Source organism: Mixophyes fleayi, chromosome 10, assembly GCF_038048845.1.
Source record: "Mixophyes fleayi isolate aMixFle1 chromosome 10, aMixFle1.hap1, whole genome shotgun sequence".
Lineage (NCBI taxonomy): Eukaryota > Metazoa > Chordata > Amphibia > Anura > Limnodynastidae > Mixophyes > Mixophyes fleayi.
Genome location: NC_134411.1, coordinates 78920274 through 79064452, shown reverse-complemented (window position 1 = coordinate 79064452; position 144179 = coordinate 78920274). Strand labels below are relative to the sequence as shown.

The following is a 144179-nucleotide window of genomic DNA, read 5'->3' as shown; positions in this document are numbered from 1 at the left end:
TATAGTGCAGTAATAGTAGAATGAATATTTAAATGGAGGGTAGGTATTCTCTTTCTGCACCCCTAATTTCTCTTGTACATTTATTGAATACCAGCTGCAGAATCTCAAACGTTTATTACCACCAAAAAGTCATGTTTTCAGAATATCCCCAAATTAGCTTAGATAGTTTCATTAACTGAACTAAAGATTACCCCACTTGTGCTGAAAAGTGAGATATTCTAAATATAATATTCTCCTATTAATTGTGACTCATTCACCCTACGGTGATAGTAATGGCATGATAATAGGGATTATACTATGTTACCTTTCTTCTATGGAGAATATTTGGCGTTGTAGAGCCACAAGGAGCAGAGCCAGACATTATTTTGATTTGTTACTGTGTTTATAACGGAATTTGATGGTGCTATATAAATAAATGATGATGATAGTAGTATTAGCAATGCATTTGGTCCAGGCAGACTCAGCGTTACAACAAGGGGCATACTTTCATTACATGGTGATTCATTGTAGGAGCCAGTGGTGGTCCTAAAATCCAGAGTATTAAGAACAGGCATGGGCACATACACACTCCCCAGCAGTGCCAGGGTTAATGATCTGCTCACTGGCTGCATGGAGGGGAGAGGAGTGACGAGGGAGGTGGCACTCCAGTAGTGCCCAGGATAAACGAGGAATGCACCAGAGGTGACTCAGCCCTTCAAAGCCAGTGGACGGGCTGCTTCAGCTCCCAGTGCTGGGGGATGAGAGCAGTCCAGGGTCTGGGGTCTGATTAACCATCTCCCCGGGCAGCAGGGTCAGAGCGCTGCCGATCATCCATCCAGCGCTGCGCGCAAAGGGTTATGAGCATGATGCTGGGTGCCTCCGCCTCCTCCAGCTCTAGTGCAGCTTATGGTTCCTGCAGGGATGCGATGTGCGTCACGACGCGTCAGCCCCAGCATCTTCCTCCTGCTCTAGTCCAGGCAGTACCCCGCTCATGTAGCGGGGAGACCGAGGAAAGCGCACGGAGCTGCCTGGGGTGTATGGACACAATGCCCACTCACCGTCACCTGCTACCCCGCAACTTCAGCTGCACGGCTGTGCTCTATGGAGACAGCCCGGAGACCCCGGAGGAGGAGGAAGAAGTCCACGGAGAAGAAGAGACCGTGGAAAAGAGCAAGGAGCCCAGCAAACCTGTCACTCGGGGGAGAGAGATCAATCTGGTGCCACAGAGTCCAACTGCGCGCAGAAGAGCCAAGTCTTTGCCCACACCTGCCGAAAGGAGGCACTTGGAGGTGGTGGCCCCGAGGAAGAAGGAGGTACGTTTTGCAGACTCCCTGGGGCTGGAGTTAACCTCAGTGCGGCACTTTAGTGATGCAGAGTTACCTCGGGTCCCTTATCATGTACTTGCTGGGCTGCGCTGCAGGGAAGCGTGTCCCGCAGGGGCAGAGCTTAGCGCGTTGCTGCTCCGCCCATCTCCGTACTCCGCAAGGCTGGAGCCGCTTTTTACTAACCCAGGTTCCAAGCCTGACTTTCTAGACCTGGTAAGGCAGCGCAGAGTGTGCCTGGAGACCGTGCACACCGACCCATTCAGTGTTAGTGGAGATCTCAGAGTCCTCAACTTGTCTTATGAGAAGGAGGTGATGGTAAGGTACACAGTGGACTCTTGGAAAACCTCCTCTGAAGTGATGGCCTCCTACCAGCGAGGATATAGTGATAGGCATACGGACCGCTTTTCTTTTAAGCTGCTCTGCCCAACCTTGTTGAATAAGGAAGGGGTTTTGGAACTCGCCATTCGGTACAAAGTTTGCGGGACCGAGTATTGGGATAACCACGATGGAGAAAACTACAAGGTCAAGAGTCATAAAGCCACCATGTCCCCACCAAAAGAATTTGACAACGCATGGATCCACTTTATTTAGGGGTGTGGATAGTTGAGGAAGGCACAGGATCAGCTAGCCTAATGAATAAGCTATATAGAAGAGGCACAAAGCTGGGGCCCCCAGTTAGGTGTAGGGTCAATGAGGCTTCGCAGTTGGATATGAGGATCCAATGAAATATTCAATTTACTGTCAATGGTAATTCTGAGTTAGTCTAGTGAGATGAAAAGGTACTCATCATTTTCTTTAATATATGGGAACAAGAGGTCACAAAAGTGCTTTTTGTTCAAGAGCAACTAATGGAGTACAGGACACAGCCACCAGGTACATAGGTAGTAGTATTCCATGATAATTAGGCAATTATTAGTTTGGTTGTAATTTATTTGAAATGCAAGGTCAAAATGCAATAAAGAGGGTATGCAGTATATTTTAAGGACATTTATTGGAAATAGCCACATTGCCTTTCAAGATAAGAATACATTCATTGCCACCAAGCCCTCAGGATGTGTTTAAGGATATGAAGATTACTGACAGCCGTTGATAATCTATAATTGTGGCAACTCATTGGAAGAGAAGCAGCTTTGTGCACAGAACAAATGCCCATAATGGCCTGATTCCAGCTTCTTGACTGCTTTGCCTCACAGCGTCTTCTCCAAACAGCCCAGGCTAAATCCATGACCAAACTTTATGTTAAAGGACATACTGCCTGCATTTCACTTTATTTGGTTTTCTTCAGATCCACGGTGGAGTCGGTGTTTCATTTTTAATTACTCTCTCTCCTAGTGTGTACTAAGCAGTTTGATTTTAGTGTACCTGTCACCTACCTACAGCTAAGGCAGTCATTTGTGGTTTGAACCAATATTCAGTTCATCAGTTCACTAGGAAGCAATAACATCAATGAGGTATAAGGGAAAAAGTGCCTAATGACCAAGTACATTGATGATCATGAACATTGGTTACAAAATGGCTGCCTCCACTGTAAGTTGGCGATGGGTACTCTTTCATGATTGTCCATTGTATAGATTATTACATAATGTTTGGTAGTGTAGCAACATGGTGCAATTGTTATCACTCGAGTAGTGAGGTGCTTTTCATTTTTTTTTTGTCAAGGCACTTTAATCCCTTGTGTGCCAGAGTATAGTGGTTTAACTAAAAATTCACATTTGCCTGTAAAAGGACTGATGTGCTCATTCTAGTCTATGTGGGCGTGTGCTCAGCTTGCCCATCTGGCTGAGAATTACTTGTACTGATGAAATATATTTGCATATTTGCCACTATATGACAAAAGGTTGTTTGTGCTCACCTTACCACACGGGTTTCGTTCCACTTTGTATGTACCGTGGTTATGGTTTTTTTTTGTTTTTTTTCTGGCATATGGAAGAAGTTACAACTGCAACACTGTTTATTAACCATGCTTCCTGTGACTTTTCGCAAAAAAATATCTTTACATTTTATTTCTGCCTATATTCACTGATGTTAGTAAGTGCTACAAGTGCTGGACTGTTTCTTTATTCCTGCAGCTGAGATGAGTACAGAGATGTGTTAACCAGGTCACTGCTGAATAATTGATGGATTCTGCACTGCCTATTGCCATATGTAGGCTAGCCTGTCTCTCTGTCATTCCCCAAAACAGGGGGTTATATTTAGATCTGAGGTTAAGCAATGTGTGGACTGTCGACAGACATGTATTATCTCCATCACAGTTCACAATTGTATCATTATACAGCAGGCATAGTGTTTTGTCTTTGTACAGTTTCCAATGTTTACTATATACAGTAGGTCAAATTTATTATCTTGCTGGTTTAACTTTCTGTGGTCCGTTGCATATATGTAAGCGTGATTACGGGTTACGGACCAAAGGTATGATTTTTAGTCAGTAAATCATGTTTCAAAGATGAATGAAAAATAGAACATACAAGATTCCTTGGGAGCAGCAATGTAGGAATTGATATTGGATGCTAATGTTGACTATCTGCATGGGTGCATAGTAAAATTAGGTAGGGGCCCCGTGATGGCTTTTTCCCGGGCCCCCCTCTCTGCTCTCAGTAGTGCAGAGCGGGGTGTCTTCTGAACATGCGTTGTCAAGACCCTGGGCCTGATTCACTTGGATCTTAACTTGAGAAACTTCTTATTTCAGTCTCCTGGACAAAACCATGTTACAATACAAGGGGTGTAAATTAGTATTCTGTTTTGCACATAAGTTAAATACTGTCTGTTTTTTCATGTAACACACAAATACTTGACAGCTCATTTGTACACTGAAATTTAAAGTTGATATTTGTGTGCTACATGAAAATACAGTCAGTGTTTAACTTATGTGCAAAACAGAATACTAATTTGCACCCCTTGCATGGTAACATGGTTTTGTCCAGGAGACTGAAATAAGAAGTTTCTCAAGTTAAGATCCTTAATGAATCAGGCCCCATGTGACCAATACGCAGACTGTTCCGTTATCAGAAGACTCTGAGGGTCTTTTTCTGGGGAAAAGGGGAAATTTGCATCTTGGTAAAACCATGTCGCACTGCTGGAGGTAAATGTAAAATGTGCAGATAGATTTAGAGTTTGGAGGGGGGTATCCTAGCTCAACTCTAAATTGCAGGGCAAATCTAAATCTGTCCAGTATTTTATTATCCTACATGCAACATAAACCAGTATTTTCCCTACATGCGACAAAATATATTTGCACCCTTTGCGTTGAAACATGGTTTGTCCAGGAGCAAATTTACACCTGTTTTTTGCTTTGCTTTTAACTCTAAATGAGGTATTTAATGTATCATTTTATTGGTCATTCTTCTGAATGAGACTGCCTTGTATAGTGTTCTGCAGTAACGAGTCTTCTTACGTTTATACCGCCTTCTTTCCAATTGAAAACACTGCCTTTACACAAACTGCTCTTCAGTGTTAGAAAGCACATAAATGACATTGAAATAAATAGAGTTACACCGAAATGTATGGGATCTTTCGCTTGATTAACCCGCTGTCCTGCGGAAGAGGCTGCTTTTCTTTAAGAGCTGGTGACAGAGAGAGGAACCTACTTCTCATTTCTGCCCTTGAGTTTGTAAATCATGTATTGAACAATTTCTATACTGTTCCTGTTTCAGTTCAGGCTGATCTGAAGCAGTACAGACACGCTGGAGGCCACAGTGTCCTTGGTAAAGCTATCTTCTCCCTCAGATATTGTCTTGCATAATAGAAAGCACTGACAGCTGAGCTTTCCCAGCGTCCTTCTGCTTTCCCCTCTGCCACCATCATGCTCAAATCGGCACGTACGCAGGCTCGGGGAAAGGTTAAAGGGATACGTAATTTCACCCGTTTCTTGATATCCATTTATCGACTGGCTTTCAGTTTTCCACTCTCACACTGATCAGCAGCTGTCAGGATATAGTGTGACATTAACCACATTTTGCCAAGAAAAAAAAGTCTAGTAGACACTCAAGCAATTGGATGTGGGTGGTGTTGGATCTATTGCTAAGTGGTGTTTGTGATCAGATTGGAAAGATTAAATAATGGTCTTGAAAATATAAACATTAAAATAATTAATTAGAGAACCAGTGGACCCATCACCACCAGGAATAAGAACGCTATGTAGATATCAGTTCACTGCAGCTTATATGTATCTCCTCTTGGCCTGGTAGCCATGTCACTAAACTGTAAACTGAACATGATCTGTGATCAGATAACATCTTCATGTAATTGATACATCCAGTGGATTACTATTGTTTAGGAGTGAAAGTGATAGCAAGTGCTCATCTTCTGAAGAAAGTTATACCGTGCTTGAGAGATTCTGTCATTAATTGAGCCTGTATGGGTGTATGCAACAGATGCATGCATTTTAATGGCATTATTTACGTTCATACTGGGTTACCCTTACATTCTATACAAGAGACGTCACTTTAAACTCTATTGATCTAGGCCTTAGTGCTGGCAGTGTTAACTTGCGAAGCACAGGGACATCAAATTAGAATTCTAGTGGCAGAGAAGCCTCATTCCTCAGTATTCCATTTGGTTGCTTAGTTGTGTAGTTGCTAGTGGGTTTTTTAATAGAATTCCCAGGAGCTAAGCCTCCTCCGGGCTTGGAAAGGTCATCTCTTGATCACCAAAGTGTAGCTCACTCATAGACGTCAGTTGCAGATATTGACTTGTCACACAGGTGACAATTCCGAGGTGACAATTGCAGCACAGATATTTCTCGTTTTCATTTGATTGCTGTGACAGAAATAATCCTTTTTATATTGCTGTTTTTTTATTTCTGTTTTGTTTTCATTTCACCATTAACAGGAACTTCCTCAATCTCATTTCTTGTAAAGCAGACAATTGGGAGGTATTGGGGTGTTTTTACTAAACTGCTGGTTTGATAAAGTGGGGATGTTGCCTATAGCAACCAATCAGATTCTAGCTGTCATTTTGTAGATTGTACTAATTAAATGATATCCAGAATCTGATTGGTTGCTATAGACAACATCTCCACTTTATCAAACCAGTAGTTTAGTAAATATACCACATTGTCTTCATTAGTTAAATTTTAAAGGAGTTAAAGTCAGTCTGGTTTATATGAAAGCAGTTTCTTTTATATGTTTCAATATTTTCTTCATTTTGTGACTAGGTTTTAGGTGCAAAGTAATACTTTTATTTCATGTTGCAGTTGCTGTTTGAGTGTTGCTTATGTGATCTCTATGATTCACAAGTTCCATCAATGGGACATTGGCCCAAAAGAGCAGACATTTCAACGCTGTTATTTTCAGTAAGGAAACAAAGTTCCACTATCTATAGCTGCAGACAGACTTGTCACCCAGGCCTGTCTTCCGGTACAGTTACTTACTTCCTCATTATGTATAAAAACAGAAGATTCACTTTGACAGGGAATAATAAAAATATATATATATATCTTTTGACGTTTTTTACGTTTACCTGTCACCTCTTCTTGTTTTTTTTTTTTAATCATCTATAGTTGATGACTGCATAAAAAGCTGTCTGCATTTATCTTCATTTTCCCTGTGTTGTTGAAGTTAAATTTGCGCTAGAATTTCCTGTCAATTAAACTTTTTAATTTGCTTGATGTTTATCTTAGTTTTAATGAGAATACTTGTAAGATATTGTCTAGTGCAGTGGGATGAAACAATAGAAAAAATAATATTAACTTTGTGTGCTTTTGCTTTTACATTATTGTTTGGTTTTGGTTTTTTTTGCTTTCACTGGCTAATCAGGAATACACCAAATAAAGTGTCAGTCCTAGGATTTAAAAATGAAAAATTCCCTTAAAGATCTAGAAACTTTCATTGTGCATTGTTATGAATTTGTTAGGGATAATTGTGACATCTGGATGTAATAGTAAGCTAATATTTACTGTAGAAATGGAAATGATAGTTTTTCACCAAAGTATATTTATTGAAATCGACTACTAAGGTATTTGTACCCGTGAAAATAATATTTTCTGAAGTTATTTAAAACAGAACTAGATCTATTTGAAGATATATAGATATAGATATATATATATATATATAGAGAGAGAGAGAGAGAGAGAGAGAGAGAGAGAGAGAGATACTATTATACTGTAAGGTTTGTGTTAGTGTGCATTTCTATACCATATGCTTGCACTTTACGTGGTTCTTCTTGATAATGAGTGACAGTTCATCAGCAAGTACAGTGCACTTTTGTTTTAGACATTTTCACAAAATCGAATAATAGAAATTGAGATATTTTAAATAATTCACTTTCTTGCTGTTGATATAAATCAGGATTTGTAAAATTTTATTGTTTATACCATAACTCTATAGATGATCTGTCCTCAAACGACAGAGAACGCTGGTAGTTGTAGTGGTTGATCTGTTTCGGCTCCTTGTTGCTGTGTATTGTACTGTTATGTCTCGTACTATTTTACTATATGCTCTCTTTATGTCGCTGCAAACCCTTTGTGATGCCTTATAAATAACAGATAATAATAAGAACATCGCTCATTGTGTGGGGCCAAAAAATAGCTAATCTTATTGGGATTGATTGACTTTTTATTAGACATACCAGTAAAACTAGTTGCCCATGATTGCAGTCTGCATGTGTGTGTATTCATCAGTGTGCTGATAGATTTTATCCATTGTTGTTCTGTTGTCCGGCAAAGTAAGCGATCATGTAAATAGGATCTGCATGTAAAGAAGTACGTAAAACTTTCATTGTGTTAGGGAACATCTAATTGTCACAGAACACGGCTTCTCTGTATAGAGAGCTGCAGATAGATGTCAGAGATGACCTCTGTCTGGTGTTTATATTTAATGAACGGGGGGGGGGGGTTAAAAAGAGGTAGGGGGTGAACTTTTGATGTGATGTTGACATGCACAGTCTTGCACAGTTTTTCTCTTGAGATATCTCTGCCATTGCGCACACTTAGGTGCACCTCTAGAATGCAGAGGCGTCTCTGAGAGTTGGGCAATGTGCGCAGGGAAGACATGCGCGAACCATGATGGATTGCCAGTAGGGCTAGTCACGCACATTGCACTATCCAAGGTGATGTCAGGGAAGTAGGTTTGATATCACCGTGTGTGTGGCTCGAAAAGCTAAGGAGATGTTGGTAATTGTGAATTGGAAAGTGGCTGCTATTGGCCTGTGTGTGTGTGTGTGGTCATTCCTCTACCATTCTACTAGGCCTCAGTGCAAGCTGGAAGTGAGCCCCTGGTGGCCAGATATCTTCCAGTACAGCCACCAAGGTGTGTAACGGTATTGAATACTGTCTGAGCATGAGTCTGTCGTGTCAAACATTGGTCCGGCCATGTTTTTATTAACCAAATTGACATGATCTCTGTGAACATTAATCCTGATGAGAGTGCGTGTTCATTGGCTGACCACGCTGAGTGAGCCCCCACATGACGTGGTCCTTCTGCCCAGCCACTGAACCACCACATCCTTCCAGTTTGGTTGTATAATGAGTGTGGCCAGCTTAACTGGCCTGTTGTTTGAGGTAATTGTGATATTGTTTAGCGATGATTTAATGTTTGCTGTTGGCAGTGAACAAATGCATACAGTATATGTCTACTATATACTGTGATTGCTTTATGCTGTTCGTAGGTTATAGAAACAAAGCAGCTACTAACAGCGTAACGGGGTATCTGATGCCTATGTGACAGGCTAGACATGGGTCTAGTGACAAAATAAATCAGCATAATTGTCATAGTCTTCTATAACAGCTGTAGATAGCTATAATCCCATAAAATTTCCTCAGGGAAGGTTCATATCTTGTTCTTCCTGTGACAAATACCTACCTTGCTAGCTCATGGTTAGCTAAAAATAGTGTTTTATTTTTATATTGTGTGTGCAGACCTTTCAGATGAATAGATTAATTAACACAATATGGGAAGTGTGTCAGTTGTCACAGAACAATCTCCCATTCTTCACTTGAGCATAAACAGGACATTAAAAAAGGTTTATGCCAAGTTCACCAAGTCATAATTGTTTTAGTTTTAGTATCATCATCATCTATTTATATAGCACCACTTATTCCGCAGCGCTGTACAGAGAACTCATACACATCAGTCCCTGCCCCATTGGAGCTTCCAATCTAAATCCCCTAATATACACACACCGACAGAGAGAGACTAGGTTCAATTTACCAGCAGCCAATTAACCTACTAGTATGTTTTTGGAGTGTGGGAGGAAACCCACACAAACACGGGGAGAACATACAAACTCCACACAGATAAAGCCATGGTCAGGAATTGAACTCATGACCTCAGTGCTGTGAGGCAGAAGTGCTAACCACTGAGCCACCGTGCTGCCCACATATCTCATATTGTGGTTTTTTTTTCAATGTATATACATTACACACCACCTTTCTCAGTGCTTCCTTAACAAGTTCACGCTACGTAACACAAGGGTAGTGCGTTACCTCCTGTAATCTATAGGTGTTATTTCACACAAATTGGTATGGTTAGAAAGGCCATGTAATGGCGGTTTCTCTTTATGAAATATAGGTATAATGAATAGTGGCATTTTGTGAAGAACAACCTCTAACCGGGCATTCTGCAAAATAGGGTTGAATTTCCATTTTACTTAACAAGTTATATTAGTATAGAATGTGACTAATGCCCTGTCATCAGAAATTATAGAAAATAATATGTCACATCAGATGGATAGGTTTTGTTGTTCTATTGTGGCACAAAATGCTGCCTTACTGTGACATTTTAGAGTAAAATGAGGAATATTACTGTTATATTTAAGTATGATTATTTTTGGTGTAGAGACTGTTTTCTGTGGACGCCCAGAATATTGTGACGATCTTCCAGAGAGCACATGGGCAGCCTGTTGCCCACCAGTAGTGTATACTGACAGATTACTCCAGAGCTGGCTCGGGCCTACATGCATGAGGTAACCTTGTGTTCTGTTTTGGGAACTGTTTGATGTTTCAGACCTGGATTTTTATTGCATTTTTACTTTGTGTGCTGTTAGTGTTCTGGATTTTATAATGATACACAATGTCGATATATAACATTCAATATTAACCGTACTGTCTTCTGTCTGTATATTTTTAAGATTAGTCCCCAATGACTGGTAAAATGTAGCTGTTGTTTGCAGTAACCTCCAGCTTAAATTGTACCCGTCGACCTACACACAGTGGAAGAAGCCATTTTGTGGGCTGAACAGCTATGCATGAGAATGCAGCCGACTTTGTGCCTCAGTGATGACACTAGGACCTAGTGAATTAATAGCCTGAATACTGGTTCAGTCCATAATAGGAGTGTTATTTACAGAAGCTCAGGGCAAAATCCAGTTTGCAGTTGGTGTGAGCTTCGATTTGCGCAATTTTATTGAAAGAAGAGAAAGTTAGCGGAGAGGGCGGAGCATTTTTAGGGGCGATTCCTTGCTGCGTGGGGACATTTCCAGTCAGCAAAAGGACCTATAATGGAAGCTATCTTGCTCCACCCATTTGGGCTTTGGAGGAGAAAAGAATTTCTAGGTGCACTTTACCTAATGTAAAGAAAGCTTCAACGATCCCAATGTCGTCTCACCCTCATGATTAATTGAAACCATAAATGAGGCTAAACTGAGCAGTACTTTAGGAGAAAAACTAGAAAGTTTAATTTAATGAAAATGGTGGTACTACAGAGGCAAGAGGCCTCTTGAGAGAGCGGAGAATAGGCGTAACTTTGGGTTGTGCACGTTAGACCATCTAAAAAGCATTTTGCACTGTGCATCAAGGGCTACTAGATTTACTAAACTGCGGGTTTGAAAAAGTGGAGATGTTGCCTATAGCAACCAATCAGTTTCTAGTTATCATTTATTTAGTACATCCTACAAAATGACAGCTAGAATCTGATTGGTTTCTATAGGCAACATCTCCACTTTCTCAAACCCTCAGTTTAGTAAATATACCCCCGAGTGTGCATTTCAGATGACGTCCACTGTGTGCTGGTGACGAGAACACTGCAAAATACATACTACTAAGCCTCAAGCAATGAGGTCTATAATGCTGAAGTTACATTTTATCACTGTGAAATACTGCATCTTCTGTGTTGTGTGAACTGGATGTTTTACTTTTGTGTTCTTTCTGTTTAAGGTTGTTATTGTTCATGTGTAATAACATAGGTCATGTTGTGCTATATTAAGTATAAACAAATCATCTGCCTTCTTGTACACTATAAAGCTGTCTTAAACATATCAACATATCTGTCTATTTAACACAACGGAAAATTACACTTCTTGTGGTTGTATGTTTGTGTAGATGCGTGTGTAGGTGCGTGTACAGTCATTTTGGGCCTTACAATATTTGTATAGTACATCTGTGCAAAATTATCAGGAAAATATATATCTACACTCAGGTAGACACTAAACAAACCTCAAAAGTATACCTTTGCCAAAAGTATAAAATAATGCAGATCATAAATATATGCTAATAGATAGAGCAAAATACAAATAAAAACAACGCTCGGAAGACTTGGCCTTTTATTTCACTGTGTTTATGCTGTTTGTGGTACATTATTTGCAATTTTTTAATTTCGTTTTACAATACAGAGCTGTTCACCGTAGCTATTTAACCCACCTGCTGCCAAGCTGGTTCTAGAATATTGTGGTCACAATATTTATATATGTAAAGAGATGTGTGAGATAAATATGACATTTCTAAATAAATCTATATTATTATGTTTCAATGTGATCATTGTGCCTCTTATAGTGCTGTATCCCCATTGTAGTTACACGATAGGTTTAATGTGTTAAAGCATGACATCAGAGTGTGCACTAGGTTTATGAAATAAAGGCTTTAAATCATTGTAAAGACTATTTTATTTAATAGGGTTTTGGTTACAAACTAACGGGATGATCTGAGATTAAACATCTGTTGCTTTGCCGATCATGACCCCTTTGTACTATAACTCCCTTTACTTACTATTTCTGTAAGCCAAGTGATTAGCTGTTTGGATATGGGGAGACATGGGACAAGGTTTAATCAAAATCATCTTGCACACAATCTTCCATAAATTCAGGCAATTGTAAATTTATTATTAAGTGCCATTCATTTAACCAAGTTCTGGTGTTGTATGAGTTACAAAGGCAGAATTGTGGCATATCCTTTACTTGAAAATGTGCTGACTGTAGTTTAACGGAGATGCCCGCACAATACGTTTCAATATTGTACAAAATTTATATTCATTTTTTAGTGCCTTATGGCTGAAAAACGGCGCTTAGGGCTCATATAAACCTATTGGCTGTTAATGAGCCTTCAGCAGCTAACTAAGGCCTAGAAACTAGATTAAAATTAGGATGAATAGTGTTTTACGTGCTCAATACCACCCGTTTATTCTAAAATGTTAATGGTGTATTTCCCTATCATTTTAGGATGCACCACTTCCGATTTCTAATGCATTAATCCATGGAACCTGCACACAAGAGATTGTATTGTACTGTATCACATGGACAACTTGTTAAAAAGCATCACTAAAACACATCTAAATCATCTACTACTTTTCACGCATTTTACACTTTTTCCCAGGGTATATGTGTGAACAATCCCATAAACTCGTCAGCTTCTCTTTAGCACCAACAGATCTCTGGTTTGCTGCAAGCTATAACATTGTTGCAACTAATAAGAAAAGAGATTGTAGTATTTTTGGCTTTCTGCCACTTTCTAGTGTAGTAACAGGGAAGAAAGTATGTTGACCTAGTTTACTATATTTTTATATTCAGTTGATACATTGCCCCTGAAACTCCCAGCTCACACAACAATAGAAAACACCTTCACATTTATTTATTTTCCAATCGGAGGTGGTAGAAAAGTTCACATCAATTTGCAAATCATCTTAATATCATTTTGGAGGATTTCTCTTTCAACATTTAAAATGACTCAGGTTTTGTGTTTATAGATCATCTAAATGTTGTGTCTGCAAACTTAGGGCCTGAGTCATTAAGCAAAGCAAAAAAAAAAGGAGTAATTTTGCAGCTTGGCAAAACCATGTTGCATTGGAGGGGGGGGGGGGGGTAAATTTAAAAAATTTAAAATGCAGGGACAGATTTATAGTTGAGATAGGGCGTGTCCTAGATTAACTTTCAATTTCAGTGTAAAATAAAGCTATCAAGTATTTGTGTGCTACATGAAAAAGCAGCAAACTTCCTCCTTTATTTTTGCTTTGCTCTCCTTGACGAGTCAGGCCCTTAGGGGGGTATTCAATTGTTTGTTTTAACGCGCTAAAACCAAAAAAAATGAGCGCTCTAAAAAAACTTCATATTATACGGTAATTTTGCGCGCGTAAACAGTTAATACGGTACTTACTCGCTGCCAGCGGGCTGAATTTCAGCTCGCTGCTCAGGGAGCTGAGAGATGAAATTTAGCGAGTAATTACCGTATTAACGGTAATATTTTTAGAGCGCTCGTTTTTTTGGGGTTTAGCGCGTTAAAAGAAACAATTGAATACCCCCCATAGTGTTTCCAAAGGTATATTATTTTTTTCTAACTTAGCATTGCTATCATTTATTGTTGAAACATCAATATATGCCTTTTCTTTACAATAAGAAAGCAATACATCTGCAGGGACAGTCAGATGATTGATGTCAAGGGTGAATGGTCAATATGGGGAATGACTTAATCCAATAACATACAGTTGGCAGGTATATAAAATACTGGAGGTGTGTATAGTATATTGGATAAACATGGGTCTAAGCAAGAAAGAGATGGTATATGGACGTCAGTGATAGGTGAGGGAAGGTGTGACAGGGAAATAGTCTCAGTTCCCACAATACAGTATAACAATAATGAAGGTTCGTATAGTGCTGATAGTATATGTACAGTATATGTAGATCAGACTTTCTCCTGCTGTCATTCAGGTTGTCTTATGGCAAATTCAAATAATATTTTTTCCAAGAGTATTTCAACTGACACCCTGATACCTCACCTTATAAAGACTGATGTCACCACACAGTGTAGGTTCCAGGGCCCTGGGGGTCACTGTCCAGTGAGTCAAACAGTCTCTTCAAATAGGATATTTGAGGTAGTAATTCGGCTTTGTCTTTCGCCACTTATAACCGTACCTGGCTGCCATATTGGGGAGGACGGTGCCTAAATCCATCCCACCCAGCAGCAATTTCTGATAGGCTGAGGCGCTATCCCTCTCTTGTCTGTTGTAGCGCTAGCCAGTATCAGCTCCAGCAGGAGGCGCTCTCCCTCACTTCCATTGTATCCATGCATCTGGCCTCCCCATGACGCCAGTTCCTCCAGCAGCTCCTCTTAATGGCTGGCCTCCAAGAGAGCAAGATGGCCGCCAGGCTTCTGCTGTCGTGTTCCTCTTGGGTCTGCCAATCCTCAGCAGATAATGAAATTGATGTTTCAGCTGTGACACAGGCTATGTCAAAGCATGCCTGGGCTATACCGACATTAAGGTAAATACACTGAAACAAAAGTGGGAGAACCTCAACTAAGTAAATTATATTTTGATGTCAGATTTGACTAATAACAAATATAAAGTCTTTGTTCTTTTTTTTTTATGTATGAAGCCTTATAGTTGTTTGTTATAGAGTGGTCTTGTAAGTGTTTCCGAGCAGGTCGCTTTGTAATCCTCAAAGTTCCATGACATAGGAAAACTGTCTATTGGAAAGTATCATAACACCCGCTGGGTGTATTTTTAATTCCCTTCCACCTGATGACACTATTGTCAGTTGCCATAGTTACGGTTGCAGAAGAAGACTACTGGAAAAGGTCTCCCAGGGGGTGATGCAATCCATGATTTGTACATGTCAGAGGTTGCTAAATCATTACGGGAATCAATAGACTTGGTGGTGTTATTTATTATGGCACTGGATGTCTGGCTGCTGAAACCAACTGTAGTAAATCAGATATTTATATAAATATGTCCTTAATCAGCACTCCTTCTATCTGCCAAGTACTGGTCCAAAGAATAAATAACGAATCAAAGAACAAATCACAATAATGAAATAAATAACAGTGAATCAGTTGATAAATGAATGACATGATTAATAATAGAAGCTATTGCTCTCCCTTGAATCCACAACCAGCAAAGGACTACTTTGCAAATCTGGATAAAAGCACAAAAAATGACATAATAGCGCAGTAATTCAGAACAATGGGAATCCGTAGAATAGAATAAAGATGTGGACGTGATCGTTTGAGGCTTATCTGGATGTGTTTCCTGGATCCAAGTCTGCAGCGTTCCCAGTGTGGAAATCAGGAAGGAAAGGGAAAGAGGACGACAATAAGCCCTCTCAGACAGAGGTTAATAGTGTAGTATTGTGCAATAAGGAAAATGAAAATAGCTTTGTCAAATCTGTGTACAGTTTATATGCTTATCTGTATATCTCTTTAGGCAAGTACTCCTTCCAGCAATTGAGATCCTCAGTATATGTCCATAAGGACATAAATAAACAGACGCCGAAAAGGTCATTTATATGTAGTAACAGAGTGTACAGTTTTATTTATCAGAGGTTAGAAACTCTTACCGATTGGAGAATGTTACAGTATCACGACTTACCTGTCCTTGCTCCAGTGCCATCTTACCACGCCGCTGCAGCATCTCGGGGCGGGTTTTTCAATCTTCGGTTTGACTTACCAGCCCTCGCTCCAGTGTTGTCTGTCTGCGCCGCAGCTCGGCACCCCCGAGTGGCGGCTCATGTGACCGCTGTTGGGGTGGGCTCTTCAAAACCTGCCAAGGTATTTAATCGGAGCTCTGACACCAGTGTCAGAGCAACTTTGTTGCGAGCTCCTGACCCCTGGTTCTGGATCGCTGTGTCTAGCCAGCCGTCTTCCTTTGGGAAACTCTTCTGATTACTCTCTGTGTACCAAACCTCTGCCTGCTGACCACGCTCTGATTACTCTCAATGTACCAAACCTCTGCCTGCTGACCTCGTCCCTGATTACACTCCGTGTTCAGTACTTCTGTCTGTCTCCGCTGTACGACTCCCTGAAAGCCGCGACCTGTGGGTTCCCGGCAGCAAAGTCCATCCTGCCTTGCGACGGTTCTTGGTGAATTCCGGGGAATCCGTTATACTCAGTGCCTCTAGGCCTGCCAGCGTCAATCAGTGTTAGTACCTGTGTCCAAATTTGAGCCGATCACGACATCTAATAGTGGGATGAACTCTTCAACCAGGTAGGTCACACTGAAGCCGAATTCCTTGCCAATCTCAATGCAGCTGGGGTTTCCTGCCCAATTAAAAACAAAAAACTGCTTTGCAATATCTAAAAAAGATATAACCCTTACAAAATACAGGGTACTATGAAGACAGCTTCATACATCTTCCTTTTTACTTGAAGTTGTGTAAATCTGTGTTTAATACTGTCAGAAGCCCCAATAACTTGCCTCCCTCGGCTGTAAAGAGATCAGGGGTAAATGTATCAAGCTTCAGTTTTGAGAATCCCGCGATTATCTCGGGAGGGTTGAAACTCGCCAGTGTATTAACCTGAGATTTGATGTAAAATCGCCAGAGATGTGCTTCTGTCAAAATCGCTATTTCAAAAACCGCTAGAGAGTGAAGTCCCGACCAGTCTAGCTATACAAGTCTCCTAATGTATGAAGCTGCGATGAAGCAAACTCTCCCAAGTTTGCTTTAAAAATCACTAGATACATCTAGATAAAAGAGTAGTCTAGTGGCAAGTTAATAATGTAAGAAAAAAATGTTGTATTTTCAAACATTGGCTGTTAGTTCTTTTTACCACAACAGTCAAGTTTATTGAAGAACGCTAGACAAACAAGGTGACACATCATTACCAGGAGAGAACCCAATAACCAGACCACTGAGCAGGCTGATGACAGAGAAAAGACCCTCAAATCTGTTTGGGGATTTGAACTAAGACCTCCACCATCACAGTCAGCAATAGCATCTGAGCCAGTACAGGATATAAACAGCAGTGAGACTTTTATCAATGCCATCAAGGGGCCTGAAGCAAATCAAAGAAGCTGTAAATGTTACCTGGTTGGGGATTGAAACAAGGGGAATCCATATCAACTGTAAACAGATTATCTATCTACTAGGCCATCAAGCTAGATCATGTGTTACAGATATGGAGAGGCTTTTCTCATGGACTTCATCAAGCCTGTTGCAACATGAAATGTGCTAAAGAGGAAGCCACTCGGAATTCAAGGCAGGGCCTCTACTATCACTGTCCATGGGCACCTCACTACTAGTCAGCTGAGATAACTTATACTTTTATCAATGTCTTCAATCAGCTGCTGCAACATTCAGTTTATTAAAATGAGACCCGACAGGGAATGCAAACTAGAGCCTCCTGGGACTTCTGGTGGGCGAGGCATCTGGAATGGCCACTTCTTAGACCCGCTCCATGAAATTGTTTGCAATTCGCTGTAATCAGGGGACTAACACACTCTAAGAAAAACATCATTTAGACCATGGTTGTCCAACCCGCGGGCCGCATGCGGCCCAGCACGCCTGTAAATGTGGCCCAGCAGGGGTTTTGGTTGTGGCAAGGGGGCAGCACTGAAAAAAAACAAATCCTGGAAAAAAAAAAAGAAAATACTTACCTTGCGGTCACGTCAGCTGGTGCTCCGGCTCCCTCCCTGGTCTCCTCCTCCGTGTGGCGCTTGCAGTGAATGTCGGGGGTGATGTCATCACACCCGACATCCATTGTGTAGCGCAGCACAGAGGAGTCACCCGCGCGAACTATCAGCAGCAGTGAAAGATTATCCAGTATCTTATTGTTGTTACTCTGAATTTGGACTTTCTGCACCATGCAATTATGAACTAGCTGTGTTCTCTGTATGTATCTAATATAAATATTGAGAGATAATTGTATTTTTAATATTTTAAACCATTTTAAATGTGCAGTGCTGAGTAGGGTGAAAATATCACCCACTGTTACCCTCATCGGAGGCTGCTCCATGAGCCATTTTTCCCACCACCCTATCTTTAAATCTCTGTAGATTTCTATTAGTCCTCCTGATGCTACCTATATCGGTGACCATTTCAAACTGGTCAATAAAAAAAATGATTCATGGGTGCAGAAAGAGAGGAAAAAAAGTTTTTGGCATTTAATTCCCCGAACCCCACTAAGGGGCAGATGCAGGTAAGTTAAATTGTAGCTGGTAATGGGACTACTGCTTTAATCATGATTCTGCAATAGGTTTCCTAACTCTTACTAACTTCATTTCCAAGTAAGTTTAATATGTTACCTATGTTTTCTATGGTTTTTTCGATGATCAGCTATCGTTAGTGTTAGTGTATTTTATGTGCGGCCCAAACCAACTCGTCGTCTTCCAATGTGGCCCAGGGAGGCTAAAAGGTTGGACACCCCTGATTTAGATTATATTAAGCACTGGGAGTGTGAAAACCTGTTAGACGGTGCATATAGTGTAACGGAGTCGACTTATAATATTTCTCCGGAGTGGAGATGCTGAGATCAGTGGAGGAGAACCGAGACACGTTTATCGGTGGAGGAGAATTGAGGTGCACCTATTGGTATAGGCGGAGGGTACTGAAAGTGGATCGCGGACAGCGGATACGTAGGAGACACTCGGCTGGAATCCGGAGGAGATCTGCGCTGACTCGAGGGAGTGGAGCTGAAGGTGCTGCCATGGCCCACTCAGCAGAGTCGACACTATAGTGTTGGTGTGGCATGTGGCTCCCGGTGGTGACAACAGCGGGGGAAGGCTTCCCATGTTTATTGCCGATTGTGGGAATTGGGGAGAGGAGGATCGGAACTACGACCTTGATATAGTTCTGCACAGGAGGCAATCACATAACAAGAGCACAGGACATTTCTGCATCTCTTCTCTGTGCCGCAGTTGGTTTGGACGGAGAAAGCCTTCTACAACCAGCCGTATGCGCCCTCCTAAAGTAACTCATGCTGCAGCTGTAAAGTAGTAGGTCGTTAATATTAATTCTACTGTGAGATTGTACTTCTCTCTCAACACAGTTTATGTAAAGCTAAGTGTTTGATTTAAGAGAACTGATCTCTTACACGTCTGTTAAAATCCTCCTTACCTGTGCTAACACTTATATGTGTGTATATGTCGCTGGTTGGCTTTGAATAGGCTGTCACTGTAACAATGTATGACTCTGCTGACACCTGGTGGCGGTAGACGAGCAGTGTTCCTGAATATCACAAGTTAAAATTGACAGTCACTTAAATTTATCATAGATTTAAAAGTGATAAATTCAATATATCAGGGACCATACAACTTGGTTTTGAGAATTCTGAACATATCATTCATGCAATCACTGATCAGTTAAACAATGTAATGGTAATATCTCGAGTGGAGAAGAAAACGTAAATCTTTCTTTCTCTCAAAACTGACGATCTAAGTATACACCCTGCATATCTGGGATTCTGCTGCCATCTAGTGGTGACAAGTGCTTATATACTTTTGAATACCCTAAATTAAAATCATATGGTGAAACAATTAGAGAATTATAGGGTTAATGAATTAATTCCCGACTCACAGGAAGAGCACCAGCAACGGATAATCTGTGAGTTAAAGATTCAAGAATAATACTGGTACACCTAAAGCCTAGTTAAGTTATGTAAATGTAGTCTCTTGAGAAGAGAAGAAAATTTTTTTATTTTTTTTTCTAATCTAACAACCTGGGAACATACCGACGAGAGGGGTCTCTCTCTTTTACCTATCTTGTGCATTCCATGGAAAAAAAATTACACAAACAAAAAACAGGGACAAGTGTATCTAAAGCTCCCATTTCTACAATGGGTAAACCGAAATCACAAACTAATACATCTGTCCCTTCTCCTCCGTCATCAGACACTGCCCAGTCCGATAGCTCTGAATCTGCAATGGCTCCATCACAAAGTACATCTCCTTCCATATCGCAGGGGAATTCTCAGCCATATTCATGCCTCAGATTGACAAACAATTCCAAGCTTTGCGGGATACAGTTGAGAATGTTCTTTCTACCATTACGGCTAATACAACCCGTTGCTGCACTGGAACAATGTACTAGTGACATAGAAGATAAAAATCAGTCACGTGATGCCAAAGTAGATAGTCACTCCCAAACTATTCAACAATTTTCAGATCAGCTCCATGACCTGGAAAACAGGAATAGGAGGAATAACCTACGGTTCATAGGTATTCCAGAGAAAATAAAAGGGCCACAACTCACCCATTACCTAAGTGCCCTGATTCCTCTAGCGTTAGAGCTTGAAGAGTCCATGGATAAACCTCAAATTGAAAGGGCACATAGAATAGGTCAAGAGAGAGAGGGAGAGAGATCAAGACCCCGCCCAGTTATAGCCAGGTTTCTGGACTATAGGGCGAAAGAAGCAATACTGGGGGCCTATAAAAACAGGGGTCACTGATTATTGAAGGAAGAAAAATCCTAATTTTCCAAGACTTTTCAGTCATTGTGTCACAAAAAAGTAAAGAGTTTTCTGCTGTATGTAAACACTTGATAAACAGCAATAAACGTTTTTCCTTAGTCTATCCAGCTAAACTTAGGTTGGTGGAGAATGGAAAAACTCTGTTTTTTGAAGACCCATTAGAAGCCAATAGATATTTCCTTCAGAGATGACCCCCACGAGGAACCCCAGCCGAAAATAGAGTATCCCCTGATCGTTGAGATAACAAACGTATTAATGACATTCTGGAAGGATGATCACTCTGATAAATGATGTGCGTGCTTTCTTCTTAAAAAGGTTGTTTCTGGTATCAATATATTAATTACATTTCTTCTCGTTATGGTTGTAAGTTATAAAAGTGTTTGAAATGTTTATTTATGACAGAATAGACCCCGGACTATGCGTCTGGGGTTTATCCCAACTTGTTAATGGAAAAAGGAAAAATAAGAAAATGGTGGAAGAAGATTGTTCAGATTGTAATACTTTTGCTCTTTTGTTTATGTGCTACAGTCCATAAGTAACCAATCCCTGGGGGGCGAGCTGAGCAGGTCATCTACTCATTCAGACATAACCCCTCTTCCCCGACCTCCTCCACCCTTGAAAATAATCTCGTGGAACATGGGTGGTCTAAACACTCCCATAAAACGAAAAAGAGTCACAACTCATCTGAAACGCCACAGTCCTGATGTCATCTTCTTGCAGGAAACGCATTGTGACAATATACATGTAAACACACACAGCCGTGCATGACAATGTACATGTCTTCAATACAATCAAAGCTATGTTGACAGCATCATAAACATCATGGTATACAGCCATATCAAATACAATACATATCATATACAATCCTAAACCACACAGGACCCTTGTTAGTCCACCGCTCTTGTCCTATATCATATCCCAAAAGTGTAGCGATTTGTTGCACTCACAATGTCACATAATAATTCATAGAATAATAGGAGGATCTCTAGCCTCATGTCGGAGTTCAGACCAAGCTGAGACATTCTCATATTTTATATTTCGTAGCAACAGAAAGTGTATTAATATAGCTCTCCCACATGTCAAAGAAACTTTTCGGGCTATATTTACTAAGCCGCGGGTTTGAAAAAGTGGGGATGTTGCCTATAGCAACCAATCAGATTCTAGCTTTCATTTATTTAGTACCTTCTACAAAATGACAGCTAGAATCTGATTGGTTGCTATAGGCAACATCCCCACTTTTTCAAACCCGCAGCTTAGTAAATCTAGCCCTTCGACTTGATTTTCTTTATCAATTAGTGCCTGTACAAAATCCATTCTGAATATAAAGTTAAGTTTTTCTTTGAACAGGGAGATGGAAGGAGTAGTGTACAATCATAGGTGTAGGATAGACTTACACACAGCCGCACAGATGGGCAATAATAAACGGCTACCTCCTTTTGATATCTTTTGGTTAGCGGGAAGAATTCCAAGTATGGCTCACTCAGGCGTTAATGGAACATAGTTTAGCAGAGAATTTTCCTCATAACATTTAACTTGAAGCCAAAATGGGCGGATCGTGGGGGCATCCCCACATACAATGAAATAAATCTGCATCCACTGAATGACCTCGAAGGCAATTGCTGGATTTCAAGCGACGCATTCTAAAGCGCTTCTGGGGGGTCAAGTATGTACCATGATAAATATTTAAGAACATCTCAGTATACGTATTAGCTGATATCAATTTACATGACTTGAACAACGTATTAAGTAATATTTTTGAGGTAAGATCAGGGAAATGTACCAACCACTGCGATATACCTGAATGTGTGGTAGAGTAATCTATCACCTCCCTCATCATTCCATAATGAATGGTGATAGCCTGGCGTTTAGGAGTAGACAAGAACAGTATAAGGTCTAGGGGGTTGTCCCAATCTACATCTGTAAATGTTCGAAGGACCCCTTTAATATAATATAATGTTGGACCTGCAAAAACGCCATTGGATAGGCTCACAGAACTTCATATTTACTTGATGCCTCCAGAAATGTCAGGGGTCTCTTTTCTCGCTTATTAACCAGTTGAGAAATCGCAGTAACCCCTGCCGCTTGTCATATTGTGAATGGATAACTTGCCGTCCCCTTGTGAAAGTCTGGATTCTGTATTAAAGGTATATTAGATAGGTAGATATTTTAGCTAGCAACTTCAAATCAGAATTTAATAAAGAAATTGGGCGATAGGATGCAACTAGTTGTGGGTCTCTTCCAGGTTTGGGGATGACTGTAGTATAATCGTCATTAAAAGATGGGAAGGGTGGTTTCTCGGAATGAATAGTTTCAAAAAGCTCTAGCAAAGTAGGGGCAATATTATGCTGTTAAATGTTATAATACTCTGTGGAAAAACCATCCGGTCACAGAGACTTCGACCCTTTAATCACTGCATTCAACTCAGCCATAGTAATTGGGCTAGATAATATGGCTCTTTGATCTTCTGTAAGTTTGGGTAATTTAGCCTCTTCCAAAATCCGGGCCTGCATGGAGGCATCCATAGCAATATCCTTATACAGGGCCTCATAATACTGTTGGAATTTGTATATGATATCCTTAGACTTAGTGTATGTTACATTAGTGGATGGATCTTTGATTGTGATTACAGGTCTAACGTTACGTCTTGGATTAGACATTAGAGACAGTAGTCTTCCCGTCTTGTTGCACTATCTATAAAACTTACTTTTAGTGTATTCTAGATTATGCCTGGCCTGTGACAAGAGGTAATTCTCTAAAAGGGCTCTAGTTTGAAGGTATTGCACTCGAGTTTGGTCTCCAAGGTTATTTACGTATGCCTCAAATGTCTCCGTCACCGATGCTTGTAAAGACTTTTAATGAGCCTCTCTCTCCCGTTTTTCCGTGATACATAACCTATAATGTGACCATGCATCACCACCTTTGACGTCCCCCAAGAAAGGACAGGCGATTCCCAGTGCTCAATGTCATCATCCACATACTCCATCCATTTTGCATTTAAATACAATTTGAAATCATGGGAGTTAGCTAAGCGAGTAGGGAAACCCCAAAGGCGACAACATTCTCTAGGTTGTGCTAGACTGACCATGAGCGAGACCGGCGCGTGATCCGATATGAGAATATCATGTATATCAGCATGCTGAATATAGGGAACCAGGGTGTCAGCCACCAAAATGTAGTCAATCCTGGAGAGAGAGCAGTGAACCGCCGAGTAAAATGTGTAGGATGTGTCCGAGGCGTTAAATAACCGACAGGGGTCTTTCAATTTCAATGAGGTACGTAAATTATGAATGTGTTGCCATGTGCGAGGAGGGAAATCCTTAATCGGGGGCATCTTATCCGTTACAGGATCATCAACAGTATTAAAGTCACCGCCTATAATCAATTGTGAGTTTTCCCTCTGTGCCAACACAACAAGTATATCTGCATAAACATTACGTAAAAGTGAGTTGGGGTATAAATATTAACCAATTTGTATCTGTTATGATGTATTGAAACATCCATAATAATATAACGGCCCTCTGTGTCCTTTATGGTATGGTGGATTTCATATTGAAGATCCCTATGAAAAAAGATAGCGACTCCTCGTGCCTTAATATGAAATGGTGCCGAAACACATTCCGCGATCCATCCAGCTTTCAGTGTTGAGTAGTCTCCCTCCCTCCAGTGAGTCTCCTGAAGGAAGACCAGGGGGTAAATGTATCAAGCTGAGAGTTTTCCAGCGGGTTTGAAAAACCAATCAGATTCTAGCTATCATTTATTTGGTACATGCTACAAAATGATAGCTAGAATCTGATTGGTTGCTATAGGCAATATCTCCACTTTTCAAACCCGCCGGAAAACTCTCAGCTTGATACATTTACCCCCAGGTCTGGATGTAACTTGTCTAAGTGTGTGGTCACTCTCTGTTTTTTGATTGGGGAATTAAGCCCTCCTATATTCCAAGACACTAACTTAAATTGCCTTATAACGTATTGGGACGAGGCAGCAACTACATCAGAACAATCAGTCATCCAATTCCCTATTTGAAAAAATCTCAATTTCTTAGATTTAGCCATGGAACAGAGGTCCCTCCATCCCAGTAAGTAGAGGGGTCCTCAGAGCATATGGGTCCTGTGTAGTGGACATTTATCAACAAGCAAAGTACTAAATCTATCATGACATACAGTACAGATCTTGTTAGTAATGCACAAAGGACAACATCATGAATGCAAAACAGTACATATATCACAGTGAGTATCATTCTCCAGTTTTCTGAATTAACCAAACCAAATAAACTATAAGTGTGTGAAGTCCAAAAGGGCATCACACACCAAGAAATCACAGACAATCGCTGTCTGAAGCATCTTTAACTCCATAGTAAAACTTGAAGGGGTGATTATGTGGTCACTTCAAAGATCATCTATACAAAATTAGTAATAAACAATAAACAAGGGGGAAGAATGGGGGAGAAGAGGAAAAGAAAAAAACCCATCCTATTTAGCATTTTAGTAATTAACTTCCTCTCTCCCATCCAGCGGAGAGGGAACAGCTTGTGACCATAAAAGATAGTAAAGAAATTTAGCATTGACTATTTATCTATATGAGATGTAGATTATGGATGAGGCGGAGGAAGGAAGCAATTTTTCGCCAATACTGGATCAGTGAAAAATATTGGTCTCCCATTCTCAATAACACAAAGTCTAGCTGGATACATTAAAGCAAACCTTTGTTTTGGGCACGGAGGTACTGACACACTTCTGAAAATTCTTTACGTTTTTGTGAAACTAAAATTGCAAATTCTGAAAGATCAAAATCCTTTGATCAGACACCACTAGTCTGGACATCTTGGGGTACGCTATTAGTATTTTCTCGGTTGCTCTAAAATACAGACATTTTGCAGTCACAGGCCTGGGTTTATCCACGTCTCCCTCTCTGGGCCCAATCTGTGTGCTCTCTCCATCTGTGGATCACCTAATTCAGTGCGGATGCCCAAAGACTCTGGTAAAGTGGAACCCAAATATTCTATCAGTTGTTCCCCCTTTAATTGACTCAGATATTCCTATGAAACATAAATTGCTTCTACAGTGTCTATTCTCTAAATCGTCAACCTTATCAATCAGAGATTGTATGGTTCTATTCTGAGAATCTATAGAGTTTTGTTGGGCATGAGATTGATCCTCTATATCGCTAACTCTTTGCTCAAGTGTAACAATCCTGGCACTGTTGGCATCAATTTTGGCCAGTGTGGAGTCATATCTAGTTTGCAGATCCTCCAATTTCTTGTCAATAAGGGACATGAGGATACCAGAAAGTTCGGAAGCGAACTCCGCAACAGTCGTAACTGTCAGCAATGGAGAGTCAGCGACAGGATTACTCGTATTATCTAGGGGTAAATGTATGAATCTCCGGATTCTTCATCTCCGGCGTGTTCAGCCTCTTCAGCGCTTAAATTTAAAGCGGCGCTGCATTGTAAACGGAAACTTCCCTTTACAATGCAGCGCCGCTTTAAATTTAAGCGCTGAAGAGGCTGAACACGCCGGAGATGAAGAATCCGGAGATTCATACATTTACCCCCTAGAGTCAGTATCAGCTCTTGAGTGGGATGAGGAAGCTGACTTGCTTTGGGTCTGTTTGGGCTTACCCATCTTAAGATCTGTGAAGCGTTTCCAGAGCGGGAAAAGGATGTCTTGTCTAGGAATCTATCCATACCCCTGTAAGGGTTGCAGAGATAGAACCTTCTATCATTTTTATCTGTCTTAACTATGGGTGTGCACCGGCCACTTTTCGTGTTTTGGGTTTTGGGTTCTAATTAGCTTGAGGTTTTGGGTTCCGTTTGGTTTTGCCAAAACACCCCACTAAAGGTTTTGGTTCTGATTTTGGGTTTTGGGTTCTGATTTTTATTTAAAAAAGCATAAAAAGTGCAAAAATCCATATTTTTTTTTTTTTCACTCCTACACTATTATTAACCTCAATGACATTCATTTCCACTAATTTCAAGTCTATTCTGAACACCTCACACCTCACAATATTGTTTTTAGTCCAAAAGGTTGCACCGAAGTAGCTGGATGTCTAAGCTAAGCGACACAAGTGGGCGGCACAAACACGTGGCCCATTTAGGAGTGGCACTGCAGTGGCAGACAGGATGGCAGTTTGCAAGAGTTTGCTAGAGGTGCAAGATGGAATTGTCTTTGGGCCCTCCCACCCACCCTGATGTTGTTGAAATAGGACATTCGCACTTTAACAAACTAATCAGGAACAGAGATCGTAGTTTAATCTCTGGTACTAATATTTCTGGACTGCAGGAACAGTGAACGTAGTTTAATCTCTGGTACTAATATTTCTGGACTGCAGGAACAGTGAACGTAGTTTAATCTCTGGTACTAATATTTCTGGACTGCAGGAACAGTGGACGTAGTTTAATCACTGGTACTAATATTTCTGGACTGCAAGAACAGTGAACGTAGTTTAATATTGCAGTACTAATATTTCTGGACTGCAGGAACAGTGAACGTAGTTAAATATTGCAGTACTAATATTTCTGGACTGCAGGAACAGTGAACGTAGTTAAATATTGCAGTACTAATATTTCTGGACTGCAGGAACAGTGAACGTAGTTAAATATTGCAGTACTAATATTTCTGGACTGCAGGAACAGTGAATGTATTTATATATTGCAGTACTAATATTTCTGGACTGCAGGAACAGTGGACGTATTTATATATTGCAGTACTAATATTTCTGGACTGCAGGAACAGTGGACGTATTTATATATTGCAGTACTAATATTTCTGGACTGCAGGAACAGTGGACGTATTTATATATTGCAGTACAATTTTTTTTAAACCTTTTTTATAATTTTTTTTATAATTTTTTTAAATTATTTTTGTATAATTTTTTTTTCTTTTTTAATAATTTTTTAATAAATTTAAAATAACAATGGACTCAGCAGGACAGAGCACAGGACAAAGTACCCACTGGATTCAGCAGGACAGAGTGACAGGACACAGACAGCACCACTAAAAAATCCAACCTCCCTCTTCCCTGATCTGAGCCCGACTGAAGATGGCGGCACAAGCGAGAGAATTTATACAATCAGAGTCTCGCGAGAATCCGACGGCGGGATTTGGAGTCTCAGCCTCGGTTTCACTGATTCTCCCCGCCGGAAATACCCGAACAGTGCTCGGATTGCCGTCGCGATAATCCGAGCCCGCTCATCTTTAGTCTTAACTACCTCTCAATTAAGTCAATGCAATACCTATATAAATCACACCCCTCCTAAGCAAAAGGAAAAGATGCCTCAACAGAGAAACATTAATTCACATATTAGTGTACAAGTAACATCAATACGGAAAAGCTAAAATCAGCATACATCTGGTAATGACACGTTTTCAACAGTTTTGCATATGAATTGCAATAAGACAATATTCATTGAAAACAAAACAATAAGTAGTGATTCATTTTGAGTAATTTTCTGTTTAAATTCTCAATTTAGCTAAGTGAAACACGGCAATCTATAGCATGTAATGAAACACGTTTTCAAGAGATCTAGGAGTGAACATAGGTAGCCCTGTTCGCACCTATAATAAAGTACTGATCTATATTACGTACATACAAGAAACCTTTGAAAACTAGCAGTGAATAATATAACGGACTTATATTATGTTCACCCCAATAAAGGATTACAAAATATCTGGTAATTGTGCAAAATTATGTTGAAAGAAATTCACTATACTTATCCCTTCTTTGCTGCTTCTGCTTAGATGAGGATATACTCAGCACTTCAATCGCAAATTGTAAGGTTTGTTATGCCAAACTTGCACAGGAATCTCTAGACCTGACAGGCACCTATACTATTTCAGTTGTGTAGAATCCGGTCATTGCAGAAGTCCAGCAAATGTATGACGATAAACCCAACTTTTCCTCGTTCACTTCAGGAAGATCCCGGGGAAAGTGAGCGTGTGAGGGAGGGGCTTGACGAATCGCATCATTTTGGCACCGCTAATATGATGCAATATTTGCATCGTTAAGCCATGCCCCCACCACTTATCTATTGCAGGGGCGAGAACCAGGAGGTTGCCCTGCTCTCCCAGGAGTCCAGAAGGTCTCCCAGAAATGCAGGAGTCTCCCGGACATTCCAGGAGAGTAGGCAACTATAAGTTAAAGAAAAGCAGCTAATGAATCTCTAGAGACTAAAGTGTCTTTTACATTTCTGTCTCCATTACTGAAGTCATGTTGTCTTACCTGTCAGTCTTTGATTAAATCTTGGTCTCCATGAAAATGGCCAGCTCCATAGGCATCAATACAGGGACATAATTTCTGAACTGAGTCATCATGCCACAGATGGCGAAGCCAACCACGTCTAGTACTGGCTCAGCATCAGGGAGAATGCCAGACTCTTCAGGGAGTGAGGGAGATCACCCCTATTTCAGGGAGTCTCTCTGACATTCAGGGAGAGTTGGCAATTATGGATAAACCTTGAATAACAATCGAGCTGTAATTCCGAATTCGTAGCAGATTGTAAAATGAAAGCACTAACCCTATTAGCTGTTCCTATTCAAATGGAGAAATACTCAGCTCTTCAATTGCAATCTGAAAAGTCTGTTATGCCAGATCTGCACAGGAATCTGTAAGTGTTACAGGAACACATACTGTTTCAGAAGTGCAGAATCTTGTAATTGTAAAAGTCCGAAAACTGTATAGAAAACATCCACCAGATGGCAGGCAAGAGCAACAGATGCACGTCTGAAACAAAATCTTGAGAAATTATCCAGTTATAGTGCCGAGAACAGTGTCAAAAGGATGTCCAGTATGCCGGCGAAACTCTGACTCGTAGCAAGTGGTGATAGCAAAACACTGACCTCTTAGTGGTAAAAAGCACTGCTCTCACATTGTCTCTCAGTAGTTGTCTGGAAGCAGTGTCGGACTAGGGCATGAAGGGCCCACCGGGGGACTGCAACGCTAGGGGCTCACCAGAGGGGGTGTGGCCAACCATCATAGCGGTGAGACTAGACACTAGAGGGGGAGTGGTCAGCCCATGAAGGACAGCTAGCAACATTAGTGTAATATATAAAGAATGCAGTGTGTGTATAAAGAGTACACAGTCTTGACCTGCCCCTTGGATTGGGCAGAACAGTTACCAAAAATCGGGTTTGTCCCACTAGACCAGGCTTGGCTAACCTGTGGCACTCCAGGTGTTGTGAAACTACAAGCCCCAGCATGCTTTGCCAATATATAGCAGCTTATTGCTGGAAAGGTATGCTGGGACTTGTAGTTTCACAACACCTGGAGTGCCACAGGTTAGCCAAGCCTGGTCTAGACTCAGAACATTTGACAGACTGTCCTACCTGTCACCAAAATGCTCTCTGGTGTATATATAGTGGTCAATAAGATGCTCTCTGTACTATATATAGATCATTAGAATGTTCCCTTTACTGTATGCCAGTCACTAGACTGCTCACTAGATTATATATCTTATCCTGCTTGTGTATTGGCTCAACCTACTGTGAAAGGGTCCACCTGCCCATTGCGTATTAGTCTGCCTCACCTACCACCAATGTGCCTAGCGCTAATGGTACGATAACCCCAACTGCTTTTTCGGTTGGCCCCACCAACAGTTGATTTGGTCCCTCCTACATGAGGCCACATTCAGATTTTTTTCCAGGGCCGCTTTAAGTTCCCAATCCGTCCCTATCCATAATGACATACAGACAGCCTGACTGACATTAGCAAACAGCCTCAACTGCTCATACGCTCTGAATGTACACCTAATAACAGCACAATATTACAATGAATCAATAGAATATATTATTAAGGATGAACAGAAAAAGAGTAGCAGATAAATGACTCAAGCAGATTACTGATTTCCCTTATGTGTGGACGATTTTACTACAATTCCCACTTGGAGCAGCCGGTTACAGTAGTACATAAAGAAAAATATAATATATCTTTCACAGGCTAGCAATCACACCCCGAGCAATCACCATAGTTCTGTCCCAGCTCCTACGTCTTTCATACAGTGAATTGTCCAAGACTGTACCACATTGTACCCCTTGAAATGTCCATTTTTAATGACAGTTTTCATGATCAAAATCACTTTGGACTTGGCTGGCTTCAGTTATAATATAAGCAGGACATGCCCTGCTATGTATTTGTATGTAAAGTAATTTCACCTTTTACAAACATGGCTGAATAAGAAACCAGCCTAAGTCTTGGGATCAGCTGTGGAATTTTTATATGCAAATGGTGGCAGATTGTGATGTCACCCAGAATCATGGCAACACATTTGTTACATCACAGAACCCTACAGACACTAGTTACCTGTACAGACAGCAGTTACCAGACTGGGCTGATGGCAGAGGAAGATACCACACATTTTTCTCTGTCCAGCATATGGATGCCGAGTACACCGACAACACTTACCCCAACATGATGACTCCGAAGGGCTCCTTCCCGACGATCAGCGATGACTACTAGTCTTCAAAGCGACTTCAACTAATCACGATAGAGCAAGAAGCCGACTCCACTTCATGACATCACTGACCAATGCGACGGTATTATCGCTGCTGTAAGTATACGTAAGTATGCGCCCATGTACAATGTAGAAGGCTTTGTAAACTATATTGTACATGGGTGCATAATTACATTACCCCCTTAAGAGCAGCGATAAAACCGTCGACTTTGTGAGTGACGTCATGAAGTGGAGCTGGTTTCTTGCTTGATCGTGATTGGTTGAAGTCGCTTTGGAGAGTAGTCATCATTGCGGATAGTCAGGAAGGAGCCCTTCAGAGTCATCATGTCAGGGTAAGTGTTGTCAGGTAGTCAGTATATTGATGATGATGATTACCACCAGTGAGAGCAATATCACCTGAGATGGTCGGATTTCTCCTCATTCTCCTATTTATTTCTGTAAGTATCCATCACTTGCCATGGTTTTTATTATTATTTAATATGGTCTTATGTTTACTTGCTTTAGGTCTTAGTGTCACTTCTATTTGTATATGTTGTTTTTGTTAAAGCAACAGATAAGTAACTGAGATTTGATGGAATTGTATAACTTGTGATGGTCAGGACATGTTGGGTAAATGTGCTGTCCTATGTCTGTTTGGTATAACAGATTGTACCACCATGTCCCTTAGCTGTAGAGTAATATACTATGGGGACTATGGATCAGGCCTTGTTGTCTTATGGCCTCAATATATTACATGTGTATAGTCATCTGCTCAATGTTGCAGTGTCCCTGGAAATTTGCACTGAACTATTGGCGAGTATGATGGTCTTGTGAGCCCTGGTGTGTAAGCAACCTGACCATTGGAAATTATATTAAAATGTTAATAATCCTACTTTACCACTGGTGAATGGGAGGAATGGGAGCTTTATAACATGTAAGGTTTCCTTGGGGACTGACATGAAACAATTACTTTTTATACATGTTGATATTTTTGTTGTTTGTAACCAGTTTGTGTACTACAACATGGTAGACTTTATATTTGTATACCGCTATTCCAGGCACGTTATATGACTACGCACATGCGTTCCACTGACAGGAAGTCCGGCATTTGAACGCCGAGCTTCCTGCTTGTTCCACTGAGGGCAGAAGCGCCAAGCTATTCCAGGTATTGAGGAATCGATTGTCAGTAACATCTGTTAATATAACGACTTGTGCCATGTCTTGTGCCCAGATAAACACGTAGCACCCCCCCTGTGTGATTTCCCCCCCTCTGGAGAATATAATATGTATCACAGTTGTATTTAGCCCTCCTTTGTATCTCTCCTACCCCAGAGGTAGTTATACTTCACTGCGGTCCAGAGATACAGGAGCCTCATTGGCTGAGACATAATGACCCGCTTTAAATTATTTAATTAATCCCTTTAAATACATTATAGTAGAATTAAATTACTGACGATTGGCAATTTTTTTATATGACACCTACAGGATTATTTCAGTATCTTTTTGATGGCATAGTTAATTTTAACAAAATGGCAATTGGTCTCAGTTTATAGATTCACTTTTGATTTGACCAAAATATATAGAGCCCAGATAAGCAGAAGTGTGCCGTAAAACATCACAACTGCTGTGGAGCAAGTCATGTAGCTTAGGTTGGTTGGTTTAAAATAGCAGCAATAACTGCAATATGCCCTGATATAGTCATGTGTGTGACCCCAAAATGAGCTTGATTTCCCCCATAATCACATAAAAGTCAATCTGCTCATTGTGTACATGTTAGTTCTTTGCTCGGCTAGTACCACATGGAGAGGTTTTAGGCTGCCTGAATGTCTAACTTACTAAACTAAACTAAAGCTAACATTTGATTTGATGCCAAAAGCACTAGTTAAAGAGAGGTGAATGTTGTGACTTCCCCAAAAGTTGACTATCCTTTAAAATTTGCTGCACTAACTTACCTAGGTACAAAGTACTATCCCTAATTTACAGAGACAATTTCAGATCTTGAAAAAGTTTGTCCCTTAAGCAGCAAACATTGGCCAAATTTACAGTACAATTGCTGTTATTCTGCAATGCTAACCACTGTGCCGCCCAGTAATGATAGTCTCTCTCTCTCTGTAAAGTGCTAGCCACACCCACACATTAGGTTGGCCACACCCACTTGCCACATGCCACTCCCACTTGTCAAATGCCACTCCCACTTAGATGGGGGGCGCCGGTGCCCTGTCTCGCCCAGGGCACCAAAATGTCTAGTTACGGCACTGCCTTCTTCCATTTGGCAGAGTCTTTTGTCTCCTACTTCCTACATTATGACATGCTGCCCGCCCTGTGAAAGAGGGGGCGGAACGCATACTGCAGACAATGGGCGAAACAGATTGGAATGGATCTATAGATCCGTGGCTGGAGGGGTATCCAGGCAAATGGAAACCCCTTCCTGGGTGCACACCTGACACTGGTAACGCCCGTTGCCTTCCACGTCAGACTAATACATAGAAGGTAAAAACTAACTTGTCATTAGTTTAAAATCCTGCTTCTTTCACCCCTCTCTAATGTTTATATTCCAGTGTTTTGAAAGGGTCACAACAGTCCTTATCACTCAATTTGTTTTTATTAAAATCACAACTGTATAGCAGAGTGAAGGCATGAACGAATGCTAATGAGAGTTAGTGATGGGTAGTTCATGAATGACTAGTTCAAAATGAACTAATCTTCAAAGTGAACGAACTCATTTAGTTCACAGATCTGACAAAGATTAGTTCACCAGCAGCCTCACTCACTGTCTCATTCACAAGCCCGGCTAAGGATGACTCATTGGGCCTGATTCATTAAGGAAAGTAAGGCAAAAAAATAAGTAAGTCTTCTACTGGACAAAACCATGTTACAATGCAAGGGGTGCAAATTTGTTTTTTATTTTGCACATAAGATAAATACTGTCTGTTTTTTCATGTAGCACACAAATACTTGATAGCTTATTTGTACACTGAAATTTAAAGTTGATCTAGGACAGTGACACTCCAGGTGTTGTGAAACTACAAGCCCCAGCATGCTTTTTCCAGTAGATAACTAGCTGATAGCTGGCAAAGCATGCTGGGGCTTGTAGTTTCACAACACCTGGAGTGTCACAGGTTAGCCATCACTGGTCTAGAATAACTTTAAATTTCAGTGTACAAATAAGCTATCAAGTATTTGTGTGCTACATGAAAAAACAGACAGTATTTAACTTGTGTATATTTGCACCCCTTGCATTGTAACATGGTATAAATCTGTGTCAAGATTAAAAACGTATTACATTTTTCCTTCATGTTTTAATTTTTACTTTGGAAAACAACTATTCTCTAATATTTTAAAATTAAATTATGTTTACACTTCTCACTGTCACTTTTGCACCCCAAAAAGACTAGTAAGCTTTTTGGATAATCAGGCCATGTTGCTAAAAATTTACATTTTTGTTACTGACTAGTAGCAAGTTCAGTTATTTTACTGTCAATACATTTACTAATGGTTGGAAACCCTGGATGTAATTAATAACTCTCCCACTCCATGTTAGTCTGTTTGAGAAGTTTTTACTGCTTTCTCCAAATATTTTCGAATATGTTTACAAACCAAATATAAAGCATGATTATTTGTTTGCTCTCCTAAAATATATGCTCTGCTACAAATGAGAAGGCTGATGGGGAGAAAGACTGCTACCGAGAAAAAAGACAAAAAAAAGAAAAAAGAAAAAAAAAAGAAAAACAGAAAAAGGAAAAAAAAAGCAGAAAAACAGAAAAGGAAAAAAAAAACAGAAAAAGGAAAAAAGCTAAAAAACAGAAGACGACCAATATTTTTTATATGCTCTAGTGACTTAGGTGGATTAGGCTCGCGTATTGTTAGAGTGAAAACGGTAAATAAGATGTTCCACTGGGTGGAACATATTATTTCCACTTTCTACACACAAAAAAACAAAAAGGAAAAACAAAAAAAGAAAAAAAAAACAAAAAACAAAAAAAGAAAAAGAAAACCTAAAACAGAAAAAGGAAAAAAAAAAGCTGAAAAACAGAAAAAGAAAAAAAAAACAGAAAAAAGCCAAAAAACAGAAGGCGACCAATATTTTTTATACTCTCTAGTGACTTAAGCTATTGTTAGAGTAAAAATTGTAATTAAGATTATTTCTCCTTTTTACCCAAAAAACAAAAAAAAAATAACAAAAAACAGAAAAAGGAACAAAAAAAGCAGAAAAACAGAAAACGGAAAAAAAAACAGAAAAAAGAAAAAAAGCCAAAAAACAGAAGAGGACCAATATTTTTTATACGCTCTAGTGACTTAAGCTCATGTATTGTTAGAGTAGAAAATTGTAAATAAGATTATTTCTCCTTTTTACACAAAAAAAAAAAGAAGAAAAAAACAAGAAAAAAAAACAAAAAACAGAAAAAAAAAAAAAGCTGAAAAACAGAAAAAGGAACAAAAAAGCAGAAAAACAGAAAACGGAAAAAAAAAGCAGAAAAAGGAAAAAAGCTAAAAAACAGAAGACGACCAATATTTTTTATATGCTCTAGTGACTTAGGTGGATTAGGCTCGCGTATTGTTAGAGTGAAAACGGTAAATAAGATGTTCCACTGGGTGGAACATATTATTTCCACTTTCTACACACAAAAAAACAAAAAGGAAAAACAAAAAAAGAAAAAAAAAACAAAAAACAAAAAAAGAAAAAGAAAACCTAAAACAGAAAAAGGAAAAAAAAAAGCTGAAAAACAGAAAAAGAAAAAAAAAACAGAAAAAAGCCAAAAAACAGAAGGCGACCAATATTTTTTATACTCTCTAGTGACTTAAGCTATTGTTAGAGTAAAAATTGTAATTAAGATTATTTCTCCTTTTTACCCAAAAAACAAAAAAAAAATAACAAAAAACAGAAAAAGGAACAAAAAAAGCAGAAAAACAGAAAACGGAAAAAAAAACAGAAAAAAGAAAACAAGCCAAAAAACAGACGACGACCAATATTTTTTAGACGCTCTAGTGACTTAGGCTCATGTATTGTTAGAGTAAAAGTTGTAAATAAGATTATTTCCATTTTTACACAAAAAAAAAGAAAAAAAAATGAAAAACAAAAAAAGAAAAAAAAACGAAAAACAGAAAAAGGAAAAAAAAAGCTGAAAAAAAGAAGAGGACCAATATTTTTTAGACACTCTAGTGACTTAGGTAGATTAGGCTCATGTATTGTTAGAGTTAAAATTGTAAATAAGATTATTTCTCCTTTTTACACAAAAGACAAAAAACAAAAAAAAGAAAAACAAAAAAAGAAAAAAAAAACGAAAAACAGAAAAAGGGGGAAAAAAAGCTGAAAAACAGAAAAAGGAAAAAAAAACAGAAAAAGGAAAAAAAGCCAAAAAACAGAAGACGACCAATATTTTTTACACGCTCTAGTGACTTAGGCTCATGTATTGTTAGAGTAAAAATTGTAAATAAGACTATTTCTCCTTTTTACACAAAAAACTGAAAAAAAAAAAAATAACAAAAAACAAAAAAAGGACCAAAAAAAGCAGAAAAACAGAAAATGGAAAAAAAAGCAGAAAAAGGAAAAAAAGCCAAAAAACAGACAACAACCAATATTTTTTAGATGCTCTAGTGACTTAGGCTCATGTATTGTTAGAGTAAAAATTGTAAATAAGATTATTTCCATTTTTACACAAAAAAAAGAAAAAAAAACGAAAAACTGAAAAAGGAAAAAAAAAGCTGAAAAACAGAAAAAGGAAAAAAAACTGATAAACAGAAAAAGGAAAAAAAGCAAAAAAACAGAAGAGGACCAATATTTTTTAGACGCTCTAGTGACTTAGGTAGATTAGGCTCATGTATTGTTAGAGTTAAAATTGTAAATAAGATTATTTCTCCTTTTTACACAAAAGACAAAAAACAAAAAAAAGAAAAAAAAACGAAAAACAGAAAAAGGGGAAAAAAAAACAGAAAAACAGAAAAAGGAAAGAAAAACAGAAAAGCCAAAAAACAGAAGACGACCAATATTTTTTAGACGCTCTAGTGACTTAGGTAGATTAGGCTCATGTATTGTTAGAGTAAAAATTGTAAATAAGACTATTTCTCCTTTTTACACAAAAAACTGAAAAAGAAAAAAAAATAACAAAAAACAGAAAAAGGAACAAAAAAAGCAGAAAAACAGAAAACGGAAAAAAAAACAGAAAAAAGAAAAAAAGCCAAAAAACAGAAGAGGACCAATATTTTTTATACACTCTAGTGACTTAAGCTCATGTATTGTTAGAGTAGAAAATTGTAAATAAGATTATTTCTCCTTTTTACATAAAAAACAAAAAACAAAAAAAAACGAAAAACAAAAAAAGAAAAAAATACGAAAAACAGAAAAAGGGGGAAAAAAAGCAGAAAAACAGAAAAAGGAAAAAAAAACAGAAAAAGGAAAAAAAGCCAAAAAACAGAAGGCGACCAATATTTTTTACACGCTCTAGTGACTTAGGCTCATGTATTGTTAGAGTAAAAATTGTAAATAAGACTATTTCTCCTTTTTACACAAAAAACTGAAAAAGAAAAAAAAATAACAAAAAACAGAAAAAGGAACAAAAAAAGCAGAAAAACAGAAAACGGAAAAAAAAACAGAAAAAAGAAAAAAAGCCAAAAAACAGAAGAGGACCAATATTTTTTATACACTCTAGTGACTTAAGCTCATGTATTGTTAGAGTAGAAAATTGTAAATAAGATTATTTCTCCTTTTTACATAAAAAACAAAAAAAAACAAAAAACAAAAAAAGAAAAAATACGAAAAACAGAAAAAGGGGGAAAAAAGCAGAAAAACAGAAAAAGGAAAAAAACCAAAAAAGGAAAAAAAGCCAAAAAACAGAAGACGACCAATATTTTTTACACGCTCTAGTGACTTAGGCTCATGTATTGTTAGAGTAAAAATTGTAAATAAGATTATTTCTCCTTTTTACACAAAAAACTGAAAAAGAAAAAAAATAACAAAAAACAGAAAAAGGAACAAAAAAAGCAGAAAAACAGAAAACGGAAAAAAAAACAGAAAAACGAAAAAAAAGCCAAAAAACAGAAGAGGACCAATATTTTTTATACGCTCTAGTGACTTAAGCTCATGTATTGTTAGAGTAGAAAATTGTAAATAAGATTATTTCTCCTTTTTACATAAAAAACAAAAAAAAACGAAAAACAAAAAAAGAAAAAAATACGAAAAACAGAAAAAGGGGGAAAAAAAGCAGAAAAACAGAAAAAGGAAAAAAAAACAGAAAAAGGAAAAAAAGCCAAAAAACAGAAGACGACCAATATTTTTTACACGCTCTAGTGACTTAGGCTCATGTATTGTTAGAGTAAAAATTGTAAATAAGACTATTTCTCCTTTTTACACAAAAAACTGAAAAAGAAAAAAAAATAACAAAAAACAGAAAAAGGAACAAAAAAAGCAGAAAAACAGAAAACGGAAAAAAAAACAGAAAAAAGAAAAAAAGCCAAAAAACAGAAGAGGACCAATATTTTTTATACGCTCTAGTGACTTAAGCTCATGTATTGTTAGAGTAGAAAATTGTAAATAAGATTATTTCTCCTTTTTACATAAAAAACAAAAAACAAAAAAAAACAAAAAACAAAAAAAGAAAAAAATACGAAAAACAGAAAAAGGGGGAAAAAAAGCAGAACAGAAAAAGGAAAAAAAAACTGAAAAAGGAAAAAAAGCCAAAAAACAGAAGACGACCAATATTTTTTACACGCTCTAGTGACTTAGGCTCATGTATTGTTAGAGTAAAAATTGTAAATAAGACTATTTCTCCTTTTTACACAAAAAACTGAAAAAGAAAAAAAAATAACAAAAAACAGAAAAAGGAACAAAAAAAGCAGAAAAACAGAAAACGGAAAAAAAAACAGAAAAAAGAAAAAAAGCCAAAAAACAGAAGAGGACCAATATTTTTTATACACTCTAGTGACTTAAGCTCATGTATTGTTAGAGTAGAAAATTGTAAATAAGATTATTTCTCCTTTTTACATAAAAAACAAAAAACAAAAAAAAACAAAAAAAAACAAAAAACAAAAAAAGAAAAAATACGAAAAACAGAAAAAGGGGGAAAAAAGCAGAAAAACAGAAAAAGGAAAAAAAAAACCAAAAAAGGAAAAAAAGCCAAAAAACAGAAGACGACCAATATTTTTTACACGCTCTAGTGACTTAGGCTCATGTATTGTTAGAGTAAAAATTGAATTTAAGATTATTTCTCCTTTTTATAGAAAAAAACAGAAAAAAGGGAAAAAAAAGCAGAAAAACAAAAAGGAAAAAAAAAAAAAGGAAAAAAAAAAAAGTAACATAGAAAGCATAAAAACAGAAAAAGGAAAAAAAGCCAAAAAACTGAAGACGACCAATAATTTTTATATGCTCGAGTTACTTAGGTGGATCAGACTCATGTATTGCTAGAGTAAAAACGGTAAAATAAGATGTTACACTAGCTGGAACATATGATTTCCCCTTTCTGCACAGAAAAAAAAGAGAAAAAAAACAAAAAACAGAAAAAGGGAAAAAAGCAGAAAACCACAAAGGAAAAAAACAGCTAAAAACCAGTATGGAAAAAAAAAACCAGAAAACCAGAAGCGAAAATAAAAAGCCGAAAAGAGTAAACAAAAAAGCTGAAAAAAAATAAAGCAGAGAAGGGGAAAAAAAGCCCCAAAGACAGAGAAAGGAGAAAAAAAAGCCCAGAGCAAGAGAAAGGAGAAAACAAAAAGCCCCAAAGACAGAAAAAGGAGAAAACAAAAAGCCCCAAAGACAGAAAAAGGATTAAACAAAAAGCCCCAGAGACAGAGAAAGGAGAAAACAAAAAGCCCCAAAGACAGAGAAAGGAGAAAAGAAAAAGCCCCAAAGACAGAGAAAGGAGAAAAGAAAAAGCCCCAGAGACAGAGAAAGGAGAAAAGAAAAAGCCCCAGAGACAGAGAAAGGAGAAAAGAAAAAGTCCCAAAGACAGAGAAAGGAGAAAACAAAAAGCCCCAAAGACAGAGAAAGGAGAAAACAAAAAGTCCCAAAGACAGAGAAAGGAGAAAACAAAAAGCCCCAAAGACAGAGAAAGGAGAAAAAAAAAGCCCCAAAGACAGAGAAAGGAGAAAACAAAAAGCCCCAAAGACAGAGAAAGGAGAAAACAAAAAGCCCCAAAGACAGAGAAAGGAGAAAACAAAAAGCCCCAACGACAGAGAAAGGAGAAAACAAAAAGGCCCAGAGACAGAGAAAGGAGAAAACAAAAAGCCCCAAAGACAGAGAAAGGAGAAAATAAAAAGCCCCAAAGACAGAAAAAGGAGAAAACAAAAAGCCCCAGAGACAGAGAAAGGAAAAAACAAAAAGCCCCAAAGACAGAGAAAGGAGAAAACAAAAAGCCCCAAAGACAGAGAAAGGAGAATAAAAAAAAAGAGACAGAGAAAGGAGAATAAAAAGCCCCAAAGACAGAGAAAGGAGAAAACAAAAAGCCCCAAAGACAGAAAAAGGAGAAAACAAAAAGCCCCAAAGACAGAAAAAGGAGAAAACAAAAAGCCCCAGAGACAGAGAAAGGAGAAAAGAAAAAGCCCCAAAGACAGAGAAAGGAGAAAAGAAAAAGCCCCAAAGACAGAGAAAGGAGAAAAGAAAAAGCCCCAGAGACAGAGAAAGGAGAAAAGAAAAAGTCCCAAAGACAGAGAAAGGAGAAAACAAAAAGCCCCAAAGACAGAGAAAGGAGAAAAGAAAAAGTCCCAAAGACAGAGAAAGGAGAAAACAAAAAGCCCCAAAGACAGAGAAAGGAGAAAACAAAAATCCCAAAGACAGAGAAAGGAGAAAACTAAAAGCCCCAAAGACAGAGAAAGGAGAATAAAAAAAAAAGAGACAGAGAAAGGAGAATAAAAAGCCCCAAAGACAGAGAAAGGAGAAAAAAAGCCCCAGAGACAGAGAAAGGAGAAAACAAAAATCCCAAAGACAGAAAAAGGAGAAAACTAAAAGCCCCAAAGACAGAGAAAGGAGAATAAAAAAAAAAGAGACAGAGAAAGGAGAATAAAAAGCCCCAAAGACAGAGAAAGGAGAAAAAAAGCCCCAGAGACAGAGAAAGGAGAAAACAAAAAGGCCCAGAGACAGAGAAAGGAGAAAACAAAAAGGCCCAGAGACAGAGAAAGGAGAAAACAAAAAGCCCCAAAGACAGAGAAAGGAGAAAACAAAAAGCCCCAGAGACAGAGAAAGGAGAAAACAAAAAGCCCCAGAGACAGAGAAAGGAGAAAACAAAAAGCCCCAAAGACAGAGAAAGGAGAAAACAAAAAGGCCCAAAGACAGAGAAAGGAGAAAACAAAAAAGCCCAAAGACAGAGAAAGGAGAAAACAAAAAGCCCCAAAGACAGAGAAAGGAGAAAACAAAAAGCCCCAGAGACAGAGAAAGGAGAAAAGAAAAAGCCCTAAAGACAGAGAAAGGAGAAAACAAAAAGCCCCAAAGACAGAGAAAGGAGAAAACAAAAAGCCCCAAAGACAGAGAAAGGAGAAAACAAAAAGCCCCAACGACAGAGAAAGGAGAAAACAAAAAGCCCCAGAGACAGAGAAAGGAGAAAACAAAAAGCCCCAAAGACAGAGAAAGGAGAAAACAAAAAGGCCCAAAGACAGAGAAAGGAGAAAACAAAAAAGCCCAAAGACAGAGAAAGGAGAAAACAAAAAGCCCCAAAGACAGAGAAAGGAGAAAACAAAAAGCCCCAGAGACAGAGAAAGGAGAAAAGAAAAAGCCCTAAAGACAGAGAAAGGAGAAAACAAAAAGCCCCAAAGACAGAGAAAGGAGAAAACAAAAAGCCCCAAAGACAGAGAAAGGAGAAAACAAAAAGCCCCAACGACAGAGAAAGGAGAAAACAAAAAGGCCCAGAGACAGAGAAAGGAGAAAACAAAAAGCCCCAAAGACAGAGAAAGGAGAAAACAAAAAGCCCCAAAGACAGAGAAAAGAGAAAACAAAAAGCCCCAGAGACAGAGAAAGGAGAAAACAAAAAGCCCCAGAGACAGAGAAAGGAGAAAACAAAAAGCCCCAAAGACAGAGAAAGGAGAAAACAAAAAGCCCCAAAGACAGAGAAAGGAGAAAACAAAAAGCCCCAACGACAGAGAAAGGAGAAAACAAAAAGCCCCAGAGACAGAGAAAGGAGAAAACAAAAAGCCCCAAAGACAGAGAAAGGAGAAAACAAAAAGGCCCAAAGACAGAGAAAGGAGAAAACAAAAAAGCCCAAAGACAGAGAAAGGAGAAAACAAAAAGCCCCAAAGACAGAGAAAGGAGAAAACAAAAAGCCCCAGAGACAGAGAAAGGAGAAAAGAAAAAGCCCTAAAGACAGAGAAAGGAGAAAACAAAAAGCCCCAAAGACAGAGAAAGGAGAAAACAAAAAGCCCCAAAGACAGAGAAAGGAGAAAACAAAAAGCCCCAACGACAGAGAAAGGAGAAAACAAAAAGGCCCAGAGACAGAGAAAGGAGAAAACAAAAAGCCCCAAAGACAGAGAAAGGAGAAAACAAAAAGCCCCAAAGACAGAGAAAAGAGAAAACAAAAAGCCCCAGAGACAGAGAAAGGAGAAAACAAAAAGCCCCAGAGACAGAGAAAGGAGAAAACAAAAAGCCCCAAAGACAGAGAAAGGAGAAAACAAAAAGCCCCAGAGACAGAGAAAGGAGAAAACAAAAAGCCCCAGAGACAGAGAAAGGAGAAAACAAAAAGCCCCAAAGACAGAGAAAGGAGAAAACAAAAAGCCCCAGAGACAGAGAAAGGAGAAAACAAAAAGCCCCAGAGACAGAGAAAGGAGAAAACAAAAAGCCCCAAAGACAGAGAAAGGAGAAAACAAAAAGCCCCAAAGACAGAGAAAGGAGAAAACAAAAAAGCCCAAAGACAGAGAAAGGAGAAAACAAAAAGCCCCAAAGACAGAGAAAGGAGAAAACAAAAAGCCCCAAAGACAGAGAAAGGAGAAAACAAAAAACCCCAAAGACAGAAAAAGGAGAAAACAAAAAGCCCCAAAGACAGAAAAAGGAGAAAACAAAAAGCCCCAGAGACAGAAAAAGGAGAAAACAAAAAGCCCCAGAGACAGAGAAAGGAGAATAAAAAGCCCCAAAGACAGAGAAAGGAGAAAAAATCAAGCCGAAAAACAGAAAAAGGAAAAATAACCTGAAAAACACTTTACCATTTCTAAAAAAAAGCCACATTAAAAAGAAAACAGTATATTCATCTTAAAAAATAAATAATTGGAAAAAAATAATTTCTTCTCTCTCGATTTCTTACTCACCACCCTACTAGGTAAACTGCTTTAAGCCGTCTGGCTGCAGATCATCTACAATACACTACAATACATTGCTGCAAAAAGTAAATTATGCTACCTGTATAATACAATCTTAACAATAGATGACTCTCCGTGTTAAGTAGGTTCCAATCATCTTCTTGCACAATGCATTAAGACATGACTCTTCAATTGTTTTACATTTTCAAATTGTTACACCTCAATATATTACATTTCTACTAAATAGTTGCATTATCTCATGTTGCTGGAAAATTTCAATGTCATGACACTTCATTTCAATGTCTACACATGAGCAACCAACATTTTTAAAACTGTTCCACAAAATATTCATCTCATATAGTATTTGCTCACAAAATTATTCTCCTTTCGCAGGAGATACCTGCCCTCAAATGTCCCCAGTCCTACCCAACTACCGCACTACATAGCAGACTGAATGGACCATCATTGTTCCAGCTGGATTCATACACTATACCAGTGGTTCACAAACTTTCTCAGTTTGAGGCACCCTTAGGGTCACCATCATTTTTCCAAGGCACCCCCAAGCAAAAATAATTACCGGGTAGTCCTGCTTTTTAAGTAGTTGGGTCAAAATAACGTAAGATGTATTTAGACCATTTCACCATCACATTGTGCCCCTTCATCAAATCACTGCCCCTCTTCATCATCTCTCACCCTGTGTCCCCCTCTTCATCAGCTCTCACTCTGTCCCTCCTTCAGCGTCGCTCTCTGTCCCCCTCCTTCAGCATCTCTGTCCCCCTCCTTCACCGTCTCTGTCCTACTCCTTCACCGTCTCTGTCCTACTCCTTCAGCGTCTGTCACGCTCCTTCAGTATCTCTCTCTGTCCCCCTCCTTCAGCATCTCTCTCTGTCCCCCTCCTTCAGCGTCGCTCTCTGTCCCCCTTCAGCGTTTCTCTGCTCCCCCTTCAGCGTTTCTCTCTGTCCCCCCTTCAGCATTTCTCTCTGACCCCTCCTTCACCGTCTCTGTCCTCCTCCTTCAGCGTCTGTCACGCTCCTTCAGCATCTCTCTCTGTCCCCCTCCTTCAGAGTCTCTGACCCCCTCCATCAGCATCTCTCTCTATCCCCCTCCTTCAGCATCTCTCCCTGTCCCCCTCCTTCAGCGTCTCTCTCTGCCCCCTTCCCCCTCCAGAGTCTCTCTCTGTCCCCCTCCTTCAGCGTCTCTCTGTCTCCATCCTTCAGCGTCTCTCTGTCCCCCTCCTTCAGCGTCTCTCTCTGCCCCCCTCCCCCTTCAGAGTCTCTCTCTGTCCCTCCTTCAGCGTCTCTCTGTCCCCCTCCTTCAGCGTCTCTCTGTCTCCCTCCTTCAGCGTCTCTCTCTGTCCCCCTCCTTCAGCGTCTCTCTCTGTCCCCCTCCTTCAGCGTCTCTCTCTGTCCCCCTCCTTCAGCGTCTCTCTCTGTCCCCCTCCTTCAGCGTCTCTCTGTCTCCCTCCTTCAGTGTCTCTCTCTGTCCCCCTCCTTCAGCGTCTCTCTCTGTCCCCCTCCTTCAGCGTCTCTGTCCCCCTCCTTCAGTGTCTATCACGCTCCTTCAGCATCTCTCTCTGTCCCTCTCATTCAGAGTCTCTGACCCCCTCCATCAGCATCTCTCTCTATCCTCCTCCTTCAGCGTCTCTCTCTGCCCCCTCCCCCCCTTCAGCGTCTCTCTCTGTCCCGCTTCTTCAGCATCTCTCTCTGTCCCCCTCCTTCAGCGTCTGTTCCCCTCCTTCAGCGTCTCTCTCTGACCCCTTCCTTCAGCGTCTCTCTCTGTCCCTTTCCTTCAGCATATCTCTGTGCACCTCCTTCAGCGTCTCTCTGCCCCCCTCCCTCCTTCAGCGTATCTCTGTCCCCCTTCACTCTCCTTACCTTTACTAACCTTCTTTCTTCCTGTTCCGCTGTCTTCTGTCCTGATGTCCTCTCTGCTGCCGCTCCTCACTGACACTGTCGGACGTGATGACGTCATGCCGGGCAGTCAGTGAGAACAGCGAGGAGGAGAATCCGGCGCTGGATTGGTACATTTTTATTTTTTTTTTCAAAAAAATCGCGCCACCCCGGTGACACTGCCGCGGCATCCAAGAGAGCCGCAGCGCACACTTTGGGAACCGCTGCACTATACCATTTGTCAAATGCAAATGAAAAATGCAGTGCAAAAGAGCATTAAGCACAATTAGGAAGCACAAGTAGAACTAGAAGATTGTATCAGTGGAATATTGCACCCTGGAAAATGGAGAAATGCCTCATTATACAGTAATGGACAAAAGTTTGGAGAATGACACAAATATTACTTTTCACAAAGTCTGCTGCCTCACTATTTAGCATGGTAATTTGCATATACTCCAGAATATCATGAAGAGTGACAACATGAACTGAAATTGATTTCAAAGTCTCTCTTTGCCATGACAATCAACTTTATCCCAAAAACAATATTTATACTGCATTTCAGCACTGCCACAAAAGGACCAGCTGACAGTGATTCTCTCGTCAACACAGGTGAGAGTGTTGGCGAGGACAAGGCTGGAGATCACTCTGTTATGCTGATTGAGGTAGAATAATAGACTGGAAGCTTTAAAAGGAGGGTGCTGCTTGAAATCATTCTTTCTCTGTTTAACCATGGTTATCTGCAAGAAAACACATGCAGTCATCGTTGCTTTGCACAAAAAGGGCTTCACAGACAAGGATATTGCTGCTAGTAAGATTGCACCATAATCAACCATTTATCTTATCATCAACAACTTCAAGGAGAGAGGTTCAATAATTGTGAAGAAGGCTCAAGGGCAGCCAAGAGCTTAAAGCAAGCGCCAAGATCGTCACCTAAAGTTCATTCAGATGCGGGATCGGGGCACCACTAGTGCAGAGCTTGCTCAGGAATGGCAGCAGGGAGGTGTGAGTGCATCTGCACGCACAGTGAGGCCAAGACTTTTGGAGGATGGCCGGGTGTCAAGAAGGCCAGCAAACAAGCCACTTCTCTCCAGGAGAAATAACAGGGACAGACTCGTATTCTGCAAAAGGTACAGGGATTGGACTGCTGAGGACTGGGGTAAAATCATTTCCTTATCCGAGTGCTTGTTCGGAGAAGGAAAGGTGAGCGCTACCATCAGTCCTGTGTCATGCCAACAGTAAAGCATCTTGAGACCATTCATGTGTGGGGTTGCTTCTCAGCCAAGGGAGTGGGCTCACTCACAATGGTACCAAAACATCCTCCAAGAGCAACTTCTCCCAGACATCCAAGAACAGTTTGGTGACGAACAATGCCTTATCCAGCATGATGGAGCATCTTGCCATAAGGCAAAAGTGATAACAAAGTGGCTCGGGGATCAAAACATCAAAATTTTGGGTCCATGGGCAGAAAACTCCTCAGATCTTAACCCCATTGAGAACTTGTGGTCAATCCTCTAGAGGCAGGTGGACAAACAAAAACCCACAAATTCCATGCATTGATCAGGCTAGAATGGGCGGCCATCAGTCAGTATGTGGCCCAGAAGTTGAGTGGCAGCAAATTGCAGAGATCATCAAAAAGAAGGGTCAACACTGCAAATATTGACTCTTTGCATAAACTTAATGTAATTGGCAATAAAAGCCGTTGACACTTATGAAATGCTTGTCATTTTACTTCAGTATACCATAGCAACATCTGACAAAAAGGTCTAAAAACACTGTAGCAGCAAACTTTGTGAAAACCAATACTTGCGTCATTCTCAAAACTTTTGGCCATGACTGTACTTGTGCCCTGGGCGAGAGAACACTGGCAGCCCCTCCCATCACTCTGGGAATAGATACTGTCTCCAAGAGGCGGCTCAGGTGAACCTGTCTAGTCCTTTCACAATCTTTAGACCGCCCTCCAACCCTCTTGCAGCTTTGACTACCGGGTGCTGCTGACACCTTAATCTTAGTAGCTGCTTGGACAGATCATGGAACTTTGGAGTCCAGTTTGAATAAAAGATTCACTTCCTGAAAAGAATGAGCGCAGCCTAACTTAAGGCATTAAATAAATAGCACTTACATTCAATAATTACTATCCCTTTCCCCCAACATTTAAATTAGTTTTCCAGTGCATGCCACAATGCCCTGCTTAGGGAGTACGATGAGGTGCATGCATTGTCTAAATAGGAAGTGGGCCTAAAAAGATAGACCACAACCAATCAATTTCTGATTACTGTCAATGTTGGGAATTGTACAGCCATGTACGTGCTATGGCACATATAGATCTGAAAATGAAAGTGCTCAAAAACACAGTGGGCCCGAGTCATTAAGGAGAGTAAGGCAAAAAAAGAAGTAAATGTTCTCCAGGACAAACCATGTTACAATGCAAGGGGTGCAAATTAGTTTATTATTTTGCGCACAAGTTAAATACTGACTGTTTTTCATCTAGCATTAATAGTTGATAAATTTCAGTGTACAAATAAAGCTAACATTGATCTAGGACATGTCCTACCCCAACTATAAATATGTCCCCACAATTTAAATTTTCCTCCCCCCTCCAATGCAACTCCTTGTTTATGCTTTGCTCACCTTAATGACTCAGGGCCAGTGACTTTCACCGTGATGACTGGAGCACAATCCAGCTTCTATACTGTGAAATAGATCTGAGTTATAAACAACAGCCCCTTTTCTAGTGTATCTAGCAAGAAACATTAGAACTAGTTCCCAATGTCTAGGCCCAGGTAGGACATCAACAATAGAGATGTACAGGTCTAGATATGATCATTGGACAGTGATATAATATTGTGCTATAGCTTGGTATGATGCTTGCTAATATGGATCACAACCTAAAATTGTTTGCACAGCTTCCAAAATGGTTTGTTGCTAACTCCTAAGTTTTGAAAATTAGTGCAGACCTGTTCTACACCAACCCAGCTGCAGTTCTTGTATCCCAATAGTGGATGTTTCGGGCCTATGCCCAGTGGCGTTTGAATTAAGCATTTTACATGAATTTTTCAGGCAAGTTAAAAGATATCTTGTAATGTCATCGTTCCAAATACCTATTTGTGTTGTGTTTTTTTTTTAGCACTACTGACCACATTTCAAAATATTTGATTACTATACAATCATTTCTAAAACACATCTCAAAACACCAATGGATATATAGCCTTAAGCAGAAGTATATTGGAACTGGTAGAAAATCCAGCCGGCTGATGAGTGCAGTCTGGCAGTATGCACACTTATTAGCCACCTGCATTAATGTGCCCTCAAAGAGAATTGGATCTGACCACACTGTGCTACCAGATCTGCCTGTGTGTACACAGGTTTAGTCTGCACTAGTAAATTAAACCAGACTATAAAGAATTCTAAATCCTCCAACCATTAAGACTCCCTACTACATCCATCATGGCTTCTATGGTGGGACCATTTCCAAGCATAATAATCAAGCGACTATAAGGCTACACCCAGATAGACCATTTTTTGTTTTTTAAACATTATTAGTGTTTTGATGGCAAGTAGTTCTTTGTCCCCTATGGCATAATTTCGTTCAGCTGGTAAAAATTTTCGGGAGAAGAACCCGCAGGGATGCCATTGCTCATCAGCTGGTTTTTGGGAGAGAATTGCCCCTACTCCGACAGATGAGGCATCAACTTCCAAGTAGAATGGACAGGTTAAATCTGGTTCCCTGAGTATGGGAGCAGAAATAAATGCTTGTTTCAGAAGTTGAAAAGCAGTTTGGGCTTCTTCAGACCATTGGCAGGATTAGCTCCTTTCCTGGTGAGGGCGGTGAGTGGCGCTACCACAGTAGAGTAGCCACGAATAGATTTTCGATAATAGTTAGCGAATCCCAGAAATCGCTGTACTGCCTTTAGTGTAGATGGTTGAGGCCAGTTAAGAATAGCTTGCACCTTCTCTGGGTCCATACAGAGACCAGTGCCCGAGATGATATACCCCAAGAATGGAATGGATTCAACTTCGAAGGTGCATTTTTCCAGCTTGCAATACAGTTTATTCCTTCTGAGACGGCTGAGGACCTCTTTAACATGTCTGCGATGGGACTGGATATCAGAGGAGAAAACGAGGATATCGTCCAAATATACCACAATAGTATGGTACAGTAAGTCCCGAAAGATTTCGTTTATGAAATTCTGAAAAACTGCTGGGGCATTGCTCAGACCGAATGGCATGACAAGATATTCGTAGTGCCCATCCCTGGTGTTAAAGGCGATTTTCCATTCGTCGCCACGCCTGATGTGAATCAAATTGTAAGCCCCGCGGAGATCCAACTTCGTAAATATTTGGGCACCTTTGACTCGTGTCAAATAACTCTGTGATGAGGGGCAGAGGATACCGGTTCTTGATGATAATGTCATTGAGACCTCGGTAATCGATGCAGGGACGTAATCCACCATCCTTTTTCTTTACAAAAAAGAACCCGGCTCCTGCCGGGGAAGAGGATGGGCGAATAAAACCCCTTTCCAAGTTCTCTTTTATATATTCAGACATAGATTTTGTCTCAGGGATAGAAAGAGGGTAGACTCTGCCACGCGGTGGGGTTTTACCCGAAACAAGATCAATGGGACAGTCCCAATCCCGATGAGGTGGTAGAGTTTCAGCGACCTGCTTACTGAAAACGTCTGTGAACTCTCGGTAGGCAGAAGGAACTGGCAAAACTTCCTTATCAGAGGTGGAGCAATGTGGAAGAACACATTGTAAACAGGACCCGAAACAAGTTGGAGCCCACGCCAGGATTTGTGGAGTCGACCAGTCAATATGGGAGTTATGCGTTTGAAGCTATGGAAACCCTAGAACCACAGGACTAGTGGCTTCTGGGATGACCAAAAAGGTAAGAGACTCGGAATGCAGAACTCTTATTTGGAGCGTCACTGGAGAAGTCTGATTCGTAATGGTACCCCCTGGAATACGGCTACCATCAACCGCAGAGAGAAAGATGGTCACTGGAATTTTCACTAGTGGAATAGCTAGTTCAGCAGCTAATTTGGCAGACATGAAATTCCCAGCTGCTCCAGAATCCAGCAGGGCTGAAATGTATTGGGAGCCTTGAGCGTATTTCAGGGTGACTGGGATAATACAGTCCTTGCCTTGTGGGGAGCGAAGGGCCACTCCTAGGCTCACCTCCTCATCGTCAGCTAGGAGGGTGCGTTTACCCGGCTTGCGAGGACAATAATGTAGCAGATGTCCGGAACTGGCACAGTATAAGCAAAGTTTCTCTCTAACGCGCCGTTCTCGCTCGGTGGGTGAAAGACGTGCTTTACCTAGTTGCATGTGTCCTTCAGGGAAAGGAGACGGTGCACGAACCTGTCGAGTAGGGCGGAACTTGGGGTGTTTCAGCTTCCTCTTTTCTAGAGCTCTCTCTCTGAACCGAAGATCAACCCGATTGCAGATGGTAATCAATTGGTCTAGCGTTGTAGGTAAGTCCCGAGACGCTAATACATCCTTAATGTGGTCAGACAGGCCCTGCCAGAAGACCGCAACAAGTGCATCAATATTCCAAGACAGCTCAGAGGAAAGTGTTTGAAATTGAACGGCATATTGGCCCACAGACTGCTGCCCTTGCCGAAGCCGCAGAATATCTAAAGCGGCTGACGTTGTTCTTCCAGGCTCGTCGAATATTCTGCGGAAGGTAGACAGGAAGCTATCAATATCAAATAAAATTGGGTCAGATTTTTCTCAGAGCGATGATGCCCATGCCAGAGCTTGCCCTGATAGTAGCGAAACAATATAAGCAGTTTTGGTACGTGCAGTAGGGAAATTCCTGGGTTGTAATTCAAAGTGTATACTAGACTGGTTGAGAAACTCGCGGAAATTCTTTGGATCGCAATTGTATTTAGCTGGCGTGGGAAGATGGAGTCCAGATGAAGTAGGTAGTGAAGCAGGTATTACTGGCTCAGGCGGAGTATGGGATGGTTGACTACGGAATAACTGCATGGTATCCATACGGGTAGAAACATCCTGCAGCAATCTCAAAATTTGCCCCTGGTTAGTTTCTTGTTTCTCAATGCGTTCAGCTAATATTTGGACAGAGTCCTCCCTCGGGGTATGTTCCCCTAGCGGATACATTTGGCCAGAACAAACTGTCACGGTCATCTGAATTTCTTGATCCGATTCGGGACCCTTGGGCCTAGCTGGAGCATGAGTGAAACATAAACTAGCAGGCTGGATGATCTTCCTGCTCATGTTCTTGCTGAATGTAAAATATAGCTGGGGAATGAGCAGTCTGGAAATGCTGACAGGAACACTGGAACCTGGAGCCAAGAACTATCCTCTGGAGAGAAGTGTGTTGTTCTGGCAATGAACACATCACAGCAGCAGGTTTAAATAGGATGTCCCAAACAACTATTGGCTGATCAGTTCATGTGATCACAGCTTCTGAATCTGGTTGGTCTGGAATGATCACCTGACTGCATCCAAGATGGCCGCGCCCATGCAGTAGAACAAACAGTATGTGTTTGTTTACAAACGGAGGTGTGGGGAACGGGAATGCTGCAGACGACCAGAAGGGACCCAGGTAGCCGTGATATGACAGCGGCGGATGAGGTAAGTGCGGCTAAGATCCCGATTTCTGACAGACGATATGTAGGCATCAGTACGTTGATATGCTGTTTCTAGTTCCCGATCCAAAAAGCAAAGACTGATCCATTGCCACACCCTGTGTACATGAGGGACAGTGGAGCACGTCCAATCCTCACACAAGACTATGCTGTAAGCTACTCTGGCACATCTTCCCCACCTTGGAGGCCCATTCAGTACCACTGTGCCTCATTTGTGCATATGCAGTACACCATGCTCTACTATCATCATCATCATCATCAATTATTTATATAGCGCCACTAATTCCGCAGCGCTGTACAGAGAACTCATTCATATCAGTCCCTGCCCCATTGGAGCTTACAGTCTAAATTCCCTAATATAGACACACACTCACACACAGACACAGACAAACAGGGAGACAGACAGACAGAGAGGGAGACAGACAGACAGAGACGAGGGTCAATTTTTGATAGCAGCCAATCAACCTACCAGTATGTTTTTGGAGTGTGGGAGGAAACCGGAACACCCAGAGGAAACCCACGCAAACACAGGGAGAACACATACAAACTACACACAGATAAGGCCATGGTCAGGAATTGAACTCATGACCCCAGTGATGTGAGGCAGAAGTGCTAACCACTAGGCCACTGTGCTGCCCTGCACATTTCCCCTGACCTTCTTTACCTCGGGGTTTCACTCCAGTCTGCATTTATAAGATAGTCTGCCATCGGCTGCTCTCCATTGTTTTCATAGAACTCCTCAATCCCCCACTCAGCCCTGCTTTGTTCAGCATTATTGCATTCAACTCCCTGTTATTATGTTCTATCAGATAAGCTTCACTGCTTACCTCCACATGTTGCTTTAATCTGATATGTTTTTGCTGACCTCCACTTGCATCTTCTCCTCCTCCATTGCCTTGCACTACCAACTATTTACACCTCTTCCTCCATTGCCCTGCTATACATTGATCAACTGCCCTTCCCCACTCTATAATAAAAAAACTCATATTATCCTAGAGACATCAATTTCTTCCTCACCAACACCCCAACTAAAGCTCTAGCAACATCCTTTATTTCTCCAACTGCCCCCCACACACACTTACTTCCTCCCTTATACTGCCCCCCACTTTAATGGACACTCTCTCAAGCTCATCTTCTCCCACCTCTGCCTCATCTATAATTTCTCCAAGTTGTCCTTCCCTCTCTATGTCCAAGGGGTTTGAAAGCAAAGGGGAAGGAGATAGAAAGGGTGGTACTTGGAGAAAGAGAGTGGGTCGAGGGAATGTTTCTTAAGTATAAAAAAGAGGATGGCATGTTTGAAGGAGAAAGGGCAGGTGCCAGTGGAGAGGGTCAGGGTGAAGGGATGAGCTTGAAGAAGTCACACATTGTGGAAGAGGGGGCAGAGAAGTTGAGGGAGAATGATTTAGCAGAGGCAGGATGAGGAGGAGGAAGAGGACAGACGTCATCAGCTGCTGTGGGGAAGAATGTGTTTAGGTTGGGTTGGGGTGTGGAGGAGGGGGTGAGGGTGGGGAGCAGTGTCTGTGAGAAGACGTCTTGTTGAACTGTCTAGAATTTGTTGATGAAGCGAGGGGCACAGTCATGAGCTATGAGGAAGATGGGATAGGCATGGGGATGGGTAGGGAATTGAGTGGACGGTAGCTAAGAGGCGTTTGGGGTTCAGCAATTGGAAGGATATTAGAACATTGGAAGAGGTTTAGTGAGAGAGATGACAATGTTGTAAGATGAAAGAATGAATTTGTATAGGAGGTAGTCATTGCTGAAGTGAAATATTGACCAGTGGTGCTGAGTGTTATATGTCCTTGTGTGATGTTTTATGTACACTGTCTTGTGATACAATAATATGTCAACCTCAGGTTTTCTGTGACGCACAGTATTAAATTGTTTTTCCATTTGTATACATAGAGGGAACGAATATTGTGAGTGTCATCATAATTATTTTATATCCCCTGTGGCTGCACCTGACCCTATTGTCCCTTACCACTCCAAATATATTACTTAGAGGTGGGGGGACTTTTTTTGATCCCTATAAAATATTCAGAATACTAGATAGGTTAAATGTATACACTAAAAAGCCAGAGTAAAGGCTAGATACATACATATAACCTGATTAATATTGTATTGATTTAAATAAAATTCCTCCAACCCCTCACATTTTGCTACCAAATATGACTTCCACCCCTCTCATCATAATGGGTCTGCTCACGAACGCAACAGTCCTATGGAATGTTCCAGCCCCGGAAGCCATTTTGGAGAATTGACCAAACCCATTCAAACACTCAAATCAAAACTAAGGTTTTAACATAGGACAACTGTGGTTCAATAGTTTCAATCTACAATTGTTGAACCAATGTCTACTGGTATGAAAAATAGGTGGCATGTACAGAGTTATGATAAAAGGACACAAGAGTCCATTGAGTTGGGATTATACTGGGCAAACTCACAGTTGCTGTCAGTTGCATTCTCTGGAAAGTCAACACTGTCAGGGTTTGAATGGGCTACTTTGATTTTGTTTTGTTTTTTAATACAGCTCTACATTCATGTTGCCATTTACCAAGAGAACATTAATTGGTAAAATACTCTTACCATAGGAACCTCTGACCTTTAATACAGGACAATCTCAGTCAGTCAGTTGAATCTCACAAGGGTAATTCGTATGGCTCTATCATATGCAAGAATGTAATGCACCAGGACCTAGTATGATGGTCACAGGCATGGTTCCATGTTACCATCTCAGTCTCTCCTGATCTTTGCTGCCTCCTTGGTGACAGCCGCTGCTGCTTCGTTCCCGGCAGCGGGAATTACAGTAAAGAAAAATCCCAGAATGCATAGCTACTACAAACTACCAGATAACTACATTAATACCTGCACAGCACGAAAGTAAACGCCTTTCCTAGAACCAGAAGAGGAAGGAGGTTCAGTTGGGTTAGTGGATGTCAGTCACTTTTGACATCGGCTATTTTACAATTTCTAAGTGACTGGTTCATGTTTCATGTCCCTGATTTCTGCTGTCTCTTCTCATTCCCATGGTGATACATCACCAATAGGTGCACAGAAATTCCAGTCGGCAATGGCTGATAATGCTGCTGCCCTAGAGTAGCCACATCCATTCCAACCAGCCATCACTTTTGTTATTCCATTACCTTATGTATCAAGTGCTCCTCACACCTATTAGATTGTAAGCTCATTTGGGCTGGGCCGTCTTTTGGTTTTGTGTCTTTGTATGTAACTTGTTTGTGTCATGATTCAATCAATGTACAGTGCCACGTAATATGTCAGAGCTTAATAAATAATAGATAATAATAATAATGGTTCGTTCAGGCAATATTCCCACATCCATGATATTTAGCCCTTTTCGTCTGCTCTATCAGTCTTTGTTTGACCATCTTCTCTTCCTTGACACCCTTCACTCCTTCCCTTGGCCTTTGTGGCGCTGTCCTTTCCTACCTCTCTGATTGTTCCTTCAGTGTCTCTTTAGTGCCACTGTCTGTTTTTGGCCCATTACTTTTCTCTCTTTACACCTCCTCCCTTGGTCAACTCATCCGCTCCTCTGCCAATGACACTCTAAAGCGTCTCTTAAGATACGTTACAATTTGAACAGGGGCGGAAATTCGCTCTCTGTCTAAACAGTGCTTTCCATAAGCATAGACACACATAAAAGACTGAAGTATATTCATATGCATAAGTACAATAATTTCGCATCAGAACGCACATACATTTTATTTGATCATAAATTAAAATAACAACTGGTAACAATATAATTTAAAAAAATGGAAAATATAAATTAAATATAATCCATACTGAGACGCATACAAAGACGCAATGAAAGGCTTTGCCGTATCGGTCATCACTATCATCCTGCCCTGTAGCAGGTGTAAAAGAGACGGCTAAAAACAAGCGCACCTTCGATAAACACAGGCTTTGAATTAGACGCATCTGCGTGAACTCGCCCTTCCTGTACACGGCCTCCGTTAGTCCGCCCATTCCCTGTTCTGTCTCTCAAATGGTAAGTAGTGGTAGGTGTCACATACGTGCGGATATGAAGTATAGGCAATTGCATTCAGATACGTTAGTTTGGTTTCTGGGCATGCACAGTGTGAAATCACGCAAGATATGCTACACAAACAGTCATAGGTCCGGAATTGAATCAGGGTCCACTTTTACTTTTGGTTTTACTGCTACCTTTAGTTTACAAACTAAAGGTGAAAGTGGAGGTTTCTTATACAATTTGCATTTAACTACCTCCACTTTAAGGACAATATACCTCCACTTTCTACTTGCTCCAATTTAATACATACCGTACAACTGTCCCAATTCCTCTGTTGATGTGGACACATCCCCATCTGATGTGGCCACGCCCCCTTCTTCAAAAAAGTATTTTAATATAATGATGACATTTATTCAACATTCTAAAGAACAGGGAATAAATTATCACTTTTGTGGTTGTTTTTCCCCAGAAAATATCACCATTTGTGAATGTTCAGTCTGAATTCCACTCTACATAAAACAAAGGGATTGCATGGATAGCAGCCTAACAAACTCATTCAGGAATAGAACACATTAGTTTCAAAAGTTATTAAGTTGTAAGTCCGCAAAAAAAATAACAGGACACATTAATGGTATGGCAAAGAATGAGGTGAGTCCATATTCCATTTTTCAGTAACACTCCATTGGGGTCATTTAGAATTGGACATTTGTAAGCGTGAAATAAGAATTGCTTTGACCTGTGTCCTTATTAAGCTACCGTCTTGCTCCTCCTTATGCGTGCAGAGGAGGAACGCAGGAAGGAGTGTGTCAACATAGGGCGAGTGCAGTAAAGCCTTAACTGATCTGACCGAAGATATAAATCGATCCTGCAAGGGAAGTAGCTGCTTACTGTTGCAGGACAATCTGCTTGATCAAAGTCCAAGTAAGAGACTTGCTTCATCATCTGGGGACATGTGTTTTAATTGTTTTAAATTGGATCTGCATTGTGAGTACAACCATTGTAATTAGAATATAGGATTATTAAAGTAATGCACTAGGGGAGTGGTTCCCAAACTTTTGCAGTTCGCGGCACCCTTAGAGTCTCCAAATTTTTTCAAGGCACCCCTCCAAAATAATTATTGAGCAGTCCTGTTTTAGAAGTAGTTGGGTCAAAAAAATTTAATAAGTGTTTAGGTCAGGACAGAAATACTTATTTAGTTGTATGCAAAAATGCCCCCTCTGCATCCAGACACTCTGCCCTCTGGCACTCTGCGCCCTCTGCATCCAGACACACTGCCCTCTCTCACACTGCCCCCTCTGCCCTCTGTCACGCTGTCCCCCCTCCTCTGCCCTCTCTCACGATGTCCCCCTCCTCTGCCCTCTCTCACAATGTCCCCCTCCTCTGCCCTCTCTCACGATGTCCCCGCTCCTCTGCCCTTTGTCACGTTGTCCCCTCCTCTGCCCTCTGTGTCCCCCTCCACTGCCCCTCTTACCCTGTGTCCCCCTCCACTGCCCCTCTCACGCTGTGTCCCCCTCCACTGCCCCTCTCACGCTGTGTCCCCCTCCACTGCCCCTCTCATGATGTCCCCCCTCCACTGCCCCTCTCACGATGTCCCCCTCCTCTGCCCCGCTGTCACCCTCCTCTGCCCCTCTGTCTGCCCCACTGTCTGCCCCTCTGTCACACTTTTCTGCCCCTCTGTCACACTCCTCTGCCCCTCTGTCTGCCCCTCTGTCACACTCCTCTGCCCCTCAGTCACACTCATCTGCCCCTCTGTCTGCCCCGCTGTCACACTTCTCTGCCCCGCTCTCTGCCCCTCTGTCACACTCATCTGCCCCTCTGTCTGCCCCGCTGTCACACTTCTCTGCCCCGCTGTCTGCCCCGCTGTGCCCCTCTGTCTGCCCCCTGTCTGCCCTGCTGTCACACTCCTCTGCCCCTCTGCCTGCCCTGCTGTCACGCTCCCTCTCACTCCTCTGCCGCGATGCAGCTATAGGAAAAAACAAAGAGCACATAAACTTACCAATCCGCGCGGCGCCGGGACCCAGCAGACTCCTCTCTCCCGCAGCTGTCACTGAATATCGACGTCAGTGACAGCTGCGGGAGAGAGGAGTCTGCTGGGTCCCGGCGCCGCGCGGATTGGTAAGTTTTTGTGCTCTTTGTTTTTTCCTATGGCTGGCTCGCGGCACCCCAGTGACATTGCCGCGGCTACCCTGGGAGCCGTGGCGCACATTTTGGGAACCGCCGCACTAGGGGCATTCTGTTTGCTCTCTTTTGTTATTCATCTGAGATCCAATATTAAGAAGTATTCATTAAATCTCTATTGTTTGGAGACTATGAGGTATGCATTGAAGAAGTTTTGCAAAAAAAAGCAAAAAAAAAATTCCACAAAGGAACATTTTCAGCAGATAAAAAGGAATACTTTTGGACATAGATACATTTTGCTTTTGCATCAATATAGGTGAGAATTCACCACAGACACATTAAAGCACATTTGAAGCAGTAAGTCAAATCGTAATCCTTTAGGAGATTGTTGTGAAAGCGCCATAGTTTAATTTCTTTTTAATCTGTGATTTTGAGTTTTGACGGAATTCCGAAATCCAACGGGCAGCGCACACTTCAGGGGCGAACCCCCCAAAAAAAACACCCCCCGCGAGAGCTGCTGCGCATGCGCAGCAGCTCCGTTTCTTCAGCACTGTCCTATACAGCAGCCACGGCGCTGTCTAAGAAGCGTCCACGGCGGTGCTGTATACACTACAGCACCGCCGCGGACGCTTCTTTGACAGCGCCGCGGCTGCTGTATAGGACAGTGCAGCTATAGCGGCCACTTAGTTAGCGCAGGGGGGGGGTTTCTGGAGACTCAGAAACCCCCCCTGCGTGCACCACTGCACTTAGGAGAGCCACAGGAAGCTATAACTGTATTACTTAGCAATGCATTTTGGACTATGCAATGCCCCAGCTGTCTGTCCAGATTTTGTGAACTAGATTTTTAGAGAATATTTTTGCAAATTCCTAGTGGTTTACTTGGGTGACATCCTCATCTTTTCTTCCTCTCATAAGGAACATTGTAATCAGATCAAAATGGCACTTTAAAAAATTAAAGGAATGTAAGTTGTATGCAAACCTGAGAAATGCTAATTTGAGGTGGATAAGATGACTATTGTGGGTTATATATTTCCCTCAGTGAGTTCTGTCTGGATCTAGTTAAGGTTCAAGCTTTCATCAATTGGACATTGCCCTGTAGTCTCCAGACCATAAAGAGAATTCTGGGGTTTTCTAATTACTACAGCTGGTTAGTTAAATCAATCTTCACAATTGTGGACTTATCACTGCCATGAGTAAAAAGGAAGTTCATCCATCTATATCAGTGTTGTCTAAGCTGTGACACTCCAGGTGTTGTGAAACTACAAGTTCCAGCATTCCCTTCCAGCAATAAGCTGTTATATATTGGCAAAGCATGCTGGGACTTGTAGTTTCACAACATCTGGAGTGTCACAGGTTAGCCAACACTGGTCTATAAGGTCATCCGGAGCTTTGGCAGCTTTTAAGCAGCTAAAGGATAGTTTTTATCTCAGCATCTGTCTTTCAACATACTGATACTGGTTCACCATTTGTTGTTGAAGTGAATGCTACGGATGTGGGGACTGGGGCTATGTTTGTCTCAGAATAGCAGAATCTATGGTAAATTACATCCTTGTGCATTCTTTTCCAGAAAATGTACATCTGCAGAGGTGAACTATGACATAGGCAATGGGGAATTATTGGGCATTAAATTTGCATTTGAGGAATGTAGGCTCTGGCTGGAGGGTACGATCCATCCTATCGTAGTATACGTTTATCACAAAAACCTACAATGTATTGAGTCAGCTAAAAGAATGAATCCCAGACAGGATCACTGGGCTCTTTTGTTTTCTTGGTTTCATTTCACCATCTCCTTCACACCAGCGTCAAAGAGTACAAAGGTTGACATTTTATCCCGTAGGAACATGCTACTGTCAGGCACCGTCTCCGCACTGTCACTAAGTGCCGGCCGCTTCCTGGCTCCTGTCTGGGGTCACGCTGTACGCTCATAGGAACATCGGCGTCCCCGTTGCTAGGCAACGGGACCTCCCACCTGTCAGCGTCTCTGACCGCCAATTCCTCGTCCACCTATCAGGGCCCTCAGCCATTTATATCAGGCAGCCTCTGGCACCACTAGGATGCCAGAGTATTGGTTCCCACCTGCTCCAGCACCTTGTATCCAGTATCTGCTCCTGTTGTGACCCGGCTATCTCCTCTGACCTTTGTTTGGATTTTGTCTTGGTACCTTGCTGCTAGTTCTGGTTTCCTGACTCCTGACTTGTCTTTAGCTTTCCTTTGGAATTCCCCTTGTACCTCGCTGCTCGGCTGGTTCTGATAATTATTTATACCCGAAACTCTCAGACAGGCTGTTTTAAATGAAAACAAAGCAAAATAAGGAGGAGCGAAAGTATATCCTCTCTAGAGTAAAATACCACCATAATAGGTGATCCTTTTCTGAATGCAATTCATCATAACCAGACTGGTCCTATTGATTGGCATGTGAATTTAGTTTATTTTATAAGTTTTTTATTTTAATGATGTTGTTATTTGTAATAAATTTTAAGCATATATGACAATACTGCTTTATGGTGGGCAGCACAGTGGCCTAGTGGTTAGCACTTCTGCTTCACAGCACTGGGGTCATGAGTTCAATTCCCGACCATGGCCTTATCTGTGTGGAGTTTGTATGTTCTCCCTGTGTTTGCGTGGGTTTCCTCCGGGTGCTCCGGTTTCCTCCCACACTCCAAAAACATACTGGTAGGTTATACCGCTTTCATACTGCCGCCCCGGCAATATCCCAGGTTTTTCAAGCCGGGAATTTCCCGGGTTGACCCCATTCATACTGTACAAGTCTGTGCCCTGGCAATTTGTGGGAGTCATCACCAGAGCAGTTTTTATTGGCTGAAAAATTTCTCCATTTCTCCTAAACTCCCTTCTCGAATCTTCCACGGGCTCCCACCGATGACATCATCCTCCAGAGACAGGCAGACAGCCAATCAGCTTGTTTTCTGTGCAACCCGGGTTGAAAAACCCGGGTTGCACCATTCATAGTGCAGGCAACCCGGGTCCGACCCGGGAATTACCCCTCGATAAATCCCGGGTTGAAGACCCGGGTTATTAGACCCCGGATTTTTGACTTGTACCATTCATACTGCACCAAGACCCGGGTCGCTTGAGCTCGCCCCGGCAAAAACCCGGGATTTTGGTGCAGTATGAATGGGGTATTAATTGGCTGTTATCAAAATTGTCCCTAGTCTCTGTCTCTGTGTCTGTGTGTATGTTAGGGAATTTAGATTGTAAGCTCCAATGGGGCAGGGACTGATGTGAATGAGTTCTCTGTACAGCGCTGCGGAATTAGTGGCGCTATATAAATAAATGATGATGATGATGATGGTATTTTACTCTAGAGAGGATATACTTGCGTTTCTCCTTTATTCTCTTTGTTTTACATTATTATGAAGTTGAATCACAACAACTTCCTATGAGTAGCTGCGTGTATCCCCTCTGAAGTGTGTAAACGGTGATTGAGTATTGTTATCAGTGATTATATTTATTCCTTTTATTCCTCCATGGATGTGATTCAATAATAATTAGCGCTTAGTGATATCCCTATTGTTTTTAGGGTTACAGAGTTATATTTTTAAATGAAGTCCATGCTAGTGAGACCTCAGGCCACTCTGGCATCAATAGGACCATTAACCATCTTTCTCAAAAAGCGTGGTGGCATTCAACTAAGAAAGAGACAAGGTCCATGTGATACTGGTGCTAGGAATACGGTCCCTAGAAGCAAAACAGCAAACAGAATGTCCATGGACTTTATAGCAGACCTACCTCCCTCTAAGGCAGGGGTAGGCAACCTGCGGCTCTCCAGGTGTTGTGAAACTACAAGTCCCAGCATGCTTTGCCAGTAGATACCCAGCTGATAGGTGGCAAGGCATGCTGGGATTTGTAGTTTCATAACACCTGGAGAGCCACAGGTTGCCTACCCCTGCTCTAAGGGATATAATACTATATTGGCTACGGTGGACTGTTTTAGTAAAATTAGTTACTTTGTACCTCTAAAGAGTTTACCATCGGCTAAGGCAGCGATTACCAAAGTGTGCGCCGCGGCTCCCTGGGTGCCGCAGCGCTGTCACAGGGGTGCCGTGGCCGCCCTTTCAAAAGAAGAATAAGAAGAAAAAGGCAAAAAAAAGAACTTACCAATCCAGCATCGGATCCTCCTCCTCACTGTTCTCACTGACTGCCCGGCGTGACGTCATCACGTCCGACAGTGTCAGTGAGGAGCAGCAGCAGAGAGGACTTCAGGAAAGAAGACAGCAGAAAATGAGGAAAGAAGGTGAGTAAAGGAACGGAGAGTGAAGGGGGACAGAGTGTGAGATGCTGAAGGGGGGGGGGTGACAGAGAGAGAGATGCTGAAGGGGGAGGGGGGGACAGAGAGAGATGCTGAAGGGGGGGAGAGAGAGAGATGCTGAAGGGGGGGCAGAGAGAGATGCTGAAGGAGGGGGACAGAGAGAGATGCTGAAGGGGGGGACAGAGAGAGATGCTGAAGGAGGGGGACAGAGTGAGATCTTGAAGAGGGGGACAGAGTGAGAGCTGATGAAGAGGGGGACACAGAGTGTGAGATGGCGAAAGGGGACACAGTGATTTGATGAAGGGGATACAGAGTGATATGATGAAGGGGCACAATGTGATGGTGAAGGAGCCTACATACATCTTACGTTATTTTGACCCAACTACTTAAAAAACGGGACTACCCGGTAATTATTTTGGCTTAGGGCTGCCTTGGAAAAATTATGGTGACCCTAAGGGTGCCTCAAACTGAGAAAGTTAGGGAACAACTGGGCTAAGGTATTAGCCAAGGGTTTGTCCAGAATGTGGTTAGACTTATTGATATTCCTGTCAACATAGTGCCCGATAGAGGATCTCAGTTTGTGCCTAAATTTTGTCATTCTGTCATTCTCATCTGCCGATCACACTCAGACCAATGGAACAAATCAATCAAACACTTAAACAAATACCTCAGGTGTTTCGTCTCTGATTTGCAAGATGATTGGTTTGATTTCCTAACACTGGCAGAGTGCGCTCGTAATAATGTGACAATTACTTCCCTCAATGAGAATACCTAAGACGTTCCATGTTTCCCAGCTTAAACCAGTGATTAGGTCCAGTTTCAATGAGAATCCTTCTAAACCTAAAGTGAGAAGAAACACATGTAGAAAATAAAAAGAGTATTTCATAGGCAATTCCCTGAAAAGCCTGGCCCCATTTATTTATTGTTTTGGACTATTTTTGCTGTTTATATTGCTGGTTCCTTTGTTTGGTTATCTGATATTGTCCTTGTCTATGCACAAGGACCTAGGGCCTGATTCATTAAGGAACATTAATCAAAAAATTGAGTAAGTTCTCTTACTCAAATTTTCTGGACAAAACCATGTTACAATGCAAGGGGTGCAAATTAGTATATTATTTTGCACATAAGTTAAATACTGGCTGTTTTTTCATGCAGCACACAAATACTTGATAGCTTATTAGTTGATCTAGGACATGCCCTACACCAACTATAAATCTGCCATCACATTTTAATTTTACCTCCCCATTCAATGCAACATGGTTTTGCCTAACTTTCCTAAATGAACCAGGCCCTAGTCTCTACGATTCTGTTTGTATACACCAGCCCTGAATATAAACCTATACCACTGTACACAAGACTTGGGGGCAACTAAGCACTGGTGAGCACATAGCGCTCTATGGGAAACGGGGGCTGCTATAGGTGAAGACTGGATGAAGTCCTATCTCTTTAGGTGGGATGCTGATGCATACATTACAGCTTGTCCTGTTATATAGCATTGACTCAGGTCCTCAATAGAGGCAGTTTCAAAATGCATGAATCTGCACACTTCCTGTACACATACATAGGAGTGCAAGTCTTGGCTTGGCTGTGATAATAATATGCTTATTTATATTGGTGCTGGATAAACTGTGGTCTAATTGGGTGGAGGACCCATCAATATGTTTTAGCCAATCAAGTTTAAGAATATAACTCCATGGACTTCATACAGAACTTGTCTGCATTTGCTTTTGTGGGGAGAGTGGAATACGTGTATTGCCACTTGTGTTATATTAGACCTTGTTCACTTCGAAACGCAAATATCGCCACTTGAATCAGAATGTTGCCTAGTTACAGGGGTTGTACTGTTCCAAAGTGTCAATAGTCACATTCTATTTCAAACAACTTGAGATTAGACATGTCATGGAAAGAGATATGAATGAAAGTCAGAAACAGTGATTATAAAATGCAACTTGTGTTGAGTTATAGTTTAACTTTTTATTGTTTGTTATGTTAAACAGAGCAAAAAAATTTTTTTTTAGAAATGGCAGTTGTTTGGCCTCATTAAAGAAGCACAAAACATCTGGGGCACATCGTAAAACTCTCTTTGGGAGCCATGCACCTCTGAAGTGCATAGGTGTAAAAACTAAGATGGCGTCATTTGGGAAGGGGGGGTAGGGCGTACGTTTTCATCAGCCAATAGAAGGAGTTGAGTGGAGTGAGGGTGCTCCTTAGTATTGATTGTTAGAATGAGATAAAGTAGCAATTAAACGATATTTTTAGTGGTGCTGCTTGCTCTGCGTAGAGAAGCACAATTTTTTCCACTCTGCAAAAGGACTCGATGCTTACACCAACTCTGAGCAGGTTAGGGGGTATATTTACTAAACTGCGGGTTTGGAAAAGTGGAGATGTTGCCTATAGCAACCAATCGGATTCTAGCTGTCATTTATTTAGTGCATTCTACAAAATGACAGCTATAGTCTGATTGGTTGCTATAGGCAACATCTCCACTTTTTCAAACCCACAGTTTAGTAAATCTAGCCCTAGGTCTCATCCCGATACTTTTAATGTCACACATTTTGTGCCTTCCAATCAGAGAAGTGCATTTCTAGGCTACAAACCCATAAAGCAGTCAATCACACATGTAACAAATACAGTCACAATATCCCCTCATTCTCATGATTAAAGTCATAAATAAGGCAAAGCCAAGCAATATTTTGGCAAATTAACTGACATTTGTCATTTAATAAAAGGGCTAGATTAAAAGAGCTAGCGGGTTGGACAACTGATGTGACGTCTACACATTTGCACAGTGCGCCTCAGATTTTTCCACCTCTGTGTACACCAAGAAGCACTTCTAGCTTGCAAAGGTGTCTACCAGGAGCGGAAAGCGGATGTCAACGGGTGCAAAACGTGGCATTTTATGCTGCACACCAGGGGGTAAATGTATTAACATGCGGGTTCTTCAACACCCGTGAGTTCAGCGTCTTTAGCGATTAAATTTAAAGCGGCGCTGCATTGTAAAGGGAAGTTTCCCTTAGCAATGCAGCGCCGCTTTAAATTTAATCCCCGAAGACGCTGAACTCGCGGGTGTTGAAGAACCCGCATGTTCATACATTTACCCCCAGGTGTACTTTGCAAATAACCACCACAGACTATATTGAGATTATATAAATACAATTTGAGTCAGTTTGTTGTGAATATGTCTCATAGATTGCTAGACTTTGTAGATATTGCCCTCCAAGGATGCTTCTCCTTATCAACTTTAAGAGTGTATTTCTTCAAATGAGGACAGTGCACCAAAAAAGCCTGAATTACAGCTGATCCTACCACACAGTAGCAGTGAATCTCTTCCAACTTAATGCATTTTCCAGCTAAGTCAATGAGAGAGGAGTTGAGGAGGTTGGAGGAGGTGGTCTGTATTACGAGCTTCCTCAGAGTCTGGGTGTAGTGATTGCTGACAAAATGCAGCTGATTTGACATCTCATTGTAGGTGTTGAGTTGTAATGTCGCCACTGGAATATTTGGTTTCAAGATTCGGGGGATTTTCCAAGCAGGGACGGTGTGGTCGAACTCCATATCCACCGACAGGGAGAGGTGGCGTTGACAGAGTGCTCCCCAAGCCTCATCAGAAATAGCTAAATTGTATTTGTCTAAACGTTCACACAAGAGATCCAGGTTACTAAAGGGTGGTCTCTCTGGCTTCATCAGTTCTTTGAACACGTCTTCCGATAGGCTAGAGCAAAAGACCCCTAAAACGGACAGTTTAGGACACACTCGTAAAACCTCTATCAGTGTGTCAGGAGTCACTTTGCAAACCAATGTTTTATTGTTGATGTACAAGCTATGGAGGTTCGGACTCCCAGTAGCAATAAGTCTTGTAAAACCATCACTAAAAGTAAATGGGAGCTTACGTAAGTCAATGTGGTGAAGATCTATGTGGCTTTCCTTCCGGCATAGCTCCATAATGCTGTCCAAGATCTCCAGACCAGAGTAGAAGAAAGGGTTCTCCCCACAACACAGGATGTTCAGGCTCTCCAACTTGCTGTTCTTCATGGCCAAGCTTTTCAGGATTTGAATCACGTTTTCTCGTGTTGCTTCTTTGGATTGATCAAAGCGAATCTTTAGCTGTCTAATCTGGCCAATAAACTGTTGCAGAGCATCTAGGGATATTAACTCTTCTTCAGTTACCCAGCTTTAAGAGAAGGGGAAATACAAGGTTTAAGTAATGTACAATTTAGAACAAGAACTAATCCATTGCATCCTTTTCTACAGACTAGCAACACCAGAAATTATTTATTATCATAGAAAACACTAAAAAAAAACCATCAAAGTGTATTTCAAACAATTGTTATCTTTGGTGTTCAATATTATTTAAAAAAATTTAAGGATAAAAGGATAGAAACTAATATCTGCCTTTTCCACCTGAATTTATTGCTACAGTTTACTGATCAAACAACTGTTATTTATAGCCAAATATAGAGTCTGCCCTTTCTTTTATGACAAGGTCTTTTCTAGGACGAATAGGTTCTACTTCTCCCATTGCAGAGAATTCGGAGACATGTACGTCTTCTCTGTTACACGGTACCGACCGCACGTTCCTCACACTACTGCAAAGAGCATTATCTGAAGATTAAATCCCAAGGATAATTTGCAAGAGTGGAAAAAAGTTTGACACATTAGTTCAATGATTTTGGGCACATTCTGATTGTAAACTCAGCTTGACGTCCTGCATGAAGTTGGTCAACTGGCACCAAAACACCATTATATGAACAAATTATTAGTAAAGTTTTAGAGGAGCTGCAACTCCCACAATCTGAGCTACAGTAACAGATTTCCCAGTCAGCCGGGGATGGGGGAAGAGGATGTCCCTTAAACATTAGGGTTTGGTGCCATTCTACTACTTATGGAAGATTATAAAAACAATTTAGCAGCCTTCTTTTAATTATAACTGGAATTATATTTTCAATGGCATGGAGTAGATGATATGCAAATGTATATGACCGTCGCCTCTTCCCACTCCAGAATCCAGGACTTCTCCCGTGCAGCCCCCCTTCACTGGAACAACCTCCCTCGCTCCATCCGTCTCTCTCCCAATCTAAGCTCCTTCAAACGAGCACTTAAAACTCGCCTCTTCCTCAAAGTCTACCATCCTTCCACTTAACCCATATTCCCCTCTCCCTCCCATATGCATCTACTGACTCCCTTTGTGCCTGAGTCTTGTTTACCCTCCCTTAGGATGTAAGCTCACTTGAGCAGGGCCCTCTTCCCTCCTGTATCCATACCTGTTCTTCTGCTCCGTCCTTACTGCATTAGCCTGCCCGGAGCCTCTGAAGTTTGGTATTTATTGTTTATTGTTCAGTAATGTCTTACCCTGTATAGTCTACTGTTTTGTACAGTGTACGGCGCTGCGGAACCCTTGCGGCGCCAAACAAATAAAGGATAATAATAATAATAATAATATATGATCTCTTCCTATAAGCATTTATTATATACAGTGCCTGGCAAGAGTATTTAGACCCGGCCTGTATTTCATCAATAAAGCGGGTTGCCAGTGTACACCAAGGGGTAAATGTATCAAGCTGAGAGTCTTCTGGCGGGTTTGGAAAGTGGAGATGTTGCCTATAGCAACCAATCAGATTCTAGCTGTCATTTTGTAGAACGTACTAAATAAATGATAGCTAGAATCTGATTGGTTTTTCAAACCCGCCGGAAAACTCTTAGCTTGATACATTTACCCCCAAATGTAACATATTTGAGTAGTAATTCCCAAAGAACAGGACATTAAGGTCTAAAGGAGATGAAGGCTTCAGGCAAAGCCAAGGAACTTTAAACCACCCGGGGAATTATTGGCCAGTAGCGAACTATTCTAAGGGAATTATTACAGGCCAGGTTCTGATAATCACCAGCGACCCAGTCTCGCAGACAGAGCAGCTCACATCACTGCCATATCCACAAAACCTGTGCTGAAGTTGGTGCCAAAACTCTTTCTATTCTCACTCCCTGTCTTCCGGTCACTGAAAGTTGCAAAGGATACACCCTCACAGTGCTACAGGTTTATAAACCACACTTTAAGTCCAGCTGCGGTGAAGCTGTCACAATAGCCGTGAGCACACTATGAGCCAGCTCAATGATAGAATTTCACAGCAATACAAGTAGAATAATGGCGAAAATCAGCCGGTCAGCTTTGAGAGCTGCATATAAAAACTCACTTGCCAATAATAAGTTATAATAAGCAATATTAAGGGGTCGGTATCACTTTTAAATCCTCAAAAAACGCATCAGTTACCCCAATAGTGATAGATTTTTTGCTTGTTGAGATTAAAATAAAACAATATCCATCTAGAGCCTATATTTTCAAACTCTTTCTAGTGTACAGCTATTTAAAAAAAAAAAAAACAACCAAAAAAAACCCCGAAACCATCTTAAAAACAACAGCCCTTTTAGCACTGATAGTGTGCTCTCAACCTGCCCAATTTTATTCGGGGAAATCCAAACTAAAATGTGTGTACCCCCTCAAGCTATACTACAAGGGAAGAAGGGCAAGACTGCAGAGGAATAGGTCCAATATGTTTAAATAGGTAAATATTTTTAGGTGCAACTGAGGAGTGTCAGTGCAGAGATGGTATCCATTCTTAAACACAGATGGGGAGGAGATTAATCGTTCAGTGCACAAAGCAGTGATGTGAGGCTCCTGTCAAACCGATGAATGAAGATTGGTGTCTAACACGCCTCTACTTATAACTACAGTCATGGCCAAAAGTTTTGAGAATGACACAAATATTATTTTTTACAAAGTCTGCTGCTTCAGTTTTTGTGATGGCAATTTGCTTATACTCCAGAATCTCATGAAGAGTGATCAGATGAATTGCAATTAATGTCAAAGTCCCTCTTTGCCATGACAATGAACTATATCCCAAAAACAAAATTTCCACTGCATTCCAGCCCTGCCACAAAAGGACCAGCTGACATCAGGTCAGTGATTCCCTCGCTCACACAGGTGAGAGTGTTGAGAAGGACAAGGCTGGAGATCACTTTGTCATGCTGATTGAGTTAGAATAACAGAGTGGAAGCTTTAAAAGCAGGGTGGTGCTTGAAATCATTGTTCTTCCTCTGTTTAAACATGGTTACCTGCAAGGAAACAAGTGCAGTCATCATTGATTTGCACAAAAAGGGCTTCAGAGGGAAGGATATTGCTGCTAGTAAGGTTGCAACTAAATCAACCATTTATCGGATCATCAAAAACTTCAAGGAGAGAAGTTCAATAGTTGTGAAGAAGGCTTCAGGGCACTCATGAACATCCAGCAAGTGCCAGGACCTTCTCCTAAAATATATTCAGCTGTGGGATCGGGGCAGCACCAGTGCAGAGCTTGCTCAGGAATGGCAGTAGGCAGGTGTGAGTGCATCTGCACGCACAGTGAGGCAAACACTTTTGGGGGATGGCCTGGTGTCAAGAAGGCCAGCAAAGAAGCCACTTCTCACCAGGAAAAATAGCAGGGACAGACTGATATTCTGCAAAAGGTACAGGGAATGGACTGCTGAGAACGGGGGTAAAGTAATTTTCTCTGATTGTTTGGGGCATCTGGAAAAACGCTTGTCCAGAAAAGGAAAGATGAGCGCTACCATCAGTCCTGTGTCATGCCAACAGTAAAGCATCCTGAGACCATTCATGTGTGGGTTGCTTCTCAGCCAAGGGAGTGGGCTCACTCACAGTTTTGCCTAAGAACACAGTCATGAATAAAGAATGGTACCAAAACATCCTCCAAGAGCAACTTATCGCAACCACCCAAGAAGAGTGTGGTGATGAACAATTATTTTTTCAGCATGATGGAGCACCTTGCCATAAGGCAAAAGTGATAACTAAGTGGCTCAGGTATCAAAACATCGAAATTTTGGGTCTATGGCCAGGAAACCTCCCAGACCTTAATCCCATTGAGAGCTTGTGGTCAATCCTCAAGAAGCGGGTGGACAAACAAAAACCCACAAATTCTGACAAACTCCAAGCATTGATCAGGCAAGGATGGGCGGCCATCAGTCAGTATGTGGCCCAGAAGTTGAGTGACAGCATGCCAGGGCGAGTTGCAGAGGTCTTCAAAAAGAAGGGTCAACACTGCAAATATTGACTCTTTGCATAAACTTAATGTAATTGCCAATAAAAGCCTTTGACACTTAGGAAATGCTTGCAATTTTACTTCAGTATATCATCAGCAACATCTGACAAAAAGGTATAAAAACACTGAAGCAGCAAACTTTGTGAAAACCAATACTTGTGTCATTCTTAAAACTTTTGGCCATGACTGTAAGTTCATACATCCAGCTTGTTTAATATAAATGTAATGGGGAAGCTTGACCAATCTCCCTATGAGTATCCCTTTTCAGGCTTCAACTGATCTCTAACTGCTCACACATTGGACTAAATCCTCTTTCCAATTTTTTTAAATGTTGCTTTAACATGTGAAACCTTAAGAAATACTACTGCAGTTATTGAACCCATTTTCAATGAAATACAGCCAATCATTAATATTCGTTATATTTTTAATAGCAATCAATGTTTTAGGAGTCCGTGGCTCCAATTACATACTGCATAATGTGTTAGTCTGCCATTGGACCTTACTTTTACAATAAATTTGTCTCGGTTAATATGTTCATTATAGCACTTTTCCTTTGTTACTTAATTAGCATCGTGTTACTCAGCTGTTAGTTGATAATGTGGCACAAGATAGAGACATATATTTTCTTGGCATTAATCATTTACTAGGAAAACTGAAGACTTAACGAAATATTGTGTTACGAATACATAAATACATTACCCATTTACTCAATTACCAAGTAGAGTTAAGATTGTAAGCTCCATTGGGGCAGGGACTGTGTTGCCTGTATCTGATTGTACAGCGCTGTAGTATATGTTGGCACTTTGTACTGCCAGGAGTAATGTATTCACAGTAATAAGATTCTTAATCCAGGTTTTTTCAGCATTATTTGGCAGGAAAGGCAACCAAAAAAATACCTTCCAGCTGGCCTCTGCTTTTAGAGATCAGACTCAAACCACTAATTCCTGGAACCATTACTCACTGGCCAGTTACTCGCACAGAAAAGGGATTATAGGATTCTGATAATTACAAAAAACAAGCCTTTTACTCAGCATTTTGATATTCACAAGCCTGAAAAATAAACAGTCCTACAAACCCCCCCCCCCTCCTTTCCCACTTTTTTTGCTTGTTGTGTACGTATTATTTAAAGTGATATTTTCCTGTGCCTGATCACAGTGTTTTAATGCTTCTGTGTAACGTGTATAGGAAGCATAAATGTAGGGTTAAGTCTGCAGCGATATAATTGCCCATTGCACAAAACACATATGCCAGCAGTCAACATCAAAGTATCAACACTAAGGGGTATACTTACTAAACTGCGGGTTTGAAAAAGAGGAGATGTTGTCTATAGCAACCAATCAGATTCTAGCTATCATTTATTTACTAAATTCTATAAAATGACAGCTAGAATCTGATTAGTTGCTATAGGCAACATCTCCACTTTTTCAAACCCGCGGTTTAGTAAATATACCTCCAAGTTCAATTTATTACTTTTTGTGGGGAAACAATGTGCAATAAGATTTTGTGATATAATGGCAATCGAAACCTTGCATGACTGAAATCGAAAGCAGAATGTCTGATGTTTGTAAAAGGAAACAGACTAATTTACAACCCCATAAAGGAGTTGTGGGCTCTGTAATTCCTTCTTTTGCAGTACCGGTATTTCGAAATAAAATTTATTGTAATAAATAAAAACAGTTATGTAATATGATAATATGATATGATACTTTGCACTTACATTTAGAAAAGGCCTCGCTAGCCTGAGATAACTTGCAGAAAGCAACCAGCAGAATATGTACCAGGTGGCTACATTAATACATTTAGGGGTATATTTACTAAACTGAGGGTTTGCAAAAGTGGAGATGACCAATCCTAACGGGTCTACAAATGGGATAGATGAAAAGGGGCAAGATAAAAATATTGGGCCTCATTTAGAGCAAATCCACATTTGCACCTGAAAAAAACAACTTTTTTTTTTTGCATGCAGGGAAAAGACTGGCAGCTCTTGTATGTATCAGGCAAATACTGGGCAGCTTTATTTTATGACCGATTCCCCTTCCCATCTCTAAATCAGTCCGTATATTTTCCATTTGTTACCCCCCCTGCAGGCAAAATGGTTACAATTAGTCCAAGCTCAAAATAAGGCACATTATCTGCAACTTATTGGTACAAAGACAAAAGAAAATAAAAAAAGTTCTGGATAAGACAAGTGTTTAGACTATTACAAGTAGATTTACTTTTTTTTTTTTCTTGCTCACAAGAACTGAATGAACCTGTCTCTGGAGCTGGTTTTATGCTGTAAGGTTATAACTTACAGTCCCTACCTGATTTCTGTGTGGTGCCAGACAGAGCTTGATGCCACTGCAGATGCCCAGGAGTCACACACCCGGGAGACAGCCCACCTGTCTGTGAGAGGCAGGTGAAGAAAGATATGTGCAAGGACTTCTTGTGGCATGTATTCCCATTGTAAGGACATTGTGTTTCGGCCGCTTCCAGGTAAACCTGTGTGCAGAGTGAAAGGCAGGTGATAGATACTACATGTTACAGGACCAAACAATGACACAGCACACTCTCTCCTCCCTCATTGGTTTATTGGAACAGCTATTGCACAAGGCTAGTTTATGAGTCATTTGTTAAACATTTCCTTAAATAGGTTTTGCTCTTAAAATGATGTCCCTGAGAACATGTGTAAGCTGTCCTGATCATCTAGGGAGCGGCTTTACTTAATATATTACAGCAAATGGGGCAGTACATTACATAATGAAAGGAACGATCCATGTGGAGAGCAGGTGTTTGCAGAGCTATAAGAAGTAGATCCCCCATAGCAGTATTATATCGTCTCTGTAATGAGAGTTCCTTGCGGATGGTCATAGTAACAAATCAACAATTTCATTAAAGAGCTCTTGTTAACTATACAGATCGGAGACAGCCCTCTCGTGTACTTAACCAATACATTCTAGCAATTCACTAGCAATCGGTTACACATAGGACCCATAGCTTTCAGTTCAGCTTATAACAAATGGAATGGGCTCCTTTTTTTGCCCTGCTACTTGTTTTTTTATTATCATTACTATATATATATATATATATATATATATATATATATATATATTATTTATATTAGAGATGTGTGCAACCCTGCATGTTTTGGTTCTGGATTTAATCAGACTTGCCTACTTTCTCCTTGCTTTTTCCGGGAGAGGGGCGTGTCTGGAGGGCGGGAGGGGGCGGGGCATGGCCAATCGCGGCAAAATGATGCTATTCACATCATTCTGGGGTGCCAGTAGCGGGATGCGGGAGAATTGCCAGCTCTCCCGGGAGTCCGTGAGACTGACCCGAATTTCGTGAGTCTCCCGAACATTCCGGGAGAGTTGGCAAGTATGGATTTAATAAAAATTGTGAAAAAGAGATAAAATCATGTGATGTTCAGCTGTTTTTGATTCTACGGTACTATTTATAGCATTAACATTCATTTACAGTCCATTTTTCTAATGTTTCTAATGATCTCCTCAAAACTGTCCAAATTTTCCCCCAATTTTAGCCAAAGACTGTCTAGTTAAAATGAGTGTCAGAGCAGCGGCACACATACACGGTAATTTAATAAAAGATACAGTCCCTATGAAACATAGTGGCACAGCAGTGTGCATAAAGTATCTACAAGTGATTGTGGAATGCCGAAAATGACATTTCTGAGTTTTTCCAACAGATTGACAAAAGTATGTTTTTCAGTGAATTACCGACCATTGTGTGCTAGCACTACTATGCTGAAAGGAGGAGGAGGATGAACAACCAAGTTTTGTGTGCAAAGCATGCTACAATCCCAATGAAACATAGTGGCAGAGCACTAGCTAATAGGATGGTCATTTTAGACAAGTAGATAGACGAAAGTGGGCTGCACTGATAAGAAAAATAGTGAAAGACCAAGTACACTATATATTTTTAACATCAGACAGCATGCCATATGGAAAGTGAACAGGCAGTAGAATTATTATTATTTATTATTATTACCATTTATTTATATAGCACCACTAATTCCGCAGCGCTGTACTCACATCAGTCCCTGCCTCATTGGGGCTTACAGTCTAAATTCTCTAACACACACACACAGGCACAGACAAAGGTCAATTTGATAGCAGCTAATTAACCTACCAGTCGGTTTTTGGAGTGTGGGAGGAAACCGGAGCACCCGGAGGAAACCCACGCAAACACAGGGAGAACATACAAACTCCACACAGATAAGGCCATGGTCGGGAATTGAACTCATGACCCCAGTGCTGTAAGCCAGAAGTGCTAACCACTTTGCCACCGGGACATTTTTGGTCATAACTGAGTTCCAGGAACTTTTTCTTTTACATCTATTCTGGATCATCAAAGTCATTGACATTTATAAGGACAATATTTGGGGGCTGTAAATTAAGTTTTTATTGTCAAGGTTACAGCCAGATCAAAGATGATTACCTATGAAACAATATATCCTAAGATCTGAAGTTACGTTAGTCAAAATGGCTTCCTGCAAATCACTGTGTGTAAGCGAACAAGGGGTTAATGTGCTTTAATGATGGCAAATACATATAACATTATATTTATGAAGGGATTTTTGTGGCCCAATAGTTAGCTTTGCTGCCTCACAGATCCTGGTTTCAATTCCAACCAGGGCCCCATGTGTGTGATTTGTATGTTCTCCCCATGTTTGTGTGGAAAAAATATGTAAGGTGCTTTGGGTGAATCGCTAAGCGCTATATAAATAATATTATTATTATTATTATTTCCACAAGTCTGAGAGTAACTAAAGGCTTCCTAAGAGTGTCAGTTCTTTTACTATATCTTAATGGTGGAAGAAACTGGTCTTTAATACTAGTGACTGCAAAGCTTAATTTCATTTTTAGACAGACCAGGTTGTGTTGTTTTAATTAACTCGTTTACACCGACATCACGAATGCCCAGGCAGGTCTTTGTTGTGATAAATAGACTGCTCTATTTTTTTAATATGCATTATGCACAATTGTTTTCTCTTTCATTACAATCCACATGAGTACACATCCAATTAATTTGCTACTTTGACAATAACTTAGGTTCCCACTCCCAGACCCCCCCCCCTCCCTCATCCAAGTGGAATTGTCATTAACGCATAGTTTCCTACTCTAACGGGAATATCCGGGAGACTCACAAATTTTTGAGAGTTCTCCCGAGCTCCAGGGAGAGCAGGGCAACCTCTCCCATTCTGCCCACTTCCTTAGTGAAGTTGGTGGGGGTGGGGCTAATCACGTCACCCTGGCCCCACACCCTAATGTAATAGACCGAAATTGGTAAAGTTTGAGAGGGGCGTGGCCAAGATGATGAGATTATTGTGGCCACGCCCCCAGGATGCAGCAGCTTTGGAGATCTTCCAGAGGGGAGATCTGAAAAGTTGGCAAGTATGCATTAACATGTATGCAAGCAAATACTTTATTGAACGTGTATTATAAAAGACACTTCACAGATACAGGACGCCACACCCCTGATGAGGTGGTAAGGCGAAACTTGCAGGGTGGCCACCCTTATCATATATTTAAGGTTCTGCAGGGGCAACTATGGCGGAATTGGATTCCTGTCCAGCTACCACATCACTTCCGATGCTGGCCACGTGACAGATTGTACTAGTAGTTGTATGCTCCCATCTATCTATTAATTAATTTTGTCCCGAAGCAGTAAGGGCTAGTTTACCAATCCACCGGGCCAGTCTTTGCCGATGAGCTGGCTGAAGCTGGCGTGGTTGGGACTGAACGCTCAGATGTGAGCTTTCCGTTCCAATAATGTTATTGAAAAAATAATTTATATATAGATAGAGAGAGAGAGAGAGAGAGAAAGAGAGAGAGAGAGAGAGAGAGATTAAAAAAATAAAAATATTTTAAAATCTCTAGAAATTAAAAAAAAAGCTTTATTTAAAGAACAAGCGAGATTTTAACCTGTTACCGCCCTTCTGAGGCAGCGATAACAGAACAGATATTGCAGCTATACAAATATCGCCGTAATACTTGTTAATTTAGGTTCCCCGTGTAAAGGCAAATATTACCGTCGATGGGGCTATAAGCCTTTGACATATAGGACAATATGAAAAAAGCCCTGTGGACATCAAATTTTCCTGCTTTCACCTGTAATAGGGCTTTATCCCCTATTACAAAGATAATGTAGGCACAATGAGAGACTGTAAGACCTAATTATAGGCATTTATAATTTGATCCCTGTACAGTGGCGACACTCCAGGTGTTGTGAAACTACAAGTCCCAGCGTGCTTTGCCAATATATAGCAGCTTATTGCTGGAAGGGTATGCTGGGACTTGTAGTTTCACAAACATCTGGAGTGTCACAGGTTAGCCAACACTGACATATTACATCAACTCACAAAACGTTCACACTTCTCAAATAAAGGACCGTGACAATAATAAAAACATAGAATGCAGGGCATACAATCACTATGATATATACCACTCAGTTATGGGCAATACCCACTGGGAGGTTTGTTATTTTATTTTAAAACACACATTAGAAGTTACACAATGCACATGACTTGTTATATTCTACCAGAAAGTCACTACATTAAGAAATCTTAAAGAATTCTTGAATCAAAAAGTTTCAGTGGTGGAAATGTCATTATGCTGCGGTCCCCTCATCCAGACTTATCCCTTCACCCACATGGTAGCAAATGCCTCAGCTACCATGTGGTAGTGAAAATATCAGGGCAGGCAGGGAAGTAGTTAAAAATGGTGTTTATGTAATGCAGAACACACAGCTGCAGTGTTATACTGCATACATAGGGGTACATTGTTTAGAATAAGTAAAATGACATTTCTCTGTATTAAACCCCATTAATGCCAAGCATGCAGCACACACCCATTTTACTCACCACGATATAAGCCTGATATTTCTTCCTGTTACAAGCCTGCTTCCCCTCCCACAAATCTGTATTGGCTGCCTTGTGTCAGATGACAGACACAGCTACAATCTTGTATTTCCTTGTATGACTTGTGTAATGAGAAAAAATACAGTTATATTAAAGGTAACAGCAGCCTGGCAGACCTTTGCACTATGTCAGGACACAGATGCTATTTATGTCAGGTTAATGTTTGTTATTTTTCATTCCTGCTCAGATAGCTTAGCTGTTAAAGTGGAACTAAATTTAAAGTTTTAAACAACTAAATGATTAAAATGCATAATCTGTTCATTTATGTGAAAAAAAAGATATATTATAGTTATTTACACCATCTCTACAATATCAATGTAGCAGGTAAAAAAAAAAATATTGATGTAGCAAGCTTTACTACTAACAGCAGGGGCTGGCCTGGCTAGGGGGCATTAGCCCCCTGAGCTGGTCCCATAGCAGGCTATCTTGGGCTGAGTCACTGGGTAGCCAGACCCTGACTAGGTAGGAGTGTGGCACGGACTGAGAGAGTGAAGCAGGGGCTCCGGGTGCCCACGCTTCTGCTGTCTGCTCGCCCAGGGATCTGTGCACTAGAGGAGGGGAGTTGGATTCTGCACCCTGGGAAAGGTCCAGAGCTTCTGCTGTGTTGGATGCTGCTGTAGAAGCTGCCATGGCCATCTTTTCCACTAGCCATGATGGGCAAGTGCCCAGTGGCCCCACGGACAAGGGGGCCCCATAGGCAGGGCTTTCTTAATTAGAATAAATAATCCTGCAATAATAAAAAACAACCTACCTTTTGCGGTCACGCGGTCAGGTGGCGATCCAGTTCCTTCCTGTTCCCCTCCTCCGTGCTGTGCTCGCACTGAATGTCAGGCGTGACATCATCACACCCGTCATTTTCATTGAGGAGCGCAGCATAGAGGAGCCAGGATGCGAAATGTAACGGAGAAGCAAGTGAAATTCAAAGAAGCAGAAAAGAGAAAATAAGAAGAAAGAAGAGAAGAAGGGGGTGCAGTCGGAGGACCAGGTGAATGAATGGTAAGTGAAGGGGGGATTTGATTTTTTAGTTGCTGTACTTCAAGAGTGGCAGGGCAACAACGTTCAAAAAAAGTGATTTTATACCCCAGTGCACTGCTTTGCCCGGGGGCCAATAATGTTGGTAAGATGGCCCTGGATGCTGCCACAGTAAAATGACTCTGTGCCTTATAAATAAGGAGTGGTTCACCTTCAGATTATTTTAATTTACTGCAAATGCAGAATTTGTAATAATAGGGTTTACAAATGATTAATTTTGGAACAAGGCAAAAAAACAAACAAATTTGCAGCCATACGCCTGCAGCTCACTGAGAAACATGGGGGTGGGGGGTGCCTGGCACCTCTGCAACTGCCAAACCCACCAGGCCCCATCTTCCATTGGTCCCTGTGTTTCCGTCTTCTTAACACGATCACCATACCATTAGCCCAATACGAAAAAAACCTATTAAATCAACTAAATTGCGCAGCAAAGACTGTGATCCCGGTCCTTTGGAGATCTCCTTCCTCTCCAACGTTAAAAGAATGGTTTGCAAGGTTGGAATGTTACAGACGCATGGATGGTCCTATATTATCCTCCACTGACAAACTAGAAGTTTACTGCACGATCTGGGGTTGCTGGTTGGAATTCACATACACGGTCATATGCACCTCCAGTAATTCTTCTTTACCCTGATGAAGTTTTGAAGCAATACCCATGTCCTACTTCTTATGCCAGTTCCCTTGGCCGATTCTGGACCCTAAGCCTAAACCTACACCTCTAACACTCATTGTTCCCTCCTCCTTCCCTTCTTTTGTATGTCTCTCTTTTTGTTGAGCTTATTTGTCATGAGACTATTATTCCATGATCTACGTGAACTTGTTTTACGTTGGCTGGTTACATTGCCTGGAGTTCAGGGTTTTCCTTTATTGATGGCACAGAACTAAAGCATAATCTCATGTGCTTTGTTATATTGTGTCCTCTCTATGGCTTCATTATGCTACAGCTCAATAACTTTTGTTTTCTGTTGTTTGTTACTATTGTATGGCATTGGTTTCTATAAACCTTAAAAAAGAAATATAAAAAAAAGCCCTTTAATATTTATTGCAATGGAGTATTTTGACTGCGAAAAAAGTACATTTTACTTTGTACAAATTCATAAGGGTTCTAGGTCCCCAATGTCCCCTATACTGTACCCAGCATGGTATGCTTAGATGCCAATGGAAGTTATTTTCAAATATTGGTTATTGTGTAACATATAAAAAAAAATCAGATTTAGTTCTACTTTAAGACACTTCTTTTATTCATAAAAAAAATATAACCTCTTACCTTGTTCTACACAGGTACCACCCTTCCTTTGGCACAACGTATAATCACGTATGTTGACCCAATTATTGCCTAATATAATGTTTGCTGCATTGTTTGATCACTTCCTCCCTTGATTCAATGTGACGGTTTATAGCCTTAGTGTTTTAGGACTCAATTACTCACTGTACAATAAACATGAGAGGGAATCTTAGGACATTCCAGCATTGTTTAGTCCAGGACAGCCGCTGCCTACTGAGGATGGTCATAATGTTTAAAGAGACGTGTTTATAGTACAAGCTGCGAACAAAATCATATCAAATTCCCCTTATATTGATTGATTCCACTTTGACTGTAACTTCTTTGCATTATTTACATTTTTATTGAAAGACCTATTGTACAAACAAAATAAACATGTAAATAATGTACAATGTCTTCCAGTATGTTGTTAATTGCATAACAAGTACAAACAAGTATAATAATATCAGATTGGGGGATTTTTTTCCCCACTGTTTGTGGCTCAATCCTGACAGAGCGTAAGATCCGGTCGGGGGATGACCTCTGAGGGATGACATAGAAGTGAAAGGGGGAGTGCTGAGCGTACAGACTTGGAAGTGAAGTGCGATGTCTGTACAGCTAAATCTTTGCAATACGACCACTTTAGTGTGTGGGTCTGTCCAGGACCAGAGCAACTTCATGGGGTCCCCTCCATAGCTGTTGGCAGGGGTCATGGGCACAATAGGTTGGTGGCTCCTCTCGCATAGGAAAACTGAGGGTGGGGGGGTAGGGGGGGTTCGTAGTGCCTGCAATGGAAATTCACCCAGCAGTGTGTCAATGTTCTTTGCTATCAAGAGATGTGCACAATATCCTGCTTTCACTACTTAAAGTATTTCTGGTCTGGGTCTTCCTGAACAATGCAGAACTCCCGCACTGGTTCATTGTCTCTAGCCTCCCAACAGCTCCTCTCACAGGTGAAGATGAGAACTGTCCCAAACTCCAGCATCAGGTCTGTAAGATACACAAGCATTAGACGCAGGCAATGCCAAGCAAAGTATCCACTGACCCACATCAGGTGAGTATCTTACCAGCTTCTGTTCCATGCAGCATAGACACAAGAGCTGGCATCAGCTGGAATTCAAACACTCTTTTCCCCCCGCAACGTGTACATGGTAGAGGCTGGGATGCTACATCTGGGGGGCTCATGTATAAGGGCGTTCCATTCCAAGAATATCTGTGGGGGGGGGGGACAGAAGAATTAAGGAACAAGGTTTCTATCAGTGCAAAAATGGACATATAACATAGACATAGCTTATTATTAAATGAAATTAAGAGATGAAATATGCTACTCCTATCTGAAAGGCACAATGACATTACCAAACAATAAAGTGGCCACTTTAACAGATCGTAATATGCTTTAAAGTGAGAGAGCCTGTTTTACTTTGCAGCCCTCAACATGAAGGAAGCACCGTTCATGCCTGCGGAATAATATAATATTTATTTGTAACGAGGTTCACTTGAGGTTTAACTACTGTAATTACTTATTATTAACATTTATTTATATAGCCGCAGCATATTCCTTAGTGCTTCACAATTACAGACAGTGGTGTTTTGTTTGTTCGTCCATCCGAATAGGAAGTTGACAGGGGAGATACAATGGTTAGAATCCTGCCCTGTGAAACAGGCCAGAACTTAGCAGCACAGAGCAGAGCAGCGATTACAGACATCAGCAGGTCAGCTGGATCAGGCGATGTCTGGAAGTAATACTGTATAGTTTAATATAGTTAATTCCCCCCAAATACACATGCATGGAGTTCTTCCTTAGAGGGGTTCTGCACTTATGGTTTTTCCCCCTAACTGAAGTCCCTTTATAGGATATATTAATGAAGGATACTGACATTATAATCACCTAGTGGCTTAGTGGTTAGCACTTCTGCCTTACAGCACTGGGGTCATGAGTTCAATTCCCAAACATGGTCTTATCTGTGTGGAGTTAGTATGTTCTCCCCGTGTTTGCATGGGTTTCCTCCGGGTGCTCCGGTTTCTTCCCACATTCCAATGTGCACGCAACCACCAATTTTTAGTATGACTATGTACCATAAGGGTACATTATCAAGAATCCAGGGTACAGAGGATCTAAAAAAATTGCAAATAAGTGATTCACAAGACTAGAATGGTGTAGTTTATTGTGTGTGTAGTTTAAGTCAGGATTTTACTGATCGTTAGCAGGGCTGGATTAACCATAGGGCTAACTGGGCCACAGCCCAGGGGCCTATGGCATCCAGGGGGCCCTTGAAAGGGCTCAGCAGCAGTATTGATTGGTCGGGGGCGGGGGCGCGATCCGTGCTGCTGAGCACTTTCACTGCGGTCCTTCCCCGGCGCGCTGTAGTCTCCTTACTGAGGAGATCTCGTAAGTCTCACTCTCACGAGATCTCCTCAGTAAAGAGCGTACAGCGTGCCGGAGAAGGAGGTAAGTGCCGGGGGGTGGGGTGGGGGGGGCAGCGCTGGCAGCTAGGATCACTGGGGGGTTGGGGGCGCGGGCAGCTCAGATCACTGTGGGGGGGGGGGGGCCCTCACGGGGGAATGGAGGCCCCCTTAGCCCAGGGACCTCCATTCCCTTAATCCGGCCCTGATCGTTAGACAAGCCAGTCTGTGTAGGAGAGAGAATTATCTGCTTGAGCCGCTGGAAATAAAGGGGGACCCACTAAGTCCACAGAGCAGAGGTAAGTTAGAGATCGGATCTTATTTTAACACATCTAATTCCACCAAAATGTTGTTTTGGGTGGTGTAAAGTTTTAATTGCTTTTATTTGTTTTATTTTTAAACAGGCAGATAAAGCAACTGCAGGAACTTTAGACCATTATATTCCTGTATTGCTCAGGTTTACATTTTGCTTTGTCACCATCAATGGTAACCTTGTGTACGGGGGTGGGGTACGGGATACTGAAGACAGAAATTCCGACACTAGTGACACCGATAGGGTAATCACGACCCCTGTATAAAGTAGGCCTCCTGGAAAAACATTATACAGCGGTCGTGTGTTCCTACTGCCCCCTTAATGGCCTGAATTGAACTGTTGCCCTTACAAGTGACGTTGAGGTCACTGTCGCTACGTGTGTTTGCCAAAATGATTCTATATCACTATTTCAAGATGTCGGAAAGTAGGCGAGTCGTGATTACCCCATCGGTGTAACTAGTGTGGGAATTTCTGCCTTTGGTTTAATGATTACCACCGGTGTAAGGACATGTAAGTCAGACTGTGTCAGTCTCTCTGGTTAATAACCTGAGGATCTGCTGTTGGCATGGGGAGATCTTCTTCAGGAACTTGTAAAACACACTGTTGCGATTCTGCAGGTCGCTCTTCTCATACTTCTCGCCCTCTCCTTTCCCCTCAAAGCTGCAGGAGAAACATTACATTCACAATTTAGCAAGGATTAAACTGTAGCGGTTTGTATTCTGAAAAACTAACACACTGTATATCAATACAGCAACATTGTCATTGTTGCCGTGACTTAAGGCGTAAAATTATTACAATAATTATTTACATATATTGGGTACCTGCTGGCATGTTGCCTGCCTTCAGCAATCACCGATATGCAGCCTTGCAGCGACAACAGATTAGACATCGCTGCTTTCTGCACAGGTTTCAGAAACCAACACAGGGTCTGGGGTCCAAGTCAGTTTTCCATGTGTTGTTACAGTACTAATCGGGGGCAAACGCAGGATTTGTAGAAGGGGGTTTCCACACCACGCCGCCAGTGGGCGTGACCAGCATGCATGGAGGCGTGGCTAGAATTTTAGACAGTGCTTGGCTGCTCTCCAACTCTTCCTATCACCATAATATACATGGGCAATGCTGCGTGCACTACTGTTAGGTGCACGCAGATCTCCCTTTTCAAGCAGAGCCGTGCGACGTTGGAGCAGGGTCCAGCTACCTCAATTAGACAGTGTCCCAGGCTTGGAGGGGGGTTTCCAGGCACTAGGAACCCCCACCCCCCTTCCCCTCGGTTTGCCTATGCTAATAGCTCAGCTATTTTGATAACCTTTAAACCTTTGAGACGGCTGGGAAGTTATTAGCCAAAAGTGACCTTCTGCTACTCCAAAATGGCGAGATAATCTCCAATTATAATATGGCTTCCTGTCCATTCTCTGTGTGAAGCAGCCAGAATCTACTTAAAAAAAAAAAAAATCGCTTTCATGGATGAAATTAGCATAATACGCTCATTTGGGAGAAGAGAGTTTACCGCTAAATGAAAAAACTAACGAAGACCTATGAAATGATACATTGACGATAATGCTTCCCTGAAAACATCAGGAAAGTTGTTTTCATCTGCAAACCTGAGCATGATGGTGACACTGTTCCTAAGTGTATCCAAAACAAATACAACCTCCCAAACTACTTAAAAACAAGTACAAATAATGCAACGTAAAATTATATAAAATTTGAATTTAATTTTAAATTAAAAAGTGTCAATGGTAACAGTTGCCGCCAGTAGGATCCAATGGGGAGCCGGGAATGCTGTTACCATGAAAGAATTTTAGGGCAGCACTGTGGTTCCCTCACTATGCTGGGGTCACGGGTTTAACCAGGGCACCTGTATGTTCTGTTTGTGCATGGGGCTTCCTCCCACACCCCAAAAGCATAATGGTAGGTTAATTGGTATCTGACCAAAATGATTCTGGTGTGTCTATGTGTGGTAGGGTATACAGTCTGTAAGCTCCACTACGGCAGGGACGGATGTGAATGATTGAAGTGCTGCATAATATCTATATAAGAAATGTAATAATAATGAATGTAGTGAATTGTAGCTCAACCAATAAGAGGACCCTCTGTCTGTGACCTCACCTCTCCAGATCCTCCATTAAGGTTTCCTCTCGCTGCTCGTACTCTCGTAGAAGTCGCCGAGCGTGATCCAGATCCGTGTCGCACTCACAATCTTCCTCCTCTGCCACAGCCATATAATAAGATTGAAATACAGGGTGGCAAGACTGTACCGGCTCCGAAGTGTCAGTGAGCGACAGGCTTTGGAGCTGTGACCTCCAGTCGGTCTGCAGGGGCACTGAAGGGTCACTGGTGATGAGGGTCACAGAGGGTGTCGTATATGGTTCGTCATCATCAGACCCCCAATTATCAGCATCTTCACACCAATCTGCAGCTGACGTCTTATCCTGCATAAAATAGTGAGCATTCAATAAGCAATGCCATCACTTCCATTAATATTATACATATAGATAGATACACACACGAAGATCTGCTGCAATACCTGCTGTGACAAGGTCTGTGTGATCTTTGACTTATATCCCACAAGGCTCTGGGATCGTAATGCCACCCAGCTGCAGGCGTAAGAGGGAGAGAAAAGGAGATTACACAAAATCTAGGAGATATTGACATTACTGCTGTATTTTAACTTTCATGTAAAGATTAATTCAATTTCCACTTTGGAGACAAAAAAAGGATATTAATGATATTGTGATGATGAGGGGGTTAATGGAGAATGATGAGAAATGTTGGGCAGCATGGTGGCTTAGTGCCTCTGCCTCACAACACTGGGGTCATGAGTTCGATTCCCGACCATGGAGGTGTTTGTATGTTCTCCCCGTGTTGCGTGGGTTTCCTCCGGGTGCTCCGGTTTCACTCCCACACTGCAAAAACATACTGGTAGGTTAATTGGCTGCTATCAAACTGACCCTAGTCTGTCTATGTGTGTATGTATGTTAGGGAATTTAGACAGTAAGCTCCAATGGGGCAGGGACTGATGTGAGCGAGTTCTCGGTACAGCGCTGCGGAATTAGTGGCGCTATATAAATAGCTGATGATTAATGAGGAGGAGCAGTTAATTGATTAATGGAAAAAAGCCACGCCCCCTTCTTTGGGATAGGAGACCTGCTATGGATATAGCAGAGTCCTGTTTATCAATTCACCAAGAAACACTAAACCTAAAACACAAGTTGCCTTATATAAAAGAGCCAGTGTAATTATGTAAGGTAATGTATTTATCTAACGTAAAACATTAAAGGTATGTACATCAGCTGCTACAACTCCCATAATCTGATCCTCACTTCACTGTAACTTGTGCGTCACATCTGTATGTAGCTAACAGGAACTTATCGTCTACTGTTATGACCTGTGTAAGACCACTGATCAATGAAGCATCATTCTGACCAATTAGCACAGCTGTAACTAGTTTGTATTCATCCCAACTATATGTTATCACTCTAAGGGGAGACGTGTTGGGATGTGACCTGGTGAGGTTTTTCCATATTTTCTGCTCTCCATGGAATAAGCTTCATTGCAGCTTACAGGTCAAATACCCTACCACGCAAACACACTCATTTCTATTTGTTTAGAAGCCAATTAACCTACCATTACTACATCATTGAGACAACTAACAGTATATGTTTTCTCTTGTTTTAACCTTCTTTCCTGTCTTAATACCACAAAGAAGACAACCAAAGCTTTCAGGGCACAGACTGTCTGGTTATTAATATAAATAATGGAAATCTCCCCGCAGGCCCACATCAATACATCATTATTAATATATAGGGCAGCAGGTAAGGAATGCTCACATAAACATATGTAAAAGTTTGAGGCTGCGTTTAAGGCGTATGCTGTTATCACCAAAGTTGTAAATATGTAAATTAAATAAAAAAAATACATTAGCTTTTTCAAGTAAGTGGTTCCCAGTGTGCTGGCTTTCTTACAGCGCACCCTTGTGGAAGGGCCGCTTATCATCCAGACTTCATTACTTACAGCTAGTATGTTAGAGTGGTCTTTGATCAGTCGGGGAAGGTAATGCTGGCATTCAGCTGAACATGCTGGCCAATGGACATGGAGCTGTATGAGCTGGGCATGAGGGTATAACACTGACCTGTGGTTGGCATGCCACACATGGAATGTATGTAATAGACATGGACTGTTATGATAGCATTGGGCAGCAATGGACATGACAGTGTGCATACTATGTATGTAATGGGCATGAGATTATTATGCTGGCATAGGGCCACAAATTGGGGAAATTAGCAATACAAATTATAGGCCGGTATGTAAAAATTGCTTTTACTGTGATGGGCATGGGGCTGCAGGTTGTGGGTGTTATGCATGAAAATAGGATTTTTGTACTTACTGTAAAATCTCTCTCTCTGAACACGAGTTGGGGGACACTGCTCACCTTGGGGTATAGAGGGTGCTGTGGTAGTAATGGCACTAAAAAAACTTGTCTAGCCTGCTCCCCTCCCCTCCCCTCTATGCCCCCTCCACAGGAAGAGCTCAGTTTATATACTAACCAAGCCAAAACACAGCAGAGTTACTAGGCAATAGTGTACTAGAGATAGTAGGAATACTACTGCCTAGTAACTCTGCTGAAATAGTCTTATGGGATTGGACAATACAATCAATGTCCAATAAAATACTATGGGGGGTATTCAATTGTTAGCGAGATTCCCGGAAAACGAGCGCTCTAAAAATATTAGCGTTAATACAGTAATTACTCGCAGCTCCCTGAGCTGCGAGATGAAATTCAGCTAGTAAACTACCGCGCATATTACCGTATTAACGCTAATATTTTTTGAGCACTCGTTTTTCCGGGGATCTCGCTAACAATTGAATACCCCCTTATGACTCCCATCATGAAGATAGTGATCTTTTCAATCCCTAAGAATTTAATTCATGCTGCTAACTGACTTTATACTGTAGACCAATTACCAACATATATTAACTACTCCAAACGATATGAGCCTTGATCATTAGTGACCAGCCCCTTCACCGGGCCCATTTTTATTCACTTTTTCACTCTCTTATATTTTAATATTTCGCTCTATTCTGACAATTCATGAGTGTTCCTTTAGAATATCAATAAAAGTTACGTTTTAACTGCGTTATGTTTGGTAGAGGACTGGAGTGCTTTGAGTGCAACCCTCGCGCCTCTCTCTTTCTACAAGATCCACGGCAGCATCGAAGTGGAGGGTAAAGATACACCAACTTGAAGTTCCAGTGTACCGTCATGGTGTCCACTAAGAACGCCCGAGGGTCTCTTGACCTGGCACAATACCTTTCTACCTTGCGGTTGTGCCACGAGGCCATGTCTGGTCTCTTGACCTGACACAATACCTTTCTACCTTGCGGTTGTGCCACGAGGCCATCATGTCTATCTCTGGCCGACCTCACCGGAGGACTATTTTAGAAAACGACCATTCGTCTTGGTGAAGGACATGCCGACTTAAGCAGTCGGCCTCCCAGTTGTCCACCACCTGAAATGAACACCACTGAAACTGCAGGAACCTGTTGTTCCTCTCATTTCATGATCTTTGACACTTCCTTAATGGCAAGAGGACTCCTTGTCCCTCCCCTAACCACTCCCACTTAACTCTTTGCTGGCCCGCACAGAATTCACAAAAAAAACATACATTTGTAATTGCAGACAAAAAAACACACACATCAGAACCTGGTGGGGACTGCACTCCAGCGACAGCTCCCCCCAGCATAATATGCCCCACTACCTGTTTGCACCGTAACTTCTCCTCCAAATGCCGGCTGGGCAACTGGATCGCAAGGAGCTCAGCCTCCACAGCAGTCACGGGCGACCGGAGCATGCTGCCGTGGCTCCAGGGGCGGCCCGCATCGCCTCCCTGGAAGCGGCTGGATCCTGGACACTACCGGATTGCCAGGTGACCCTTTTCCCAGCCCTACATAAATCAGGGGGAAGGGGGGGGTAAGGCGCCTCAGGCGCTCTCCCTGAAGTAGCCGTGGTGATCACCTAGCTATCTATAAAAAAACATAAAAAAGCTCTAAGACTAGACTAAAAGTGCCCTGCTACGTAGGCACTAAAAAAAAAATCTGAGCTCTTCCTGTGGAGGGAGGATAGAGGGGAGGGGAGCAGGCTAAACAAGTTCTTTGGTGCCATTACTCTTACAGCGCTCTCCATACCCCAAGGTGAGCGGTGTCCCCCAACTAGTGTGAAAGAGAAATGGTAAATTATCTTAACTTCACTGGTGCCAGCCTGTCTAAGTAATTGTAGGTCGCTGGTCATGAAAGTGGGACTTGCAGGCTGAAGCAGTAACGTTGATAGAGTTGCTGGAGGACTTTTGGCATACACAGAGCTCAATCTTAGTGGCTTCAAGGCAATGATTATAATTCCTATGGCCAGCCAATAAAAAAAAAAATTAACATCCAGGTTGATTCTGCCAGGATCCATCCATAATGTTTCTATATTAGCAGGATGCTGCCATAAATACATTTAGTAAGTTCCTTCTCTGGGTAAAGGGGGAGGGCAGTAGATCTGGGACTCTGCTATGACTGAACAATCTGTCTATAATATATTAGATTGTTTACCCTGATGTGTCTGATGGTTCTGGTCCGGCCACAGTGACACTGGCAGACCGTGTAAGGCTCTCTGTGCCCAACATTCCCTTTTTTTGGGACGTTGCTCGTGGATCAATAGGATCTGTGCACTGCCCACTGTCTGGCGACAATAGAGGTGATAGACACAATTGCTGTCAACTCCTCAGTGTACAGTGGTCCGCCGTACTAGATTACCCTGACAACTCATCTGGCACGTACATGTTGCCAGTAGAGCTCACTGATAGTCCTGAATGACTTCCACAGTGATATAAAACGGTCAGGAGAATCAGAAGAGGATCCAGTAACTGGTAAATTGCTAAAGTGTGAGTTTAAGCTGGGGTGAAAAAAGGGAATTGGGTTACCCTATGCAACTTGTGGCTGGAAGGGAGCGTTATCTCTTCCACAGGAGGCTGGTAATTTAGGAGTGGTGGTATCTGTGCAGCACATGGCTCGTTATTGGTCTAGAGGAAGTGGGAAGGCCATGGGGGAGTGTCTGGCAACTGGTGGATTTCTCAACAATGGGGAGTATATGACTATTAATAGTTGTTTATCTCAGTGCAACATAATACAGGCCGCTGACCCTCAGGGGACAGATCTGGCCATACATAAATATGTATGGCCAGATCTGAGAGGACCGAACGTTCAGCAGAGTAACATTAATGCGGTCTGACAATTACCTCATACCCAGATGCTGTCACAGTCTGACCACATCTACCATCCATCTCCTCTGATGGCTCCCCTGCACCCATATTGTGGCTGCTGCAGTGTACAAGAGAATGTAGTGTAGGAAAGTGATATGAGAGAGCATGTGGACTGCCCTGGCACACTGTCACCTACTGGACAGGTGGCATATACAACCCTGCTATCAGTTATTTTATGCAAGACTAATTGTATTGTAGATTTAGTGGCCATTTAACTGTCTATGTTTCCTACTGGTTTCTTACCTCTCAGGCTTTCCCCAGCATGACTTCTTACCGCATGCAAAGACATGGATGACGCGGTGGTACTGTGAACCCTCTAGGGGGCAGTATACTTGGACTACATGACAGAGGACTGCAGAACACAGAGGACATGAAGGAAAGAGAATGGTGAAGTATGGTGGGGAGTCCTGTCAAAGAAAAACATCAATGAATGGTAGATTTTACAGTCCTACAACTGTTAATGTATGCAGAAGACATTATGCTTCATGCATACTCATATATACAGATATTAGGTCATTGAATAGAGAAAGTTGAAAGGTTTGCACAATTTAAAAGGTAAATATGAAATGGCAGGCATGCTAGCATGTCTTCATTGCTGAGCAAAGCCCTAAACAGACCTCTAAACTCACAATAAAATATTCATACACCTATAAATAAAAGTTAGCCTACCATGACACAACTTGAAATCTTGGGCATTGCATTTAATATGCAGTCGTGGGAAAGCTATAGACTGAGAGATCCATTACTGAAATTGATCGGATCATTATCAGCCAGATTGGGAAACGCAGTCAGAAAACGACCGCTATCGGACCCGTGTGTGGCCTTCTTCTGACCGTACTAAGAGGCCCGAGTAAGACTGAACCAGAACAGTCTGCTCAGCCCGTGTGCCAAACAACCAGGTCTAGTCCGATTTGGCACCCATGTGTTTGGCCAAATTGGACACGGAGTCCGTCATTCTCAGCTCGGGCTAAATGTGCCTGTGTGCGGCCAACTTAAGTCATATTTTACTCTTAGTAGTTCTGAAACCTCTCATATTAAAAGTATTTCACTGGCTAATGTGATGTCACAGCAGCAATAACAGCAAACAAAGACACAATCAAACACGTTGTATAAAAGTCTTGATCACTTCTAGTATTTTCATATACGTACCCCCAAGCTGCCTGTCCCTGTTGAAAACCAGGATTTATTAGACACACATTGTGGCCAAATCTGCCATATACTTTGAGGTTCACTGACCAATCTGTCAAATCTGACATGACAGCAAAGAAAACCTCTGTTCCAGTTGGCCGATGACCCCATGTATATGCTGATCCTTCACTTGTATAACACTTTTCATTTTCAACCACTGATGTTTTCATTTGTTCCTGGTTAAAGGGCTTTACTTTCTGATTTCCCGAGATCCCCGCCATAAACATAGTTCTGTTGTTATTGTAATGAAACTGACAAACACAAAGCCCTCGGATCTCACCGGCAGACCCCCAATCTTGCTGGTGTCCCATGATGACCCTGTGTCCCCTAGTATTGCATCTTTAAATCCAAGCAGCACCCGCTGCTCCTGGGAAGGAGCCTGTGCCATCCCCTCAGAGGGGGCAAAGCACACACTTGCCAGGGAGGCAGTACCACCTGTGTTTCATGAGCTGTAAGATGAGAGTACCCTGTGCGGAAATAAACGCAACAATTATCAGCAAAAAAACAGTAATGGGCATTAACATGTAATGTACAGAAATGACAATTGACAAATTTCCATATGTAAATGTCTAAAAGATACACAGATAGCCCACTAAGCACTTGTGCTTTACCGCTTCCTGCCCACCCTTACCCTCCACCCAGCCACACACGTCTGCCAACTGCACACACACACACCTAGAGAATACAGCCACGAACTGCAGGCTTTCAGTCACAACCTGCCCAATGCCTTCAACAGGCTTGTCAGGTGACCCATTAAACGCCAGACTCAAATCTGCACTGCGGTCACTTCACGAAGATGCTTAAGGTTTCATTGTGCCCCAACTTTTCCCAGGTGAGTCCTACTTTTAATTATTTTTTTTTATCATCAGACACCCTTATCTCACAATGCATTTCTACATTAAACTTCTGATGCATCTGGACTAACTAACTACCGACTGCTTGTTTGTACCTGCACAGTGGAACATATATGTGATGTATAGTTTAGACCTATTCCTCTCTACAGGCTGCAAGCACTTTCAGGGGGTTGTTTTCCGCCCTTAATATTTACATTAGACAAATAAAAATGGAAAATATAAATGTAGTGTTAAAGTCAGTTTTATAGTGCAATATTTTTGGCTAAAAAAAAAATACACAATAGGGGATATTACTGAACAGAATTTAGAATTTTACACATATTGGGAGGTCTGTTTTCTTTTTGTCAATTCGTGAAAGATGTCATTATATAGGATGACAGCGTGATATAAAGCATACAGAACGTTTTACTTCAAATTTGCTGTGAAATGTCCCTAGACAATTCCAGCTCAGATTTATAGAGGTGCACTTTCCCGAGTGACACTCACTTCCACAAATGCCACAGTGGGGCAGCTCCAATTGATCCACCTATAGCTTTATGATGTCAAATAGCTCTTACAATAAATTGCTAAGATAAAAGATTCAGAGTAATTAACGATCAGTTAAACCGGATTTTCATGTGAAATTGGAATTTTATGAGAAATAATGCCAGGCTGCAGCAAGGCCTGTTAATCACATAACATGTAACGAGCTGTCAGCGTCACACAACCCGTAAGAACACATATGCCTCACTCTGTCATTTATATAACTAAATCAGTTAGTGCACTATTCAATAAATTGTCTTTAGCAGCAAGTAACCTACAATACATATACAAATATTTACGTCTGTAATAACAGTGTATTTTGCAATCTCATTCTTCATGTTTACACATTTGGGGGTATATTTACTAAACTGCGGGTTTGAAAAAGTGGAGATGTTTCCTATAGCAACCAATCAGATTCTAGCTGTCATTTATTTAGTGCATTCTACAAAATTACAGCTAGAATCTGATTGGTTGCTATAGGCAACATCTCCACTATTTCAAACCCAAAGTTTAGTAAATATACCCCTTGATGATAAAACAGAGCTACCACCATTCCTCCTATCAAACCCTTCATGAAGTTCACCTTATGAGGTATTATCGAATACCCACCTTCCAAGCCTGCTACCCTGGATTCACCCTGAACTCTTCTCCCTCCTATTCAGTTTAATGAAGTCATACTGCTTCCCCTTGAGTAACACTGCCTGAATACATCCCTTCCTTTTCCAAATGTCACCAGGACAATCTATTTCTCCTCTCCTTCTTGAACCTCCAAAATAACATGCAAAGTCCTTTCTCTTTCCCAAGCCCTCCATCATTTTGCTCCAAGATCGCTGATCTAACCTCTACCTCTCTGTTCCCTTTCTTCTACACTCTTATAACAGCTTCTCACCAACTCCTCTAGTGCTGCACCTCTGCTATGGAATGCCTGCATCATGTCCTTCTAACAACCTAAGATCCACCTGTCTGATAAGGCCTGTGTTACCTCTGCCACTGAACTCTTAACAATATCTCTCTAGTGTTTCTACACCACCTCTAAGGGAGCAATTTTATACCGCACATTCCCTAACCAGGCCTTGGGTCTAGAATGTATTGCCTATTATTAGAGTGTACGGTCTGAAGAACCGGGCCCTCTCAATCGTTTGTGTTAGCAATTGTAAGGCTAGGTACACACTGGAGAATCGTCCGACCAATCTGTAATCTACAATGATTTTTCCTACGACTGAAGGTCCGACCAGTCGGGCAATTTATGCATACGCACTGACATAATCTGTGCTCTTCATCTGGTCCTATAGTCGTTTAGAGAATGACAGCACAATATGCATTCATTCATTCCTGTCACACTGATTAACCGCCTTGTTATAGCTATCCACATGTCATAACGACTTTTGTTAGCTTCTTTGACTCAAACGAAATATTCTGAACGAACAAATTATTCCATCTACAGCACTCTCTACATTCAGTCACCAGGACACGTTCATTGCCAGCATCGGCTGAAAAGACCATGAGTCTGTAAACTCTATAGAGATCATGATCGTGAGGGCATACATACTACATGATGGGAAAGTGATTGGAAGGAGATTATGAAACAGTATAACCCACCAAATGAAACGACAATCGGCACTTTGAAATGACTGTCGTTCATCGTGTAAGTATCCGCACTAACACAATATGCGGGCAAGCGGTCGTTTAGCGTGTGATTGGCCCGATCAGCTGAAAAACCTCCAGTGTGTACCAAGTTAGATTGTATTTATATGTCACCATCCGCAATCTTCCAGTGTGTAATGTAATAGAATATAGCTGGGCATAGGCAAACCAAGGGGGGGGGGGGTGTTGGGGGTTGGTTTCTAGTGCCTGGAAACCCCCCCTCCAAGCCTGGGGCACTGTAAAATTGATGTGGCTGGACCCTGCCCCTGCTTCACACGGCTCTGCTCAAAAAGGTAGAGCTGTGTGCACCTAACAGTAGTGCACGCAGCATTGCCCGTGTATATTATGGGGAGAGGAAGAGTTGGAGAACAGCCAAGTACTGTCTAATATTATAACCACGTCCCCCCATGTATGCTGGCCACGTCCACTGGTGGCGTGGTGTGGAAGCTCCCCTCTACAAATCCTGCGTTTGCCCCTGCTGGGGCTTTATAGTGTACATCAGGCCTGTCCAACCTGCGGCCCTCCAGATGTTGTGAAACTACAAGTCCCAGCATGCCCTTCCAGCTATCAACAGGTTGTCTACTGGCAAAGCATGCTGGGGCTTGTAGTTTCACAACACCTGGAGGGCCGCATGTTGGACAGGCCTGGTGTACATCAATGTTATGATTAATAACCAGGTATTCATCTGTCTGTGTCTAATATCCACAACTCCTAATGAGAACTCAGATATAAACAGGATAGACTTCATGAAAAATAATTTCTTCCTAACCGGTTATCAGGCACATGAGCTGGTTACCTGCAGTTGTGCTGCACTATCAGTTCATCTCCAGCTTCTTATGCCTGACAGTACCCGTATGTAGAGTGACAGGCCTCTCCTAGTACATGTGCTATGTGTAGCGGGTCAAACAAACCCGAGGCAACCTAACCTGATGTTGCCCGTACAACTCGCAGCCTCTCTGAATTGGAGGCGCGCTGACAAATACCACCAGTTACTCCTTGACTGACTGCAGACCAGCCTATCAGATTCGTGGCCGCGCCACCAATGAGCGGCGGCATGTAAACGAGCTTCCTGCAGGTCACAGAATGTCAGAAAAGAAGGCGGGGCGTACTATTAACCCCTGCACCACTGGAGGTTAGCAGATGTAGTATTACAGCTGGAGAGGAAACATGGACGTCTGTTGTGATAAATGACAAACTCATCACTGTTTGGTTTCAGAATGCACTGAGTTGGTGCAGTCACTAAACATCCTGCTCTTATCAGACAGCATCGGGACTACACACATTAGCTGTATAAAGCATATACAAAGGAATAGGTCATTAGTCACCTTAAGATGCAAACAGCCCTTCACAATACATGTGTCATCTTACTTCAGCACTACAGAAATTATAGGGAGCTGTGATTATGACAAAGTAAAATTATTATTAAACTTTGTTTTGATTTTCAATAAATATTTAAAAACATATATATCTATAGACTGTGCCATATACATCTGTAGAAAATACCATACACTACCATACACATCTATAGACTATGCCATATATATCTGTAAATATGCTATATACATCTGTAGAATATGCCATACACATCTGTAGAATATACCATACACATCTATAGACTGCCATACACATCTGTAGAATATACCATACACATCGATAGACTGCCATACACATCTGTAGAATATACCATACACATCTATAGACGTGGAATATACCATACACATCTATAGACTGCCATACACATCTGTGGAATATACCATACACATCTGTAGAATATACCATACACATCTATAGACTGCCATACACATCTGTAGAATATACCATACACATCTATAGACTGCCATACACATCTATAGACTGCCATACACATCTGTAGAATATACCATACACATCTATAGACTGCCATACACATCTATAGACTGCCATACACATCTGTAGAATATACCATACACATCTATAGACTGCCATACACATCTATGGAATATACCATACACCTCTATAGACTGCCATACACATCTGTAGAATATACCATACACATCTATAGACTGCCATACACATCTGTAGAATATACCATACACATCTATAGACTGCCATACACATCTGTAGAATATACCATACACATCTATAGACTGCCATACACATCTGTGGAATATACCATACACATCTATAGACTGCCATACACATCTGTAGAATATACCATACACTTCTATAGACGTGGAATATACCATACACATCTATAGACTGCCATACACATCTGTGGAATATACCATACACATCTATAGACTGCCATACACATCTGTGGAATATACCATACACATCTGTAGAATATACCATACACATCTATAGACTGCCATATACATCTGTAGAATATACCATACACATCTATAGACTGCCATACACATCTGTGGACTATACCATACACATCTATAGACTGCCATACACATCTGTGGAATATACCATACACATCTGTAGAATACACCATACACATCTATAGACTGCCATACACATCTGTGGAATATACCATACACATCTATAGACTGCCATACACATCTGTAGAATATACCATACACATCTATAGACTGCCATACACATCTGTGGAATATACCATACACATCTATAGACTTACATAATACAGCTATAAAATATGCCATATATATCTGTAGAATATACTATACACAGCTGTAGACTGTCATATACATCTGTAGAATATACCATACACATCTATAGACTGCCATACACATCTGTAGAATATACCATACACATCTATAGACTTTCATAATACAGCTATAAAATATGCCATATATATATGTAGAATATACTATACACAGCTGTAGACTGTGATATACATCGGTGAATATGCTATACACATCTGTAGAATATACCATATATATCTGTAGAATATACCATTCACATATGTAGTCTATGTCATACACACTTGTAGAATATGCCATACATATCTATAGAATGTCATACACATCTGTAGAATATGCCATATACATGTGTAATCTGTAGAATATACTATACACATCTGTAAAATATGTCATACATATACTGTATGTAGAATATGCCATATACATTTGTAATCTGTAGACTATGTCATATACATCTGTAGAATATACCATACACATCTGTAGAATATACCATACATATCTGTAGAATATACCATACACATCTGTAGAATATACCATACACATCTGTAGAATATACCATGGCATACACATCTGTAGAATATACCATACACATCTGTAGAATATACCATACACATCTGTAGAATATACCATGGCATACACATCTGTAGAATATACCATACATATCTGTAGAATACACCATACACATCTGTAGATTATACCATACATATCTGTAGAATATGCCATATACATTTGTAATTTGTAGACTATGCCATGAAAGGTCTAAGTATTGTAGAACAGAGTGCAGGAAAGGGGGATTAATCTGCAGTCCCCCCTGCAGGGTGATGTGAAGACATCTCTGCTAGTTTAGTATGTGACCTTCCAGTCATGCCCATGGGATACCATACCAGCTGGTGCTTCATATTGGTGCTGACAGTCTGCTAGGACGGATGCTGACAGAGGGACATGTTTAGTTTTGTGTTTCCTGGTCTCCGCGGCAGTGTCAGAGTTAAGTGGGCGGGCGGCTGGTTATTGCATGTCACTGGCCGGGGTGTGAACTGCATGCCAGGTCGGAAGAGCTAACACTCTGCTGGGGATTGGGGATAACAGGTAAACGCTCCAGTTATGTGGGTATGTCAGCCATATTAATGTTGTGACCATTACACTGTGACAGCAGAGGACTTTGGGGGTACTCTTGTTATATGTTATGTACTATTTGGAAATAAACAGGAAGGCTGGTGTCACACCTGCGTTATAAAAGCAGCGAACTCCTGATGTTAGCAAACGCTCAAGTTTGTTAAGAGCGTTTTCCTGGGCGTTTCTGAGCGTTTTTATAGTTGTGATGGGAAACTCTGTTGTTTTGTGGAATAGGCTACAGCTTTGTACATTCATTTCAATGGACATGTACCCCAGAACCTTTTTTTACTGCTAGGGAATGATGCCATAGGTTGAATTTGTTAGGGAGGTGTCACAGAGACACTTTACACTCAATTGGGGCAATTCAGTCACCTTCAAAGTCCCATTGGAGCATCATATGATGTGCCCCTGTGCACATTTGTGGGTATCTTGTTAATACATTTTGGTACCCTAATTTTCCTCACGGCCTCTGATAGGACTTTTTCCTACTGTACAGCGCCGCACAGCACTGTAGCGCCTTACAAATCTACGATAATAATAATTGAATTGCCCCAAGCACAGTATCTAATACTTACCTACTCTCCTGGATTTTCCGCGAGTCTCCTGGATTTCGGGGAGTCCTCCCGCACTCCCAGAAAAGTAAGCAACCTCACGGACACTTGTGGAGGCGGCCTCGCCATTCAATGCTGCAAATTTAGGGGGTTCTTTATAATACGGGGCTATGGTGACGCGACAGTGTCACCCACGGCCCCCTACACTTGACACATGATCTGTCGGATCGTCTAATCTCTCGGAGGACAGGTCTTAAAAGTTGGCATGTATGCAGTATGTTTTTGCTCCTGATTTAAATCAAACATTGCTTTAAGAAAAACGGAGAGGCTGTCACACAAGCACTTTAGTCGCCCAAGTGGTTTTTAAGACACTGGCAGCAATGTTTTGGACAAGTGTCCGAAACACACAGTAATAGTAGTCTCCAACTGAACGGCATTATATTTGAGCAGACTGCCGTACGGAATGCTCATTGTAAGCTGTGAGATTTAAAAGGACTGCGTTTCAGCTGCAATAAAAGTGCTATAATCCTGTTTTCCCTTACTGCACGGCGCTGCTAAGCACGGTGGCGTCTTACAAATGTACCATAATAATATAATACTTAGGCATGGGCGCTTCTGAGCTGGGAAAGTGCCTCTGTGACACCACTCCTAGCGCATACCCCTCAGCAAGTCATCGGCTATGGAACAGGCTGCGTGGCCACGGCGTGTTCATGGCGGGGTGACCAGACCCCAGAGGGCTGCCTAGCGCTGTAAAGCTAGGCTGCCTATTAGCTATCTCCCTTCCCCCAACATTCCCACCCACGGGACAAATATGTCCCCTAGAGGGACAGCAGGACAGAGCCCTAAATACACCGAAATCGGGACAATTGGGAGTTAGGCTAACGTTATAAGTTTTGCAAACAGCTAGTATATCAGCACAGAGCAGATTCCATAGATTCATAGTGATATGAAGTCTGAGCTGATATCTGCTGCTTTTTACTGAAACATACAACTGGTGTCAAACTATTGTTTTGGAAGCAGCATTTTCTGGGGGGAATTCAATTCCCCCCCTTAACACTGCCATGTTAAACTTATTACCGTTAATACGGTAATTTTAACACAGATATCTTCTTGCGGCCTAGGGAGCCGCGAGCAAAAGGCCTGCATTAAATTTACCGTATTAACGGTCATTTTGCATTACTTTTTACAGTAATGCTGCCAATTGAATTCCCACCTATGCGTCAGTAAAATCAGCTAAAAGATATCTGCTGGTAATTTAGGTAAAGTGTATAAACATTTTGCTGTAGCACAGCTGTTTCCAAAGCTTCTATCGTAAAATAAATGCTACATATAAGGGGAATTTAATTTCCTGTGTTGTTCTATGGTAATGATGGGCATTATTACTACGGTAATCTCAATACAAATCTTTCCTCCCAGCTCTGTGAGGAATCTGCTTTAAAAATACCCTAGTAACGGTAATTGAGTGCGCCCCGCGTTGTTCGGAAATTGTATCTCCCCCAAAGTGTTTTTCATGGGTGAGTAAAAAAAAGATATGAAAATGCTTCTAACATTTTTTTCTGTGTATTATGTAAATCAAATTATCATAAATTGTCATGAATGAATTATGACACCAAAATGTAAGGATTACACCACAATATTAATGATGCTGTATAATTGCTTACTCCTATAACAGCACTAATCAACTGTACTACCCCAGATTGGGTCTAATAACTTAAAAATACATGTGAAATGGCTTACATACGTGTTTTGATCCTTTTTGTAAACTGTTGTGTTCAGGACTGAGTGCAGAGATTTCTGAATTCTGATTAGCATTAAAAGTGTTCTGACCAATGGCACCACTGTTGGATGTACTGCACGTTTGAAAATTCCAGTGCAAATTCTGTTTTGTGACTCGTTCACCTATTTTGTGCAAGCACATTTTGTGATTCTGTGCTAAATAAAGGCTAGGTGCTCTCATGTGTATAGTATTGTGGCTACATGCAAAATTTAGATCTCATGTTGCAGGTCAAGATATTTAAATGAGCTCCAAGGTGTGGAGACTTCATTTCTGGATTAGCGTTCGGCCGTTGAGCGTCTTTTCCTAATGCAGAAGGACTTGAACTTTACATGTAATTGAGTGTGACAGAGATTAGGGGTCCGATTCATCAAGGAACGCAAAACAAACGTAATGGGTTTTTGTTTTTTTTAAAAAACACACATATATAGGTATGCACACATTCAACAAGAAACGGATCTAATGATACTTTTGTTGAATACGGCTAAAGGTGTGCTCTGCTCTAATAGACAAGACATTGCAGGATATGTAGAATATAAATCACAAAAGAACGCACGGAAAAAAAAAATCAATCAATGTCTCCTGTTAATAATATAGTCGTTAATTACAAAACATAAGCAATATCATTTTTTTTCCCATAAAATGCTTCTATTAGGATGTTATTAATGTCTACTGTACGTAAAATACACCACTAGTAATCATCACTTAGACTAGACCTTTAGCTGGAGCAAGTGATATGACTGAAAAATCACATACCTTAGAGATGTCCAAAGCTTGAATTGAGCTTGGCACGCCCTTACCGTACGTTGACTACGTGCATAGGTCCAGTCCCCTCCCCGTTCCGCCCGTGAAATCTTAGGTTGTAGCAATGGTCCTTTCTGCAAGAAGGTGAATTGAAAGTTGGGGCGTTCTCTGGTGTATTTATCAACACAGTAACCACAGTCTACTCAGCATTCGATTCCTCCATACCTGCATGTTAACTATATTATTACACCTCTGTACCATATAATCCATGGCAGGAATATATAGGTATTAGTATATGGTGCATCCAGCTTATTTTATTCCGAATTGTTTTATTAGTAATATACTATCCTCTTATTTCGCTTTTTTTAGACCTCATATAATAAAAGTTATGTTTTAAACGGATGGCCTTAGCATATATAATTATTATCAGAGGATTCTGTGTTTGAAAGACACCTGGTTGAAAAGTTAATTCTAGTTATTGTCAGGCAGGTTTTCTACTATTTCTACACTTACACCAGACCTGTAGCTGGTGCAAATGAAGCAATAGAAAATCATGTAGCTTTGAGATGCCCAAAGCTTGAATGGGGCACTGTTGTATGCGATCAGGCTTGGCCTGCCCCTGCTGTACATTGGTTACATACTAGACATGTTCACTGACCCCCGTGTTCTGGATTTGGTTTTGGATCTGGATTCATTTAGCGTTTTGGTTTTGGCAAAACCCCCCTTGTGTGTTTTGGTTTTGGTTTTGGATCTGTATTTTTTTAGAAAAATTGCTAAAATATGCTAAAATCACATAAGTTTGCTCTTTTTTTGTTCCTACATTATTATTAACCTCAATACCACTAATTTCAAGTCATTTGCAGTTAATTTTAACCACCTCACAGGTCACAATATTATTTTCATACACTTTCGGACAAATACTGCAGCAAACTGGCTGGATGGTAAGCGACAGAGCAATGACTCAAGCACACGGTAGTTCCTACCACATCTAGGACACATTGGCACACAGCAGTGGCAGAATAGGAAAGTGGTTAAAGATGGAATTGTCCTAGAATCATGAAACCAGTTATGGTTCATTTAATCGCTCCACCCATTTCTTGGATAACTGAGGTAATTCTACAGCTAATACATGGCAACAAGCGCTAACTCCCCCCCCCCCCCTTTCCCGGGATGCATGCTTTTATCAGACCCACACCAATCCAGGGTGCCAGACAATGCTCTAAAAAGAGCCATTGTAATTCCCAGCAAAAAGTGAGTTCATCACTGAGCTTCGAATCAGCCCCAATTCCCACAAAATTATAATATAGTTCGGTACCTTTGATGTAAAGTGCAGATTACAAACACTTGATGAAACAGCAGCAAAGTGGAAGGTAATATAAATACACGTCTATTTAGATATCCATGCTTAATTACTTCTGCAAGCAACATTGTTCTTTGTTAACAAAACTGTTGTCTTTATACCGTTCAAAAAAAATAAAAAAAAAATCCTCCACCATTCTTTGGATGTTGATAGTAGGATCAGGTGGAGTTACAGCAAAGGTGTCACTAATTCTGGTCAATTCTTTTACAGTAGACAAGACCAAAATGTTGTGCTGAGTCATCTGCATCCTCAATGGGTGTCTAAGATGTTTGCTAAGCACACAACAATATATAGCACATGTAGGCAACATTGGCACACAGCAGTAGCTGAAATTTAAAGTGGTGCAAGATGGAATTGTCCTTGTGAATATGATGAATTGCTTGTTGTTATTCTTTTAGCATAAGTTTCTGATTTTCCCAACAGCTTTCCATGAACTCGCTTTAAATGGTGTAACATGGATGAGGTTCCTAGATGGTTAAGGTCCCTACCTCTACTGACTGTGGCTTTACAAATGCTCCAAATGACTAGACAACTGGTGTCCTAGGATTTGGGTAAAAATAATTCCTCACATAAGAGGTGGATTTTTTGGTCTTATGTCGAGGCATGACAATGGCCTTCTTCTTATCACATGCAAGAACTTCTTCCACCGGTGCAGCACTTACACAAACAATATCATCCTCATCAACATCCTCATTAGCGCCCTCGTCGGCTAGACAAATATCCCCCTCATCCTGTTGCAAGTCCAAAGTGGCATCCTCAATTTGTGTATCACCGGCTAGACTTGGGCTGTTCAGGCACACATCAGCAGAACTGCTGAAAGGGGCCTTATTTATGGGTACACTATCAGACAAGTCAGGATTACACATAGCACTCGTGGATAGACTCTCCTCAGAGATTTGTTGCATTTCTGAATCTGAACGTACATTTTTCTCTAATGCCTTACTGTTTTCTTCCAGCTCGGCTTTCACACGTAAAGTATTTGGACACCACTTTTGGAGTCCAAATGATAAGGTCTTGCTTGGTCACGACTGACCTTACAAGAAGATGCCTCAGTGACAGTTGCAGAACTAGCACTCATAGAGAAAGGCGAAGGCCTCATTCTTTCCTTGCCACTGCATGTGTAGTATGGCATGTTGGCAATTAGTTTTTTTTCTGCAAATAACTTTGCCTGGATTACACGTCTTTTTTGCATGACCAAGGTGAAAGGTGTTTTCTTACATTTTGGTTTCCCTGACTTACAAACACTATGCACTTCAACATAGGCTTTACCAGATAACATAGAGGGTTTACTATCATCATGACTGGTGCCAGCAGCTGCTTGGTGCACCTGCTCTTGCTGTGTACTGCTGTGAATCCATTTTGATAACACTGTACACTTTGACTGCAAATTCAGAAGACCAAGTCTGCCAGCCCTAGTATTTGTATTTCGGCAATGACAAATAGCAATGGAGCAATGGAGCTCTCCTCTTTGTGTGTAATGTATATAACACTGTACAATTTGACTGCAGATTTACACCAAATCTGCCAGCCCTAGTATTTGTATCTCAGCAATGACAATTAGCAATGGAGCTCTCCTCTTTGTGTGTTACCTATATAACACTGTACATTATGGGACTGCAGATTTAGAAGCAATGGAGCTCTCCTGAATGTCACTGTAGACTTAGAAGAACACTGCTACCCCCTCCTCTTTCTATTCTACCTATGTTGTTGCCCAACTGCTCTACAGACTGTGCTACCCCTTCTGTGTCCCTCTGTGAAATGGCGCTAGATCGCCGTGGAGGGCGGTACTTATAGGATCAAAAAATCACGATATCTGACTACGTAACAATGACGTTTTGCCTCGTTTTCAATTCCGAAAAAGTGCGAAAGTGCCTAGTCAGCTCGGCACTCGGATCTGCTAAGTTTGGGTATGTTCGGTTCTCGGGGAACCGAGCCTGAGCATCTCTACTACAAACATACACCCAGTCCCCTCTTTGTTCCGCCCTTGAAATCACAGGCTGTAGTAAGGTTCCTTTGCGCTGCAAGAGGAATCGGACTTTGCTGCATGTACTCGAGCTTGACATGTCCTTACTGTACATTGACTATGTGCATATGCCCATTCCCCTCCCCGTTCTGCCCTTGAAATTGCAGGCTTTTGTAAGGGTCCTTTGCGCTTAAACACGAATTGGACTTTTCTGTGTTCTCTAGCTTATGGTTTGTTTCTGGGTATGCGCAGAGCGCTTTTACGTTCCTTAATAAATCAGACCCATCATTTCTATGGCTACTTTCTGCAGAGCTGCTTTATCAGTTCAGAGTACATTCCATGCAAATGCATGACACTTTGGCTCCCAACTTGACAACTGAATTGCTCCCCTTCCATAATCTTAAAAGAACACTAAACAAAAATTGAATAATGTCACTGTTATCATTAGAACGTTTCAGTAACTTTTTTTTTGAAAGTGAAGATATTTGGGATATCAACAATAAGGGGATAATATAATCTGTTTACACCAGGCTATATTGATATTTTCCAGACAGACAGCTTGAACTTCTCCTATACCAAGTCTGACATGTTATAGGAAAGGTGTATAAATTGTGCTTGGTTTCAAACAAAAAAAACCTGTACTAATCCAAGTCTGACCCTAATTCCCTCCACCCTATTTTATTCAGACATGTACCAGGATATATAAATGTATTTCTGCTGCCAGCACCAAGTCTGCTTATTAATTTGCAGACTGGCTTTTTGAAACTGCGCCAAGTAGTTTTAGCAGCCAATCATCTCCTAAAATCCAGGGGGAGAAAACCTTTCAGGAAATTCCAGGCACCGGTGCTTTTACATGTATAACTACAGCAAGAGACACCAAGCAGTTAGAAGAGCAGTAACATATTAATACTAGAGATGCCCGGGCTTGGTTTTCTGAAAACCGATCTCACCCGAACTTAGGGGATCCAATTAGGCTCGCGAGCCGGCTCGGTACTTTTGCGCGTCCTCGGATCTGAATCGTGGCAAAACGTCATTGTTGTGTCGCCGGTTTTGGATTCCATAAGCACCTCCCTCCCCAGGAGATCCAGCGCCATTGCTCACACTGAAACAGGGATAGCAGTGTTCTTCTCACTCTCCATTCTCCAGTGACATTGCTCAGTGCCATTGCTCACACAGAAACAGGGATAGCAGTGTTCTTGTCACTCTCCATTCTCCAGTGACATTGCTCAGCGCCATTGCTCACATAGAAACAGGGATAGCAGTGTTCTTGTCACTCTCCAGTGACATTGCTCACACAGAAACAGGGATAGCAGTGTTCTTGTCACTCTCCATTCTCCAGTGACATTGCTCAGTGCCATTGCTCACACAGAAACAGGGATAGCAGTGTTCTTGTCACTCTCCATTCTCCAGTGACATTGCTCAGTGCCATTGCTCACACAGAAACAGGGATAGCAGTGTTCTTGTCACTCTCCATTCTCCAGTGACATTGCTCAGTGCCATTGCTCACACAGAAACAGGGATAGCAGTGTTCTTGTCACTCTCCATTCTCCAGTGACATTGCTCAGCGCCATTGCTCACATAGAAACAGGGATAGCAGTGTTCTTGTCACTCTCCAGTGACATTGCTCACACAGAAACAGGGATAGCAGTGTTCTTGTCACTCTCCAGTCTCCAGTGACATTGCTCAGTGCCATTACTCATACAAAAACAGGAGGGGTAGCAGTGTTCTTGTCACTTGACAAAAATTGACTGGAAATTAATGTTATTGAGTTTAATAATAATAATGTAGGAACAAAAAAAGAGCCACATTATGTGATTTTAGAAAAAATAGGGATTTTAGAAAAAAATAGGGATCCAAAACCAAAACACACGAGGGCGGTTTTGCCAAAACCAAAACATGAAGTTAATCCAGGTCCAATACCAAAACACGGGGTACAGGGAACATCTCTAATTAATACCTGTCTGCATGGGTGGTTCCATCCTAGCAAGAAGTGGTGTTGTTACAAGCTTGACATTTGTTGTGGATATTGCCCTGGAAACAAATAAGAACGTTAAACAAGCATTTTCTATCACAATGAGTGTTTTGTTTATTTAATTTAATAACAGCAAGTTGTCTTTTCCTGAAAGCTGTTAGGTAATGTGTAGTAGTATGTAGTAGTATGCAGTATTATGTGTAGCGAGTAGTAGCTGATCGCTGCGGTTTGGTGTATGAGAGATACTCTGTAAATTAGGTCGTCAGATGACAGGCTGATTCCAGGTATTAAACTGCAATAGAGACATTACTTCCTTGTGTGATAGCTCAAAGCACTTTTTTTTAACTTTAACCTCTTCCTTCCAAGAAAGGACTTGCAGGATGAGGGCAGGGCCTAAAGAGACTTGAAAATCTAGTTTATAATTCTTCTGCTGACAAACAACAGACAATGTATTCACACAGAAGCCTCACTCCTTGCTGCAGAGAACACTCCTTCTCTGTATAGGGTAAGTTCTTCTGTTAAGAATGACAAACACCATGTCATGTAAATGTTTCCCCAAATACAGTCCCTTAACTTTTTGGGAAAAATAAGGGTTTGTTTTGTGCATCTTTAAAGTTTAGGAAATCATTCTGACAATCAGATATTATACAGGTATACCTTCCAGTTTTCGGCCAGATACTCTGGGTTCGGGAGAACGTGTCTGGATTCCAGTGACACAGGGAACCGTACACAGACCTCTTAGTTAACAGCCACTCAGTGAAATCGTTGCAGCCTTTCATTGGAATGATATCTATGGAGGAGAGTCTGCAATCATTCCTCTGACTGGCTGCAGTGAGCTCACTGCATGTTTGTGATGTCTGTGACCTACATTGTGTGGTCCGAGCTGTACCTGGGACCAGGGGTGAGTAGTATTAGGGGTACAAGGTCATATGAACAAGCTCTGCACTGTATTGGGGGTACAAGGTCATATGAACAAGCTCTGCACTGTATTGGGGTTACAGGGTCACCTGAACAAGCTTTGCATTGTATTGGGGGTACAGGGTCACCAGAACAAGCTCTGCATTGTATTGGGGGTACAGGGTCACCAGAACAAGCTCTGCGCTGTATTGGGGGTACAGGGTCATCTGAACAAGTTCTGCACTGTATTGGGGGTACAGGGTCACCAGAACAAGCTCTGCATTGTATTGGGGGTACAGGGTCACCAGAACAAGCTCTGCGCTGTATTGGGGGTACAGGGTCATCTGAACAAGCTTTGCATTGTATTGGGGGTACAGGGTCACCAGAACAAGCTCTGCATTGTATTGGGGGTACAGGGTCACCAGAACAAGCTCTGCATTGTATTGGGGGTACAGGGTCACCAGAACAAGCTCTGCGCTGTATTGGGGGTACAGGGTCATCTGAACAAGTTCTGCACTGTATTGGGGGTACAGGGTCACCAGAACAAGCTCTGCACTGTATTGGGGGTACAGGGTTACCTGAACAAGCTCTGCACAGTATTGGGGGTACAGGGTCACCTGAACAGGCTCTGCACTGTATTGGGGGGTACAGGGTTACCTGAACAAGCTCTGCACTGTATTGGGGGGTACAGGGTTACCTGAACAAGCTCTGCACTGTATTGGGGGGTACAGGGTTACCTGAACAAGCTCTGCACTGTATTGGGGGTACAGGGTTACCTGAACAAGCTCTGCACTGTATTGGGGGTACAAGGTTACCTGAACAAGCTCTGCGCTGTATTTGGAGGCCGGCGGAGTGGGGAGGGGTGTTCACCAGAGTATGTTCTGTCATACACAGGAAGTGGCAGTGTTCACCAGAATACAATGCATCGGTATGGGTCACCAAAGTAAGGTTGGCGTTGTTTTGTATTAGTGTCACCAGAAAAGGTTCTGCATTAGGATGATTAGGTTTGTCCTCTGTACTGAGGTCACGTAATTGGGGTTCTGCATTACACCAGGCCATGAGACTTAGCCCGGTAGTCACTTTTTTGCCATATCTAGTATTTTGGCATAATGCACGGTGCCGTGAGCGGATTATTTTTACACTTGTGAACTTAAACCTTTTTTTTTTTCTGCGCTGTTTTTATATCTACTTGAAATTAGCAAACGGTGGCATTCCTAGGGGTAAGGAGACTCCACTAATAAATGGGTGACTTTGCTGTCTGACAAGATGGTGCTGTGACCATGACTGAGGGGGTTTTCAACTTGTCTCGGAGATGATAAAGGGAATTACAAACCTTCCAACATGATCCCTTTACTCAGGTCCACAGACGTCTTCTCCCGTTTCCTCAGAAATTTGCTGCAATTTAAAAAAAACAAACAGCAGACATTTGGGTGCACAGGGAAACCGGCCATGTCGGATAATCGCCTCTCTGCTTTGTAGATTAGTGTAAACCTGGTGGCAGCATTGAAGCTGAATACTTAGCTTTGCACTGTGGTGCAGTGGTTAGCATTGTTGCCTCACAGCGCCGGGAGCGTGGCTTAGAGTGCGTACACACTGCAGAATTAGAACAGCATCATTCCATCGTGGAACGAGATTTTTAGTTCAGTGTAAAAATCTCGTTCAACGATATGATGTGCTCTGGAACAGTAATCTTTCCTCTTTTGGTGATATTGGGTCAGCCAGTCATTTATTGTCTGATTGGCCCGATAATCAGCTGAAAACACAGTAGTGTGTACCCAGCCTTAGATTCCCACCAGGGCCCCATCTGTGTGATGTTTGTACCCCCCCCTGTTTGCATGGGTTATCTCCATCTGCTCCAGTTTCCTCCCACAGGGCAAAAACACACTGATAGATTAATTGGCTGCTGACTAAAATGGACCCTAGTGGGAGTACGTGTTAGGGAATTTAGACTGTAAGCTCCAGTGGGGCAGGGACTGATGTGAGTGATACATTTTCTCTGTATAGCGCATACTTGCCAACTCTCCGGACTCGAGTGGGTCTCCCGGACTCCCGGGAGAGTATGACAGCCTCCCGCATCTGCCCACTTCCTAGAATCAAGAATCGCGGCATTTGGCTCCGCCCCCTGCTGTAAAAATACATTACGGGGCGGGGCCAAAATGATATGGTATATTGCTGCATAACGCTACTATATAAATAAATCATAATGAATAAATAGTAAAAAGAAAAACTATGTAGTGTAGTTAGAATTAACCTGCATAGAAATGTACTATATTTACAAAATATAGAGGTGTAGGTAGCTTAGCAGTTGTCCTACATTCCAAGTACAACTGTTTTCCATCTACAGGTACACGGAGCTGCTTGTTCTAATGAGTTCCAGTGAGTGCCCAATTCATGCTCTTCCCCACCTGATAACGGTAATACCGGATACATTGACCACTAATAGAACAAAACACACTTACATGGATAGAACCTCTGTCCAGAGGTTTGCATGCACTGTTCCACAGCTAAAATGTTGGGCGATATGTTACAGGTCATTATGTTGTCAGTACAGGCTCCAGAAATATGTCATTACTGCTCTAGACACACGGAATCTTAAATTCTCTCGTGGCAGCAACACATGTAGGCAGCTTAATCCACCCAACATGCCCAGTTTTAGTTAACATTTATAATACTTTTGTTAGAGTCTGCTTAAAAATAAAGTAAAACTATAAAAGCATAACTGTGTATTTAGCACATCACCCGCATTATCGACTTCAAATGTCACGGAGGAAGCGCTCTCTCTTCAGGGAATACTGTACAAGAATTAGAATACGTTCACCATGTGGTACAGACCATAGCTGTATTAAAGCTGTTATTGGGAAACATTAGAGAGCTCTTAATAGTGAAGTTACAAAACTTGCTTAGTTTCTATACCGACACCAAAGAATCGTGCTCTGAATGTGGCAGTGGGAGAAGGTGAGTAATTATACAGTCACTACTTACTCCCTCTCCATTCACTTAGTTATTACTCATTATAATAGTAAAAGTGAAAGTACAACACAACCAAAACTGTGCAGGAACATCCTCTGTTGTACGGCTAGCTATGTTCACTCCATAGAAAATCCTAAACAAATTATATTTCGCCTATTTATAAGCCCAATGGCTTTTTATATATGGCCATTAAAGATGGAGGCTGTTTCCTCCATTGCTGGCCCAGTGGTGGACCTAGATTTTTTTTTCTTAGGGGGGGTGATTCCGCATAACCACGCCCCTCCTTTACTCTGATTGGTTGGCCCCTTTTCTTTCCGATGATCAGACTGCTCAGCAGCAATTTTAAGGTATTACGATTGCTCATAGTTGCCTACTCTCCCGAAATGTCCGGGAGACTCCCGAATTTTTGGGAGTTCTCCCGGACTCCCAAGAGAGCAGGCAAAAATCCCGGAACCAGCATCTCCCCGTTGTTGTAGATGGTGGGGGCGGGGCTAACCGCGACATCGTGGCCCCGCCCTCCTGCTACGATTGGCCAGAATTTTCTAAGATTGACAGGGGCTGGAGCCTAGCGGCGCATCGCGCGTGACCACGCCCCCTCGACGGACCCCCTCCCGGACAGCTGGTCTCAAAAGTAGGTAAGTATGTGATTGCTGCTGGGCCCCACTGTTGCAGCATATGGTGTTTGGAGCTGAACTCTGTGGGCTTGATTCATGTCACGCCGATGAACACAATTGTATGCAATTCATCTTTGAATACAGATGACACGACTGCCTACTACTTAAAGGGGCGGAACAGAGGTGGAAAGGGGCGAATGAACGTAGGCCAGGTATAGTAAAAGTGTGTCAGTGCAGATGCGGACGATTCAAGTCCTGGGTTTCTCTAAAGTACGCTCCAGTTCCCTGCTCTTTTTTTGTTTAAAACGCAAGTCGCGTGCAGGTTGTGTCCGAACATAAATCAGAGCCTGCATGTGTCCAATGCGGAGAAACAGCACGACAGCACGCTTCCACATTTGAGGGAGAAGTCCTATGATGTCACATTGCAATATACGCTCAATGACAGGCAATCTAGGCGAGGACAGATGATGCCAGCCTGCACTAATCGATCCTCGCACGCTGGTTTGTATAGTAGCTAGATTACTAGTTACTCATAGATCCTGTTTACTTTGGATCTATATGCCCCGGGCAGCACGGTGGCTAAGTGGTTAGCTCTTCTGCCTCACAGCACTAGGGTCACAAGTTTCATTCCCGACCATGGCCTTATATGTGAGGAGTTTGTATGTTCTCCCAGTGTTTGCGTGGGTTTCCTCCAGGTGCTCTGGTTTCCTCCCACACTCCAAAAACATACTGGTAGGTTAATTGGCTGCTATCAAAAATTGACCCTAGTCTCTGTCTGTGTGTCTGTGTGTGTGTGAATTTAGATTGTAAGCTCCAATGGGGCAGGTACGGATGTGAGTGAGTTCTCTGTACGGCGCTGCGGAATCAGTGGCGCTATATAAATAGATGATGATGATGATAAAGGGAAGAACATCTGGGGGTCTCATGTAACTCCTGAAGCCCCCACACCCCTGCTTAAACGGAAAAAAGTTTAAAAAAAAATAGCAAAAGTAAAAAAAAGTTTACAAAAATGTTAATAATAAAATAATAGTCTGCACATCCAATGCTAAATTATAATATATGTATGAATAGGTTGGCTGTTTTTAAGCATTTTAAGGAAACTAGTAAGGTTTGCTGTAAACTCATTATTCATTTTACACAGAGTGCTCTCTGTTCAGTAATATCTGGTAATCCACAAACTATTTCCAGGAAAAGACGTGTCTACACCCAGCAAGGAAATTAGATGATGTGTGTTTAGAAACTGCAAACAAAAGGAAATGTTGTGGTGCTAGGAGTAAGGTGAACAATCTTTCAGTATCACATTCTGTGTAGTAGCAGCCAGAGGTAAATGACGCTGCACGTGGATCAGATCTGCCGACTGGAAGTCTCTCTATACACTGACAGTGATGGGCTCACTTTGCGTTGTGAAGTTAAGTTCTGCGCTCATAGCGTTGGGTGTTATCTTTTTATTGGACACTGAAGCCTTGCAGTCCCAAACTTTGTGACCTTGTGAATTAGCTGGTTTCAGATAGACTAATTGCAAGAAGTTGCCCTCTGTCTTTGGCTTATCTTCTAACTCTAAAAACTAAACTTGGAATAATAAAGTTATATTACAGGGGAGCTAAGGTCCCATATGTGATAGGAGGGGTGGTGACATGTAATAAGGCAAGATAATGTGTCAGGAGGGGATGGTTATCTGCCTCCTCTATAATATCCTTTCACAGCAAATAATCAGTTAAAAAATAATTCTCAGCGAGCTAGAAGCATTGCAGATATGTGAAAATGTGTCTGGTTATTATAGTACTAGATGCTGCTAAGAAATAGGAGCTCTCCTGTTTGTTTGATCTATCACCTGTGCAATTACTGCTACTACTTTGTGTAGGATAATTCCTGTAGTTCACTGATTCAGCTGGTTGCTAGGCAAATAGTTACAAGCTTCATTCAGCTCTCAGTCTGCCAGCCTCAGGTGTGCAATCACCTACCACACTCATGCAGCTAATCATCCTGCACTTCTGATTGGTGCTGCTGCCTTTATAAACCTCTTCCTGGCAGCATACCAATGCTGCTGATAGTTCCTGCTTGACCTAGTGCCCTGTATCTTGACCTGTGTTGCTATCAGTGATTGACCCAGATGGTTTATTGGAATTGCTGTCTTCTCCACTCATGAGTTTTTTTTGTTAAGTGGATTTGCTTTCGTATCTCTACTTGCCCTGGCTTGTTTAGAGGATCCAATGTTCTCTCTACCGGTGGTAGTGATTATTCCGTCAGTGAAAAAGCTGACAACACTTACACCGACCTAAAATATCAGATAACTCTAAGGCCGACAAGGATTAGACATAGCATATAAGTGACATCCAACATTCTCCACACCTTGACTATCCGTCAGCTGTAAATTCCGATGTTCTAAAATGTCTCCACAGCAATTGATGTCACTTACAATGGCCAGACTGAAATTGCCGGTTTTAAAGCGCCAATGGTCGGACCTGTTGTTTCGAATACATTATATATTACATTAATCTATTAAAAGTAATATTTTTTTTCACAGCATCAATACTATACATTATACATATGTACATGATGTGTAATTAATTAGATGGACAACATTGTTCCTTTCTTGTGTCTTTCAGCCCTCAAAGATGGCATCCGGTCCCAGTGAGTGGGTTGGAAGTGTTTACCTCTACATTCAGTCCGACTCTACCTCTCTCCCTGCTCAGTATGACAACTGTAGATCAACGGTGTACTCTGCACTCAGGAAAGCTTTGTCAGGTATAAACAGAGTAATGTCTTCACAGAGAGGTTATAGCTTTACCAGGACAGCGATGTACAATCTACCAGTTAAAGAGGAACCAACATGAATCTGACAAGTATAATAGATTTGTGACATGAAATCATCCTTTGTTTCAGTTTGGCCAGTACCAAGTATCACAAAATAAAAATAACAGACATTGCTATATAACCCTTTTACTCCGCGCATGTGTGTTTTAGAATCTGACCAGGCAGTTGCTGTAACATTTTATAAAAGCTGACTCCAGCAACTGCGTAGTTATAACTCTAAGGGCCGATATGCTGTTAATGTGAGTTTATTGCAAGTCTGATTTAAGAGTCTGCATGTACAGGCCACAGATAGGGTTAAATTCCCACTCATATTTTCATGTCGCACACAGGTGCACCACATGGGTGTAATTAGTTTATTTTCTTTACTGATTAATTAGTGCTTGGGAGGGGAATAAAAGACAGTTTGCTTGCTGTAGGTGGGGTGACTGATGCCAGTTAGTCGGCCGGTGACTAGGCAGAAGATGTATGTCTAGACAGAGACAGGGTCGCAGGGATTTTGAATGGCTACAGGTGTCATTATATATCGTCATCTGTCCTGGAGCAGACCTATTGCTTACCTTGCACACAGTGAGCCTGATTCAGAGTGGAATGTAAGTGTAACTTGTGATTAAAAAAGTTGCACGCAAGTGTATGGATATATGCACCATATTCTGAGATGAAGATGCATTCAGGTCTGGTTGAGTTTCAGATGTATTTGTTTGACACACCCCTCGGACACTTACCCCCAACTTGCTAACATGTACAAAAACGTTTTATTTTACGTTACGGACGTACGTACTATGAAGTATTATTTAAACATGAATAACCTAGCTAATCAATCAGGAACAACTTCCCGACATGCATACAATATAAAAAATGTTTTTATGTTTGCTACAGCAAATACTAATCTGAGGCCGAGTGACTATTAAAGTCTCAATAAGCGTCTGCGAATCAATCGCAAACCTCTAATTAGAAACCGCGTGCTAGTTCGGGTGTTCTTCATCATCATCCGCTACTTACACCTGACCCCATGCACCCGCAAATAAACCAGTTTTCTCAGTATCTGCAACTACATCCCAATCTGAATCTGAACATAATTGTTGGAACACGCCGTTACTATGCATTGTCTACATTAGAATACCCCTTCCCGCCTCCGTCACACCTCTTCACCCGTAAGGAGTGGTAAGTGCCAAAAAAAGTTGCGGTTCTGAATAGCCCCATAAGTTTACTTTCTGAGCGTGTGCAGTACAAAAAAGAAAAATCCGCTACACAAACTGGCTCACGTCTCACTCTGAATCGGGCAACGCGTAATTTGGACAAACTATTTATAATAAACAAATATTGTTGGCACAATTGTTCAGACAAGGGATTGGTTAGTTTTGAACATTTTCATCAGACAATATTAGAACGTTGTGTTTTTAATGTTGATTGTGAAATGTGATTATTTCTGGTCAAGCGTATCATTGAATGTATGGACCACTTTGGTTCTGCCAGAAACTGACAAAGGGGTTATGGCTGGAGCTATCTTTACTTTGTGATCTGTCTTCTTGATCCTCTCAGCCGCAACCTGGTTTTTGTATGCTTTGCATGACTATTCCTTTTGTCTCTGGTTCCCAGAGGTCTCCGGAGGATCCCTAAATTCCCTTGAAATCCTAAAAATTAATAGAGGTGACCGTGACCTGATTCTTCACATCAAGTTCTGTGAACAAGAGACTTGTAGGAGGTTCCTCCAGCATTACAGAGAGAGGAAGGTACATCAGCAAATCCAAAATCAACTTAGAAGTTACTTAACTATGGAGTCTCTACAAGTCTGTTTGGAGCTCAAAGTTGATGGAGAGAAACTTGACATTATTCTAGAGGAGGAGGACCAATGTCTGCGGTATATTTTCTTATTGAAGGTAATTCAGAGGACTGGAGATATTCTCAGCTCCTGACAGCTTGACCTGAAATGTGCGGCTTCTGGAGAAGTACTTGACACAGTAATGATCCGTTAAAATTGATATAGTAATGCAATAATATTATAAACTGTAATAAATTTCCCCAATCTCCAGATGTGAGCCTATTGAAGTTCCAGGGAATCTGAAGATTCACTGGTGATAAGGAGCTATTGGTACTTGTGTACTTTACGGACTCATGACCTTATTATATAGAACTTTCGTTGACGTCCGCTGCTACTTCCGTTTCTTCGGTTGTTGATTCTTCGGTTGTTTTTTGCAGGCAAAAATTGGAAATTATTATTATTATTAATATTTATTTATAAGGCGCTACAAGGCATCCGCAGCGCCGTACAGAGACAAACAAAATCACAATACAATGGGAGACAGCACAGTACAGTAAACACAGCAACTCAGTACGCTCAATGCACAGCTAGAGAGGGCGGGGAAGGGGGAGGGAGGATCCGAAAACGACGGGGCCCAAGAAGGGGGGCGCGGAAGACAGGGAGACCCCTAGGGGGGAGGAGGGAGCGAAAGTGGACGTGGGGTGGAGGACCTTTGAGGAGGAGGGCTAAGTAGCTGGAGAGCAGAGTTAGAAGTGGTGGAAACAGGAGGAGAGATGGCCCTGCTCAGAGGAGCGTACAATCTAAGGGGAGGGGTGGACAGACAGAGAGACGCAGGGGAGAGAGGGAGAGTAGGGGGACAGAGGCAGAAGATAAGGTAGGAAGTTAAGTGGGAGACAGAAAGGCTTTAAGAAAAAGGTGGGTTTTTAGGGCCCGTTTGAAGCTGGACAGATTAGGGGAAGTTCTGATGGAGGGAGGGAGCTTGTTCCAATGGAGGGGGGCAGCGCGGGCGAAGTCTTGGATACGCGCGTGGGAGGAGGTTATAAGGGGGGGAAGAGAGGCGACGGTCAGAGGCAGAACGGAGAGGGCGGGATGGAGCATGAATAGAGAGGAGGGTGGAGATGTAGGGCGCAGTGGAGTTGGCGAGGGCCTTGTAGGTGAGTGTGAGGAGCTTAAAGAGGATTCTGAAGGGGAATGGGAGCCAGTGAAGGGCTAGGTAGAGGGGGGAGACAAAAGAGGAGCGGCGAGAGAGGAAAATAAGCCTAGCTGCAGCGTTAAGGACGGATCGAAGGGGATCGAGGTGAGAGTGGGGGAGGCCAGTGAGGAGGAGGTTGCAGTAGTCCAGGCGGGAGATGATCAGAGAGTGGATAAGGCATTTGGTGGCATCTTGGGAGAGGAAGGGCCGGATGCGAGCGATGTTGCGCAGCTGGAAGCGGCAGGATTTAGCAAGAGAGAGGATGTGGGGGCCAAAGGAGAGAGAGGAGTCGAGGATGACACCAAGGCAGCGAAGTTGGGGGACAGGGGAGATAGAGGTGTTGTCGACAGTGATGGAGAGGTCAGAAGGGGATGGGGTATGAGAGGGAGGAAAAACTATGAGCTCCGTTTTGGCAAGGTTAAGTTTGAGGAATCGAGAGGACATCCAGGAGGAGATGGCAGAGAGGCAGGCGGACACCCTAGAGAGGAGGGAGGGAGAGAGATCAGGAGAGGAGAGGTATAGTTGAGTGTCGTCAGCGTAAAGGTGGTAGCTGAAGCCGAAGGAGCTGATGAGTTCACCCAGGGAGGAGGTGTATAGAGAGAAGAGTAAGGGTCCCAGAACAGAGCCCTGAGGGACCCCGACTGGAAGGGTGGATGGGGGGGAGAGAGACCCAGAGGTGGTGACAGAGAAGGAACGGTGAGTAAGGTAAGAGGTGAACCAGGACAGGACTGGGCCGGAGAGGCCGAAAGACTGGAGGGTGTGAAGGAGGAGGGGGTGGTCAACGGTGTCAAAGGCTGCAGAGAGGTCAAGGAGGATGAGAAGGGAAAAGTGGCCCCTGGCTTTTGCAGAGAGGAGGTCATTGGTGACTTTAGCCAGGGCAGTTTCAGTGGAGTGGAGGGGGCGGAAACCAGACTGGAGAGGATCAAGGAGGGAGTATTCAGAAAGGTAGGAGGTGAGACGGCTGCAGACGAGCCTCTCGAGAATTTTGGAGGCAAAAGGGAGAAGAGATATGGGGCGATAGTTCGAGAGAGAAGTGGGGTCGAGATTAGGTTTCTTAAGAATGGGGGATACGAGAGCATGTTTGAAGGAGGAGGGGAAGATGCCAGTGGAGAGGGAGAGATTAAAGAGGTGAGCGAGGTGGGAGCAGGTGGTGGGGGAAAGGGAGCGAAGAAGGTGGGAGGGGATGGGATCCAGGGGGCAGGTAGTGGGGGGGGGGGATAAAATGAGAGAGTGGACTTCCTCGCCGGTGGTGGGACGGAAGGAGTGGAGGGGAAGGTGGTTGGGGGGGGGAGGACAGAAGAGTGGGAGGGGTGGAAGAGAGAGTGGAGGAGGAGATTTCAAGTCGGATGGCCTCGATTTTAGAGGAGAAGAAGGAGGCGAAATCAGAGGCAGTCAGGGAGGAGGGGGTGGGGGGAGGGGAGGCCAGGAGAGTGCTGAAAGTGGCAAAGAGGCGGCGGGGGTTAGAGGACTGGGAAGAGATGAGGGATTTAAAGAAAGATTGTTTAGCGAGTGAGAGGGCAGAGCTGTAGGATGAAAGGATGAATTTAAAGTGGAGGAAGTCAGCCAGGGAGCGGGATTTTCTCCCGTGACGTTCAGCGGAACGGGAGCATTTTTGGAGGAAGCGGGTAAATTTGGAGTGCCAGGGTTGGGGTTTGGAGCAGCGGGGGTGGACGGAGTGGGCAGGGGTGACCGCGTCCAGAGCGGAGGTGAGGGTGTGATTGTAGAGGGAGACCGCCTGGTTGGGACAGGCCTGGGAGGAAAGGGGAGAAAGGAGGGTACCGAGAGAGGAGGACAGAGAGGCAGGGTCAAGAGCATCGAGGTTGCGTATGGACAGAGTAGGTTTGGGCAGGGGGAGGGGAGCAGGAGAAGAGGAGAGAGAGAAGGAGAGGAGATGGTGGTCGGATAGAGGAAAGGGAGAGATGGAGAAGTCGGAGAGATTACATAGGTAGGAGAAGACAAGATCAAGGGAGTGACCAAGGCAGTGGGTAGAGGAGGAGGTCCATTGGGTGAGACCAAGGGAGGAAGAGAGGGTGAGCAGTTTGCTGGAAGCAGGGTAGGTGGGGTTGTCGATGGGAATATTAAAGTCACCGAGAATGATCGAGGGGAGATCGGAGGAGAGGTAGTGAGGAAGCCAGCTAGCAAAGTTGTCAAGGAAGAGGGAGGTGGGGCCAGGGGGGCGGTAGATGACAGTGACGCGGAGATGGATGGGGTAGAAGAGGCGGATGGAGTGAGCTTCAAAAGAGGAGAAGGAGAGGGAGGGTTCAGGGGGAATGACACGAAAAGTACAGGTGGAGGAGAGGAGGAGGCCAACTCCACCGCCAGGGCGGGCACCAGGCCTGGCGGAGTGGGTGAAGGAGAGGCCACCATAGGAGAGGGCAGCGGGGGAAGTAGTATCAGAATCGGAGAGCCAGGTTTCAGTAACGGCATGAAGGTTAAAGGAGTTGGATAGAAAGAGGTCGTGGATAGCAGTCAGCTTGTTGCGAAATATCTTCTAAATTCACTTCGCAGGGATCACGGTTATTTAGGCTAGTCCTCCACTCGGCCATGTATGACTCGAGGAAATCCCTGTTCATCCCTCTTCTTTTTTTGTTTCCCCACTTAGCAGCAGATCCCCACATCCTTTCAATCGTCTGTGTATTTGCTAGCATTTCAGGATCCACGAAGTTGAAGGTGTGATTCACGCTTAGATGAAGGAAGGCACTGTTACCGATATCCGCATAAACTCGCCAACAATCCGATATGATTGTAGTGCCAGGTCTTATCCGTTCTCTAATAATGGGGAGGAGAGTGGATGCTGAACGATTTGGGACGAGGACAACAAAACATTCGTTGCTTTCTCTACAATGAGTCCGTAAAGTACACGAGTACCGAGCTATTAACACTTTAGCATTAGTTGAATCAAAATGAACAATCATCTTTAAAATTCACAAGTATATACATTATGATATCCCTGGTACATTGTCCTGTGCGTCAATAAACTGTGAATGAGTCTTGAAGGCAAATCAATAAAGTACTATTAAAAGCACTATTACAATATTCACAGCAGTTTTGGCACATGCTGAATGGATCAAAAATATAACAAACGGCATCTATGGTTCATTCAGCAATTACTAAAACTGCTGTAAGTATTGTAATGATGTCATAGTGCTCTATAGGTCATTATTTTGATAAGCGTTCAATCTTACAGCCCATTAACACCTGTACAGGTGGCAGTCTAGCAGATAACATATATATATATATAACATTATGCTCCTTTTCTGCATTAAAGTCTATTTTCATGACAAGCATTGTTTCCTGAGATGTCGCAGATGATGTCCTATTAACACTCAATCACTCTCCATCTTGTTATCCCTTCAGCCCAGTTATCAGAAGGATGATGAACTTGCTGACCTCGACAGGAGCTTAATGCAATTGTCCCTGGGTTCCATCACTCCACAGAACGGCACCTCTCCAGCCAATCAGGGCTCCCCATCCTGTCCTGCCAGTCAGAGCTCCCCTCCCCACACCCTTCGCTTATGCTCATCTGAGGGAAACACCTTCCAATTTCAAGGACAAGAATATGGTGAGTTCTCTTTGGGCTGTGGAGATGACATCTTATAAAGAGTTAGGCACATAACATCATATCATTATCATAATGCACAAGTATATATAAATAAATGTATAGTATTATAATCAGGGGAATAGGTACTATCTCCTTGGTGAATAGCAGCAGTAAACCACACAAGTCCAGAGTTTTCAGGATCACAGCCACAGCTAGATTATTCACCAACTTGTGAACAAAACAAAATATAAGCAAAATCCTCTCTCAGGTGTTTGGACCTTGTGTCTGAACACACAGTCAATATATTGTTGTTCACCACAGCAGAGTGTCTCAGGAGGCAGCTCACCTCCTCCCCAGGTCTGAGACCCTAATTGTCTATCCTAGCTGCTTTTTCACAGGCACCTCCCAGGTGCATCTCTTGATCAGTCTCTTTTGGGCCTTATGTTTTAGCCTCCTTCCAGTGACACACACTCTCTCTCTCTCTCTCTCTCTCGAGAGAGAGAGAGAGAGAGAGAGAGAGAGACACACACACACGTCACATGACTCATTTTGAATGTGCTCTGTGCTGAAATGTATGCAGTATTTATATCTAACAATCAAATTAAATTCACACATGTGTATTATATTGAAATATGTATCACCTTAAGTGAAATAAAAAAAAAAGGGATATAAAAAAATCGCCTAAGATTTCTGTGACTTGTATGAAGAATGTGTCATACAGCCTAAACCTCTAATATCCTTATATTTTACAGTAAGGATACAGAGTTCCCATTATATATTGACAGCCATGTTAATTGCCCTTTGTAAATAATGAGATATTGTTATCTAGATGATAATGTATCCCATACCTTATATAGCAATAGGGAAAAAGCTTATTCTAGGGGAATTCCATGACCAAATAAAGGCAAGGGGAAGGATGGGTGAGTTTCTCCAGGCAATATAATTCCAAAAGACCTTCAGTCACCCATATATTCTACAATAGAGAGTATGTCATGGTTTACACGTGCAATAAACTTGCACTTTCAGTCTAAAGAGCATTCGCATAAGGTTTATCTCCCAAGTGGAATAAAGTGAGTTGTGAAACCCAGTTAATGTATGCAGCAAACAAAGTTTATTTTCAGGCAAAGAAGATGTATTATATGATAAATGCAAAAATATCAAGGAATAAATAGTGCGAGTTATGGTGTAGATATAGACACAATTTAGTGGAGGTGCAAACGAAAAAAATTGTGGTTGCTATGGGAAACAATCAGACATTTGCTTTCACTTTCTGTGTACTAGGGGGAAAAAAAATCTGAATTGTTGCTATGGGTAACAACTCCTTTTCCTTATTAGTTTTCATAAACGTCTCCCAATTACAATGTATTATTACATTATACGGAGAACAGATTTGGGAAACTGTTGCATGGTAATAAAGCTGGTGAGGCCGATACCAACCAATAAGAGATTAGCTTTCATTCCCCAGACTAGACTGGAAGAATGACAAACTGTGATTGGCTGCTATGGGCAAAGTGCGGTTTAGTCTGAGACCCACCTGTTCTTGTTCGATCCGTATTGCTAACCAAAAATGACTCTTTCAGTTGACAGGACTGTGACCTCAGCACATCACCAGCTCTTCGCCAATTTGGTGGGTAAAGCCTGGAAGAAAGTGGGCAGGTCGTTGAAGAAAGACTGCCGTGCTCTGCGAGATCCCACCATAGAAAACCTGGCTTTCGAGCTTGAGAAAGAAGGTTTGTACGAACAGGCCTACCAGATGCTGCGACGGTTCATCGATTGCGAGGGGAGGAAGGCCACCTTACACAGACTTGTGGACGCACTGGTAGAAAACGGACTAAATGGAATTGCTGAGGACCTGCTATCTTTGTCTGAAAATGGATTGAATTAGGAACCGGGGAATCTGAACTTGGTCTACTTTGCTCCATTCAGATATTGGTGATGTGGAGATAGACAAGGCCTTGGCCTAACCATTTCGTAATGGAGTGCCCTATCTTATATAGCCATGTTGGAAAAGCCTATAGTGCTGTACGGCACCTCTGCAAATGGGTAACGTCATAAGCAGAGGTAGAGGGGTCACTACAGACCTTCCACTCCGGCCAGTGTCATTTACCTCAACCTTCACAATGACATTGTGATATTTCACCAAAGCCAACAAGATACACCGAACGAAGTTTACGGCACTTTCCCTCTATTTACTCCAATGTCTTCTGAGGGGGTATTCAATTGTTAGCAAGTTTTATTTTTCCCGCAGCGTTAACAAGAAAAAAAATCTCCCACGGGTTTTTGATGGCAATAGCGACCGTTTTGCGTTAGCGCAGCGGGAAAACTTGTGCAATTCAATTGAAAAAGAGGGAACACTGCCCCCGCGGTCATGTATAGCACAAAAAAAAGGTTTTGCATACATTTCCATACATTAGATTGCATTACATATTGATAATATCTACATTACAGTATTTTCTTTAGCATATTTTTTAATTGAACTATTTTTTACCATACACTCATCTACACCATGTCAAAACACATTACTACATTCATATATGTACCAAAAACATACATAAGTATACTTAATTAGTGATTTTATTTTTTTTATTTCATTATTATTTCACAAGAAAATCAACTTACACAAGTTAGACATTAGCGATAAACATAAGTTTTAACTTTTTTCCACATTTTTTACATGATTTCAGATACTTTTCAGAGTTTTTTTTATTTTTATTACACCCCAAAGTGGTGCGAGATAAAACAACATATTGGCCTGTTTAACGTGCAGCGTTAAAAAACAATTGAATAGCTTTTAACGCGGCTGCCTCTCGCACACCCTATACTTTCAATAGACCTCCTACTGCAGCGCGAGAGGACACTTAAAAGCGTTAAAAATGAAATTGAATTGCTGATAAAGTTAACCCGCTCGAAAATGATAAAAAACAGCGTTAAAATGACTTAACACGGCCAAAAAAACAACTCACTGACAATTGAATACCCCCTTAGATTGTCCCATTTTAGATATGGTAGAGAAAGGCATTTAATGTAGGGAATTCGGTTCTTAGTCCTGTGACACCTGACTGGTCCATGAAGACAATCCACCTCGATGGCCGGCATGAAATATCCACTCATCTTTCCTTGCACCCCGTAGAAGCGAGGTAAAATTGAGCGGATATTTCTCTACTGTAGTAACTGTTAGACTGTGCAACCGGCCATCTCTGTGATGTCATCCTAACGTCGCTAAAAATTGAATAACTCAATCATTGGGGGGAATTCAATTCCCCCCGAATTAGCGCGGCGTTAAAGTTATTACCATTATTACGGTCATTTTAACCAGGCCTTCTGCTAGCAGCTCAGGGAGCTGCGAACAAAAAGCCAGCGTTGAAACTACCGTAATAACAGTAATTAAGCGCATTATTACCGTAATAAAGGTAATTAAGCTCATTATTCCCGTAATAATGCGCAGGCCGCGTTACTTTTACCCGTAACGCGGCCAATTGAATCCCCCCCCCATATTGTTCAATCATTAATGAAATTTAAGAAACTTTTTCATGAGAAGCATACAGCACTCAATGGGCTTAACTAATTCATTTGTTTCTGAAATAAGCACTTTAAAACTGCAATAAAACATGTGTAGAAGTGAAGCCAAAGAAGCCAGTTAACCAGTTGCCTTTATAATAGAAAGGTTCCAATATAAATGCACAGTTATGGAAGATTATCCAGCCAGTGTAGAGCCTTTGAGACGCCCTCTGAGACTAATGATAAAATGATACCCTTGTAATTTATATGCGCAGGGAAACCTGCTGGTTTCAGTCATACATTATAACTTACGTGGTAGTTCATACCGTATTTTATTTGTTACTATGAAGCACTACCTAATAAAGAGCACCTAGTGGAGGCAACAACAATTTAGTGGATCGAGTCAATGCCTATCAGTTCAGATCGATCAGCCTATCAGTTCATTGGGAACTAGTGACATCACTAAGACAGTTATGTCACTAGTGTCCATTGATCTGATAGGCCGTATTCTGATGTGTGGATCTAATTTACAAATCCTATTGGATGTGCATTTCAAATTGCTTTTTGTTTTGCATCGGTGCTATGCCACGGTCCTTTCAGCACACCCCAAGGTGTACTCCTACACTGCCTTTTGTAATCTAAAAGTGTATCTAGGTTTCCAGGGATGTGGAAAATGTGAAGAAGTCCAACCTCCTACCACTTTAGAACCATCCCTTTCATTAAATTAAATGTCTTTTTTTCCTCCTATTACTGCTTGGTTTATATGGCTAAAATGAATTATAAGAGGGGACATCGGGACTGCCTATTACATTTGGCACTTTACTGTGCTTGACGCTTCTTCTTTTTTTTTTTCATTTTGCAAAACTGGAAGGTGCAATTTGTCCCATTAAGGTCTAGGACAAGACCTGATTTTCACCAGGTCAGAGCTGGGACAAGGTTTTTCCAAGCGTTTTTGCGGAGGAAAAATGACAAGACGGCCTCTGGCAAAGTAGGTGGCACTCCTAAAATGTGCCCTCTAACCCTTCATTCAATCATTGCACTGCATAATAAAATCTTGTTCTACATTGCACCACAAAACTAGTGTCCACTCTACTCCTATTCCTTATGACCGCTGAAAACTGCTACACATACCGCAATCTTGCTCTCAGAGCAGGAATCTAGCCACACACCGCTACCAGGAAGTGCGTAGAACCGTGGTCACTCTACGCTTTGTATATGAGGCCCGCTATGTGTAGGTGATGGGTAAACCTTAAACCTAATAATGTCCATTTGTATTGAAATAGCTAAAATGCTATAATGTTCCCGATTTAAAACTTATAGGGCGGTGCAATAAGAGAATTGACTCATAATAATCCTAATATGATTTTTACTGTATTGTGTTAAATTTAATGCAAGAGCTTTTGCAATTTATTTGCTATAAAAATGCAGATGTGTGTCTATACTTAGTCTTGCCTCCAGGGGGCAGAAACTCTCCCAATGGCTATAGACAAAAAAAAAAATCATTATTTTTTAACCAGTACAATCCCTATTAAACCCGTCTCTTCCCTCTTAATTGCAGGTAGTAAGGTTCATGTATGAACATGACAAAATTAGCCGCTATTGTGCACGTCATTATGAGCAAAAATGTGTTTACACAGGAGGCCATGCATCTGCATCTATCGGGGTGGTATAGTCTGCATCTTCTAAGGAAGGGTGCATGGCGGATTTTTATCTAAATACAGGTTTGGCCCACTGTATTGCTACGTAAATAAGAGATTTTAAATGTGATTTGCGGAGTGAGTATGGTGCATGGAAAGGACACTTTGGGGCATATTTACTAAGGTACGGGTTTGAAAAAGTGGAGATGTTGCTAATGGCAACCAGTCAGATTCTAGCTGTCATTTTGTAGATGGCACTATTATCATTTGTTTAGTGCATTCTTCAAAATGACAGCTAGAATCTGATTGGTTGCTACAGGCAACATCTCTACTTTTTCAAACCCGCGGTTTAGTAAATCTAGCCCTTTCTGGTTAACCAGTGTCCACAAACCACAATACTTATATGATCAAAATATTAAATCACTGAAAATAAAGCCAGTCCCGCTGTCCCTTTTCTCTGATGACCTAAATGATGTTCGCACAAGCTGTATTTTATGAGAAAAATGTGAAAGTTTGAATGAATGAAGAAGACGATCCTAAAGTGTACAGTGGGACTATTTTTTCCCACCATATATATCTCATGTGCGCCCACAATCCCACAGAAGTAGATGCTTCCCAATTGTACGTGAGCAATTCCCAAAAGCTGAATTTGAGTGTATGCATTTGCACAGTACTAAGGGCTGCATGTGTTGACCTTTACTTTGATTTTACACGTAATAAATTACCTTTTAGCATGATCAGCTTTACATGTTGTTGACTTTTTTTTTTTTTTTTTTTTTACACCAATCTAGTTTTATTGATATGAAATATATTTTTAACAGGAAACCTCTTTCAGCTAAGGCAATGTGAATTGTCTGGTCTGTTCTCAGCACTTCTTTGGAAGACAAATAGTATATCCTTGTTTTATTATTTTTCTATCAAGATGCTGTAATTCTAATGCAATACAATAATTCAAGTCTTTCTATTCTATAGAAGGTTGTGTAGTAAATCTTATACCAAAAACTGTAATAAAAAGGACTTTGTTCTCGTCCTCCGTCACTCACTTTTTATTTGTCTACAGCATTTTCAGACTGGAAAATCTCACTTAAGCGCCTTTCTGTAATCCTTTCACTGAGGTATCGTTATGGTAAAGCAGCTGTGAATGCCATTGGCATGTTAGATGGAATCATTAATGGAAAAAATATGCCGAAATATGTTTCTCCTGTACTTTGTAACGAGGAGTCCATACTGTAGACTATTTAAAAATGAACAATTTTCCTTTAGAGCTTTTTGGGACTTCTTTTGTCTTCCTTGAATGTCCCTGTTTTATGTATCATCATCATCAGCTATTTATATAGCGCCGCTAATTCTGTAGCGCTGTACAGAGAACTCACTCACATCAGTCCCTGCCCCAATAGAGCTCACAGTCTAAATTCCCTAACACACACACACACACACACACACTGGGAGAGACTAAGGTCAATTTGATAGCCGCCAATTAACCTAAAAGTATGTTTTTGTGATAGTTTTACAATAGAGGCAGGAGGAGAAGTGGCCTTATGGTATACCACCATATATGTCCCCACTTTGACCAATGAGTATACCACAAGAATTCAGTACTTTACATCAGCGACTAGCCCTCTTTTTATACTTTTTTTTACCCACGTGTGAGGGTAGATAGACAAGCCCCCTTAACCAATCGAGAATTATCCCATTATCTTTGGACCCTTCCCTAAAGGGGCAGAGCCCCGTTGCCCCACATCCTCCAGGAGCAAAAAGGCCCCAGAGAGGGACAAGGGTCTTCATGATCCCCTTTGCCAAAACTAAGGAGGGCCCCTGGACATCCCCGACCTCTGGAGCATAAAGGCCCCTTAGAAAAGGGTCTTCAAGCCCACCTCCGCTGCAGGACTCGGCAGGCCCCTTTCTCACCTAGGCAAGCCAAAGCTTTCCCTAAGGGAACCGACTCCTCAGCTCCACCCACAAGGAAGGAGCCACCAAGAACTTGGGGAGAAGATCACACATAAAGGTCTATACCCAAACCCCTCACAAAAAGTGACACACACATAAAATGTAGAAAAGGTGCATAGTGCAAAATAAGTGCTAGTGTCAATAAGGTAAATAAAAAAGTACCCGAGATCCCCAGTCTTACGGCCAGAAGGTATACAAATTTTTCTTGCCCAGCCATAAGACTGGCTTTTCATAATACCCCTTTATATTTGTGAAGGTTAATAAATTAATCTTTTACAGTGGTACAACTGCTATTTTAACTATAATTACCCTCAGATTGTCAGTTCTTGTATCTTTTCTCAGGTTGGAAATAGTTTCATTTTCTCCAAATTTGTATTTTTTGGCTGATCTCCCAGATTCCATTCTGCTATTTATAGACAGATATGACTAATATTGTTGTCTTAGAACACTTTATAAAACTAGTTTAGAAAAGAGTCGTGGACCTAGATTCACACAAATGTCTGGGAACTACTTGGTGGCCAACGTTCCACCCAATATAGTGGGTGAGTCTCTCTATGATTGCTACAGTCCAGCAATGCCCCCTTGTTCCCACAGGCAGCGTGTTGTCAATCAGTTTTGGCTTGAATTAGTGGGGATGTTGCCTATAGCAAACAATCAGATTCTAGGTATCATTTGTTTGGTGCATTCTTCAAAACGACAGCTAGAATCTGATTGGTTGTTATAGGCAACATCTCCACTTTTCAAACCCGCAGTTTAGTAAATATACCCCTAAGACTGTAACACTGCAGCCCTGCCTGTGTAACAGCTGTACAGCTGAGTATGGCCTCAGGTTTATGAAGGGAAAACACCTTTTCACCTGATAAAACTGAGGCCATCCTCGGCTGTCTCGCTAAACCTGACAGGGAAATTTAAATAGTAGTTTATTTTACTGTTGTTAAGTTGTTTTAATTCATTCCCAGGTTGGCTCTCTCTCTAGTCTTCATTTAGACACATACGCACATGTTGCAAGGAGATGAGAGTGTGTCATGTTGTATTGTTCCTGAGTTGTGCTTCTACAGACTTCTATACCTGCCTAGGTTAAAGACGTTGACAAGTTTAATAACGATCACATCGTTTGTGGATATGTGTGGAAACCACTTCAGCCATAAACACTAAAGACATTCACAGAACCTGGGTTATGCAACAAATGTATCAGTGGTACAGACCATATAGATAGTAATATAGTTGATGAGGTTGAAAAAAAGACACCAGTCCATCAAGTTCAACCTATTTTGGATCTCCTGCGATCCTGCACTTATAATTGAAATTGATCCAGAGTAAGCAACCGCCAATCTGTTTCAATTGTGAAAATCCCCCCAGACTCAATATTACAGTCCTATTTTTACCCTATATCCACTACCATCCTACATTTTAATTAACGGTCGTATCCCTGGATACACCTTTCCGCTAAAAATTTGTCTAACACTTTCTTAAACATATCTATTGAATCTGCCATCACAACCTTCCCTGGCAATGAATTCCATATCTTGACTGCCCTTACTGTAAAGAACCCCTTCCTTTGCTGGTTGTAAAGGAAGGGGTTCAGATGGGACTGTATTATACGCTTTATATAGCCAGAGTGAGAGAACTGTCACAAGTGTGATCCTGGTATTAGTGATATCCTTTGCTCAAGCTGATTACATGGGAAGAGGAGAGTTATATCCCAGTGTTTAGTGGCCCAGCTGGTATAGCCACTCAGCTCTTGTGTTATTTAAGTGATTTAATATATAATCATCTTAAGGGTTTGTCTTAAACAAATTATTTGATTCAAGTCTGTTTCTATTGTCAATTTAATTGTCTTCAAATAAATAGTATTTAACCATTACTCTATGTATATTTGGTTTTGTCACTGAGAGGTCAGTCCTGACAGGCAACCAGGTTAAGTTTGGGTATGGTGTTGCCTACTTGGGGCAGATTCAATTCCCCGTCTCGGGCGACGCACTATTACCATTACTGCGGTAATTTTAGCGCAGATTTTTTTCTCTCGCTGCGAGCAAAAATCAGCATTGGAATTACTGTAGTTAATGGTATTAATGCACAGGCTATTACCGTTGCTACGGTAATAGTGTGCGGCCCGTATTGTTCTAAAGAACAACGCAGGGAACTGGATCTGCCCCTTAGTGTGGTAGGTCTCTAGGTATAGACATTCTGTTCGGTGAGACGTGCCTCTTGGAAGTGAAGACTGATAAGTGCATTCTAGTTATAGCAGAGAGTTGTATTAGAGAGTAAACTGTCTATTCTGTTTTGTATGTTACATCTATGTCACCCGCTAGGTTAAAATTCCTTTTTCAATCATTTGTTCCCTTACTAATCATACTAAGGTGGTTTCCTGTAGATCTGCTGTGTTGTGTTGTCCCTGAGAGGTCTGGGTCCCAAGTTGTCCCTTAGTAATACTAACTACCTACATCCGGGCAGCGTGCAGCTTAGATGACCTGGGCAAAGATATTGCGCTGATAAGAGTGAGTAAAGTGAACACAGCATATCTGCAACACCCCATTCAGGAACGGAGGGAGGGGGTGTTACACAAGGTAGTAAGTAGTATGTAATCCAGTATTGGTAATATTTAGGGGGCCAGGAAGCCGTGAATCGCGACACTTATCCCCGCTCCAGCAGAAAAATAACAAGAAAGCGTCATTCCGTTATGGGGGGTGGGGCAAAATGCCGCATTTCACCGCCAATCACATCATCAAGGCCCCTATCCCTACAAAAATAAACTGTCAAATCGGCGCTCCAATCAGTATGCAGCCGTGTATATAACTCCAAGCAACCACTTATACTTGCGTTATCATATTCATATACAAAAAAGTTGTTATATACCTATGGAGCTTACTTTCTTGCACTGAAAACGTTGTTCTAGGAGATCTTACCAGGAACAAGGCAACGTACCTTCCTACAACATAAAACTTATAATGGTGTAGTATGTCTATTACATTGTAAAACAACTTTATAAGAAAAAATCATAAGTTCTATAGTCCCGTGCTAAATTATGATCAGCAAACAATACGGACACCCGTGTCTTCTTTATATTGCAGCACCCTTTCGGATGTGTGCTTACTCTGTTTCAAATGAAATCTCGCCCATAAAAATCTGATGAGTGTTCCTTATCCGTTAGCCTCCTACTCCTCGTATTCGGATATCCACACTCCAAGACAAAAAACATAGGAAGCGATCTAGCGCTTTATCCTTTAATACATTCTAATACACTTCTATTAAAAAACATGAAAATAGTAAAAATGGACTCGTACCGGGGGACGGGTAACAATTGGCAATCAAAATGTCTTTATCCAAAGATCTCTTTGTCGCTGCAACGTTCTCGCCTCACCCACGGTTGTAGTCTGTAAAAGGCCCCTATCCCGTCAAACTTCACTGTGAAGTGGACAGAATGCAGGAGGAATACCTGCTCTTCGGGAATCTGGGAGACCTACTCTGCATTCCGGGTCTCACAGACATTCCAGGAGAGTGCAAAGTAGTTTATTATTTTGCAGTTAAATACCGACTGCTTTTTCATTTAGCACAAAAATACTGTGTTTTACACTGAAATTTAAAGTTGATCTAGAACATGCCCTAACCCAACTATAAATCTGTCCCCAAATGTACCTCCAATGCAACATGGTTTTGCCAAGGTGCAAAGTTAATCCTTGTTTTGCTTTACTTGTCTTAATGAATCAGGCCCATTGTGATGAAAAAGTAATTGCAGCTATACAGGAGTCGAGAGTGCAAGATCTCATTGCTCCAGTTAACGACGACTTATCGGAAGTCTGATCCGCAGAATAATAAATATTCTGGCAAATGCCAAGCTTGTTCTGGGGCACAAGGAAAGCTCACATGTGTATGATTTGTATTGCAGCCATATAAGAATGCAAGTCCAGTCCTGCCATGGTGCAGACTCGGTTTTTAGACAAGAGGCGAGGCTTAAGGAATGTAGAGATTGAAAAAATTCCAGATGTGCTTATTTGGCAGTGCTGAGAAAGAGGCTCACACACAAAGAACACAGAAACCCTGAAACTGTGAGAAGTGCCGGTATAGAGGAACGAGGAGAGAGCTGTTCCTTATGTGTCCTCTTCTCTCCAACATCGTATTCCTCTGACATGTCCAGCCTTGCAGATAATGAGCACCTTTGCAGGAGAAGCAGTAGCTGTCATTGGCTGCTCTGGAGCTTTCTACCCTACATAAAGTGCAGAGGATTTCATGCTTTCTGCCACATCACGACTCAAAGTTGTTTCACACAGATCCAAGAGAATACAGTTATGTTCCCTTGAGGTTCAAGGAAACTTGAGGCAGAAGATTTCCACATCCAGGAGATTGTGAGGACATGTGAGATATCTGCAGCCAGGTTATCCTGTGAAGTGGAACATAATCTAAACAGGACACATATATAACATGGACATTGGCAACAAAGGGAAACTTTGAGATATCAACTTCAATATTTCTTCTAAGAAAAAGTTGGAATAATATCAGGGTTCTAAATCTGCTTTATTAAATTGTGCTCACATGTTCCATTTATAAGGCAGTTTAAAGCAACACAAATCAATGTACAATTGTGCAATATTATTTATTACAGTATCTTGTGCAAATACAGAACAACAGAACAAAACTAGAATTAAGACACAGATCAATTCCATTGTCAGCTAACACGCTGGGCTGAGTTCAGGTACCAGGTTCCTGAGGCTGATAACTGGCGCTTCGCATGACACCTGATGGACGTGTTCGCTCTGGATGTCTGGTGAGTGCAGGAAGCAGTTCTAAGTGCTACATATTTCATTGTAATTTATCTTTTGGGACATGCAATCAAGAAATTGATAGCTATTAATAAGCTGATGGTGAAGAGGCCAAATTTAGAGAGTCTGTTACCAGGCACATTCCTTTACTATGCAAATAATGTCACTCTGTTTGCAATTACACTCTCTGGAACCTAGAACATTAGTCTTGGCACCAGATATAGCTCTGCACATTAGTCTTAGCAACAGATATAGCTCTGCACATTAGTCTTAGCAACAGATATAGCTCTGCACATTAGTCTTAGCAAAAGATATAGCTCTGCATATTAGTCTTAGTAACAGATATAGCTCTGCACATTAGTCTTAGCACCAGATATAGCTCTGCACATTAGTCTTAGCAACAGATATAGCTCTGCACATTAGTCTTAGCAACAGATAGAGCTCTGCATATTAGTCTTAGCAACAGATAGAGCTCTGCATATTAGTCTTAGTAACAGATAGAGCTCTGCATATTAGTCTTAGCAACAGATATAGCTCTGCACATTAGTCTTGACAACAGATATAGCTCTGCACATTAGTCCTAGCAACAGATATAGCTCTGCACATTAGTCCTAGCAACAGATATAGCTCTGCACATTAGTCCTAGCAACAGATATAGCTCTGCACATTAGTCTTAGTAACAGATATAGCTCTGCACATTAGTTTTAGCAATAGATATGACTGCACTTTAGTGTTAGCAACAGATATAGCTCTGCATAATAGTCATAGCAACAGATTTAGCTTTGCACATTAGTCTTCGTAACAGTTATAGCTCTGCACATCAGTCTAAGAAACAGATATAGCTCTGCACATTAGTCTTAGCAACAGATATAGCTCTGCACATTAGTAGTAGAAACAGTTATAGCTCTGCACATTAGTCTTAGTAACAGATATAGCTCTGCACATTAGTCTTAGCAACAGATATAGCTCTGCACATTAGTCTTGACAACAGTTATAGCTCTGCACATTAGTCTTAGCAACAGATATAGCTCTGCACATTAGTCTTAGCAACAGATATAGCTCTGCTCATTAGTAGTAGAAACAGTTATAGCTCTGCACATGAGTCTTAGTAACAGATATAGCTCTGCACATGAGTCTTAGTAACAGATATAGCTCTGCACATTAGTCTTGACAACAGTTATAGCTCTGCACATTAGTCTTAGCAACAGATATTGCTCTGCACATTAGTCTTAGCAACAGATATAGCTCTGCACATGAGTCTTAGTAACAGATATAGCTCTGCACATTAGTCTTAGTAACAGATATAGCTCTGCACATTAGTCTTAGTAACAGTTATAGCTCTGAACATGAGTCTTAGTAACAGATATAGCTCTGCACATTAGTAGTAGACAGAGATATAGCTCTGCACATTAGTCTTGACAACAGTTATAGCTCTGCACATTAGTCTTAGCAACAGATATAGCTCTGCACATTAGTCTTAGCAACAGATATAGCTCTGCACATTAGTCTTGACAACAGTTATAGCTCTGCACATTAATGTTAGCAACAGATATAGCTCTGCACATGAGTCTTAGTAACAGATATAGCTCTGCACATTAGTCTTAGCAACAGATATAGCTCTGCACATTAGTCTTAGTAACAGATATAGCTCTGCACATTAGTCTTAGCAACAGATATAGCTCTGCTCATTAGTAGTAGAAACAGTTATAGCTCTGCACATGAGTCTTAGTAACAGATATAGCTCTGCACATTAGTAGTAGACACAGATATAGCTCTGCACATTAGTCTTGACAACAGTTATAGCTCTGCACATTAGTCTTAGCAACAGATATAGCTCTGCACATTAATGTTAGCAACAGATATAGCTCTGCACAATAGTCTTAGCAACAGATATAGCTCTGCACATTAGTCTTAGTAACAGATATAGCTCTGCACATTAGTCTTAGCAACAGATATAGCTCTGCACATTAGTAGTAGAAACAGTTATAGCTCTGCACATTAGTCTTAGTAACAGATATAGCTCTGCACATGAGTCTTAGTAAAAGATATAGCTCTGCACATTAGTAGTAGACACAGATATAGCTCTGCACATGAGTCTTAGTAACAGATATAGCTCTGCACATTAGTAGTAGACACAGATATAGCTCTGCACATTAATCTTAGTAACAGTTATAGCTCTGCACATGAGTCTTAGTAACAGATATAGCTCTGCACATTAGTCTTAGTAACAGATATAGCTCTGCACATTAGTCTTAGCAACAGTTATAGCTCTGCACATTAGTAGTAGTAGACACAGATATAGCTCTGCACATTAGTAGTAGACACAGATATAGCTCTGCACATTAGTAGTAGACACAGATATAGCTCTGCACATTAGTAGTAGAAACAGATATAGCTCTGCACATTAGTCTTAATAACAGTTATAGCTCTGCACATTAGTCTTAGCAACAGATATAGCTCTGCACAATAGTCTTAGCAACAGATAGAGCTCTGCACATTAATGTTAGCAACAGATATAGCTCTGCACAATAGTCTTAGCAACAGATATAGCTCTGCACATTAGTCTTAGTAACAGATATAGCTCTGCACATTAGTCTTAGCAACAGATATAGCTCTGCACATTAATCTTAGTAACAGTTATAGCTCTGCACATGAGTCTTAGTAACAGATATAGCTCTGCACATTAGTCTTAGTAACAGATATAGCTCTGCACATTAGTCTTGACAACAGTTATAGCTCTGCACATTAGTCGTAGCAACAGATATAGCTCTGCACATTAGTCTTGACAACAGTTATAGCTCTGCACATTAGTCTTAGCAACAGATATAGCTCTGCACATTAGTCTTAGTAACAGTTATAGCTCTGCACATGAGTCTTAGGAACAGATATAGCTCTGCACATTAGTCTTAGTAACAGATATAGCTCTGCACATGAGTCTTAGTAACAGATATAGCTCTGCACATTAGTAGTAGACACAGATATAGCTCTGCACATTAGTCTTGACAACAGTTATAGCTCTGCACATTAGTCTTAGCAACAGATATAGCTCTGCACATTAGTAGTAGACACAGATATAGCTCTGCACATGAGTCTTAGTAACAGATATAGCTCTGCACATTAATCTTAGTAACAGTTATAGCTCTGCACATGAGTCTTAGTAACAGATATAGCTCTGCACATTAGTCTTAGTAACAGATATAGCTCTGCACATTAGTCTTGACAACAGTTATAGCTCTGCACATTAGTCGTAGCAACAGATATAGCTCTGCACATTAGTCTTGACAACAGTTATAGCTCTGCACATTAGTCTTAGCAACAGATATAGCTCTGCACATTAGTCTTAGTAACAGTTATAGCTCTGCACATGAGTCTTAGGAACAGATATAGCTCTGCACATTAGTCTTAGTAACAGATATAGCTCTGCACATGAGTCTTAGTAACAGATATAGCTCTGCACATTAGTAGTAGACACAGATATAGCTCTGCACATTAGTCTTGACAACAGTTATAGCTCTGCACATTAGTCTTAGCAACAGATATAGCTCTGCACATTAGTCTTAGCAACAGATATAGCTCTGCACATTAATGTTAGCAACAGATATAGCTCTGCACATTAATGTTAGCAAATAATATAGCTCTGCACATTCGTCTTGGCACTAGGTATAGCTCTGCACATTAGTCTTTGCAACAGATATTGCTCTGCACAATAGTCTTAGTAACAGATATAGCTCTGCACATTAGTCTTAGCAACAGATATAGCTCTGCTCATTAGTAGTAGAAACAGTTATAGCTCTGCACATTAGTCTTAGCAACAGATATAGCTCTGCACATTAGTCTTAGCAACAGATATAGCTCTGCACATTAGTAGTAGACAGAGATATAGCTCTGCACATTAGTCTTAGTAACAGATATAGCTCTGCACATTAGTCTTAGTAACAGATATAGCTCTGCACATTAGTCTTAGCAACAGATATAGCTCTGCTCATTAGTAGTAGAAACAGTTATAGCTCTGCACATTAGTCTTAGCAACAGATATAGCTCTGCACATTAGTCTTAGTAACAGATATAGCTCTGCACATTAGTCTTAGTAACAGTTATAGCTCTGCACATTAGTCTTAGTAACAGATATAGCTCTGCACATTAGTCTTGACAACAGTTATAGATCTGCACATTAGTCTTAGCAACAGATATAGCTCTGCACATTAGTCTTAGCAACAGATATAGCTCTGCACATTAGTCTTAGTAACAGTTATAGCTCTGCACATTAATGTTAGCAACAGATATAGCTCTGCACATGAGTCTTAGTAACAGATATAGCTCTGCACATTAGTAGTAGAAACAGATATAGCTCTTCACATTAGTCTTGACAACAGTTATAGCTCTGCACATTAGTCTTAGCAACAGATATAGCTCTGCACATTAATGTTAGCAACAGATATAGCTCTGCACAATAGTCTTAGCAACAGATATAGCTCTGCACATAAGTAGTAGAAACAGATATAGCTCTGCACAATAGTCTTAGCAACAGATATAGCTCTGCACATTAGTCTTAGTAACAGATAGAGCTCTGCACATGAGTCTTAGTAACAGATATAGCTCTGCACATTAGTAGTAGTAGACACAGATATAGCTCTGCACATTAGTAGTAGACACAGATATAGCTCTGCACATTAGTCTTAGCAACAGATATAGCTCTGCACATTAATGTTAGCAACAGATATAGCTCTGCACAATAGTCTTAGCAACAGATATAGCTCTGCACATTAGTCTTAGTAACAGTTATAGCTCTGCACATTAATGTTAGCAACAGATATAGCTCTGCACATGAGTCTTAGTAACAGATATAGCTCTGCACATTAGTAGTAGAAACAGATATAGCTCTTCACATTAGTCTTGACAACAGTTATAGCTCTGCACATTAGTCTTAGCAACAGATATAGCTCTGCACATTAATGTTAGCAACAGATATAGCTCTGCACAATAGTCTTAGCAACAGATATAGCTCTGCACATAAGTAGTAGAAACAGATATAGCTCTGCACAATAGTCTTAGCAACAGATATAGCTCTGCACATTAGTCTTAGTAACAGATAGAGCTCTGCACATGAGTCTTAGTAACAGATATAGCTCTGCACATTAGTAGTAGTAGACACAGATATAGCTCTGCACATTAGTAGTAGACACAGATATAGCTCTGCACAATAGTCTTAGCAACAGATATAGCTCTGCACATTAGTCTTAGTAACAGATAGAGCTCTGCACATGAGTCTTAGTAACAGATATAGCTCTGCACATTAGTAGTAGTAGACACAGATATAGCTCTGCACATTAGTAGTAGACACAGATATAGCTCTGCACATTAATGTTAGCAACAGATATAGCTCTGCACAATAGTCTTAGCAACAGATATAGCTCTGCACATTAGTAGTAGAAACAGGTATAGCTCTGCACATTAGTCTTGGCAACAGATATAGCTCTGCACATTAATGTTAGCAACAGATATAGCTCTGCACATTAATGTTAGCAAATAATATAGCTCTGCACATTCGTCTTGGCACTAGGTATAGCTCTGCACATTAGTCTTTGCAACAGATATTGCTCTGCACAATAGTCTTAGCAACAGATATAGCTCTGCACGTTTGTCCTAGCAATAGATATAGCTCTGCACATTAGTCTTACTAGTGGTGGCTTTAGGTATGACAGACGTATACCAGTTCGGTATAAGTGGCACATTAATATATTTAAATGGATCCATTGGCTTTTGGCTCCCTAAAGTACGTAATTGGATTCTTAGTCGAAAATAACACTCAGTAATTTTTGTGCTTATTGCATTATCATATAGTATGCTGTGTTCTGTGATCATTTCTATCCGAATGGCTGCAGAGTTGCACATCTTTGAATGCATGAAAAAGTATGTATTTATATAAAGAATTAGTTCATGATGATGATGATAAAAATATTATACATCTGTTTTTAGCAATTTAGAATTATGATGATTGTGACTCCCCCCAGAATCTATTGAGATTTGGGGGTAGATTTATCAAACTTTCAAAAAAGAAAAGTGGATGTGTTACCCATAGCAACCAGTCAGATTCTAGCTATCAGTTTTTAGAATGTACTAGACAAGTGATAATTAGAATCTGATTGGATGCTATGTGCAACACCTCCGCCTTTGCTTTTTAGAAGATTTAGTAAATCAAACCCCAGGAGTTTCACTATAGCCTTTGTCAATCACGAACATGCTTAAAATATTCCAGATGTTGCATAATTTGAAGCATTCACATTCAGTCATAGTAAAGGTTGGTATCAATGGGTGAAATAATTGATAAAAAGTAAACGGATATGTAATTGAAAATGTATATCAAGCCAATCAACTAAGATGTACAGCCCCCCCACCCCCAAGGTTCAAAACAGCTCACCAATATTTTCTTTTTTACAATGCCATGACTATGCAAAAATAGCAATACTGGGTCCATGCTAACCTATGTCGTGAACTGCTAGTAGTATGTCTATGCTCCAGTCATCTGCAACCTGAGCTGATTTACACAAAATTTGGGGCACATTCACCGTGTCTGTGGACTTCTCCTGACCACCAGTGATGGGATTGTCCTCATTCAGGGTGGAAGAAACAGTAGGCCAATCACTGCAATCTGGCTGTTGGTGCAATTGTTGGCTATCTGCATTGATTGGTGATCTGGTTGTTGAATGGTTAAATTACTGGATCTATTCAATGAGCGTGAATGTCAGCAACATTTAGTGTCAGGCAGCTGCTGCACGATCTTGCAAAATCCTGGGCTGCTTAAAAGGAGCATGGATGGAATAGGCAAACGGGGTGTACACCCTTGTGAATAGGTAACTGTCTAAATATAGGGTACAGCTGTAGGTAGCAACATTTGATGCGTATACAGCCGTAATCACCTTCAAAGAAGCGGGACCTCACCAGCATTTGTGTGCTGCCTGCACTGCTGACAACGCCCTAGTCGTGAAACCTTTCTTATCCTTTGTTATATTATATTCCTTCAGTTTTCAATAGAAAAATCCTTTCCATTTTAACAATGTTACTGCGGTTGGCTCTGTGACTCATGTTGATTGTGGAACACAATCTGGTAGGCAGATGAGAAAGGCATGCCAGAGTAACTTCAAAATAAATTAATTGATGCTTGAAAGATGGGCGGTGATGTCACATATATAAACATTGCTGCATCTGTAACTGTGGCTGTTAATAAAATAGTTGTATATGTTAGAAAAGTCCTTTCAACCATATTTTGATCCTAGATAGAAGTCTTTGCCTTATTCATAAATGAGGTGCGAAGAGTATCATACGCATTCTCTGTTCAAATGGTAATGTCATACTTGCCAACTCTCCCGGAATGTCCGGGAGACTCCCAAAATTCGGGTTGGTCTCCCGGGAGAGCAGGCAAGTATCCCGCATCCCAGAATTCCCTGGCCAAAATAATGTGATTCGCGGTCAATCGCGTCATTTTGGCCCTGGCCCACGTGACAAAACGGCATCTTTGTTGCGGGCGGCGGGGCCAAAATGACGCGACTGACCGCACCCCTCTCCCGGACTGCAATGCCTAAAATTAGGAAAGTATGGGTAATGTATGATCAATTTACCAAATAATCCTCTAATAACATGGATGGTATATTATCTTTTAGAGTAGCATGGCAAATCCCAGTTCTACTAACAGTTGCATCTCTATATAGTGCATACTTAAAGGAATCGCAGGCACAGCAATGGTGCCGATGAGGGATAAGGGAGGATGGTCGCTAGGCGGCCTAATGCAAGTAGCATGTAGAAAGGGCAGCAGACGGCAACGTCCATCCTGTTTTATTACACCTGAGCAGTGCAGGTAGCCACTCAGGGAAAGGGGGGGGGGGGCAGAAGGCAGGACAAGGTGAGGATAGTTAAAGGAGAGGGGGAAGGAAGTTTATTATACATAGTTTTTCAGTCTTCCACCTACACATCCCATTCAGTACATGTAGGTATTACTTTCAAAATAAATAAGTAATAAATAAATGTTAAAAATAAACATTAAGCACTTTATATGTGTAATCTTTGTAAATGGTTGACAAATAATGTTGTCATTGTATGCTTTGTGAATATCATTTATTGCTCAAATTGCTTTGTCACAGTTGGAAGAGCGAGAAGGCGGCGAGCAAGGTATAGAAGGGGGGGGGGGGGGGGGCGGGCAGCAGGGCCGGGCAGTATCACCCCAGGAACATGGGTGGTATTGGGCCGTATTGGGCCGTAATGGCCCAACCATTGAAGCCTGGTTCCAGCTTCAATGGGCGAGCCAATATGGGCAGCATGCCAGGTTTCAGCAATTGGTGGGTGATATATGCCAAGGGGCTGGTCTCCGGAGGACGTTGTTGCGGTGCCTACATGATAGGCAGAACACGCCCTATTTTTCTAAATGAAGCTTGAAAAATGTGTAAATTTTATAAGCCCTGCCAAATACAAATTTTAAAGAGTTTAATAAAGCTGTGACCAAAATAATTTTCTGCCAAATACCTTTCTCCGAGTCTTTCTTTATTAGCTCCCCGTGTGGGACGCCGGTTGGTCGGCCTATATCCCTTACCAACTTTTTACTCTTTCCCTCTAGGAGATGCCGGAGGGGAGGTGGGGTGTGAGGACAGAGGGGGCGGGGACAAAATGACACGGTTCACCGCGAAGTGGACAGGATGCGGGTGATTGGCCTGCTCTCCCAAAAGTCTCCCGTAAATTTCGGGAGAGTAGACAAGTATGAAATAAGGTTATTTGTTTTGTTTGTATTTATTAGTGGACTAAGCCACAAAAAGCATAATGATGGCAGAATAAATAATATTTCAGTATAATTTTACTTATGGTACATTGCAAAATGTGTGGCATAAATATCCTAAACTAGCAGATATAGTACATCTTATTGCAGTGTGTGGATTTTCATAACCAAGGCTGATTACCTTATTTCCAGGTAAAAGAAAACAAAACAATAAATGTTTACAACTGAGTTACCCTCACTGGAATTTATTATATTTCGTACATTTACGCCTTGTGTACATTTGTGCCTTACATTTCTCCATCCTACAAAATGACAGCTAGAATCTGATTGGTTGCTATAGGCAACATCTCTACTTTTTCAAACCCGCAGTTTAGTAAATATACCCCCTAGTGTTAATACTATTTTGTATTGACAGTTTGCTGCCTTGTATGGTAATTACTAGCAGCTTCTTCTGTTTGCAAAAATGATTTGATTGAATATAAAAGGATTCATATAATTAGCATTGTATTTAGTTTATTTGCAGCAGTGGCGGATCCAGGGGGGGCGATCGGGGCATTCGCCCCCCCTAGGAGCAAAAAGCTAGGTCCCAGCTGCCGATTAAAACAGGAGGGGCGGGGCTAAGCGCAAACGCGGGGGGGGCTAAATGTGGGCCAGCCAATCAGAGTGGTCCCAGCCGACGACCACGACGGGAGGGGGCGGGGCCAATCGCTGGTGGAAGGCGGGGTTAACGCAGGCCAGCCAATCAGAGCAAAGGAGGGGCGTGATTATGCAAAATCGCCCCCCCTAAACATAAAGTCTAGATCCGCCCCTGATTTGCAGTCACAAGTCTCACCAAACTTAGTGCCATTTTTATAGTCTTACAGCTGTACTAGTGATAGTTTAACATTTCCATGGGGAGATATTCTTCTTACTGTAATTTAAAAACATAATAAACTATGATATAAATAAACACACCTCAAAGTGACAGGACCAATTGAATGAACCTTACAGTATATCAAGATGGCACGAGACCAGAAACGCACTAAAAGTAATTTTACAGAAAAGTCTAGGTAGGGTCCTGCCATGCTGCAATAGCTTTCTAACCATCATCATCATCATCATCGTTTATTTGTGCCAGTCAGTGAGTATGATATAGCCAGGAGGACAAACTAAAATATGAAATATATTATGAACTAATCATCCCAATGTAAATGGCTTTAACACATTGTCTACCAATGACCCCAGGGGTAGATAGCCTGCAGCACCCCTCTGCAAGGGTTTCAAGGCTTCCACACACTCAGACTAGTTTATTGAGCCTTGACAGCTGAGTTTTTCACCTGCTACTCCCAAGTCCTCCGAGATGCTGGTTAAGAGGCATACGGTGGCAGTGAGCTACAGAGATGATCCAATGGTCCAAGGGAGGTTCCGTTTAACACACAGGTTGCAGTGTCCTCCTCCCGTCGGGGCTGGATTAACAATGGGCCTGATGGGGCCATTGTGAGGGAACCTGTTGCAGGGAGTGGGGGTGGCTGCAAGGTGATGAGCGGTGCGGGGTGGTGACGTAGACCACTTGTGGCTTTCTTGGTTTCCAGGGGGCGGTCCCATCATTGGAGAGCAACAGGCAGCCAATCGCAAGGCTGCCTGTTGCTGAGTGGGGTACACAGGAGACCCACCTCACAGGACAGCATACTCGTCTCCAAAGTAAGCTATATACGCAAACGTTTTTTGCCTCAGCGGACTGCAAGAAACGTGGAGTAGCAATTTTAATACACAATAGAGTTCCCTTTCTTCTAACTAAATCATATTCAGATCCAGAGGACCGCTACCTGTTTCTGATTGGCACACTCTGTTCTGAGCAAATCACACTCATCTCTCTTTATGCTCTTAATCAGGGTCAAAGCTCCTTTTTTTCCAGAAGTGTTTAATCATATTGGGCGCCTTGCACAGGGTCATATAATTCTCGCTGGAGATTTTAACACCATTTTACATCCAACTTTGGATAGGTCCTCTAGTTTCCCATCCAAAAACCTCCATCTTATTCTTTAAAAGATTCCCAATCCTTATGAACATGCGTACACAATTTAGCGATACATGACACCTGGCGTCTGAAAAACGCTGATGCAAAAGATTTTACACATTACTCTGCCCCACACGTTAGTTACACCCGCATAGATATGATTTTTGTCTCCCATTCCCTCACTCAAACTAATATTGTATGCAGGAATCTCCCCTCTTACCTGGACAGGCCATGCCGGAGTACATATCACTTTTTCTTTAATAAAATTAGCTCCACAATCTCGCTGTTGGCGTCTTGACGACTCCCTTTCATTGGCCCAGTCGACTCATCAAGAAATTAAGGACACAATCAAAGAATACTTTGAACTAAATACTTCACAAGGCATTCTATGGGAAGCCCATAAGGCTACCATTAGAGGTAGTTTGATTAGTAAGTCTTCTGCAGCAAAAAAATTGGCATCTCAAGAAATTCTTTCCCTTGAAACCAAATTAACTTCCCTTCTCGCTCAGCCTAAACTTCACCCATCTACGAAATTGCTAACACAAATTTCTGCAGTAAAAGGCCAGCTAAACGCAATTCTTTCTCGCAAAAAATTAAATCAGCAACATTACGAAAAGGCTGACAAAGCTGACCCAATGCTCGCTAACAAACTGCGACAGAGAAAATCTCGAGGATAGATTAAAAAGCTTAAAAAAATCTCCTAACTCTCAGCCTATGTATGTCCCGGTGCAAATCACTCAAGAATTTCATGATTATTACAAAGCATTATATAATCTCCCTGAGTCTCCAGCCTGTGCTGAGTCTCTTGACACAGAAATTACATCTTTCTTATCATCTCTCTAACTGCCACACCTCTCAGACACTGACATCACTTTTTTGAACGCAGATATCTCCCAGATAGAAACGATTTCAGCGATTAAAATGATGAAATCATCATTGGCCCCAGGCCCCGATGGATTCACAACGCAATATTATAAAAAAATTGCTAAAGACCTTGCCCCACATATGACAGATTTTTCAACAATGTCTTCATGGGTTCACCTTTTAATAAGGCGACATCCTTGGCCACTATCGTTGTCATTCCAAAACCAGATAAAGATCCTACCTCCTGTTCTAATTATACACCTATATCTTTACTAAACGTGGACCTTACAATCTATGCCAAAATTTTAGCTAACCGCTTGAATACTCCTCTCCCCTCCCTGATCCACCCAGATCAGGTCGGGTTTATACCAGGCCGCCAAGCTACAGACAACACAAGGAGTGCTATAGATCTCATACATTCTATTCCCTATCGTAAATTACCGTCACTAACTATGGCACTTGACGATGAAAAAGCATTCAACCGTATCTCTTGGATGTCTAGAGTTTTGGTGTCAATGGGTTTCTCTGGTAAATTGTTAGATGGTCTGTTAGCTTTATACCAATCACCCAGAGCAACGGTAGTGGCCAACGCAGTCGCCTCTTCCCCATTTTCAGTTTCCAATGGGACACGGAAAGGTTGTCTCCTAACCTTTAAATTTTGCTCTTTTAATTGAACCATAGCAGCAAAAATACGATCCAATGTGGCGATACACAGAGTTAAAACAGGGAAATCCGAACATAAAATATCATTATATGCCAACAATGTTCTTTTGACTCTCTTGGATCCCGCTGGTTCTCTCCCCCCCCCCCCTCCCCTTCTTGCAGATATCAAAACTTATAGCTGCATCTCAGGATATAAAATAAACCCACAAAAAACAGAAAATCTTGATTTCTATCTCACAGATAGTATTAGATTTTCTCTCACTCAACAATTCACCTTCAAATGTCACCATAAAAAGATTAAATATTTAGGTATCTACATAACTATTCAATATAGTCAGCTCTTCCAAGCTAATTACCCAAAACTACTTTCTCAGATAAAATCTGATCTAGAAACCTGGAGTAAAAATCTCATCTCCTGGATAGGACGCATTAACTCAATTAAAATGAACATTTTACCCAGGTTGCAATATCTCTTTCAAGCCCTTCCCATACGCATCC

At 41.6% G+C, this 144179-nt stretch overlaps 5 protein-coding genes across 11 annotated transcripts in view; 3 read left to right on the top strand and 2 right to left on the bottom strand.

The window, feature by feature from the left end:
- Nucleotides 1-665: 665 nt before the first annotated feature.
- LOC142104342 (protein phosphatase 1 regulatory subunit 3E-like) lies at nt 666-4171 on the top strand. The gene has a single exon (XM_075188959.1). It carries the CDS (start codon nt 837-839, stop codon nt 1893-1895), a length of 1059 nt encoding a protein of 352 aa, XP_075045060.1. The 5' UTR covers nt 666-836; the 3' UTR covers nt 1896-4171.
- A 59910-nt stretch (nt 4172-64081) lies between these two features.
- On the bottom strand, nt 64082-77119 carry FBXL8 (F-box and leucine rich repeat protein 8). 2 transcript variants are annotated; one of them, XM_075188949.1, is made up of 3 exons: nt 77072-77119; nt 72513-72690; nt 64082-66293 (listed from the first exon to the last, which is right to left on the bottom strand). In XM_075188949.1, exons 2-3 carry the CDS (start codon nt 72662-72664, stop codon nt 65306-65308), a joined length of 1140 nt encoding a protein of 379 aa, XP_075045050.1. In that variant the 5' UTR covers nt 72665-72690; nt 77072-77119; the 3' UTR covers nt 64082-65305. The 2 variants fall into 2 exon arrangements, with proteins under 2 accessions (XP_075045050.1, XP_075045051.1); XM_075188950.1 differs by lacking the exon at nt 77072-77119 and adding an exon at nt 75356-75379.
- Nucleotides 77120-79762: 2643 nt separating this feature from the next.
- PDCD2L (programmed cell death 2 like) lies at nt 79763-97279 on the bottom strand. 4 transcript variants are annotated; one of them, XM_075188954.1, is made up of 9 exons: nt 97179-97271; nt 94972-95040; nt 90907-91093; nt 89682-89845; nt 84665-84734; nt 84247-84569; nt 82684-82797; nt 80489-80634; nt 79763-80411 (listed from the first exon to the last, which is right to left on the bottom strand). In XM_075188954.1, the coding sequence occupies exons 3-9, from the start codon at nt 91012-91014 to the stop codon at nt 80281-80283; spliced, it is 1056 nt and encodes a 351-aa protein (XP_075045055.1). In that variant the 5' UTR covers nt 91015-91093; nt 94972-95040; nt 97179-97271; the 3' UTR covers nt 79763-80280. The 4 variants fall into 4 exon arrangements, with proteins under 4 accessions (XP_075045055.1, XP_075045054.1, XP_075045053.1 ...); XM_075188953.1 differs by having other exon boundaries at nt 94972-95021; nt 97179-97265; XM_075188952.1 differs by lacking the exon at nt 94972-95040 and having other exon boundaries at nt 97179-97279.
- Nucleotides 91338-121918, top strand: TRADD (TNFRSF1A associated via death domain). 3 transcript variants are annotated; one of them, XM_075188956.1, is made up of 5 exons: nt 91338-91458; nt 112859-112997; nt 114663-114943; nt 119375-119579; nt 121139-121918. In XM_075188956.1, the coding sequence occupies exons 1-5, from the start codon at nt 91423-91425 to the stop codon at nt 121441-121443; spliced, it is 966 nt and encodes a 321-aa protein (XP_075045057.1). In that variant the 5' UTR covers nt 91338-91422; the 3' UTR covers nt 121444-121918. The 3 variants fall into 3 exon arrangements, with proteins under 3 accessions (XP_075045057.1, XP_075045058.1, XP_075045059.1); XM_075188957.1 differs by lacking the exon at nt 91338-91458 and adding an exon at nt 97319-97380; XM_075188958.1 differs by lacking the exon at nt 91338-91458 and adding an exon at nt 106213-106276.
- Nucleotides 121919-130633: 8715 nt separating this feature from the next.
- The window catches only part of B3GNT9 (UDP-GlcNAc:betaGal beta-1,3-N-acetylglucosaminyltransferase 9), a 35558-nt gene continuing 22012 nt past the window's right edge, over nt 130634-144179 (top strand). The window contains exon 1 of the mRNA XM_075188945.1: nt 130634-131402. The gene's annotated coding sequence lies outside the window, so the exon portion shown is untranslated. The remainder of the gene's footprint in view (nt 131403-144179) is intronic.

Bases quoted from the DNA above. Each gene is read 5' to 3' on its own strand.
- FBXL8 (XM_075188949.1), bottom strand. From the start codon at position 72,664: ATGTCCTTACAATGGGAATACATGCCACAAGAAGTCCTTGCACATATC. The intron at 66,294-72,512 runs GTAGGGACTGTA...CTTCTCTTAAAG, and splicing joins TGGCACCACACAGAAATCAG to CTGGGTAACTGAAGAAGAGT.
- LOC142104342 (XM_075188959.1), top strand. From the start codon at position 837: ATGAGCATGATGCTGGGTGCCTCCGCCTCCTCCAGCTCTAGTGCAGCT.
- PDCD2L (XM_075188952.1), bottom strand. From the start codon at position 91,014: ATGGCACAGGCTCCTTCCCAGGAGCAGCGGGTGCTGCTTGGATTTAAA. The intron at 82,798-84,246 runs GTGAGGTCACAG...TTTCTCCTGCAG, and splicing joins TTAATGGAGGATCTGGAGAG to CTTTGAGGGGAAAGGAGAGG. The intron at 80,635-82,683 runs GTTATTAACCAG...CCCCCCCCACAG, and splicing joins TGCCAACAGCAGATCCTCAG to ATATTCTTGGAATGGAACGC.
- TRADD (XM_075188956.1), top strand. From the start codon at position 91,423: ATGCTTAAGGTTTCATTGTGCCCCAACTTTTCCCAG. The intron at 112,998-114,662 runs GTATAAACAGAG...TCTGGTTCCCAG, and splicing joins ACTCAGGAAAGCTTTGTCAG to AGGTCTCCGGAGGATCCCTA. The intron at 119,580-121,138 runs GTGAGTTCTCTT...TGACTCTTTCAG, and splicing joins ATTTCAAGGACAAGAATATG to TTGACAGGACTGTGACCTCA.